Consider the following 144179-nt stretch of genomic DNA (forward strand, 5'->3'; position numbering starts at 1 on the left):
CACAAGGAACACAAAGATTGTATTGTAACAAGTCTCTCTTGATGGAAAAAATCATAGGACAAATGCCTATTGGAGGGGGGACCGTGGCTCCACATGAATCCGGTCCTCAATTGTTGTCACATTCTCTAAATTATCTCTCTTGCAAAATTATTGTTCATGCCAAGTTAACTAAATTCTATGTTTATGTTGATACCTTCAATTACACTCGCCCGCTATGCTCACAAAGTAATTTCACAAAAGTACTCTCTCTAATTTCCGCTACTCTCAAGTTAATAGGCCAATTCCATTACAAGCATGCTCCACAACTTGAGGACTTCATGTGTATCTAGTGATTCCAACTTTTTCCACCTATGTCAACCCGTGTCCACCTGTCTTTGTCCACCTTTTTCCACCTACCTTGTTTGTCGGGGATCTGCAAGACCTTCAAACCTTGAAATGCCACATAACTTTCACATCGGGGCTCCGTTTGAGAAGCCGTCTGGACTGGATTCTAGAGCACTTCGAACACTACATCCTAGGGCATAACTCCACCACCTTGGGAACATTTTCTTGTCAACCCATTTGGACTATCTTGGAGCCTTCTTGGCCTAAAAAATCCCATCAAGCATACATCTCCACTATCACCTGTCTGCCTAGGTCTTTTGCACTTGCTTTAACACTTTGTCATGGACTTGCTAGTATAGACCCATAGCCCTGCATAGCACACTTCCCAAGTTGGAAAACATGTGGTTGCACCATCATTGCCCAACCCCCTTGTTGAACATTTATGTTCAACCACACATAGGCTTATTGAACTTTAAAATTGAAACTCCAAATAGACACTCCATAAACCATAAAACACCTACCCTATGTACATGACCTATCTCCTGATACCCACCACCTTTGCTCAAGCAGGCTGCCCAAACCCCTGCATTACCTACCATCATCCACCTGTATCAAACACTTGACTTTGATCTCGTCCATCCACTTGCAACAACCTCCTATAGTGTTGCACCAATGCATATAGCCAACTGCATACCTGAACTGCCAACAACATAGCTCCATCACTCCAAGCACTCGTTCGAAAATTGTCCATCTCCAATCATGCATCAACAAGCACCTTATCACTCTCATTATCCATACCATCACCCACACTAGAAATATTCAATTCTCTCGTCCATCCATGTACTGACGCGACCTCTATGCAAGAGATATCCTCTAAAGGGAATTGCAATGATACACATACTCCTCCACAGCTACTTATGTTAGCACAATCATAGTAGCAGGATATTGCTCATCCAAAGGAAACCCCACTTGTAGAGGGGCAAACCCTTGCATCACCTATATCCTGACCAAAGATTTACCAACGAGCACCTATGTCTCTTCATCCACATCACTCATTGGGTCATCAAATCCCCAATCGACTTCATCTTCAATGTATGCCTGGTCAAAAGATCCTGTATTTATGGCATCAACATTGCAATCCATAGGCAACTGCAATTGCTCTCTCTGCTTAGCATCTAACACATCATGAGCACAAGAAAAATTCCCAACCCCCTTGATTTTTTATTCATCATCATCCTCTCATTGCTAGGTAGTAGATAGCATGAGAACAAACAAGTTCAATTACCCCTAAAAGTACCTTAGTGATAATCACTCAGGAATCTTATGGCACCAATATTAAATCTATAGGTACTTTGGAGATAGATAATAGCCTTTAGAGTACCTAACAAAGGTAGTAATGGAAGCACCATGGGAGTGAAGAGGTTCCTTATGTACTTTGTAGATAGAAAAAGTCTTAGAATTTACCTTGCAAAGGCCATTATGGAAGTACCATGAGAGTCCAAATGGGTTCTCTAGGTACTTTGTAGGTAGAAAGGGATCATAGTTTCCTTCAATGGTTCTCATGGAAGTACCATGATAGTAAAGGGGCTCTCTAGGTACTTTGGAGATAGAAAAGTCATAGAGTATCATCTCAAAGGTAGTCATATAGTACCCTCTAAAAGGTAGTTATGGAGTTTTGTGATCTTTGACTAAACCATTAGTCTGACATGCTCTCAAAGGTACTCATGGAAGTACCATGACAGTAAAGGGGCTCTCTAGGTACTCTCGAGATAGAAGTCATAGAGTACCCTCTCAAAGGTAATCATGGAGTCTCATGATCATTGAATCAACCATTTTCCTCACCTGTTCTCAAAGGTACTCATGGACGTACCATGACAGTAAAGGGGCTCTCTAGGTACTCTAGAGATACAAAAGTCATAGACTACTTTCAAAGGTAGTCATGGAGCATCGAGATCTTTGAATAAATCATTAATCTGACATGTCTTTGCATTTACCATTTTCATGTGCACATAGTTCTCCTATAGGTATAAGAGTAATACATTTCTAGCACTTGAACCATCTAAATTTTATTTTGTCCTTTGTTTTTATCCCTAGCTACATTGATTTTTATTGTAAGCCTCTGATGGGTTTCACTTTTTCTTTCACAAGGGGAGTTTTACAGGAGGTTCCAAATGCAATAGCCACACATCAAGATCTCTCTCAGATGTTTTGAGGGATTGAAACCTTGGTTTGTTCGTAAGCTGAAAGACCGTTACACGTGATGATGTATTGCCGATATTCAGATGATATACCTCAAGGAAGCATTCAACCACATGAGACAAAGCAAAATAGGAATGGAAGGCAATGCTTGTGGCTGCTTGTGTGCTATATGCTTTCCAGAAGAGGATCCAAGTAACTGTCAAGCTGCAACATACACATACACTAGTGTGAACACACTAATTGAGATGGTGTTATCTGCAAAACCAAGTGAGTCTGCATTTCATAAGCTACCTTGCTTGAAGGGAGAATGTCCTGAATGTGGGTCAGAGAGGTTAATGCTCTATCCAAAAGAAAAATTTGAAAATGTAGTCCAAATTTTAGTTAAGTTGTTTGAAGATGTTGGCTCAACCCATTCTGAAGGCGAGAAGCACAAAGATCTTCTAGTGAAGAAAATGGGATGCAAGGATTTCACACCTTTCCTTCACAAGCATCTGACCACTTACATCCGGAAAAATTTTATTGCTCGTTGGCAATCTCAACAATTTAAAGATTGCATTCAAAGGTTTCCTAGAGATGTAGTGGTCTTTATGTAGAAGTAAGTGGAATGTTTTTGCAAGGCATATAGATAGAACAAGCAGAAACTAAGAGAAGCATAAAAGTTCCAGCTAGATTTAATGAGAATGCTTCCACTCGAGTAAATTTCTTGATTCTAGAAGGTTGTAGCACTTAGTTGAATAGAATGTTGATGTCTATTGTATCTTTATTTCAGGTTCAAAAATCTAAAAGTCAAAAGTTAACTTCATGGGATAAGCATCTGGGAGTACTTGCTAATGTATACTAATGTTTCTTTTCAACTTCCTTACACACTATGTTCTAAACAATTCACACTTGATGTTTTTGTTCTAGACCATTTACACTTGTTTTTTGTGATGTTTTAGGCTTGTAGCTTACCAAAATCAACAAAAGAATCTATTGCTATGAAGCTAATGGGGGAGAACAACATAGACTTGATGTACAAACAACTTGATGACTTTCTAAGGGGTGTGTAGCGGAATAAACTTTGGAGAAAATTACTCTTTTAATGAGCAAAATGAGATCCAATCAATGCATTGGTACACTTCACAAGTCACTATCTTGGTGCACATCACATACATTTGAGGCAAGGAAGATAAGGTGTTAAAATACACACATTTCTACATTTTAAATGATAACGATCATGACACGCTATTTGTGTAGCATTGCTTGCAGCTGCATAGTGTTTGGCTGCAAGAGGAAGGTTTCAGCTTTGTGAAGCAGAATTGGGTGTGGTGGGATGGATGTGCTGCTCAATTCAAGTCATCTAGGCCATTCTTCTTTGTGTCAAGGTATGCTAAGTTTTCTTCCACCTTTGATTAATGGTTTCAAGAGATTTATTTCTACCCAGTAGCATAAATAGTCATTGAAATGCACATTTCTACCTATAGTTGAAGAGAGAGAGAGAGTTGATATCTACCAATTCTTTTGTCACCAAGAGTTTCACACTTTCTATCCAATTTTGTGTCCCTATGATTGCTGCTGGATGAATGCACACTAGCTGAACCCACATGAGTCACTGCCTTCTTTGTCATGGTGCACATTTACAGAGGAGTCCTGATTCCCCTGTACAAACAAGCACAATGCTCAGTAAAATAAGAAGAAGTGAGAGAGAAAGAGAGAGAGAGAGAGAGAGAGAGAGAGGGGGGGGGGGGGGGGGGGGGGGGGGGGGGGGGGGGGTGGGGGGGGGAGAGCATGGTGTACTCTACATGCGAGGTGAAGATTTTTTGCTACCATATACATGTGATAGAGTTGAGTCTGCTCAGACTTTTGATTCGGACTCATTTCGGCCTCCGTTTCCACTACAGGCAGGTCTGCACGGGCGATTTCGTCATTTTGTGCAAATTTTTTGTCATTGTCGTTTTTTGCATAGTAGGTGCCTTACAATATTCTATGGATTGTGCTATATAGCACATGTTGTTCCTGCTTCCTGTCTCCTCTTTTCGGGCAGTTTTCACATCAGGTGCAACACTTACCATGGTTGACAACAACACAGATGTGTTCAAGATGTTTGCTGCTGAGGGCAGGTTGGATGGGGACAATTACCCTATGTGGGCTTATATGATGCAACATTTTCTTGTGTCAAAGGGCGTCTAAAATATTGTGCAAGGCATTGATGTATGTCCTGGTTCTAAGGATGTTGGTGATGTTGAGGATGTTTGCAGGTCTTGCTACAAGGATTGCTGCCATTAGAGTTGTTTTGCCTACGATAGAACAAGCTCGTTGGGATGTAAAGGATACGAAGGCTCATGCATTGATTGTGTTGTCTATGAAGTGCACCATTGTTCCTCACATTCGTTCAGTAAAATCTGCAAAACAGGCTTGGGATATTCCAACAGGTCTTTATGCAAGCCGCAATGAGGCTAAAATTGCTTTGCTACGTTGTCGAGAAATTTGCGGTCTTGCCAGGAAAGCACCGGGCTTATGGCTGTGAGAGTTTGTGAGAGAACTCAACAAAAACTATATGAAGGAGTTAAACCATAGATGCCATGAAGACTAGGGTTTGGAAAGAAGTGCAATCAAAGAAGACTCACTCTTTCTCTCTTGCATTCACACACACAAAGAAAGAACGCAAAAGAGAATGTCAAAACAATACGAAGATGAAAATATCAAAGCTATGGTCATCTCGTATCATGGGTAATATGAAAGGGTTAATGGATGAGTTAATGGCATTCAATCTTGGCTGACCAAATAGGCTACGAATTGTTCTTTGGAATTGTAGTTTTGTGCTTACCATAATATATATATTTTTTCTAGTGATTGGGATTAATTGTGTGTACAAATCCTCTTGGTTCATAGCAAGATAACTACGCTTACATCAAAAGAAAAATTATAGTCTATGAGAGGTAGTATGATGGGATCCGGTGATAGAAGTATTTCATTGAGCCTTTCAGGGCCAAAGAGAAACACTATACGTTGTTGAAAGTGTATTTTACGGCTAATCCATACGTTAATTCTAATAGATCGTACAGAGTGAAAGCGATAGAAATGATCATCATGTGGGTTATTCATCTAGGATAGTATGTGAGAAATGTAGATATGAGAGAAGTGAAGAGATGAGAAGTTTCCCTCCCAAGCCCTATTCTTGCCCGTAGGCAATAAGGATACTGCGGGGAGAGATGTACCTGTAGCAAAGAGAACCTAGAGAGGATGAATTACTAAGAATGAGAGAGATAGGTTTGGTTAAGGAGATGAGATTAGATACATATATATATGTTGGATTAGAGATGAAAATGAAAACAACAAGAAATCAAGAAAACATCAATGTAGAATACATCTTACTTGAAACCCTTCGGCACCATTATTGATGGGAAAGAGAAGAAGAGTGGATAATTCCACTTTGATTGATACACCAAGTGCAAGAACTTCTTTGATTAGAGTTGATCTTCCAAGGTTAGCTTGTTGCAAGAATGGCTAGTCTCCCTTTAGGAGAAAGTGTAGGCTTGGGCTTATGTTAATGGCTAAGTACAATTAGGCATTACTACTCACTCCCTCGAGAATTCCTCTCATCAATGGCTTGAATGCTTTTTTTCCTTCCAAGGAAGAAGAGGTCCCCTTTTATAGGTGAAGGGAACCCCCAAGGGTTTACACAAGAAGAGAGGAGCCAGTGTGAACAGGAATTGGAAAAGTTGGAAATGAGCTGCCCCTGCATGATGTGGGCAGACTGGGGTCCAGTATTTTGATCATATCTCCTCAACCGTGGCTCCAAATAAAAAAGTAAAAATATGGGCAAAAACTTCAGCTCATTAGCTACGATTTTCATTTTTAAATTGTTTTCCAATTTGTATTGGAACCTTGTGTAAAAAATTCATCAAAATAGGGTCCATTTATGGCAGCAAAAGTCTTCATGTGGTCTTCTTAGCCTAGACTTTCATTTAATTCACAAGGACACCTCATGCCATATGAAAGCATGACATTGCTCCTTGACAAAGTTTTGTAATCATGCTTGCAATAATGCATTAAAATAAGTGTATCTTTGAAATCATGCCACCTAGTGTCCCACTAGGATTTGATTCTCTCCTAGTAGCTATTTAAAAAGAAATATAAGAAAAGTATAAAAAATACGTAGAATATATATATATTGGAGTTTACCCTAGATATAGGATTTAGCTAGGGTGTGAGATGATAATGAAATAGTAGAAATAAAGAATCAATGCTTTTTGCCCCAAGTTAAAGAGGCGGAGCTATTGATGCTTTTCCCATAGTATTTTCTGATGGTAAAGTGAGGATAGGTTACCCTTGAGAAAAACAATAGGATGAGATAGAAGGCTTATTATTATACTTAAATATTCATATGTACACTATAGGAATATATAATTATGTATCTAAAAAAATACAAGATAGATCTTGTAGCATGCGTTCCCACTATGTACGTGTCACAGCACGACATCCACCCCCTCTAAACCTGCACATCCTCCGGTATGTGCCACATTGTCTCTTTGTAAGATTAGACCTCTTGTACATCTTCCTTGTCTTCTTCTTCATTGGATGATTCCAGAGCTTCATGTTCACTTTGATCTTCACCTGTGTTTTTCTCTTCTTCCTCATCCATATCTTCGAGATCATTGTCTCCTCTTCTCTTAAACATTTTAATCCTTTTTCTTGCAATGGGAATCTTTACTTCTGTACCATCTAGTTCAGACAAGCTGTAAGTAGCATTTTCATGCACATGCTTTACAACATACAGTCCAAACCATCTTTTTGAGAACTTACGCATGACTGTGTGCTAGTTATCAAGGCTACTATCATACACTAAAACCCAGTCACCTTTGTCAATTGCTTTGCTCCTGAGTCGATGTCGCTTATCAAAATAGTCCTTGTTTTTAAACCTTGCATTTTTGAGTCGTTCTTTTGCAGCTTCAATGTCTCCAGGTCTTCTCTCTAGCTGCCTTATACGTAGTGCAAGGAGATCTTCCCTACTAAGCCCCTCTTGCCAAGGTAGTACATTCCATGCGGGAATTGTATCCTCAATCGGCATCACTGGCTTTTGACCATGCATTAGCTCGGTAGGCATGTAGCCAGTTACTGAGCTATGTGTTGTACGATCAACCCATAAAGCATATGGTAACAATTTTGGCCACTCACCAACTCTTCCTTCGCAAGCCTTGGCCAAAGCTTTGATGATAGGAGGATGCCCTCTTTCACTCTTTCCATTGCCTTCAGGGTTGTAAGCTGTAGTAAGAGAAAGCTTGATCCCTAATCTAGAAAAGAACTCCCTTGCTTCTTCGGCATCCAGTTCACCTCGATCTGCAGTGATTTTTCCCACACAACCATAACGGCAAATCACCTCATCAAGAAGGAATTTGCACACAGCTTCTGTGGTCTTAGCTCTTAATGCTCTTCCTTCAACCTGGTTAGTTAGGTCCTCTCGTGCAAGAACCAAGTATCTCATCTGCCAGAGTCTTGAAGGCATCGTGATTAGATCCACAACCCATTTATAGTGCATGGCTAGTGGATATGTAGGGTGCAATCCATCATGATGTCGAACATTTGAATACATTTGACAAGTTACACATGACTCTACAAACTGAGATACATCTTTATACATACCCTTCCACCATTATTTTTCTTTCAACTTGGAGAAGGTTGCCCATCATGATGTCGAACATTTGAATACATTTGACAAGTTACACATGACTCTACAAACTGAGATACATCTTTATACATACCCTTCCACCATTATTTTTCTTTCAACTTGGAGAAGGTTTCCCACACACCCCTGTGTCCAGCCCATAGACTCTCATGAAACTCTTGCATGAGCTTTACTTGAGTCTCTTTTTTACATATAACCCGTTGTGGTGTAGCACCCTTTTGTTTAGGATGCTTCCACAAGTAACCATCCCTTAAAAAGTACCCATATGCTTTCCTGCGTATCCTCTTGAATTCTTGTTCAGACCAATCATCCTGTTTTGTTAGAGTACTCAAGTACCTTCCAATAGAAAGCCAATCACCTTCATAAAGATCTTTCAAGAACAATTCAAGTGAATTAGTCATGCAGACATTGTTACCTTTGACATGAGAGATAGAATAGAATTTTGTGCCTACATCATCTCCCTCATCAATCATTTGTGACTCATCTTCATACCTTGCCCTTGATAGCATATCTGCCACTGTATTGTCTTTACCTACAATGTGCTTAAACTCGGTATTTAAGGACTTAATGTAGGCAATCCACCGCAACATAGCAATGTCTGGTGTTGAGCAGCTTGTAAGCATCCCAAGAAGTGGTAGACAATCTGTTTCTACAACCACACATGCACCAATTAGGTACTCTTTCCCACTTTTCAAGGCTGTAACCATACCCCATAACTCTCTCTTTATCTGTGGATAGTTTCTTTGGCGAGCACTTAGTACCTTTGCTCCAAATCTTACCACATACCTGTGTCCTTCTTTGTCATCTTGCCCTATTGCCCATCCAATCCCTGTAGGACTGGTATCTACTGTCACAATCACTGGCCTTTGACACTCATAGTCTACCTTTCTCAAAGTCATTGCTGACTGGAGTAACTCCTTTAGCTTTTTCATGGATTTTACATGTGCTTCTGTCCATTTAAACTTTTGATTCTTTCTAAGTAGCTGATAAAGAGGATCAGCTACATGTGCATAATGTGGAATCCAAATAACATAGAAGACACATGCTCCCAGAAACCTTCTAACCTCAGTGATGCTAGTGCATGTTTCTTTCATTCTTTGGATGGCATCTACCTTTGATGGACAAGGTTTCCTACCATATGGCCCGCACATGTGCCCCACAATGAGCACTTCTTTGACACCAAACATAGACTTTTTCCCTGACAATGTAAGATTCACTTCTTCCAACCTAGACAAAATTTTATCACAATCATTTATGTGATTTACCACAAACCTGTGACATCCCTTGAGATCCAAAGGTTCATCTTTGTCACTTTCTTCACATCCTTTGATAGGCAAATCATCAATGAAAGGCATTGTGATTTGAGGAATAAAGTCACGTAAGACCTTATTCATCCCATTCATCATATGTGCAACCGAGTTGGTTGCTCCCTGTGGCAAGGTACACATCCTTACCAAGCCCAAAGGTGTCCTCATGGTTGTCAAGTATCTGCTTTCGATTGCAAGCTGAAATTGATCATACCCTGAGTAGAGATCCCCCATTGAGTAGATTGCCCTCCCTGCAAACGCCTCTGCAAATTCATCCACAATTGGACCTGTTCCTACATTTCTAATTGTCACCTTGTTCACTGGTTGCATATCTTGGATGAAGCGTAGAGAACCATTCTTCTTTGGAACTGTGAACCACCTGTTTGAGTATGGAGCACAAGAAGGCTCCAAGATTCCCATTTTGATTTTCTCATTCAGTAGCTCTACTAACTTTGGCAAATGAGCCTTTGGAACCGGAATAGGCCTCAGATTCCAAGGCACATAAGGTATTGTGAAAATTACCATAGGAGCTACAATATAAGGATCAACACATCCTATCTCATGTGGCTCAAATGCAAAAGCCTTACCATGTTTTGAAAGCATTTCTTTGAAGCACTTTGTCTCCTCCTGTGTTAAAAACTCCTCGCAACCAATCTGCAACTCTTGAAAGGACTCCTTTGTGAAGGTATGCCCGATCTTTTTAGGATTCCGCAAACTTGGTTGTAAAGAAGCCTGTTCAATCTATTCCCTGTTGTTGGGTGGTAAGGGTGAAGCTACTAGTTTCACCTTCTTTGCTACACTCTTGTATTTAGTTTCAACATGGACTTCTGGGCCAACTTTTTGGCTTTCTTTAAAGGCTTCTATTACTTGATACATTTCCATAGAGCAAACTTCCACAAATTCATTTTCAAGATGCAAACTAGACCTCATTATAGCATCAAGCTCACCCATAGTATCTACAAAAGAAACTTGTTCACACAAACCCAAAACATTTTCAGTAGGCTTTAGCAACCCACTCTTTTTCATGCCTATTTGTACCTTATGCACATATTGCCTCTCATATCTCTTCAAATCTTCAAGTTTTGTAAAACATACTGATCCATTCCTTGTTACCAAGGAGCTCATCGAGAAAGTTTCACCTATTTTTGGATCAAGCAAGACCCTTTTTCTTTCTGTACCACTGCAATCCCGCTTTACAATGGTACTTGGCCAAAACCCATCATTTCTCTATGATCATGAAACTCTTTGCTTACCTTTGGTAGAGGATGTTCTCTGAGGTTGTCACGATTTCTTTCATGGTTTACACAGACTGTGAGAAATTGGACAGCTCGTTTACCATCTTTGCTACGCATTCTAGCATATGCTGAACCATCGTCCATTACCTTTGTTTCCATTCGAACTCCCACAATGTAGGGTTGTCCAAGGATGAGATGATATGAAGATGTATCCTGTACAAAGAAGTTTTGGTCAATCTTTACATCACCTATTGTTACCTTCACACCTGGACATGCTGCATACAATTCACCGGATGAATTGTTTGCCACTTTTACCATCCAACCATGATCTGTGTCCATTGGCCATTTGCACTTGTTGTAGAGACTCTTTGACATTATGTTTATTTCTGAACCATGGTCAATCAAGGCAACAAATGGCTCTTCAAGATCACCTACCTTGACCAAAGTTTCTGTAGTAGCCCTTGCCCAATGACTTCGTGAATAGTAACTCCTAGGAATATCTTCAACTTCTTCATCATCATTTGAGAAATGCACTTGCTTCATTCTCCCACTAGATTGGTAGCATCCTACCATAGCTCCATCATTCTCCTTATTTTGCAGTTGCATCCCTTGTGTCTTTGAGGTTTCCCCTTCAACCTGTGGACGAGAAACTTCAGCAAGGGTTTGCCTCTTCCTCTTGATGATGTCAATGATCTCCTCGTGGAATTCACGCTTTGCAATGCCAAGAACTTCTCCCAGAGTAAACTCAATCTTGCTATTCAAGATCCTTTCCTCCAAGACTTTCTTTAAATCTGTAGCAACCTCAATATCAGATTGTAGTTTATAAGTTGGGCCTTTTGTCTTACCTTTCGTTGGCTCTTTCTTCTTTCCTGTTGTAGACTCCTCCATGGGTACTTCAGGTGGAGATGCTCCTTGTGTTGAGGGTGTTTGAGAAGGCATTGAATCGCTTCTTCCCCCACTTCTAGAAGCTCTTTTTGATGGTCCTTCATCAACATTCTCACGTCTGCGCTTCTCTTCTACAATTGCCTCATTTTGTTGGCATTTTGTAATGTAGGCATGCACTGACAATGAGTCCACTGGATCATTCCATCCTGTTTCTAGACGTATGCAATCACTTGCTTCATGTAGAATCTCTTGTGTAAGATTTCCCTTTTTAGCTAATTGCATGACATTTGGCCAAATTTGACCATGATGGTCACTCACCTCTTCATCACAAAAATGTTCAATTTTTACTCCATAAGTAGCTGCCTCAACTGAAGAGGTGGCATGCTTGGTTGCCATATCTTCAACTAAGGTTTGCATTCCCCCCTTCCCAAAGTTAGTTCTCAAGGGTAGACCTGTCTCTCTTAAGTGGATTTTACCATCCTTAAAAAAGACAACATCTTTTGACAAAGCATCACTAAAATCCTCACAATCCCTTCTTACATGGTCTGTACTATCACACCAAATACATCTATTAACAAACCCTTCTTTGGGCTGTTGTCTTTGCCTAGGAAGTGGCCCTGATGGTTGGCCTTTTTCTTCAAGCTTTGCAAACTTCACCTTCAAGTCACGCATTCCCTTCACAAGCTCATCTAGCATGGACTCATCAAACTTAGGAGCGATAAAATTAGGCTTTACCATTTTGTCAGAAGTTGAGGTGGAAGGACTTGTAGTGTTTACTACCATCTTGTCCCTTCTTCTTTGTCGTTTGGCAAGCAGTGAGACAGCACCTTCAACCTCATTCCAGTCGGTCTTTAGTCCTTGCTCAGCATCTTTATCTTCAAGAAGAAGCTCCAAATTTTCTTGAAACTCTTTACCTGCAGCTTGTAAGAAAAGATCTGTCTTCTCTGCATCTAGTGTGGCCCTTTCTGTCCTAGTGAGTTTTGCATAGCGCCGCTCAAATTCCCTAAGTAGCTCTGTTATTGATAGTCCTTGCTTTGGCTTGACTACCCATTCTAAGAATGTCCTTTTGGTCACTCTCTCCGAGTCCTCCATGAAATATTCCTCCTTTAAAGCTACTTTGAGTTCTTCCCAATTTCTCCCATGCCCATCTTTAATTGCCCTAACATGCTCCCTAATTTCTGGAGCAACAACTAGCTCAAAGCTTTGAATCATCTCACCTTCTGACACGCGATGCAGCTCCATCTCCTTCACATACTCGCGTAAGTACTTGGTTACATCTTTGCCATTGAAATGATCCATTCTGTTGACGACCGCTTGTATGGCCTTCATTGCTGAAATCTCCCTTCTTTCAGTGGCATGTTGTTGTTGCATGAACATTGCAAATGCTTAAAACATTTGCATTGTTGTTGGGTAAAAATGCATACCCTGTTGCTCAACATGATCACCCATGGTTACCCACAAACTCTCACCCTGGCAGTTTCGCATCGGATTCACCAAAAATATGTCGAGAAATTTGCGGTCTTGCCAGGAAAGCACCGGGCTTATGGCTGTGAGAGTTTGTGAGAGAACTCAACAAAAACTATATGAAGGAGTTAAACCATAGATGCCATGAAGACTAGGGTTTGGAAAGAAGTGCAATCAAAGAAGACTCACTCTTTCTCTCTTGCATTCACACACACAAAGAAAGAACGCAAAAGAGAATGTCAAAACAATACGAAGATGAAAACATCAAGGCTATGGTCATATCGTATCATGGGTAATATGAAAGGGTTAATGGATGAGTTAATGGCATTCAATCTTGGCTGACCAAATAGGCTACGAATTGTTCTTTGGAATTGTAGTTTTGTGCTTACCATAATATATATATTTTTTCTAGTGATTGGGATTAATTGTGTGTACAAATCCTCTTGGTTCATAGCAAGATAACTACGCTTACATCAAAAGAAAAATTATAGTCTATGAGAGGTAGTATGATGGGATCCGGTGATAGAAGTATTTCATTGAGCCTTTCAGGGCCGAAGAGAAACAATATACGTTGTTGAAAGTGTATTTTACGACTAATCCATACGTTAATTCTAATAGATCGTACAGAGTGAAAGCGATAGAAATGATCATCATGTGGGTTATTCATCTAGGATAGTATGTGAGAAATGTAGATATGAGAGAAGTGAAGAGATGAGAAGTTTCCCTCCCAAGCCCTATTCTTGCCCGTAGGCAATAAGGATACTGCGGGGAGAGATGTACCTGTAGCAAAGAGAACCTAGAGAGGATGATTTACTAAGAATGAGAGAGATAGGTTTGGTTAAGGAGATGAGATTAGATACATATATATATGTTGGATTAGAGATGAAAATGAAAACAACAAGAAATCAAGAAAACATCAATGTAGAACACATCTTACTTGAAACCCTTCGGCACCATTATTGATGGGAAAGAGAAGAAGAGTGGATAATTCCACTTTGATTGATACACCAAGTGCAAGACCTTCTTTGATTAGAGTTGATCTTCCAAGGTTAGCTTGTTGCAAGAATGGCTGGTCTCCCTTTAGGAGAAAGTGTAGGCTTGGGCTTATGTTAATGGCTAAGTACAATTAGGCATTACTACTCACTCCCTCGAGAATTCCTCTCATCAATGGCTTGAATGCTTTTTTTCCTTCCAAGGAAGAAGAGGTACCCTTTTATAGGTGAAGGAAACCCCCAAGGGTTTACACAAGAAGAGAGGAGCCAGTGTGAACAGGAATTGGAAAAGTTGGAAATGAGCTGCCCCTGCATGATGTGGGCAGACTGGGGTCCAGTATTTTGATCATATCTCCTCAACCGTGGCTCCAAATAAAAAAGTAAAAATATGGGCAAAAACTTCAGCTCATTAGCTACGATTTTTATTTTTAAATTGTTTTCCAATTCGGATTGGAACCTTGTATAAAAAATTCATCAAAATAGGGTCCATTTATGGCAGCAAAAGTCTTCATGTGGTCTCCTTAGCCTAGACTTTCATTTAATTCACAAGGACACCTCATGCCATATGAAAGCATGACATTGCTCCTTGACAAATTTTTGTAATTATGCTTGCAATAATGCACTAAAATAAGTGTATCTTTGAAATCATGCCACCTAGTGTCCCACTAGGATTTGATTCTCTCCTAGTAGCTATTTAAAAAGAAATATAAGAAAAGTATAAAAAATACGTAGAATATATATATATATTGGAGTTTACCCTAGATATAGGATTTAGCTAGGGTGTGAGATGATAATGAAATAGTAGAAATAAAGAATCAATGTTTTTTGCCCCAAGTTAAAGAGGCGGAGCTATTGATGCTTTTCCCATAGTATTTTCTGATGGTAAAGTAAGGATAGGTTACCCTTGAGAAAAACAATAGGATGAGATAGAAGGCTTATTATTATACTTAAATATTCATATGTACACTATAGGAAATATAATTATGTATCTAAAAAAATACAAGATAGATCTTGTAGCATGCATTCCCACTATGTACGTGTCACAGCACGACAACGTAAAGAGCTCGAATTGAAGATTATGCGTGAAGAAGAGGATATGGACACTTTCCTTGCTGGTATCAAGGATATCAACAAATTATTTTTGCAAGTGAAATCATTTCAGACAGTTCCCTTGTGTAGACTGTTCTTGATGCCTTACCAGATTCTTACTAGACTTTTGCTAGTACTTGGAGACTTATGACCCAAGGAAATCTTGAAGTTGTCAAGTTTGATGCATTATGCACATTGCTGTTGCAATAGTCACTTTCCAAAAAAAAAAGGACTAGGTAGCGCGCAGTTGAACAGGATTTTATTGCTTCTCAAAGAAAGGGTGGTAATAACAGCAATGCAGCCACTTCTTATGGTTATGCTGCGAGTGGAAAAACTTATGTTCCTAATTCTTCTACTGATAGCAATTCATCTGGAAATTCGGTGATAAGGACAAAAAAAAGATGTGCTGCCATTATTGTAAACTTGTGTCAAAAAAGTTACACAGAGATATTTCTATGTAAGTTTGGACTTGAGGATTGCAAACCTATTGCCACTCCCATGGAAACAGGTTTGAAGTTGAGTCTACATGATGCTGGCAATCCTGATGATGTCACTCTTTACCAAACTGCTATTGGATGCCTCATTTATGTATGAAAAATGAGGCCAGATATTCAATTTACAATCTCATAGGTCAGCAAATTTATGCATAGCCCAGGGTCTAAGCATTGGTAGGCTATCAAGAGGATTTTCTGCTACCTTAGTGTCACTTTACATCTTGGCTTGTTTTATCCCAAGGGGGGATCATTGCCGCCAAACTTACATGCTTTTTCGGACTCAAGATTGGGCTGTTTGTTTTGACATGCAAGTGTTCACAAGTGCTTTTTGTTTCATGCTTGGCAGTTCATGTATATCATGGTTGAGTAAGAAACAACCTACTGTGGCCACTTTGAGTTGTGAGGCTGAGTACATAGCAGTCTTCACAGCTATGGTTGAGTGTGCATGGCTCATACGCCTTATGGCTGATTTGGGTGTTGGACAGGACACTGCCAACACTATCGACACTGATATCAGAGCGCATTGGCAGTTGCAAGGAACCCAGTTTTTCATGCTCGCACAAAGCACACTGAGGTGCATTACCACTATGTCAGGGAGAGGCTCTCAGCAGGAGAGATCATCTTGGCTTATGTGCCAACACAAGACAACCTTGCAGATCTTTTCACAAAGGCATTGTCTCATGAGAATTTCAAAGATTTCCGCAAATCTTTGGGCTTACTCCCCTTTGTGGAATGATCATGTCCTCAGGGAATGGCACTTTCCTTTACTCATGTGCCTGCTCTCGTTCACCACATCACTCCAGGGGGGGATTTGTTACCATATACATGTGATAGTGATGTGTGTGAACACACTAGGACCACCAGGGCATTTTTTCCCTCTTAAGGAGGGTTTTCCCTCATGCATTGTATATATGCCCATTCATTCTAGGTATATCTATCCTTCCATTTCACACTAAGAAACACACTCTCTATTGTGTGCCTTGAGCTTCCTTCATCTTCTTCAAGTTGTGTGCATTTCCCTGCAACCCTAATTCCAATATTTTGTTGCACAGAGGCCACAAGCGCATGCACTTCTTTCTCGCTCTATCCACGTCGGGTGCAGGAAATCGAAGTAGCACATAGAACACTTCTTGCTTCGGAGCTTTGCATGCAACGATGTGAGGAGCCATCCCGTGAGTGAGAATCTATTGCATCATGGACGGGAGAGGTTCAAAACATGCTGCCTTCTTGATGTACCCTTTTGCATTTCTTTGATATTTTTCACATCTCCAATAAATATAGACAAGGGAACAAATGAAGCCTTAGAAGCACCTCAAAACCACCTAGATATGTCCTAAAAATTGACCACCTTTTCATGCTATCACCCCAATGAGAGAATAAATAATTCAAAACCTGCCATCCATTCGTACACATATTCATTACCGTTAAAAATTGGACCCGAACTCTGCCACATCCTTAATAAAAAACAGATCACCAATGAGCCATCATTGTGCTCCTCCATGGCGGCACCGGAAGATGGAGATGGGGAATGGGGGAACACACCCAACACACAACACAAGGCCTCTCTATAGCTTAGGGAACCCACATAACCCTTATCCTCTTGAGAAAAACACCTTAAAGAAACACAATTCCACTAGCATTCGACTGCTCGCACACACACCAATGCTCAAACATGCTCATTGAGATTGACTACCCACACACAATTCATGGATTACTTTGCAGCACACACCGTTGTCGCACACATAACCCTTCTCTCACTTCCATTCCACTTACAAAAAGGGCCCAGGGGACACACACATCCACATCAACACCACACAAAAGCATAAGAAGTAAAGAAGAGGGGCAGGGGAAATGACGCGTGAGAAACACTATGGAAGATTTACCATGCTCAAAAACCACCATATACGGCTCTCCTACAACAAACGATGCACCCACTTTGTCGCCTAGCAAAAAATCTCACACTTAGGGCTTTGCAGGCACACACCTATGCACAAAGAATCCCACCAAAAAACACACTCCTCGAGTTTGGCTCTCTGCAGGCACCAAGGGTTTAGGGCTCTCGCAAGAAATCCTCTTGGCCAAAAGCCTTAAAAATGTACAAAAAATGACTTTTATAGGGGTGTCCTATTCATTTTGGGCATCTGCACCCTCGTTGGACCAGCTAGCACCTTGTTTTGGAAAATTCTAGATCTCTTTGCATGCTCTAGCTCCATCAATTATCTTATTTGCACTTGAGGGGGGGCACTAGCGACATCACTTGTGCCCCTTACTTTTTTCAAATTTTTATTTTATTTTTTCTCTCACCTTACCTCTTTTTCCACACTTCCCATTTAGTTCATTTTGTTCGACACTTAGAAGTGCTTCTTTCACCGGCTTTGACCATCTTAAATTGCCACCCTTAACCACTTTGGAGCTCACCTCTTGAAGCCTTCGAGACTCATCTTTCCTTTCTCTCTCACATGCCCTCCCTCATGCCCCACTAGTGATGTTGCTAGTGGCTTCCTTGCTCTCCACTTCAAAACAGGGGGACTTATGAGGCCTTGCGATCGATCACTTATGGGTCTGCGACATCATCATTACAAGGTTGCCACCGTTCTTGATATCCGACCATTCCCAGCATTTGTCATTGGTGCTCATCTGTTGGACGGATACGCCGTGACGGACGTCAGCACAGCGAGAACTCACCTAACATGTAATGTCAACTAAGGACGAAGCTCGACCCACAGGCGCATGGAAGCAAGCATAAGGTGTCAACCTACACTCGACCGACTCCTAACTAATTCCTACAGAGGTCTCTACCAATTGTCTAAGTCACAGCCTTCAAGAGTGCATAAGAGGAAACTTCCTACAACGCTTTCTAGAGCCGAACACCCATCAAACAATCTCGAAACACCATAGAACTTGAAGAAGACCCTACTAATACCACTAGGTTGCTCTCCCTAAGGTCTATGAACCAAAATCCCGACCCAAAACACCTGGTGCACAAACACGTAGGATGTCTGGCCGAAATCTGCAGGTCTTCTTTTTCGAAATCTAAAGTGCCTAACGTGTAGTTCTACTCAATGTGAACGCGTGGATATGCTTCAATTCAAAATTGGACAACGTATGCTCACCCAAACACCCGATGAAGCTCGTAGAAGGAGCTCGCAAAACCGGACCGTACTCGCGCAATGTAGGTATCGGCGCGTAGCTCTCGTCGGGGGCAACAAGTTGCACTTCTTTGCACTCGATTCCGACCACCGGAGCACATGTAGTGTCAAGATGAAGCTCACACTCTCAGACTTTAAAACTTCTTTTTTTTAAATGACAAAAGGTGTTTTTCATTAAGGTCAAAAAGTGGTATATATACCTTACAATTTCTCAAACCCTAAATTTTTAAAATTCAACCATCTACTCAATCTAACTATCAAAACTAGGATACAATCTAGAAACTTCTGTAAGTCCCAATAATTACAAGGTGAAAAATCAAGTTTTCCTCAATGAATGAATAATTACAAAAAATAATAATCCTTCGAGTAGTTACTGCCGTGGGGTGTGTCTAGCTTCTAACACTCCCCCCCTCCTTGCTCATGTCGCCCCCGACATGGCCTTGATCTGCTGCTTCATCATATCGTTTCTCGCATCTTTAGCAGTGATTCGTACCTAGCATGCAGGTTCAACATTGTTGGGCCAAAAATGTCAGTATTTATGGTGAAGAAACCTGTATAGAATGCTTCTTCAAAATCCTGGAGGTGATAGGATGGTAGAAACATTATCCTTTGATACAACGTATGCATCACCTCCTTGGAAGGCTGACCTGACAGATCATAACCGCATTCTGTATGTATCCTGGAAGAAGAAGATGTTGTCGGTCACCTGGCCTGGCTTGAAGGTCTCGAACATTGCTAAGATGGTTCTGCAGATTTTCGTCATCATAATGCATGTAAGGTCAGGTGAGCCAGTGAACAACTTTATGGCGCCCGTGAGGGTTTTCACCATGTATTGGACACTTATTCTCTCACTTGCCTTCAAGCCCGGCAGCTTGGGGTAGTTCAGCCAAGTGGGTTGGCTTCTTTGCAAAATTTCCTACGCTTTCCACGTCCTAATCCTTGGCAGAGGACAGAAGCTGAGGTTGTCTCTGATATTTTTAGGCTCCTCTACCAAGTGGATTAGGTATTGTGGGTACTTTGTAAGCCAGGTCTTCCTCCACTTTGGCTGAGAATCCACAATGAGCTTCACCCCTTCTAGTTTTGATGTATCTGCATTGTAAAGAGGCACAGCTGGCTCTTCTCTGATCCGCTTGTTTATGGTAGCTGCTTCATATTTCAGCAATGGATATGGGAGAGAGGGTTGAAGCCACTCACGCCTAAAGTTGCCGACGTCGATCTTCTGAATGGTCATAGATTTGAAGACCCTCTGCTCCCACTCCAAGGCTTCCTTTGTGGTTTCCCTGAGCTCCACCTCTATTGCTTTACACAATTTTTCTTCCTCTTCTTGTGTTAGATCATGTGGCTCTTGAGAGGATCCTGCTAGGATTTCCTCTTGCATAGGCGTGTCCACAGGATCTGCCACATTTTCTAGGTCAATGCCCTCACTGGCGGCTGGCTCTGTGCTCTCTGCCTCTCCTCCTTGCTGGCCTTTCAACTCCTCAATTTGCATGAGGAGTTTTTGCTTTTCCGTTTCAGCTTCTCCGCCCATATTCACGAGGAGGTCATTAAGTTCGGCATTTATTCTTTCCGCCTCCTCGAGATTTCTCTTCATGCTTTCCACTTCCTCTTGCAGGGCTTTTTGGCCCTCTTCCATTCTCGTTTGCATGACTATAGAACCTTCTGCCATCATCAATCTCTGCTTTTTCTCTAGAGTCAGCTCTTTTTGAAGTTCTTGCATTTGCTCCTCATAGAGTTGACTCTCAGTCATGATTTGAGTCGAGCTAGTAGCTCTGACTCTAGCAGGTGATGCTCGCAGCCTCTGGATGGTCTGATCTTTGACCTTGAGTTGGTCTTTGAGCTCTAAGACCTCATCCTGACTTGCTTCTTGATCTATCTCTGCTCTTTCCTTGGCGTTCCTCATGGCTTCTAATTCTTTCGATTCTTCTGTCAGCTGTAGTGTCAGATTATCTCTTTCTTTCCCGGCATCTAGCAGTGACTTGCTGAGCTGTTGACACTCTTCTTCAACTGCTTGCATTCTTTTTGCTGCTGCCTGATTTGCTTCTTCCATTGCTTGGCAATTTTTTAGTGCCCTTGCCAAGCTGGCCTGTAGGTCAGCTTCTCTCTCCTTGTGCCTTTGGCTTTCTGTCTGCAGAGAATCGACTTCCATTTTGATCTTTTCTTCAGTGGCTTTGAGAGTTGTCATCTCTTTCTCTGAAGCCATGGATTGTGCCCTCAATCCGGCTAGCTTTGTCATCACCACGTCCCAGTCATTGGAGGGCGGGTGCAGGTCTACCGTGTCTATAGCAATTTCTTTTAGCTCCACTAGCCTGATGCCTTGCATCTGTTCTTTAGGCCCTGTCCTCGCCAAGTCGAATGCGACTGTGGCGGCTTCTTCCTTCGTATAGCCTGCAACTAGCAGATCCAAAAATGCATAGTAAGAATCATCTAATTCTTTTTGCTCAGTGTGAGGCTTGGCCTTCGCTTTTGGCTCAGGATCTTGTCTTTGCTCTTGCTCTTCTGCTTGCCTTTCTTCTTGTTTGTTCTCAGCCTCCTTATCTTCTTGTGGAGGGCTTCTAGGAGGTGGTGAGGGCGGTGGGGATGGCTGTGGGCTGGGTTTAGGGCTCGCTGGTAAAGATGCAGGTTTGCCGTTTAAGTCCTTGTCTGCTTTTGTTTTTCTTTCTCTTTCCTGGCTCTCTTGCTCATCCAACAGTTTCTGTCGTATTTGTTGTACTTCTTCCTCTGTGAAAGGGACATGAGGAATGTTCTCTACTGTTGCAGCATCAAGAATCTCAAAATTCTTGATATAATCTTCAAATCGGTCCCTTTGCACTCTTCTGGATGAACCGGATATAGACTCTAGAGATGGCTTCCAGAGTTCGCTTAAATCACCCTTGAGGGCTCTCTCCGCTCGAAAACTCTCCATCAGACTCTCTAGTCTTGCCGCTTTCTGTGACCTTGTTTCTTTGGCCGGCCTTTGAGCAAACTCCTTCTTCCCTTTCTTATGCTCGGGCTGCTCCTCTTGGACTGGCTCTAGCCGTATTTTCAATCTTTTTGCCACCTTTGGTGCCCTTTGTGGCTCATCTTCCTTGTCTTCTTTTACTCTCAGCCAATCATTCTGAGATGGGGGGTCAGGCCACCTTCCTTTTGCATGTAGTGCCCCATAAATCACCTTGGTGATCAGTTCTCCTGGCACTATATAGGTTGGATTTTTGTTGCCCATCTTTACCAGGCTGTCATGTATATATTCCGCATAGTTGATTATCTTTGGGGTGCCTTTTGTCATTGCCCAAGTGAACGTTGTGGCAATTGCACCTGGCGGCATCTTGTACTTATGTGGCCTCTTCGTGCACATGTGGAAGTACTGGTTGTATAACTAGCTCATGATTGCCACTTTTGGGTTGGCAATGTCTTCAAAGGTGTAATTCGCCTTTTTCTCTTTGTACACCTTGACCTCATCCCTTCTTTTTTTTACACTATCCCCTTCGTTGGAGAGGTCTAGTGCATTGGCTACAACCCGCTCAGTGATTATTATCTCTATTTCTGGTCTGCCTTGTAAAGCTGTTACCTTGGCCACTCCATCCTCTTTGATGCTTGTTACAAACTCCTAGACTCTTTTGATGTCCACCCCTGCCGGTATTGCTTCGAGGTAGTTGTGGAGATCAATCTTCTCCAAGTAGCCGGACATCTTGCTTCGTACAAACTCATTTAGTTCTCTCGGCAGCATTGGCAGCTCTATAACATTGCCTTCAGTGTCTTTGAACACTCCCTGGTAGATCTTTAGGTCGTTGGACTCTAACAGATCCTCTTGTATCCAGGTGATGGTGGGCTTTAATGTTCCTTCTGAAATGACAAAGGGTTCCACTTCTTCCAGATAATCCTTGATGGTCATTCTTTTCCTCTTTGCCGGTGACTTCGAAGCTGCCATAGATCCTGTTGCACTCAATAGTCCGAAGTTAGCGTTTTTTCCATATTAGCTGCGAAACTGAGTTTTACTTATCCAAATGACTTGAAAATTGAAAATAAAGCTTAAAAGGAACTTGTGAAGCTGTGCATGTGCTCACAGTGCAAATCTGGCCAAAAATTTCCATCTAGACATCCTACGTGTAGCATGTCTTTTTCATCAGAATTGGTTCATACTTGACATGTAGGTAGTGTAAGGCTCATGAAACATGGCTATATGCTTGGATTTGAATTTGGATATCAAAAAGTGGATTTTTGGGTTGATTCAGGCTTTAGGTCACAATTTGGGTAGAATGTCCATCATAGGTAGCAATTGATGTCCAAATGGGTTGAAAATTGGTATATGGGCTTACTACACCATGGTATTGGCTCCCATGATGTCATTCTTTGCACAGAAGGCTAAATTTATGCTGGAGACATCCTACGCGTAGGATGTGTTTTTCATCAAAATGACATGAAACTTGTTCTGTGGGTTGTCCTTGGCCTATGGAACATGGCCATGTTCTTGGATTTGAATTTGGACAAGATTTGATGCTTGTAAGGCTCTGTGTGGTGTTTTTGGGCTCAAAAAAGTGTATCTTGAAGGTGTTGGGGTCAAAAGTGATTAGAATGGCTTCAAACTTGATATATGGGCTCCTGATGATGAGGTGATTGGATCTGGAATGATAAAACATCCCTTGCATGTCAAAAAGTCAAATAGACATCCTACGCGTAGGATGTCTATTTCATCATTTTTTCCCTCTGACCACACAGATTGTTTGTTGATGTGTTGTGCAATTTTTATTGGATTTGGACAAGATTTGGTAGGTCTATGGCCCATTATTACCTCTATGCCCTAACTTTGCGTTTTTTCATGCATATGAGGTCAAATTTGGTCCAAATGTGATGAAACTTGGTGGATAGCTTGCAAATGTCATTCAGAACATGTGCATGATGAAAAATGTTGGAGTTTGTGCCCAAAAATGCCCTTAAGACATCCTACGTGTAGGATGTCTCCTGGTGATTTTTTCATTGTTGGTGCTCCCAGTGCTTGCACTTGGCCCCCCTAAGTCCCTTTTAAGCCTAATTTCAACAAAAAAGTCAAATGGATAGAGAATAACTCCCTGTGTGGACTTCAGAGCCTCCGAGCCGTTTTCTTACTTTTGGAGTGCTTTTTGGCGATGAAATTTCTTGATGTTGGTCTCCATAGCTTCCCGATCCCTCGAGGATCCTTGCCGTATGGTTTTTGTCGACTTTGGCTTCACCGGAGCTCCATTTGGCAATTTGTCACTCTAGAAGCACCCGTGGTTGCGTTTACATACCTTTGATGATTTGTGGTGGTCTACCACCATAGGAATTGGTTGCTAATGGTCTAGGAAAGTTGCTCGTGAAGTTTGGTGGCAAACGGACTTGCGGTTGGCCGCAAGTGCAATTTGACGCTTTGTGTGTCTGATGCCGTTTCTGAAGTTTAGTGCCGCTTTGGGTCACTTTTTGGTCATGCGGGTCATATAGACTTGTCGAGCATGTCGAGATGCTCCTACCCATGAATTTTGGTAGCATTTGGTTGCCGTTTTGCCAATTTCCCATTTGGTGGCCTCTTGCGGGTTTCTGGGAATTAGGGTTTTTCGCGATGGTTTCCTACTGCCTTTGGACATCCAGGACTGGTCTCCTAGACTAGGGTAAGCTGCCAATGAAGTCTTGTTGCTTTCGGGTTAGCCGTTAGGCCGCCGTCTCTACTTGTAGGTCTCTACCGCCCGCTTTGTGTGTGATCCCTACGCTAATTTTCGCGACATAATGACAAACATGCGCGAAAATCTCAAGGTGGCGAGCCTACCTCTCATGTCTGGAGCTAGTCGGGTAGTCGTGCACGTCGTAGAAGCTGCTAGAAGGTCGATCCGCTCTAGGTGGCAGAAGCTCTCTCCACAAAGTCAATAGTGAGAATGAGCTAAAAATGGGGTGGAAATTTCTTATAATGGAGGTCCCCGAACCACTTTTCATGAAATTTGACATGTTCTCTTATCTTCTTGCGAGATGCGGTTTAGGCTCAAAAATTTCTTGATTTGGACTCCATTTGCTCTGTTTACCAGAAATTTGGCATTTTGGTCAAAATCTGGCCAAAACACGCTTTCCGCTCCAGTCTCATAATTGCACCCCCACTGCACCATAGGTTTTCCTATAGTCACTGATCATCCCCATATATTTTGTTTTTCATTACGACTATTTTTCACCTGCTTTTTGTATTTTTGAAGTTTTTCTGCCGAAAACTAGCAAAATTAAAAGGAAAATAGCAAATCAAACCCAGAAAATCCCCAAAAATCATAATAAATCACAAACATCACTGCCAATCATTATATACACTTGCATGCAATTTGTTTTGGCCGGATTTCTCCGTTTTACCAATATTTTGCCTGAAAAATGTCTATTTCTACTTATATGCACACACCTAGGGGCTTGATTTGGCGTTTGGCCCCATATACATGTAGCTTCATGCTATATAAGGGCATATATACTTGGGTTACTCCAGAAAATTTCGCAATCAAACAACAACCCTTAAAATAGTTGAAAATCATGCCCTTTTTTGCTGCTTCTGTTATTGGTTCCGCATTTGAGAGTGCCTCTAGAATGCCTCCCCCCCCTCCTAGCTGGAGTCCTCCCGGACGACAAGGTATCACCGTGGAGTATGTGCCGTGCATAGGTTGAAAAAGTTGTGCTAATGCCTGGCCGATTAATGTGGCCCTACTTTATGCATACTCGGTCAATGCATGGAAAAATTAATGCTGTGCAAGAGAAGGGAATAAGCAAGATGCTTATTGGCATTCGCCATCGACGTTTCCTACTTTCTTTGCAAGTAACAGCTGTAACTCTACTGCTCTCTGTTTAATTGTCTTTTTTGCAAAGGGCAGTTGCTTTGCCGAAACTGTTGATAGAGTCGTAGCTGTTTCTAAGGAGAGAATTGGCTGGGCCGGAATGGCTATGGGCCGTATTGCCTTTGCTTACCATTGGTATTTTGTTGCTGCCGGTTTTTGTAGATGGTTTGGCACTTTCTTGTTTTCCACTGGTTTGTTGTTGATTGGCATCCACATAAGTCGATTTTCCTTTTTGAAATGCGGCTGTCTACCTTCCATTGTTGCCTGTACTGAAGGGAGTTCCTTTTGCTTTTGCTTTGGTATCCAAATGTGAGTGACATTTGGGATATGGCTAAGCATTTTCTTTGGGATCCATATCTGTTTTATGCCCTTGGTTTTTGGTTGAACCATCTTCTTCGTTGGTATTCTTTCGTTGCATTGTTGTTTGTCCGAGCATGACATTTCTATCCTTCCGCATCCATACTTGTTTTCCTTGTGTTGGTAACCTAGGTTGTTGCATTGTGGCCAGTGACTTCATATGTTTGTAAGTAGCATGGGTGGATTTTACCTAATTGTTGGTCTCGGGTATCATGTTGTTCTTTGATGGCATTTGTACTTTTGGCTTCATTTCCAGTGATTGCATGGCTTGCAGTTGATCATTCTGGTATTGCTGATCAAAGTCTATCACCTGTTGTTCATGTTCATGCTGAATTTTTATTGCCTTTGCTTTCAAATCTATTTGCACATTGTACTCTTTTTGCCAAGGTTTCCCCAGCATCATTGGGTGTTGTGTGCTTTCATCTGTCACCACATAGAATTTGTGTGGGTAAAGATATTGATGTATCTGTACATGCACTATAGTCCATCCCAATGTTTTCAACGGGTGTGATGTGCTACTTTCCAGCACTTGAGGAGTAGGATGAAGTTGACCTGTGACTTTGAGCTGTTGGTATAATCCGTAAGAGATCAAATTTGTTTGAGCACCCGAATCAAGCAAGGCTGTTGATTCAACTTGATTGCTGGCCACTTTGACCGCAATTATTGGCTCCACTGTTTCTTCCTCCAACTTTGTCAGTCGAATGGCATTGATTCGCAATGGTGGTCCACTTTGTTGTTGTTGTCGCAGAAGCCTTCTTTTTGCAATGCGTTCTTGTGCTTCGGCTTGAGCTTCTTCTCGTAATCTCTCTTTTTCCTTCATTCTTTGTTTTCCTTGATGAATTTGTTGGAGCATCTCCTGTGTGAGTGGTAGATGATACCTCCTCAGTCGAGATCCACTAATCCAGTTTGGCATTTCTTCACCTGCTAATGTAGCAAGCTTGACAGCTCCACTTTGTGATAGATCACTAATCACAAATGGTCCCCTCCCTCGCTTTTTAAGTTTCTTAGCATGTTGCTTCAAGGTATAAACAAGTACGTAATCACCTGTTTGAACTCTTTGGTATGCACATGTTTGTCAAAAAATTCCTTTTGTCTTCTCTTTTTAGCATAGATTGAAGCGACAGCTCGTAAGTGGAGTTTATCTAGCTTTTCAAGATCATTAATTCTTGAAGAGAGCTCATGCCCTGTCCATTCTAAGATTTTTGCTACTCGTAGAGTTGGAATTAAAAACTCTATGGGTAGTATAGAATTTAAGCTAAACACCATGTTGTATGGTGTTGTTCCTATTGATGTTTTGTAAGCTACCCTATATGCCCATAGTGTTGAGTGTAGCTGTTGATCCCAATCTGTTCTTGATTCTGACACTATTTTAGTGAGAACCGTGCATAGTGTTTTATTAGTGGCCTCAGTTTGCCCATTGGCCTGTGGATGGTAGGGTGCGGATTTCCTATGTATGACCATGAATTCCTCTAGCAGATATTCAATGACTTCATTGAGAAAACGTGTTCCACAGTCACTGACAATTTCTATTGGTAACCCGTAACGCACAAAAACATTCTCATACAAAAATTGTGTCGTGGTGCGTGCATTAGCTTTTTGTTTTGCTTTGGCTTCGATCCATTTTGTGAGATAGTCCGTAGCGACAATGATATATTGGGTATGGGTGTGATATGCAGGGGGTGTTATAGGTCCCACAAAATCAATGCCTCATTTTTCAAATGCTCTTGCTCCCATCATTGGCCGTAATGGGATCTCATCTCTTTTTATTGACACCTTGGTGCGTTGACATGCATCACAACGCTTTACAAACTCTTCAGCATCCATGTGCAATGTAGGCCACCAAATTCCTGAGGTTAAGACAATTTTTGCCGTCTTATCGCTCAAAAAATGGCCTCCACGTATTCCGCTATGTGCATGTTCTAGAATCAGCAGGTATTCGCTTTCACTTGCACAGATTCTAAGTTGATTGTCCTTACCTCGCTTGTAGAGTTGATTCCCAATTAACTGAAAGTCACGAGCTTCCAGCTCTATAGCTTTTTCCCGTGCTTGTGTGATGTTCTCAGGGAACGTCCTGGTGGTTAAGAAGTCAATGATATATTGACTCCATGCAGGTGCTATGTTTACCCGAAACAAAGTTGCGTGATCCACTGGTCGTTTGGCACTACATATAGTACAATTGGTAACATAAGAATGTGTGTCCGCATACATAGTTGGCCAATAAACCCCTAACTGTTTCAGTCTCTGGTGTGTCTTCACTGTTGAACAATGAAATGCACAACCCTGGACATGTGCCTCTTCAAGGTAGCACTCGAATTCTTCCGGATCTATACCTAATCGTAGGATTAGGTCCGATCCAAGATGATACAGCCATCTTGCTATCAGCTGGAAGTTTTTTGTTGGTCGAATTGTTTGATGTTTGGATCTGCATTCCTTATTATCAAACCCACTTCCAAAGAAAAGAATGCTAACAATTTCCTGAGACCATTTGGGTACCATTTCAATGTTGAAAAGATAAGCATCTGGTATGTCATCATCTACTCCTTCAGGAGCTTCCCCGTTGTGTATCCTTGAAAGATGATCCACTCGTAGATGGGTTTTACCCTTTTTGACCACCACTGTGAAGTCGAATTCTAGCAATATAATAAACCAGCGTACGATTCTCCCTGTATTGCAAGGTTTATTTACCAGGTACAAAAGAGCTTGATGATCTGTGAAGAACACAAATTTGTTTGCAAGCAAATAATGCCGAAATTTTTTTAGGCATAAATCATTCCTAGCCCTTCCCGCTCGGTGGTTGTGTAGTTCTTTTCCGCACTGTTTAACTGTCGGCTCGCATAGCAAACCGGAAAATCCATTGTTCCGTCTCCAGGTTGAGCCAGAATACTTCCAATGGCATATGCTGAAGCATCAATGTGCACATGGAATATCTTTTCCCCATCTGGTGCCTTTAGTACAGGTGCTGATATAAGGTTTTCCTTGAGCTTTTGGAATGAAGTTTCACACTCCTCGGTCCACTCGAAATTGACTAGAAAACGATACAGAGGTTGTGCGATAACCGCATACATGTATATGAATCTTCGATAATATGCGCAGTGTCCCATGAAGGATTGCACTTCTTTCACATTAGTAGGCCTGGGTAGGTCTACAATGACTTTGACTTTGTCTAAGTGAGTGGTTATGCCATTCCTTGAGACAATGTGTCCTAAGATTTATCCTTGCTTAACCATGAATACACACTTTTTCGAGTTAAGACATATTCGATATGTCCTACATTTTTCAAAGACCTTTTGCAAATGGTCAATATGTTCCTCTCGTAGAAGAGAGTTTACACACAGGTCATCCATGTAAATTTCTAAGAATATTCTTAGGTATTCCTTGAATACGTGAGTCATTAACCTTTGGAAAGTGGCTGGGGAATTAGTTAAGCCAAATGGCATAACTCGATACGCATAAATCCCCCATTTTGTGGAAAACGCTGCTTTGTGTTGATCCTCCCTTGCTATTGCCAGTTGGTTGTATCCTGAAAACCCATCTAGAAAGGAATAAGCCCGTTTCCTGGTCACTCGCTCAAGTACATGTTCTGTGATTGGCAAGGGATAATTATCCCTTATGGTTGTTGCATTCACCTTCTTGAGGTTTACACACACTCGTAGTTTTCCATTCTTTTTGGGAACTACCACAATGGGTGACACCCAATCTGTATGTTCGATTTCATAGATGGATTCAGATTCCATCAGTTTATCAATCTCTTCTTTGATTAGTTTAGCAAATGTGTCATTATATGTATAAGGACGTTGTTTGCTAGGTTTTGCATCCGATTTCAAAGGAATTGTATGTTGGCATATCGATGGATCAACTCCTTTGAGGTCTTTATAGGACCAAACGAACACATCTTTATACTTCTTGAGAAGTTGTGTTAAATGTTCTTCCTCCTCGGGCTCTAAATTGTTAGCTATGTAGACCAGCTAAGGCTTTTTACCTGGTTCTGCGAGGTCTATCTTTTTTGCATTTTCAGGCCCATCGTAAGATTCTTGGTTGATTCTTTCCCTGACTGGTGGTGTCATGATGATTTTTCTGTCCTGGATAGTAAATTTCCGATAGTGTGATGATACATTCATGTTCCCCTTTTCTGACTCCCCTTTACCATCACTATCTTCCTCAGTAGTCCATATCTCTCTCAAATAGTGTTTCAGTTCTTGGTATTCCTGTTTACGCTCCAGTTTGGTCCACTCTTGGTCTTTTGTTGTTTCTTTTTTTTATTTTTGAGATTTTTGTGATTTTGTTTCGGTTTTAGCTTTTCGTACCTGTTTTATTTTCTCTCGCGTTCTTTCTTTTTGATTTTTTGAGAATCTTCCTGATATTTGATCTTTTACACAATCCTCTGCTTTTACAAGCATCAAATAGTGAGTTTTACCTTTTATCCTGGGCATCATTTTCTCTCTCGCTTTGTTTCCTGCTCGTTTCCTCCTATAGATTTCTTGGCGTCTAGGGTGTTGATTACTAAAATCATAAAACTTGATATTCTCGGTTTCATTTCCACGCTCACTTGAGGTGTCTGAACACTCATTATCTGCATCATCATTTACTTCCAAATGTTCAGAGGAGTTGTAAAAATCTTCTTGTTCTGGTGGTTCTACCATCTCCTTTTCTGGTATAACGCTTACCATGTAATAGGGTAACACATCATAGCCATCTTTATCGCAAAAATTTTGTTGTTGGACTGTCGGTAATGGTACAGACATCCAATGTTGCTAGTATGTGTTCCCAGTCTAGAAGTTCCAAGGCATCTTCAGGGAAAGGTTCCGGAATATACTCCTTGTCCTCAATTGCTCTTTCTAAGACGCATTCCTCTCTTCTTAAGCTTCCACAATGTGAAGCTCCGCACATCCATAGCTCTTTTGGTTGCCCTAAGCATGCTGATCCTTCTACTGTAGCCGAATCAAACTCTTCCACATGTGTTTGGTTCACATCTTTGTAACTATGGTCTTTCAGGTGTATTTTAGTTGTTGTCTCGCCATGTCTGAGGTATATGTGGTCATAACCCCAATCTTGGACCATCTTCAATTGTCGCATGAATGGTCGTCCCAAGAGATCTCATAATTGTTCTTTTTGTTGAAATCGATTATTGCAAATGTATGCTCGTACTCGGTTCCGCAAGAAGTGACAATCACTTTTTCTAAGAGTCTTGGAAGCTTCTCCATGAACCCATCTACCAATTGCAATTTCATTCTGGTAGCCCTCAAAGCAGGTTTTCCCCATTTTTTCCAGATTTCCTTGGTGGCGATAGCAACTCCCGCTCCACTGTCAAGAATAGCTTTGGAAACTACTCCTTGGAATTCTACTGGTAGCGTGGTGTTTCCATCTTCTCCCTCACAATATTCTCCAACCTTGTTCAATGGTACTGGCCTAGTGTTTAGTTGAGGCCTGTCCAACTCTCTGATCCCTTCTTGTAGCTTCAAGGTGGGATCTTTCACTCCAAATTTTTCTAGGCATTTTCCTGTTGTGGTCCACATGTTTGGCCTTAACCTTAGAAGTTCTGCTAACGTGATTGTGCATGCCACCGGGGTGGATAACAACTCAATCAATCCTTGCGAATCCATCACCTTGTTAGAAGAAAGACTTTGAGATGGGATTGCTCTCACTTCTGACTTGGCTTCGTACTCTCCTAGGTAAGAGGGTAAAGTTCTCAACGAGTCTGGTTGGCTGTGCCCCGAACTAATTGATCCTTGGTCTCCCCCTTGTGAATGTATCTCAAAGTTCATTTGCGACCTTGCCTCAAATTCTTCAATAGGAGGTAAGGTTACATTCTTTTCTTTTCTCGTTCTATTCAAGTGGTTACTCATCCTATTAGCCTCATTGGCCTCACGGATTTTCTTCCACAGATCGTCTAGACCGTTACAGTCCTTACCCATTTCTGCCAATATTTTAGGCTGGAACCCGTCACTTGTCCCATCAGTGGTATTTGGCACTATGATAGGCTCTCCTCTGAATTCGTAGGCATTAGCGACTCTTTCCTTAGTTTCCACATGTTTCTCTAAAGTTGGTTGGATAGGGGTTGGAGTTGGTGCCTCATGCCAATTTGCAAGTTTACCCAGCGGGTCTTCCATCAATGATTGAGCCGTCTCGATCATCTTTTTACACATATCCAACCTCTGTTTTTCTATTTCTGCATTTGGATAAGTCATCCACCTTTACTCATGGGTTTGGTTCTTTTTAAGTCAAGCTTCATAAGATTTTAGAAGCGCATCCAACTGCTCATTTACCTTGTTTGCCAGTACAGATACTCCTGATCCTGCACTTTTGGGCTATGCTATTTCCTTGGGTGCTATGGTTGCTGTGGTGTGTGAGCTTAAGCTAGCTAGATCCTCTAACTGCTCCAATCTGTCCTTTGTATGTTTCAAATCCTCGGATAGGGCTATTTACTCTCGTTCCTTCCTGGCTTTTCTACGCACCTTTCTAGCTTTCCAAGTGCTTCTCTGATTTCTCGTTTCTGAACTTTGGGCATTGATTTTTGGCTCTTCAACTATGGGTTCGTTCGTCCTTCTTTGAGCTTGGGCTCGTGTTACCGCCTGAATAGGTATGATTGTTTCATTTTCCGATCCTCCACTAGAAGGTACTGTTTCTAACATGTTCAAGGTGGTTTTTTCACCTTGGCTCGGGTGTTTAGGGAAATCGGGAATCAAATGAGTAATTCCACATTCTGGGCAATACGCATTGACTCTAATGATTTCATCATGAGGAAAGTCTCTCAGCCAATAGTCTCCACCACACTTGTAACAGGGTCCCTTGAGTTGTTGAGGTGCCCCTTGAGCTTCTCTTTGTTGGTAAGAATGTCTCTGTCCGCCCATGCCTCCATTGGCTATGAACAACAATGTTCGTTCATCTAAGCTATATCTTCCTTCTCCTGCTGCTTGTGCAGCAGTTGGTGGTCCTGTATTTCCTATCATGCTCTATGGTTCTAGTGTCGAGGGTTCTTCCGGTGGATAATAGACAGGGTTTGCTATATATCCATTGGGATCTTCATAATATGCATGCATAGGCACCAAAGCCTTATCCTCTTATTCAGTTACTATTGGTGTGTATCTTATACCAACTGGTCGTAATCCTGGTAGGGGTGGTTGTTACCCCAACACCGGTTGTGGTCTTTCTACACCTACAGATCCTGGTAAGCTGCCTGCTTGATATCTAGGCATTGGTGGAACTTGAGGGGAACCTACTAGAGCTTGGGGAGCGTAAGGTCTCTCTTTCACATATCCCTTGTTATAATAACATTCCTCGGTCCCATGGTTTGTCCATTTTTGTTCGATAGCACACCACTTGGGCTGTTTATTTTGGGGTTTGGCATACAAGTTGATCTTTTTTAGCACTTCATCTACGAGCTGCTCCTGGTTTACCACTACTTCTCCTTTCAGTGCTGTCTTAGAAGACTTGCTTCCACTTTGCTGTGAAGACAAATCGTCATCAAGGTCCTTGAACTCCCCTTCTTTGTAAACTTCACAATTGTCCACAAGGTAAAGAGCCTCCTTGGTCAACTCATTCAACGTCGTGCTCCTCTTCATATGTAAGTCTTTCTGGAGATCTGCATTCCTTAGTCCTTGGATGAATATCAGCATAAGTCTGGACTGAGTTGGCAGTTCTTCAACAGGACAGAACTTAACATATCTTTTTAGTCTTAGGGCTGCCTTTCGTAAAGATTCCCCATCTTTCTGTTTGAATTTATGGATCTGTGAGACGGTATTATGAGCTATTCCCCTTTGAGAGAATTCCTCGATAAACTCGTCAAACACTTCCTCCATTGACTCAAAGTCTCTACGCTCTACAGAGTCAAACCAAGTGGTAGCATCATCCTCTAGGGTTAGTCCAAAGCCTGCAAATTGGGTAGGAAAATCTAACACCTCTTTGGCTCTAATTACATGTACAAAGGCTGCTACATGATCTCTTGGGTCTCTGCTTCGTGTGTATTTCTTGTTTATCCATTTTTGCACTTGAGAAGGTCTAATTATTCGATGGTCTACAAACCTCATCATTGGATCTCCCCGTACTAATCGATATACCTCCTGAGGTCTTCTATAATAGTCTGGTTCCTCTCCCAATGGTACTCCTAATCCATAATTTCTAACGGTTCTTGCTGGAGGTGGTTCTTCTCTTTGAGCTCGTTCTATGGGTGGTCCTCCAGGCTCTGTTGACCCTTGAGTCTTTGGCTTGCTCTCTGCCTGATACCTTGAATAGAGTGGTGGTTCTTGCAAATCCGTGAGCCCTCGTGTGGCTTGATAACCATCTCGGTTTCGGTCTGGTTCCATTGTTGCACTTTGCGGAAGCCATGCCTGCAATGATGGATGGTTTGTTGGTTGGTCTTGGTTGTTGAATGCTTGCGGTTAGGTGGAATGTGAGGTAGCGTCATGCTCATCTGAAAAAGGATTCGTTGACTTTCTCGGGGTGTAGGCGGCTCTTGGCACTTCCTCAGGGGCATATGCTGATGCTCCTGGGCTTGTTGCCCTTTCTACCTCCTCTGGGAGAATACACTGGTATTCTCGCCCATATCTATCAACAAAAACTATACCCTTCCCCGTAGCAGTTTCATAAGAGAATAAGTAAAGAACCTTGTCTTTGCTTAATTCGTTTACGTATGGTTCTTTGCTGCGAAAGTAAGAGACTATACCCTCACTCTCATGTTTGTAGATTCCCACGTTCTCGTTATAAGTTGGAACCCTGGTTGTTTTCTTATCATACATAAAAATAGCTCCGGGCCGATCAATGTTGGGTGGCGGTTCTTGAGTTTCTGAAACCATTTTCCCTTTCGCCACGTTATCTCCATATCTGTTGTAATCTTTAGGGTTACTAACTATTAAATAGTGGTTCCCCTTTTCGTCTTGGAATCTATCTCCATCATCATCCACTCGGATTATCTCCAATCTTTGAGCTGGCCTATCTTCGATACAAATGCACTTGCGGCCTCGATAGTCAGAATAGACTAGGGATCCTCTCGAGTTTGTTCCCTATAAGAAGATCACCGTGAGCTTGGAATCATTCAAAGGATTTTGGGAGGTGCTTCCTCCTCGCACAGGTCCATCATAGGTGAAACCTCCTGGCTATTGACTACCCATCATTGAGAAAGATTTGTCTGACAAAGTGACAGTATCACTACCTTCCTCAATAATCGGTGCTAGCGGATCTAGCCTTGCTTGAGTTACACTCTCTTCGGTGGACACTAAGCTACCTTGGTCACCTGCCACCTTCTGGTCTCTAACAATGTATCTTCCTGATCTTAAATTCATCAAACTTGTGAATGCAATTTATCAAAAATCCAACCACTCACCTGGCAAAGGGTTAGTTTCTGCACAACTTCTTGCTTTGTTGCTGAATATACCTGTACACAAGCGTTTTAATTTTGGCAATTGAATCAAAGCATTTATTTGCTAGAGGTTATCTTAGTAATGATTGGTATAACTGGAGAGCTAATCTCAACCACTACTGTATTTTATACATTGCTGATGTTCTGGATTAGGTTTGCTAATCTGAAACAATACTATTCTCAGATGTTGGTCAATTTATGCAAAAAAGTCTGAATTCAGTCTTTGCTTCATCAAATGGGCCAACAAGGTCCAAATTCACTTATGAAAGAAGTTCTGGAACTTCTAAGCCAAATAGAATCTCACTATCTGTGCCAGGTAAAATTTTCCTTGCAGTATGCCCCAATAGACATCCTACGCGTAGGATGTCTCTTGTTGTGTTTTGCCTGGATTTTTGCACTGTGGTTTCCCCTTGTTGTGCTGAGCTTACAGCTACTTTTACTTTTTGATTTAGACACCTATTAGCTGGTCAATGAGTCAGAAATCTGTTCCGACAGCCTGTTGCTGATATTGATCAGTCTAATCAACTCTAATTTGGACCAAAATTGACTAAGAAGCTTGCCTTACGCTATATAACACCTTACTATGCTCAAAGTCAAAGTCTGGCTTCAATTTCTTGCTTTAGACATCCTACGCGTAGGATGTCTTTTTCATCAGAATGGCTTCAAACTCAAAGCCCAGGCTCTCCTTGAGTTGCTGATCACTTTGGTCTACTCAAAATTTAGTTTGGAGTCGAAAATCACTCAGAAGACATCCTACGCGTAGGATGTCTTTTTGGCCTGTTTGACCCCAGACTTGTCCCATAGCCTCCCCTTGATGTCAGTAACCCAGTGGTATGCTTAGATTTTGGTTTGGATGTCAAAAGTCCCAAATTTCAGCTGTTCTTGCCTTTTTCAGTCAAAAGTGCTAAAGTCCACTTTGAACCCAATTTTCTCACCCAAATGAGGTGAAACCCCTTTCTGTCACTCAATATATCATGCAAGACATGCTCATGCAACCATCTTATGGTTTTGGTCTCAAAATAATGTTTTGGCACTATTTGGGTAGGATGTCTGGCAATTTCAGTCTATCTGGCCTTATCCTGTCAAGATATGGCTAAATTTCCACTTTCCAGTTGAAGCTAGGGTAAACCCTACCTTCTGAACACACTGGTCAACTCAAAATCCCAAAATTCCTCCCAGATTAGCCTGTAGACATCCTACGTGTAGGATGTCTCCTAGCTTAAAATTAAAAAAAATTCTGACAGGAATGCTCCTGATGCTCTGTAGATCTATTAGAAACACTCACAGTAACTTTTGGACTTCAATTAGGCTTTCAAACACACCTTTGCATCTTTTTGCGTATTTTTGCGTCTCTTACAAACTTGTAATGACTTTACCAAGCAAGTGTACATGCATGAAATGATCTAGATCCTGAATCATGATGTCCTACTTACTCTACTCCTACTTATCATGTGAAATGGTGATAATGGTGTTTTTGGTTGCTTTTTGGCCTCCCCGGACTCTCAAGCTCCCCTCTTACCGCTTCTACCACTCCAACTCCTACTCTAGAACTCGACTACTACCTAAAACTATCCTGGTCTACCTAATCCACCTAAGTCGAAGAATCTAGGCCAGGCATACGCTTCCTAGACTCCCTCTAAGAACTAGAGAGTCCTCCACCCTTAGATCCTATCTAAATGTAAAGCGAGACTCTTGGCAAGCCAAAAATCCCAATCCTCAAGGATTAGTCTCGGTCACCTACCTAAGGTTTTCGTCCCCGGTAGCGGCGCCAATGTTGGGTGGATATGCCACGACGGACGTCAGCACAGCGAGAACTCACCTAACATGTAATGTCAGCTAAGGACGAAGCTCGACCCCCGCAGGCGCGTGGAAGAAAGCATAAGGTGTCAACCTACACTCGACCGACTCCTAACTAATTCCTACAGAGGTCTTTGTCTAAGTCACAGCCTCAAGAGTGCATAAGAGGAAACTTCCTACAATGCTTTCTAGAGCCGAACACCCATCAAACAATCTCAAAACACCAAAGAACTTGAAGGAGACCCTACTAATACCACTAGGTTGCTCTCCCTAAGGTCTATGAACCAAAATCCTGACCCAAAACACATGGTGCAGAAACATGTAGGATGTCTGGCCGAAATCTGCAGGTCTTCGTTTTCAAAATCTAAAGTGCCTAACGTGTAGTTCTACTCAATGTGAACGCGTGGATATGCTGCAATGCAAAATCGGACAACGTATGCTCACCCAAACACCTGATGAATCTCGTAGAAGGAGCTCGCAAAACCAGACCGTACGCGCGCAATGTAGGTATCGGCGTATAGCTCTCATCGGGGGCAACACACTGCACTTCTTCTCACTCGATTCCGACCACCGGAGCACACGTAGCGTCAATATGAAGCTCACACTCTCTCTCTCGTACACAGTACGCTCACTCACAGACTTCAAAACTTCTTTCTTTTAAATGACAAAAGGTGTTTTTCATTAAGGTCAAAAAGTGGTAAATATACCTTACAATTTCTCAAACCATAAAGTTCCAAGATTCAACCATCTACTCAATCTAACTATCAAAACTGGGATACAATCTGGAAACTTCTGTAAGTCCCAATAATTACAAGGTGAAAAATCAAGTTTTCCTCAATGAATGAATAATTACAAAAAATAATAATCCTCCGAGTAGTTACTGCCGTGGGGTGTGTCCAGCTTCTAACATCATCTCCATCGACAAATGCCAAAAACTGCCAACCACCAGCGGTGCCACTAAACAAATCCACTAGGTAGGTGCTGCACATGCATGCCATGCGAAAGGGGGAGAGAGCTCACTCTCTCTCCTAACTCACATGAACAATAGAGTCACGATTCTCACTATATAATATGTGACTTTTGGGTCTGCGCCCCCATGTGGGATAATGATCCTGACACTTGGCATTGCATGGAGTGGCCACACCCCTTGAGAGCCTATCGAACACCCCGTTTGATTTTCAAAAAAACTCTTAACCACACCATTTTGGGAAAGCCACCAATCCTTGCTCATGGGCCCGCCTCCAAGCTGCAAATTCCCACCCAAAGCCACCAACTTGGACTCTCAGTTGCCAAGGCCTTGCTGTATTTTAACTCTCTCAAGACTACCGATCAAGTCCATGAAAATGGACAAAACTCATTGCAACCTGCTCTCCTACAATGACATCCAACTCTAATGGGATGTAACTTGGCACAACCACAACTCTGTTTGATAAGTCGTCAAATCCTACTCATTCCACATGTTGTACCCTACCTTCTTGAACTTTGTTGAGGTGCAAAAAGCATTAGATGGCATGACTATTGACTAGTTGGCACACACTTGACCCTTAGCAAATATTCAACTAGCCATAACTTGCATATCAATTGATGATCCAAAAATATTGACATGCTCCACAACTGGAGCACTTGACGTGTATCCACCACTAATTTCAATTCTAGCCACTTATCTCCACCTGCCCTTTCCGTTGGGGATCTACAAGACCCTCTAACCTTGAACTGCTATAACTTTCACACCACGCACCATTTGAGGAGCCGTCTAGATCGGCTTCTCTCAAACACTACATACCAGGCCAGCACTTCGGGCATATTTACATGTTGACCCGTTTGGCCCATTTTGGAGTCTTCTTGTCCTAAAAAGCTCTATCAGACATACACCTCCACTATCACTTGCTTGTCTTTTGCACCTACTTGAACACTTGGTCATGTACATGTATAGACCCATATCCCTTCATAGCACACTTCCCAGCTTACACAACTTTGGCCATACCACCGTCAACTTTTGACTGTTGATTGTAAAATTTTGCCTTTCTAATACAACTCTATCGCACTTATGGTAAAAAACAAATCCACAGAAAGGGAAGAATATACGAGTGAGTAAGGCTATGCATCAAGTGTATGCATGGCTAAGTGGAGCTCTAGAAATAGATGTAGCATAGCTCCAAAATGTTTAAGAATATTTCACCAATGTCAAAGAGAACTCAAATGTCTATCTGAAGGAAATCCTAAATGAGGAAAAGATATCTATGAATAAACAACAATTGATACCCCAAAGTAACCACAAATGTATCCAAGTGAAGAAGATCTTATGAGATATGAGAGGAGCAAGAAGCGCTTCAAATAGTCAAGGTGTCTTCCAAAATATTGTGAGCAAAAGCGTAATATCAAGGATTGAGTAGCTTTCAGAACAAAACTTCTAATACGTTGACAATTCCAAAGCAAATGAGGAAGAGTCCCATCTTGACAAGAAAATTTCACATGTCGAGAAGATGTAATGTGACGAGATTCAAGGTAACATCCAAGTGGCAGTACTCTATAAGGCATCTCCACAAAAATAACCTTGGTTTCAGGGAAGTCTACTTTGTCTAACATCTTGTAACCTTTTCCACCACTAACGTGTTGGTTTGTTCATGTTCCATAATGCATTGAATTAATCAACAATCCAAGGATTAGGTTGCATTTTCTGATAAAGATGCTTGGCCAAAATTTGCATGAAAAATCCCCATAATACACCAATCGTAATGTCTATCAACAATTGCAAGAGGGTGAGCAGGGGAAAGAGGGTATAGCATCTCCTTGATTCTATGCCATAAGCGCATATAATACAATCCAAAACCATATTTTCACACAACATTTGGAGTTGAAAGCATGTTGCTTTGATCATTGACCACACCCTCAATCATCCTTACACACTTTTGAGAAATAAAGCATGCTCTATGGGGTTCTTTTCTAGCTAGGGCTTCAAAAAAAAATGTCACTCCAATGTATACCTTCAAGTCTCAAAGTGCTACAAATGGAGAATGTGGTGGCCCTGAAAAATACAAAAAGGAACATGTTCCAAACCATAAAACCAATAAATATGCATACCTTGAAAATCCTGTAGCACATAATGGACGATGTACGTGAATAGAGAGAGACAAGGAGCAAGATAGAGCAAGAGAGCACGTGAAAGCGCAGCTCCTAGAGCGGAGTGCTATGCCGGCACAATGCGAGAAGAGTGGAGAGGAGAGAAGAATAACGCAGACAGTAGGGGCAATCTCCCCCCATGCAAGAGTGAGCATTTTCCTATTGCATGTATTTACTTTATAGATTTTTGAATGCTCAAAATGAATACACAGTGTTTGGCCAAACATTAGTTGGCTATAGCTCATACAAAGCACTTAAGTAATACAATGATAATAATCTGGTATCCTTTGTACGTTCTTGTTAGCAGCGGCTAACACAAGGTACACCAAATATGCATCAAGCGAGAGATATGCGATGGTTGTGCATAATATTTCCAACTCACTTTGTATAAGTCTTGGGCTCACTTGGAGTTCCAAAGCTGTATATGCTAGGTAGAGGGCTCAAGCTTAAACCCATAGTAGAAGGGATTGTGGTGAAATCCTTTAAAAGGAAGCCTTTATGCAAGGAGGCTTCATTCTTGAGTATCCACTCCTGAGGATCAACTTTTGAGAGCTCTCTCTCTCTCTCTCTTGAGTGTTCACTCTATGGCCTAGCCTTGAGCTTAATGTCCATGCTTGAGAGGCTAGTGCTAACCATTGTAATTAGAGTAAGCTCTTCTTGATTAATGTAATTAGTGCTAACCATTGTAATTAGAGTAAGCTCTTCTTGATTACTGTAATTCCTATTTTCTCATTAGTCTTATCTTCACTCCATTTCATTATGTCATGGAGTAGTATTACACTCTCATTATTCTAGATTTGAGAGAGGTATGTACTTCTCGCTATTAACCACTCCTAATCTTTTACAAGCATTTATTTGTGATATTTAGCATCACTAATTAGGTTGATTAAGTTGGGTTTTAGTCTTGTAATTAGTGTGTGTGCTCTATTGTTTGCTTGTGTGTAGATAGGTTTCATGAAACTCTAGCACCATTCACCTCGTGTGTGTAGCTATTGATGAAGTGTCGTGATTGACATGTGGTATTTAATGTGTGCTTATCATTCGTGTGCTTGGGGTTTCTAGTCTATGGTAAGTTGGACTTCGGTGGACTTGATGTGTGTAGGAATTGTCTGATTAGTGGTAAGAGTAAGTTTAGAGTTGGTCTTGCCATGGCCAATCTCTAATTGCATTGGAGAGGTGATCTCTTGAATCCTCTATTTCTATTCATTCGATGCTCGTGCTTCCATGCCCTAGCCGGGTTGTCGATCCACGGATTTGATAATTTTGTGTGGGTTGCGATTAGGTCGTGCTACAACGCCTTCCAATAGCCCCATAAAGCATCTATGCCACTTGTCAACTGCAATAAACAATAAATACAATGATTTATCATTTCGATTACATACCTCTCCGTTAGAAAGCAACTGTCCTCAGTTGCAAAGATAAGAATGTGCAAGCCATACTTGTCAAAAATAGTGATTAGTATGCCATGTCAAAAATATCACATAGTAGAAGAAAAATTTACGAAACTAAACAACATTGCTTATGCCTGTCGTCATCCACATACCACCTATTCTAGTGTCCCATACCATTAGAACAAGTAGTATATGTCATACCCTGATGTACATGTCACACTCATCATTCAATAATCAATTCTCCTCAATCTCAAGTCCAATTCCGTAAATACTATCGCGACAAGAAATCATGATATATAAATTTCAAATCCAAAATCCAAATATAAATAACTGCCAACATATATACCCGGGTAACAAAATCATACTAAGGACAATCGTGGCCAGCCACCACTGCAGCATGATTTCGTGATTGATGTTGCCTAAATCGGTAAATCTACACCAATAAGACGTGTTTCCTAAACTAGAAATTCTACACTAATGATGCCTAAATCTGTGAATCTATGTGCATGTGACATGTAAGGTTTCCAGTTTCCGAAACCTTCAAAACTGTACTAAGCTTGAAAAACTTAATGGAAAATACTATTGCAGGACTCCAAACACTATTGATTTTGGTATTTTTGGAATTATAAGCAGAGCTTTACTATGTCTAGAAATTTTCAGAATCTGATTCTGATAAAAACGGGAACAGCTACGGGACCTGGAAAATTACCATAGAAATTTAATTAATAACAAAAATTGGATGGTTTCATTTTAATCATTAGCAAAGATTTCTTTACACTAAGGTTCTAGAGTTAAATAGAAAATTCCAAATTTCATCATGGAAAATCTACAAAAATCAAACAGGCAAATTCTGGAAGGTATGGGGTGAGTGTGGAAGCTGTGGAAACTTGCCAGGGGCAGTGCAAGGGCAGTGATGGCAAAACAATGCGCCATTTTCAAGCTGGGGGGCTGCTTGGACTAGGGGAAAGCTGCCAAAAGTTGCCAGATGCCCAGAAAAAGCTATAAATAGGACCATTCTCTTCATATTTTGTTAGACTCGGAGCCTTGAGAATTTCTCTCTCATCTAGGGAGAAACACTACGTAGAAATCATTAGAGTTGAATCTCTAATTGATTAACCCTAACGGTAATTAACCTAATCCTTCTTAATTAGTAAGGTTAGATTAAGATAAATGGTTAATTAATCAAAGATTAGGCCTATATATGCTTCTTAAACCTCTTTAAATCAATTAATCTCTGCTGATTATTATAATTAAGCTTAGTAATACTAAGCTAATTATTTATCCTCTCATATTAGGGCTGAAATTAGCCAATTTAACCATGAATTAATGGTAAAAATATTAATTAGGATTAGAATAAGTTGAATTATTTATCAGAGATACATTAGATAGTTATTAATCTAGTAAAATTATCCTATAATTTTTTTGAGAAGTTTTCCTAATTAATTAGGCCTAATTACTCTGTTTTTTGAATAATTTTAATAGGGGAAATTAGTAAATGGAATTCAAATGCTTCCATATAATTATCAGTGGTTAATTAGGTGTTCAATAACCCATGATAATTAGGAGAAGTTCAGAAAATTAATTTAGCTAGAATACCCTGTTTTTTTTTAGAAATTTTAATAAGGGAAATTAGTAAATGGAATTCAAATGCTTCCACATAATTATCAGTGGTTAATTAAGTGTTTAAGTACCTGTGATACTTAGGAGAAGTTCAGAAAATTAATTTAGCTAATTAGTTTAGCTAAAATACTCTGGTTTTTGAGCAATTTTAATAGGGGAAATTAGTAAATGGAATTTAAACACTTTTAGATAATTATCAGTGGTTAATCAGGTGTTTTATAACCCGTGATAATTAGGATAAGTTTAGGAAATTAAATTAGCTAATTATTTTAGCTAAAATACCTATTTTTTAGAGCAATTTTAACAGGGGAAATTAGTAAATAGAATTCAAATGCTTCCATATAATTATCAGTGGTTAATTAAGTGTTCAAGTACCTGTGATAATTAGGAGAAGTTCAAAAAATTAATTTAGCTAAAATACCCTGTTTTTTGAGCAATTTTAATAGGGGAAATTAGTAAATGGAATTCAAATGCTTCCATATACTTATCAATGGTTAATTAAGTGTTCAAGTATGTGTGATAATTAGGAGAAGTTCAGAAAGTTAATTTAGCTAAAATACTCTATTTTTTGAGCAATTTTAATAGGGGAAATTAGTAAATGGAATTTAAACACTTCCAGATAATTATCAGTGGTTAATTATGTGTTCAATAAGCTGTGATAATTAGGATAAGTTCAAGAAATTAAATTAGATAATTATTTTAGCTAAAATACCTTTTTTTAGCAATTTTAATAGGGGAAATTAGTAAATGGAATTCAAATGCTTCCATATAATTATCAGTGGTTAATTAAGTGTTCAAGTACCTGTGATAATTAGGAGAAGTTCAGAAAGTTAATGTAACTAATTACTTTAGCTAAAATACTCTGTTTTTTGAGAAATTTTAATAGGGGAAATTAGTAAATGGAATTTAAATGCTTCCATATAATTATCAAGGATTAATTAGGTGTTCAAGAACCCGTGATAATTAGGAGAAGGTCAGAAAATTAATCTAGCTAATTACTTTAGCTAAAATACCCTATTTTTTGAGAAATTTAAATAGGGGAAATTAGTAAATAGATTTAAATTAAATTGAGATCTTTAAGAAAGGTTTATTAGACCTCAAGGAACTTGTGGTAATTATGCTACCATTAGAAAATTAGTTTAATTATATATCCCAATAAAATTACTCAAATTTTTGGGAAGAATAAAAAAGGGAAATAAAGTAAAGTAAATAGAAACCGTTGATATCAATACCAGAGAAGGAATATACCTTGGTAAATCTATTATAATTATCCTAACCTTAGAAAAATAGTTTAGGTACGTATTTTGGTCAAAAGTAACCAATTTTTGTATATAATGGATAAGAAAAAATAAGAAATAAAATTATCTAAGTGACAAAGAATTAACCGAGGTACAAAACCCTTATTTTTGGGTAAACAAGGAAAAATAAATGTTATTCAATAAATCCTCTAATTGATTAAGTCTTTTTATAAGGCTGCCGAAATGACTCCCAAGAGAACCAGGGGGAACCCTTTGACGGAAGATGAAGATGTTAGTAACAAACGCAACAAAGCAACTAAAGACCATGAAGCAGGGCCTAGCCATAGGCCAACAGAGGAGAGTTTACGGGCACCTGCCCCACAACAGATGGACGACCAGTCCCAGGTGGATTTCAATTGCCATTAATAAACTTTTAGATTTCAGTTTAAGTTAAGCATTGCATACGTAAGGTTAGGAAGAAAAAAAACTGGCTGTAAATGGAAGGTAACTTCCACGAAACCCGCGAGCAATGATTGTAATTAGGAAAGGACTGATTGGGTTATGACTGGTTGAAATAGGAAAGAAATGTTTGTCCATCCTTAAGACAACTTGTCTCAAGACACCTCTGATTCCTTGGAAATATTTTACTCCAGGTAATGAGTAATGATGGAGATACCCTCATGGAGGAGTCGGTTACCTCGGCACGTGTGGAGTCTTTACCCCGTGCTTGTTTATGTTTATGGATAGTACTTTTAAGTTTATCCTAGAGGAACCGCCCGGTTGTATGGGCAACTGGTTTTGGCGTATGGGCGCCCGGACTTTGGGTGAAGACTTTTTCCACCCCGGTTATATAAATAAGGAATGGGTGCCGTTTTTCACCCTTGTAGAGGTGGTCTTGAGACAAGTTGGTACTGGTCAGTGATACCTTAAAATGACAGTACCTTGTCTTAAGTTTAAAGATGTCTGTTTTCTGAAACAATGTCTTCAATGCTGTTTTCAAAGGTTGTCTTAAGGAAATGCAGTTTGAAAAGTTAAAAAAGGAACCATTATTTTAATTGTGGAAAGAATGTGATAGTAATTAAACAACAATATAATCATGTGTGAGTGCGGGGTGGTAAGTGGGGATTGACTAAGGTTGTCAATCATGGACGGGTGGACCTGATTAGTCAGGTAACTATCCATTCCCGCACACTAAAACGTTTAGAAACTTCTTCACTTGGACGAGGAATCCACCAGCGGCTGTGCCCTCACATATGTTAGAGGGAAAAAAGCGTTGGCTAAGGAAACCTTAATCTAAAGGATGAAGATTTAGGGCCGGAATTTTTTTTTCATTCAGGTCCCATTTCCAATGCGAGACAGGACTAGGTCTCTTCTAGGGCTATAAACCTAAACCATTGCCAATGGTAAGGGTGAATTTCCTGAAATTTTTCTTGTTTAAAGACTTTGAATTTAGTAGGCCTAGAGACCTGTCAAAGGTTCCATCCCACTTTTGGTATTGGCGGGTTTGGAGCCTTTACAAGATTTTCCACGTCCCGAACTGTTCCCGTTTTTATCGGAATCAGATTCTGAAAATTTCTAGACATAGTAAAGCTCTGCTTATAATTCCAAAAATACCAAAATTAATAGTGTTTGGAGTCATGCAATAGTGTTTTCCATTAAGTTTTTCAAGCTTAGTACAGTTTTGAAGGTTTCAGAAACTGGAAACCTTACATGACAAATGGACGAGACAAGACATAAAAGAGAAAAATATTTACTATCTGTTTGACACCACTTTGGAGTATATCAAAGGACGTACAAACTGTTGTTTATGAATGCAAAGTACTTGAGTTTGTGTGAGTATCTATAACTTACTGGATGGTATATTGCATTTGAAAATATAGATACTAGTGTGTGTGTGTGTGTGTGGATAGAGGCACAAGTAAGAGAAAGTTGCAACTGTCAAACTTACACCAAAGTATAGTTAACAATAATTTTGCAATGAAATAAAGAATATCTTGCCTATCTAGAATTTGATTCAATATTAGTGTTTGTAACACACATTTAGAACATACAATGTTGGCACCTTGACCCGACATCACAAAGTTAAAAGTAAATTAACCCGATATCCATAACCTTGCGGAATCAAAAAAGTGAGAGAACTTAGCGAGCATAAAAATTTTGTAGTTCTAACTGAATAGCACATATAAACTAAAGTCACAAACAAACTAAAAATATAGGAACCCAAATCCGATTTGATGATATAGCTCAATGTAAGAGAAAAAATGACACGTACCGATTACTTACAGACGTCTACGGTGATTAGCCTTGCAATGAGTAGAAAGGGAGATGGGATTGATTGGTTCAATAGATTATGAACAACACAAAATTAATTTGATCTGAGCTGCTCTTTCCTAGAAGTTTCCATTTACGACATGTATGGCCAGCTAGACAAAAAATATGGAGGTTTTTTGTGCATCAAGAAAATGCCTTGTAAAACCACATACTTAAACTTCTTGTTTAAACTTGTAATATGTAGAATGGGAGTCTGCAGCTTGTATAAATTAAGTAAACTAGGCAAAATAATGCCTTGAAAGTCAGATAACGTAGACCACACAAGGTAGAGCCTTATTATTCAAAATTAAGCGAAGTAAATGTCTAATTAGTTGGAATAGAAGAATAAGGATCCCTCAAGTAGGGATGCCACTTTGCGTATTAATGAGACACTCATACAATATGTGTGTTTGTTTGGCTACACAAGTAATGGCCATGGATAGTGTGTCAAATGCAATCATGATAGATAGGTCGCATCGTCTGCATGCTCAAAATAGTATATTTGGATATCATATCAATAAGCACATTTTATTACTTATATGATAAACAACTACATAATTTAAATCATTAATAAACAAAAACATAGAATTAAGTAATTGATTCATAATATATTATACATTACATCCTATTTGTATCACTAAATGTAAATAATACATAGAATATATCAACGAAAGACAAATGACAATAAACTCTACTTATATGATAAACAACTACATAATTTAAATCATTAATAAACAAAAACATAGAATTAAGTAATTGATTCATAATATATTATACATTACATCCTATTTGTATCACTAAATGTAAATAATACATAGAATATATCAACTAAAGACAAATGACAATAAACTCTAATATGACAGTAAAAAATATTTGTTACATATAATGTTCTTAAAGAAGAAAATCACGAAAATGAACTACAATTACTAACGATATTAGTAGAATACACACATTTGGAATTGTATTATATTGTATATATTCTTCAATTAGTACACCATTCATTCTCTATATACTTTATTTTGATGTATTTTTTAATGCAATTATTGGAGTATTATACATTTATATTTTTATAATTGTCAAATGTATAACGTTATTAATCTCAAATATCAAAACATAATGGGGGGACGGGGGGGGGGGGCAGTGTCGTGGGGGAGTTAGAAGTAGTAGATGAGGGGGAGAGCGAGAAATGAAATTAAATGTTATATGACTCGTCTTTAAAAGGCCAAAATGGCCGATGAAAGTAAAGTGATACAATCTTGGTGGATCTAATGCAATGGCTGGGTAAAAAATAAAATAAAGTAAGGTGAAAGACTAAATTAAAAAGAGCTAAAACTAAAACCCTAAAAAACGTTAGACAAAAATAGTCACCATCATTGTCGATGCACGTGGATGCGCGACATCGAACGTTGTTAGAGAAAGTATTGCATTGGAGTCGTAGTGGGAGGGGGAAGAGAGAGAGAGAGAGAGAGAGAGAGAGAGAGAGAGAGAGAGAGAGAGAGAGAGAGAGAGAGAGGAGAAATGAGATATTAAATTAACCATCTTCCAAATGCGTATGGACCAAACCCATACAATCCTTATGGATCTAATACACTATCTGGGTACAAAATAAGATGAAGTAAAGTAAATAAAAAATAAAAATCTTCATCAGTATCATCAATGCCCTGCATCGGATGTTGTGTGAGAAAGTATTGCAGCGGTTGCTGTTGAGCTTTCTCAATGCCCACCACTGTAAGCAGTCGTCCTAGGGAAGAGAGAGAGAGAGAGAGAGAGAGAAAGAGAGGGAGGGGATTGTTATCAATCATTGAAGAGATTTGACAATGTCTGTCTCTGCAGATAGCTGAATTGGGAAGGGGAAGAGAGAGATATTGGGAGGCAACATGAGGGTACATGAGGACCATGACTTTTTAGAGAGAGAAAAGGTGGCTGTGATTGTGGCACCAACTGGAGCAGTATAGAAACCCATTCAAAATCTATAGGGTAAAAGGATTGCAGGCCCAACCTACTGGACTAATTATATATATACTTTCTTTCAGGATCACAAACATTTTAAGTTGACAGCTCGCATGAGGGTAAACCTGGAGAAGCATGCAAGGATTTTAGAACAAATTAGATTTTACCTAAAGAACCAATCTCCAAAAAATGCCTTAGCTGTTAGAACTAGACCTTTTCTGGCTAGACGGACCAAATATTGTGTTACATATTACCACAAGTAATCCATGATTATTGCAGACTCTTTCTCTCTCGCAAAGCCTGGAACTATCTTCTGAGCCCCTCTGGCTACCTTTCTTGTCCTTAGATACATTAGAAGTTTGGATGCTTCTCAATTAATATATGATTCAGCTCTAACTTCAAAAAAAACGTTATCTATCTTACACATGCTGTCCTTTAATGATTGGTCAATATTCTGGCTACCTTGGACAAGGACTCCAAAGATGGGGTGAATATGATTTCCGAGTACATAGCCCAATTGCCTATACTTTCTATACAACATCAGTAAGAGCTTGCCTTATTTTCTTCTTCTAGAGCAGAACTATCTAAATTTTTGAAAAAAAGGCTCGATCCATCTTTTATCAGTACCCCTGTTGCCCCAACTGTTCCTCAAACAGGTGGAATATTTTGCAAAAATAGTGCAACACTTGAGGCTATCAAGTAATTCCAAAACAATCTTTGCTCCCTAAGTGACTTAGCCTTTTAGAAATGGTACCCAAAGTATCCAAGTTTTTTCCTTTCCTACATGTTAGACAGACCATCAGCTTTGGGTTCTACCTAACAAAGCTTTTTTGGAACCTATTCTTGGTGAAACCTGGGTATATCTGGCTAATCTCCCTATCTCCACAATTGAGGATTGTAGACTCTGAATTCTGAAAGGACGCCAGGTCTTAGACAAAGGAGAGCTCATTAAAGCCCCCTTCAACCTTAACCTCATAGACCACTCCAAGTGCTCCTCTAATACAGGTCTTTACATAGAACAAGAGGGATCATGGAGTTTGCTAAAAGTAATCCTAATTTCTACACAGAAATTATTTGGATTGTTTTCGACCTTATGTTAAATGTGATTGTAAATTTCTTAAACCTAAAGCTTCATGCGAATCCAACATTATGTGGTTTGAACATCATATTTGGTTCATCCTCAATCATTTGAACTAGCTCTTTCTTGAAAAATTGGTGGACTTTCATCTTTCCCTCATCTGCTCCTGGCTCGGTGTCCAGGCTAAACAATTAGTAATTGCTCAAATTGATTTCAACATTTTCATGGGCTTATGCTAGATATCCTCAAAGAATTGAAAACTGATGAACCAGGGACATATTTAACTATCTATGCAAATTACAAAGGTGTTAAGATTATCACCAGTCTTCTCAAGCCTTGTATTGATGATGATGACCCCCCCTCATTAAAAAGACCCAACTCTCTTGCCACCTCCAATTCTTTCACTTCATTCCTAGCACCCAACTCCTCCTCTAATTTTACTAGAGGAAAATCTCGTAGCTTCACTAGGGAAAGAGGAAGGAACACCCTTGTCAGGCACCTTCTTGACTTATGATCACTTAGGATTGTGCAGATTGAGGTTGGCCCTTGTGGAAGATTGTCTCTCACCAAGAAGAAATCTTGCAAAGAGGATATTTAAGAACATTATCTTTTTCAAAATGTACTTTTGGACTCGGTACACCCTAAAACACTTTTTTGTGAATGTTTTGACTTATTGTTTGGAAACCATGAGATACTTGATAGTTTTATTATTGGTTGAAATTATCAACAGCCTATGAAGAATCTTTGCAGCATGGGATTAATTTATCACAAGCACAATCAGGCACAGTGATGTGTCGTAAAAAATCTACAGTAATGATTTTTTACGACACAGCATTGTGACTGATTGTGCTTATGATAAACTTATCCCATACTGCAAAGATTTTGATACTTATGGATTACATGTCTGAACTTGAAATCTGGATCTTATTGAAAATACCACAATCCAAAAAAACCTTGCTAAAGGACTTAATCACATACCCACTTTTCCAAAAAATCCATATCTAGCTTTAACAGCTTTGCATAGTTGTTTAATCAACCTTGTCAGTACTCTCCAATTGGAGAAGAAAGTCCTACTGGACTTAGTTAAGCTGGTTGAAAAATGATTCTTTTAGACGATCTCACATATACCTTTTCAATGGCTGTCTACTGAAAGCTCTTGGATCACACCAAAACTAGCTGTTGATTTTCAAAAACTTGCACAGGATTGGTTTGATGTAGGACTTGATAAAACCTCCAATTGTCCCACTCTTATATGCAAAAAATTGGCTTGGAATGAAGCTCACTCTCATATCTCTGTGAAGGAATTCACACCACTTAATACATCTCCTTATGAGGTCACCTATAATATTTCAAAACATCTAGAAAATATGGGGTATTTTATTCAAGATACCAAACTTCCAGTACTTTTTTCCAACTATAAGTTACACAAGCATAAGTTTATATGGATATTTGATGCCTCAAATAATATTATTTCTAACATTACCAAACATATTACCCTCTTCCTTGACCTTGTTCTTTCAAAATTTGAAAATATATGTGGCTCTAAAGAAAAACTCTACTCTAACTTTGTACAAATACACTATAATCCCTTTTGGTTGGTAAACAAATGCCACTGAGGTTACTCTAAACCTCCTTAAACAAATTTTTCATCTCTTCACAACAGATATTACTCGATGCTATGAGAATAAACCTTTTGAAGGAGATTAGGACTGAAAGATGTTCTATCTCAGATGATTAAACTTGCCTTCAAGAAAACTAGGAATAATTGTTTCTTCTACATTTGCTCTCCAAGAAACATAGGTGGATTAAAAAAACACAATCTTTCCATCCCCTTCGCTTTGATGATGAAAAACCATTTAAAAACATATCTTGGGTACTTGATAATTGTACCATTCTCTTCAGAGGACAGTGATTTAATTAAAGACAGGGCATTCCCATGGAATATTCCTGCTCACTTGTAATGTGTAATCTATACTTAGCCTTCTTTGAATACAAATTGAGTCTCAAAACCATGAGTGCCAAAAGTAACTATTGTAAACTTTCACTTTTTTATCATACTTACATATATATGGATGACTTATTAAGCCTGAACAATAGATTATTCTCAGAGGAAATTAATCATGTAAATCCCAACTACTTAAAAATAGAACCAACCTTTCACATGGGTTTACTTCATCTTGCCACTACTATTTAACTTTACAATTGAACTACATAACCCTTGTGTAGTAGACTATGACCAAAAGTTTACTTGGAAAAGATACCTTTTAGATATCCCACCTATTGAATTCCTAAAATAATAGTAACCAACCACACAAATCTGCTCTTAGTACTTGTATTTGCCTATTGTACCTAATAGTATACTCCTCTTCCAACTGCTTCTTTGCTTGGGAAGATATTAAGATACTTATACACAGAATTTTCCTTAATGGATTCAAAAGAAAGGACATAATTAACAGAATCACACAATCCATTTCTCAAAACAACTGGCCTCGCTTACATTTCAACCAGAATAACCTCATTTCTCTTATTAGGTAGTAGGCCCATTCACAATGGGCTTACTATTGACCCATTGTGTATGGTGCCTAAGATAGGGCGGGTACACACACACACACACACACACACACACACACACACACACACACACAAGCACACACACATGTGTACTTATCTAGCATTTGAATTATATAAATAGAAAATTTTTTATATATTATACAAGGATTTCTATTTACCTTGATCAAAGTTCCTAGGTTGTACCCTAAAACTATTGTATGGGTCGGTTTTTATATAAAATGGGGGGCAACCCTCTTCCGTCTATCTTCCCATGGGTACCCACCCCTAAGGATATTATGTGAGGATCATGGCTTTCATTGCTACCCTAACTTTCATGCCCTCACTCTCTTTGTCCCCCGTGATTGTACTACAACACACCGCAACCTACTACTAAACTCCTACACACAGTCTCTCTACCTCTCAACTCCCAGTACCCGAGCAAGGGTGGCCATAGCGGCGGCTTGGGAACCTGTAGCCACTGAATACTCTAATCGTGGGCATCTTCTCACCTTGAGAAAACTGAATGAGCTATAAAATGTGAGGGTGCTTTTGCCCCTCACTTAGTCTGTGGGTATATCTCTTTTTGCGTGTGTATTTCAAAGTAAGGTGTGAGGGCTTTGACACTGTGCAGCTATGGAGGTGGTTGAACTACCATCTCGGGTTGGTATTCTCCTTGTGAATGGTACCTTGATGACATACAATATTGTTTTTGTACATAATGCATGAAAACTTCCTATTACTATGACGAGTTTAGTTTGTTTTTTGCTATTACATTTCACACAGTTACCGCCTCGCTTGACTTGGTTTTTTTTGTTGGGTATTCTGCCACGTGCATACACAGTGCATGAAATAGTTGCTTGAAGGATGGATGGTGAAACACTATGGCTTGTAGCACCCAATTTTTCTGATAAAATTGGAGATGATTATTAAGGGGGGATCACTGGTTTTCTAACCCATACTGATCACACTAATTACTGTATATTTTTCTACCTTTCTTATGGTAGGAAGTTGGTTTTTCATAGAGAGTGTTATGACCCAAAACAAATTGGTAGCTTGTATATTGCCTTAATAGTATTGGCAAGGCTTCTCATAACCCATGCATAATCTTAGTCCTAGTGCTAGGTAATGCCATGTTCGGACAACAAAATAAAGGAGGAATTTTTGGTACTTGGTACTTGGTACTCCCGTAAGTCTGGTCTGTCATGATACTATACAGTCTAATGTTTGGGTTTTTTTTCCCTTGACACTCATTAAAATGGTAATGGTGAGGTTGGGCCCGAAGGATGAGTATTACTTGAACCACGTTGTGGGGACTATGGCTTGCATACTTTGGGATAAAACACTAATACCGAGTTCATATCAGGCTATTCTAGTATTGCTTAAAAGATGCCAATTTTTAATGTTGTATACTTATGTGTAATTAGTTTTAAGCTCTGCATTGCATTTATACATCTGTATCGAAATAATTATACGTATAAAACGCTATTATACACCAAAATCCCATATAATCACCGCATTGCCGTTTTATTTTTTCGATCGAAAGCCTTTTCGATTGAAAGATCTTTCGATCAAAAAGCTTTCGATCAAAAAATATCTCATGTAAGAAACCATCGCCGATCTCGATAGAAAGCAGTTCTAGAGCTTCTGAAGATTGTTGAGACAGACAGAGCTTGAGATTGCCAGAGTTTGAGGAGGATTTTGGGACAGCTAGAGCTTGAGGTAAAATTTTCAACTTGTATTGATCTTTTCTAACTTGTTTTTGTGTGTTGTGCCAAACTCATGTGATGCTGTTGTTTTACTCTCACCATAGAGTTAGCTTGCAGGCTATAGCTTCGCGGTGTGTAGCGATCCGGCTCACTCCAGAAGTGTGTAGAAATTAGTCACTTTTCTCGTGTTGTGCATCCACTTGCCTCACTCCAGAGAAGGGTTTTAGGATAGACTTAGATTCTCACTCGTGTGGTGCAGTTGTCTATCTCTCACCACATGGCCGAGTTTAGGGTTTAATGGTCTACTCGTGGTGTGAAGTAGACGTGATGCTTAACCTTTCACTCTAGAGTGGCCTGTAGGTTGCTCAATTTTAGATCAACTCAAATTATCATTTGTTTCATGTACACACAAGAGTTTCTGTTGGTCAAACAGAGAGTGGAGAGATGCATAGTTTATGCCCTCTTCATCTTTGTGTGAGGCACTGGTTACTCTTGTGTTTCTAACTCCAAAGACACGTCATTGTTAATCACTAGATGACTTAGTGTTCTCTTGGATGTAAATAGATACGATATTTGGCTTACATCTGAGATTGTTAAGTTGTCCCCGCTAATGTTTGTGTTATGAGTTCCAGACACTTCATTAGGGACTGGATTAAGTCACGTCATCATTCTTACTACATAGAAATATGAGGGATATGTTTGTCTACCTAAGAGTGGAGAGATGCATACCTATGCCCTCTTCATCTTAGCATGACATGCCTTGTATTTTGTGACCCGTAGATATGCCACTTATTAGTAGATGAATTGGTGTTGTCTTGGATGTAAATATGTATGATGTTTGACCACAATCCGAGATTTTTAAATTGTTCGTTGATGATTGTGTTGTGCGTTCCACACACTTCATCGGGACTATATTGATTAAACTATCAATCAACATTACAAGAATGTCTAGGACTTGTGTTGCTTACGCTAGTGTAATTGTGCCATAATCGGATGTGTTTCCTCACTAATTTCATTTATGTGCTTATGGTTTTGTGGATTTTGGATGTGTGTGCATGAAGCAATGTGTTCATTATTCCCTAATATGTCACCGTATCTTGCCAATTATGTGTTTACACACTCTAAAGTCACACTTAACCCCTTGCTAATTTCACTAATTTCTGCTAACTTACACACTAATTTGCTACCAAAGATTGGAGCTTTCAACCGTCCAATCGATCTTCAATGGAAAGGTAACCAAGGTGGTATTCTCAACCTCCCTAGAATCTAAAGATGTGCAAAATTGTGTAGAGACTCCACCATGATGCAATGTAATGTCAATGCTATGATGCTATGAAATTTGAGTTGTTCATTTTCATGCCGTCGTAATGCCAAAAAAATTCAGATTTGGTGGCGTATGAAATTGATAAGTTGAATTGCTAATTGGTGAATGTGCTTTGCTAATTGTGTGCCTAATTGATCTAATTACATGCTTGGATGGTCAATTGCAAGTGTGTGTGCACTAAAATCAAATGTGTGTGCATTCTAATTGAGTGTGTGCATGCCTAACTTTAGGTGTGTGCACTATCAATGTGTGCTTAATGATTTTTTAGTTGTGATGATTGATTGTGTTGTGGTCATGCCCAACTAGAGATTTGTGAAATCACATTACAATTTCGATAAGATTTACCCTTTTGTGTGTGCACCTAAAGATTGGTAAAAACTGCCAATTATTAGTGTGTGTGTGTGTGTGTGTGTGTGTGCCTAAAAAGTGCTTAATGTGCATGATTAATTCCAATTTTGATTACATGTTTGGTGTGTGTAATGGTTAATTCATGCATTTTTTAGCTCAAAACAGGGATTTAAACACTCCAATTGAGTCGAATTTTGACCTTATTTTGCCGCTAATTTTGTCGATTTAATTACCTAATTTTGATTTTATTGATCAAATTATTTGGCAGTTGAATTGATGTGCTTTTTGTGATTTTATTTGGCTAGACTAATTTTTTGCTAATTTTGCATTAATTTTTGCTTGATTCCATAAAATACTAATATTTTGCGATCTTTACGAGCTATTTTGAATGTGTGTTTACGGCTTGATTTTGAGCATTTTTGAGCTTTCTTTTGCCAAATTTTGAGTGTTTTGTTATTTTCGGGGATCGACTTGATGATTTTATCAAATTTGGCGTTTTTGATAAAAACTACAATTTTTGGTGTGCTTATGCGTGTCGAAAGTGTTCGCTTGTGATTGTCAATGATTTTTTGGATTTTTTTAAATTTTTTGGCAATATTTTGGGATTTTTGACTGATTTTTGGCCTTCTCGGGTGATTTTCGACCTAATTTTGGTATTTTTGGACATTTGAAAATAAAATTAAAATAAAATAACGGATTTCGAGCTCGACGCTTTTGCCTTGCGGTGCATAAACTTTCCTCGTCAGATAGATCTTTACGGTCTCTTGGGATAGTCTCTACGATGTTAAAATAAAATTCTTAATGATTTTCTTCTGCTGCCGTCGCTCTCGTGCTTCGTGGCGCATGAACACACCCCACACTAACACACATACACAATCACTCTCTCTCTAACTTCTCTCACCCTCTCTCTCTCTCTCTCTCTCTCTCTGTCTTATTAACACACACACACACACACACACCCTCTCCCTCTCTCTCTCTCTCTCTCTCTCTCTCTCTTTCTCTCTCTCTCTCTCTCTCTCTCTCTCTCTCTCTCTCTCTAACTAAATCTCTTTCTCTCTCCCACCCCTCTAATGCTTATTAACATTATCTCTCTACCTCCCCCTCACCCTCTCTCCTGAATCGCGATAACTAAAAATCTCTCTCCCCTCTCTCTCTCTCTCTCTCTCTCTCTCTCTCTCTCTCTCTCTCTCTCTCTCTCTCTCTCTCTCTCTCTCTCTCTCTCTCTCTCTCTCTCTCTCTCTCTCTCTCTCTCTCTAACCGACTGTCTCTCCCTCTGTCGCGTGCAACACGCTAGGCGTGGTGACCCACCTCTCTCTATCTCTAGCACACGTCACAGGCTCCCACGCTCTCTCTTTGCTGCCTCCTTGGCGACGTCTCTCTCTCACTTTCCCGCAGCTTCCGCTCAGGCCCGAGCCCCTGTCCTACCCCGTTGGCTGCTGTCCGGCGCCATTAAGGCCACCTTCGTGCACTTCAGTAACGTGGTCTAGCTGCGCGCCATCCGCACTCAGTCCGCCCATGTGCCCGCAAGTCAACGACCACGCGCCACAGCAAGTAAGGGTAACTTTTTCTTTAAAAATAAAAAAAGGTTTAAGAATATTACAAAAAAATAAATAATAATAATAAAACTCATCAAATTTAAAAGAAAAACTAAAAAAGAAAGCAAAAAAACCTTACAAAAAATTCATAAAAATACAAACTGACACAGATAAATCACCAAAAAACTTATAAAAAATAAAAACCTTAGAGAAAATTCATTAAAAATCCAAAAACTCATAAATAAATCACAAAAATTTTATAAAAATTCACAAAAAATTCATTAAAAATCATAAATTGTTAGAAAAAATCATAATAAATCACAAAAATCATAAAACCTTCAAAAAATCCCGAAAAATTTCTAAAATTACCAAAAAAATTCTTTAAAAATCAAAACTTTCTCAAAAATATATATAAAAAATCAAAAAAATAGAAAATTCAAAATTTCACAAAAAATTAAGAAAAATAAAAAGAAAGTCTTCGAAAGAGCCAGAAAGAGGCAGAAAAGCAAAGCTGAAAGAGCCGCACACCTAGCAAACACCACAAATAGAGCAAACTGCAGGAAAGCTAGAACAACAGAAGAAAAGCCGAAGAAAGCGAGAAAACAGCCAACTCAAAGCCGTTTGAGGGGCATGCAAATTTCAAAGTTTTGCATGCTCTATAGAAATTGGCTAGTGCAATAATTGCACTGAAAATTGAGCTTCCAGTTGGGCGAACAGGGAGCACAAATCACGGTGGATAGCAGATTAGGCTATTTAGGGCCCAAATAAATTCTGAAACTTTCAAGCTAGAGTTAATAAACTCTTGTGAGTCTGAAGAGCAATCAATTGCAAAAGTTCTTTGGCTAAAGAAGTTTAATCAAAATCAAGTAGAAGAAATTTTACTAATCAATACCAAAATCTACTAAGAGATAATTTTTACAGATTGAGCCAACATAGACTCAAATAGAGCTGAAAATTCGAGTACAACAGAGCAAGCCCGTAGCGGTGGCCAACACAAGCACAACTGCAACAGAGCATATTTTACAGCTATATGGCTACAATGGAGATAAAGTTTTATATGCAGATTCAAAAGGCCAATGATACTTAATGAGCAACAAAAGCAACACAGGAGCCAAGATCCTATTGATCAGAGTAAAGCCAGATTCAGATAACTCCCAGATGTTCACAGACTTCAGTGGAGCCAAGTATTGCAGGCTTAAAGATGAAGTGTAGATAGAAGTTCAAAAAGTCAACCTAAGTGTTTATCCAGAAATCTATAAAAACCGGCAAAACATACGGTTGGTGCATATGCAATCAAGGTCATTGTACATGGATTACAGTGGTCATATCTATAGTCGAGAACCTGTATTGTAAGATCCAACAAATTACCCAATAGAAGCCCATCTAATTGGAGAACCAAGACAAAGACGGTAGAAAGGTCAAGATGGAGCAGTCTGCGCTCAGTGTTTTAAAAGAAGATGCCGACAATTTGGCAAGCATAGAAGCAGAAACTTCTCAGCTAGAGCTTGACGTGACAGAACCAAATGAAATACCACCAATCATGGTATATTGCTCAAATTGTGGACGAAAAGGTGGACATTGTTTTGAAGATTGTTTAAGAAATACACACAAGAGGCACACATCAACTGTCAAGCAAGGTACATAGAAAATTGGAAATGTGAATCTCGATTTAAGCGCATCTAACTTGTCACTTTTAATGCAATCGGATGATTTTGCATTACCATTAGAAGCACCATTAAAAGCACAGCAAGTTCAAAATCAGCATATGCCACCACGTGAAAAGCTCAAAATTGATCCTTTGAACAACGAATTCCTGCATGAATTTGGTCAATGTATCCAGATATAACCAAATGTTGAAAAGACTGTTAGATTTGCAAAGGATTTTGCATCCCATGCCACAAGTCTGCAATCATTCACGAGTCTAAGGAACACATCAAACAGAATGATGTTAGCCTTATATGGGACCTATAATTCATATGCACACTATGTAGACCAAAAAGAGAAACTGCGCAAAAAGGATCAACCAGTGTTTGAACGGCCCACATACCAACTCACAGAAGTGCGTCCAGTGATAGATCAGAAAGGATGGTTCATTGCAGAGGAAAGAATCTATTATAGCCCATCCTCTCTAGAGCTAAAGAATATTACCCGACTGAACCCAGAAATCTGTTTAGAGATAAACTCTCCTCCATCGAAAATCAGGATTCGATGTAACCAAACGAACATATATTTTGACCAAAACAATCGTAGATATAGATGAGAGTTTAGCATCTATGATGCCTTGGGTCTTGAAATCATAGAAGCTCATATCATAGGAGACCCATGGGATAGAAAATATCAAGGCAAAGATAGTGCTATCTACAACTTGACTTGGGGAATAATTTGTCATGTTTCAAGGAGGAAACTATGTAGAAGGTTTACAGATTCCAAACATCAACAGTACTACCCAAAGTGTACCTTCACTGTCCCAAAAGGTGAGGCTAAACCAAAGCCAAACAATTTTGAACTCTTACGATGAAGCAGGCTATAGTGATCACCCTAAGAAGGGGGGAGTTGTAATTTCATCAAGCTCAGCTCATGTACCAGGAATTGCAATAGCAGTTAGAAGCCCTAGAGCTTCAAGCCAATAGACCTCTCCAAAGAAGAACCATTGAAAGATGATATGGTTGTTGGAAGTTTCCAATTGACCCAGATTCCATCAGAGTCTACATATAAATGCCTCTATGAAGATCATCAATGACAGAAGTTTCAAATGATCTACACAAGTCAAAGTCAAAAACCAACAAATCCAATAGTGTTCAAACAATTACATGTGATCAAGCCCACATGTGCATATCTAGATCCACATGGTAACAAATATCAGCAAGATCATGACCTTGTACAAACCACTATGGATGGCGCGACTGAAGTCAAAGACTATCTGAAGATGATGCAAAGCCTCAAGTTGCCAGAATAGGTAACAGAAAAGTCAAATCAATGAAAGCTAAAGTCCAGAAGGATACACAAAAGTCACCACCAAAATCTCCTCCAAAGAGACAGATTTGTCCAGACAGTACAATGGATTTTTTAAGATCAAAGGTTACTCAAATGTAGGTGGACAATGCTCAACAATTGCAAAAAGGTGCATTATTACATCAAAACAAGCCAACATCAACTGAAGAAAGTAGCCAAAGCAAAGAAAATGCAGATAAATCTTAAGCAAAGGACACGGCCACAACAAAACAGTCAATACAAAAATAAATCATGAGACAATCGAGTGCAACATTGTTGGTGAAAATGAAGAAAGTTGTCAAGACAAGTAAAGCTAGATTTTCAGCTAGACAAGAAACTCATTATTTTTGCACTTGGAAAAGATGTGGCCAACCACAACTGGAAGATGCTCCTGCATTTGTGAGCATATTAGGAGACAAATAAGCAGAATGTTGGGGAATCATCTCCATTACCATTGAATTAAGTTCACAGATCACCATGGCTCAATTCCATGTGATCACAACAAAAGATATGCCAGATGACATCAGAATAGGAATACCAATGGCTCAAAAGATGTCAAAGATACAAAATGTAAACATGATGCAGTCTTCAAAGACAACCAAGAATGAAGACCAACACTGGTGAACCGCGGACGATAGCATAAGGTCCTCAAGCACAGTTCAAATGGAGACTTATATCAAAGTAGATCTTATTGAAGATGATTCATCTCCATAGAATAGAACTTTGTAAGAGCTTAAATAAAATAAGGCAATAGTCAGTGTAGATCAAATAGAACAAAAAGAAACCACAAAAGCTAAAGAGCCGAGAATGCCACCAAAGCCAGAAGTTAAGAAAAACGAGATTGCAGACAACCAGGAAGCAATAGGAATTCCAAAGATCCAGACATTTCCTGTTGAATCAGCTACTATAAGTCAAATTGGAAGAGAGAGTTTCAAGTCACCCTCCACAGAGACACAATCAGATCAAGATGAGACCATGGCAAAATCAGGACAGAGATCTTCAATAGAGCCAACAATGAGAATAGCTATAGTTCTCAACATTACAAAAGGAGCAAGTGTCTGATGCAATGCTCTACTAGATAAAGAAGCAAAGTGAAATATGATTGCAGACAACATTCAGAGATATTTTCAATGAGGGTGGATTCACGTGAGAGAAGTTTCACTTTTTGCTTTTTTCGCCAGCTACTATGTTCGGACGGAATGCAGTCTTCAATAAAAAAGTTGGGTCTCTTCAACATCCAATTGGGATAATGCCCGCTGTTTGACACTTCATCCTCGTCCTGTGAGTTGGGGTTAGATTACTCCATGCAAACATGATAGCAAAACAATGCTAGGTTTGCATATAGGTCAAAAAGAAATGGTTGCTATCCTTAGCATCCAAAATCATGAAGAGTAGATAAAGTTTCAAGTAAAGCCTTCAAAATACATGCATGTAGATGTCATCCTTGGACATCAGTGGTTAGACCAACACAAGGCCCACAAAGAAGATACAATGTTAATACTCTCTTTTCCAAGAGGTAGACAACAACATTTGCAGATACCGTTAATGCTAGATTCAGAGTTGCAGAAGTCACGAGAATCAAACAAAAATCTTACAAACAAAGATAAAGCCAAAGTGGAATTTTCACCGACTAGCAAAGAAGGTGTGACAGCATATGCCTCTACATCAAAGAACCCTCATGGATCATCTTATTCAAGTAAGTCAGGATTTCAAAACTTCAAGTCAATTGCTGACCCGACTGACACCTCTAAGAAGACACCCAGAAAAGCAAAGATATATCAGTCAAAGTACTTAAGAAATCAAACGAAAGTAAAGCAAGTGTTTGTTTAGAGCAATTTAGTCAAAGTCAATGATCTGGTTTGGACTAAAGACAAGAAATCAACATAGAAAGACAAACACATAGGATGGATATCATCACAATGGAGCTTAAAAGAACAGGAGTACTATGGAGGTAACAAACAGATATGGGTACCAAAACCGCAGGTTAGAGCATATGAAGTGAAGGCAAGTCTCTCCCAAGAAACAAGGCCCACAAGGTATCAACCTCAACAATATCCTAGGATACCTAAGAAGCAGGTATACAATAGAACAACATCAAAATATGTTGAGGTCTACCACAACTCGCAAGAGGATACAGAACGGAGATGGATCTCAAAGAATGTTCCTCTTAGACAAGAATTCTACATAGGTTATACAAAGATTTGGCTACCAGTCAACCACATACCAACTGCAACTACACCAAACCTGCATGAAGATCTCAAGAACTCAACAAAACCTAGAGTTCAACAAAGTCAACAAAGGAGTTACAAAGGTCCTCAAAAAATTTGGATTCGTAAGTCTTCCAATGCTCTAGTCAAAAGCCAAATGCCGACAGTGAACAAAGGCCTACAACAACATCAAAGACTCCTATCAACAGGCCTAATTGGAGAATCAAACAGATAAAGGAGTCTTCACAATAAGAGAAGGACAACCCAACCAGCACAAATGCAAATTCAAAGATAGTAAAATAGGTATGGCAAAAGAAACCTTCAATGCCAACTTGGTCCTTCTAGTAATCCTCTTTTTAAGGATTCAAGCTTACTTTTACCTGAAGAAATGTTTGTAGTAAAAGCACAAGAATGTAAAGATTCAAGTCGCCAACGTGCAAAAGAAACACTCTTTGGCATAGTCCAAGTCGGGTTGCCGAGCCATAAAATGAGCAAAGGATTAGTCCCAAAGCTTCAAGTCATATTAAACTCTGTGCTAAGAGTCATAGTTATTAGGCTTACGCTCAAGCTGGAAGAGTTGATCATATCTAAAGTCATGTCGCTCATGCTGGATGAGATGAGTATAAGAGTCGAAGTCTATTAACTTACAAGTGGTGGAGTATCGTAGAGTCCAACACTCACGCATAGTGCACAATAAGATGAGAGCACATATCCTCGACAACAAAAACCATTCTTAAAGGGGTGCCATCTTATAAAGCCATGTCATGTGCTTTTGTAGCTACACCATCTTTCTGAATAACGCCTCAAAATATTTCTTGCACAGCATATTGTTTCCTATGTCTTTTTGTGAATGCATAAATAGGATGTACCACCATTGGACATATGCATTAGACACTCTTTTTTGCTTCCACCTATGCACCTTGAGTGGACTACAACAGGCAAACCAATGTTCCATCATGCTACCCTCTCATATTTGTTGTCTTTTTAATTCTATATCTATCAGTAAATAATCCCTTGAGTACTTTATTAATATTTTTTATGCTAATAGGTACCCCAATAATGCGCGTATCCCAAAGGCACTTTTTTCTGATTGGGTTTGAGAAGCTTGTGCCTGACCCTGTTCAGTATGCGGAGATTCATGGCTTGTGGGAGTCGAGGTGGAATGGATACTACTCTCCACTTCATGCGGCAGCTTATGTGCTTGACCCTGAGTTTCAAGGAAGGCGTCAAGAGACCGACAAGGAGGTGAGCAAAGGATGGTGGCTTGCATTGGAGCGCCTTGAGCCTAGCAGTGACATTAGGCGCAAGATTAGAGACAATCTACTCAACTACAGGCAAAAGAAGGGCTCCTATGGATGTGTAGATGCACAGCTTGATCGCAACAAGATTGGCTCGGTTTTGAGGTGGGAGGACTATGGAGGAGATGGCCCACATTTGCAGCGCTTGGCTGTTCGTGTCCTTAGCCAAGCATGTACCACTAGTTTCTTGGAGCAACTATGGAGTGTGTACAGCCACATTGCCTCTAAGAAGAGGAATCGCCTTGGGGTTCAGAGGGCCAATGATTTGGTGTTTGTGAGCGCTAACTTGCGCATGCTTGCCAAGAGCGTCACACACAAGGCAGATCCTTTCACTGAGTGGGAGATGGCACAAGAGAATCCATCTATGGCCAATACTCTTTTGAAGGAGCTAGAGGAGGATTTCGAGCCTCAATGCGAGCCTCTCGAGCCCTCATACGTCGCTGACGACCTCGACTACGACGACGATGTGGGGATTCAACAGGCGAGCACTTCTTGAGTTTGATGATCATTGATCACTCAACTCTCGAGTCTAGACTCTTGAGTCTACGACTCTACCTACTACATAGCCCTTTGTACTTTTTGTTATCCTTGAGGCCTCAGGCTTGTCCTAAGTCCTTTAGGCTTTTTGACTCTTGAGCCCTTGTGGCATGCACTTCTCATTTTGTATCCATCGATCATCGATGTTTTATTAGCACATTTCAGCCTATATGACTCGTGTTCTTTGGTCTATTTAGTGTAAATTTATGGTCAAAGTGATGCTCTATGTGTGTGGCATGTGTGTAGGTCAAAAAATGCCAAAAAAACTCTCTTTTTTTTTTGCCGTTCCGACCCCCATCCCCGTTTCCTGACTTTTGCCGTCCTGACCCCGTTCCCGACCCCGACCCGCCGTCCCATGTAACTGTGTTCCATACAGTGCCTAGAGCTAGATTGATACGCAGACTGCAAGAGATGGGGGTACCCACTGTTGATATGGGGGATCATGGCTCTATACAAGTCAATTGTGGGGTATGTACGCACTCCAAAGGGGATTTCTGATTTCGTTCACTCCACTATCGAGGTGAAACACGGCTGCCCGCTATCTCCTACACTATTTGGCATGTATGTGGATGAGGTTTCTGACTACATTAAGAGGGATAGTGATAGAGGACCACAGTTGGCAGGGACATGGATCCCACTATTGTTATATGCTGATCATATTGTGTTGATTTCTGACACCCCAAGGAGATGCAGCGTCACTTAGATGCTTTGTACACATTTGCTCATGATACTGGATTGTCTGTTAACCTGGGGAAAACCAAGGTTATGGTGTTTAACACCACACCACAGCGGGTCAGGAGGTCAGTACCCACATCTTCTACATATGGCCAGGAGACCGTGGAGTATACAGATGCATACACCTATCTTGGGGTATTCTTCAGTGGACTGGTGTTTTCATTAAGAAGAGCAGCACAGACTAGACTGACGAGAGCTTATGCAGCCTTGGGAGGACCTCGATAAGCTCAGGTTTAGTTTCAAGAACCTCAAACAAAGCTCTTGCTTTTTGACACTCTAGTGGCTTCAGTTATGCTTTACAGAGTTCAAATTTGGGGACCCTCAATGGACCACCATGGCAGACCTCGTAGCAGTGATGGATGGAGATGTATGGAGAGGCCTTTAGTCTCTATGATCTCTCGGATTGTTCGGGCTAAGGCCTCAGTGCACATGGACCTCGTAGCAGTGATGGATGGAGATGTATGGAGAGGCCTTTAGTCTCTATGATCTCTCGGAGGGTTCATGCTAAGGTTTCAGTGCACATGAGATTACTCGAGCCGAGCTAGCTGCCCCCCTCTCGAGGTCGAGGCACTTACTAGATTAGTATCCTTCATGCATAGTTTATGGTACCTCCCCAGAGACAGATATGCCCGACTAGCATCCCGACAGCTAGTGCTACAAGAGATACAACATGCTATTGTGGACAAATGACATCATGGTTTCAGTCACATGGTTTCAGCATGGATAGACTACCTCCGTTCCAGTACTCCTGGGATGTACCCTCCCTATCTCTCACAGAGAGAGAGATCAATAGACTTACACGTAAGGATCTAATTCAGCTTGATACCAAGAGCACATGAATACAACTGACACACGAGTTGGGCACGAAGATGGCTTTCTGTAGAGAGCATCTTCTCCAACTAACAGAGGATGGATATGTGATCAGACCGACCTATATGAACACTCATTTATCCCATGGGATACTATGTGCTATTGGTCAAATGTGCACATCATCGCATCAGTTAGAGATTGAGACTGGTAGATTTAGGAGAGCACCAACAGAGGCTAGGATTTGCCAATTGTGTCATATAGAGCCAGAGATAGAGTTACATCACATTTGTCATTGTCCGGTATACTGTGAGATACGAGGCAACTTTCATTGCCTATTCAAAGAGGGCTTTGGACCGTTGGCTAGAGTCATGAGATATCAGGATCAAAGATGCCTCGGGTTGTTCTTGCTAGAACTGCGCACACAGGGAGAGCCTCTTGAGGAGATCAAGCAATGGGAGACATTCATAGAGGGAGATCACCGACTTCTTTGGAGAAGGGGCTCGATAGTCAAATGAGCAAGCTTTACAGCACACTCAGTGCCCACCTATACGAGAGGTATATTAGTTGACAGAGCCATTGAGCTTGGGGAGCTATCCACATACACAATCCGAGCAGAGACGCTGTTTTTGGACTATGCCCTAGAACAGTTAGTATGATGAGGAGTGTAGAGATTTGAGAGCTTGACTACAAAGAGAGGTTTCTCTGGGAGTCATCACTCATAGACAATAAACAGAAGCCTCCTCATTATGCTATTACAATGGACAAATGCAACATCATCTCTCCCATTAGAAACAACTTTGGACCAATGAAGATGCTGCAACAAATTGTCTTCATCACAAATTCAAAGACTATTAGAGACAATCAACCCATCAACAACCAATCAAAAACCTTCCACAGCCTCCACGGACACTTTTCAATAGTGCCCAAGGACGGGCACTAAGATCGGAAGGGGGAAATGTTAACTGAGTCAATGTCAGTTAACAAAAGCTGAAAAAGATCGAAGACGTACAGACACACATAAAGGATCAATACAAAGAAGCAGTAAAGATTGGAGTTACACATTCTTCATGTTTTTCGAAAATGATCATGTATTGTAAATTCCCGAATTATTCCTAGCCATTGTAATATTTTAATGTGTTACGGGATCAATGGGAGTTCCAAGCTGTAAAGAACATGTCAATTAGTGTGCCTAGGTAGAAAATTTAGTAAGTGGTGGAGCCCTAAAGGCCTTGGGTGCCCGAACATTGCATATTTTTACCCTAGGTATATAAGGTAGTGTGTAAAAGAAATTAGGTTCTCAAGCTCATATGTTGAGAGCGCTCTTTGGTGAGAGATCTTGAGGTGTTTGGCTATGGAGTCCTTGAGCTTCTCCTTGATCATGTGACTTGGTTAACGCTAATCAATACTTAATTATCTTTCACTATGCCTCTCTTATGCTTCTTATGATTTCCTATGATGATTAATTGATTAGCTAGATTGTAACTAATTAGTAGTTAATCCATCTCTAATATTGTGTGATTGCCCTCTCTTGCTTGTGTGTGCATGTAGGTTTGATTGGAGTGTGGTTCTCGATAGATCTAAATGTGTGTGCTTGTGATAAGTGTGTTGCATGATAGGATTAGTGTTGTCTGCATCTTGCAATCGCAGTGTGTGTGATTCGGTTGATTGGAGGTGAAGAGAAGTGGATATCGAGAGTGCCCTGCATTGTGGATTAGCTCCTCCATAGGCAGTCCTCCATAGGCAGAGAAGCTCACCTCATAGAGTCAACCATTTGTGTTGCCATGATTAGCTCACTAATTGTGTGAGTGTTTCCATGCTCTTGCTGGGTAGCTCATTCCTCCGGATTGATAATTTTGTTGGTCATTGGAGCTATGCAACGAGGGAACCCGCAAAATTCTTCCACAGTCTCCACGGACACTTTTCAATAGTGCTCAAGGAAGGGCATTAAGATCTGAAGGGGGATTGTTAACTGAGTCAATGTCAGTTAACAGAAGCTGCTAAAGACCGAAGACATACGGATGCACATTGAGGATGAATACAAATAAGCAATAAAGATTGGAGCTACACATTTTTCACGTTTTTCCAAAATGATCATGTATTGTAAATTCCCGAATTATTCCAAGCCATTGTAATATTTTAATGTGTTACGGACTCATGGGAGTTCCAAGCTGTAAGAACAGGTTAGCTAGTATGACATTGCATATTTCTACCTTAGGTATATAAAGCAGTGTGTAAAAGAAATTAGGGTCTCAAGATCATTTGTTAAGAGCACTCTTTGGTGAGAGCTCTTGAGGTGTGTGGCTATGGAGTCCTTGAGCTTCTCCTTGCTCATGTGACTTGGTTAACACTAATCAATGCTTAGTTCTCTTTCACTATGTCTCTCTCATGCTTCTTATGATTTCCTATGATGATTTGATTAGCTAGGTGTGAACTAATTAGTGGTTAATCTTGCTCTAATCTTGTGTGATTACCCTCTCTTGCTTGTGTGTGAATGTATGTTTGATTGGAGTGTGGTGCTCGATAGATCTATGTGTGTGTGCTTGCAATTAGTGTGTTTCATGATAGGATTAGTGTTGTGTACACCTTGCAATCGTTAGTGTGTGTGATTGGGTTGATTAGATCTCTCTGTCTCTCTTTCTGTCTATGCATATGTGGCTCCCTCTCTCTCTCTCTCTCTCTCTCTCTCTCTATCTATATATATATATATATATATATATATATATATAGATATATATATATACACACACACACACACACACATGTATAAATATATAGCTCCCTATCTCTCCCCCCTTCCCCCCCCTTCTCTCTCCCTCTCTCTCTCCACTTGTGTGCTTGGGAGAAGAGAGAGAGAGAGAGAGAGAGGAGAGAGATAAGCTGAGAGAGTGATCTACATATATATACATATATATATATATATATATATATATATATATATATATATATATATATATATATATATATATATATATATATATATATATACACACACACACACACACACACACACATAGAGAGAGAGAGAGAGAGAGAAAACCTCTCCACTTTTCTATCTCAAAAGCTCGCTCCAATTACTCCAAACCATTAATGAGTGACCATTTTAGGAAAGGGGGCATCTAGGGAATATTTCAAAAATGCTCACTCTGAAGCTCACTCAAAACCTCGACTCAAGAAAATAGAGATTCTAGATTTTGGGAGTCAGGTGGTGATGGTATTTGGGATAATTCTTCCACATCCGAAGAGGCAAACATTGAGGGATCAATGTTGTGTCACAAGGTGGTAAGGGATAAACGTTTTCTTTGTGTGTTTAACCACCTTATGGTTTTTGGGAGAATGCTTCCATATCCATTTACAAAGAGGCAAACATTGATGGATCAATGATATGTGACAAGGTGGTAAGGGATAAACCTTTTGTTTGTGTGTTTAATGCTTTGGTGGTGACATGATGGTGTTTTTTCAACCTATGGTTGAGGACAACAAAGCTATGCTTGAAGGGTCTATTTTCCACAAAGAGGGGATGCAAAGAGAAGTTCTTGATTAGTTCACTATAAGAGGATTTGTCGAAAACCACCAACATTGCCGCGGAAAACAAAGGAAAAAGGAGAGAGAAAAATTTATGTGGTCGGCAATAACCGTTGCTATGAACGCGGTAGTGGTTTGTCAGCAATAACCACGGTAATAGTTGCAACAATATACCCGCTGCTATTACCACGACCTTTGCCGCTACTATTACCGCGTATATTACCACTAAACGCCAATTCAAAAATAAAGGTTCTCATTTGGGCCACCCAAATTGAACACCTTTATTTTTTACATGCATAAAAACAATAAGACATCAATTGTTTTCTGAAAAAGTATAAAAATACCAAAGAACTGAAATTGAATTTACTTTACCTTGACAATTAAAAATGTAGAAGATCAACTATTTAAAAAAGTTACAATAAAAAGTAAATAGTTGTATATACATTGTGCCACATTGGGACTTTACAAAAGTTTTGACAAAAAAAAAATTTATCTAATCCTCGTCCGTCCAGAGGTACGTATGTTAGATCACTTTGACTCTACATAAACCCAAACCAAATTAAAAAATTATCCACAGCTCAAAACAATTGATACAAAATCACTTGTTTAAACTTACCGCTTGTAGTGGTCCAACCGCCGCGTCGAATTGCTCGCGAGAGATGTGGTTGTTTTCAAACAACCATCACCAAGTATCAAATTCTGTATGTTGCTCCCGATACTTGACCATCTCTCTGGTTGGTCGAGAGAGAGTGACATTTTCCTAAGTTAGCAATAACAATACCAAATTATCAACTACAATCTTTATAATCAATGATCAACGCTATAATTCTAATAATCTTACATATTTATCCTTCCAAGCTCCCTTGCCTCCTAAGCCATAGTGAGTGGGAGTTTGTCTTGCGCGAGCCTTGCGTTGTTGTCTATATGATGAGCCCATTGCAGCTTGATCGCTCTTCTCTTGAATTGCCCACTCCCACTCCGCGTCTGCCATGTTGCCACCGCGGTAACTCCTGTCTGGATCTCTGACCTGGTTGGTTGCTTCGTGCCACACACTGGACTGCTTGGTTTTAGAAATGTCTTTATGTAGCCCTCCAACCATTGTTGTGAAAAATGTTGATCGGGGGCGTTTGGAAATCTAGCTAACAGAGCGTTCTCAATGTACCGTGCATGATCGGGCAGTTGGTCTCTTAACTTTATATAACAATTCTTATATGTTGAATGTATAAGAATTTGTAGATGGAGTTAAAATGCCCTGCCCTATGCCGTGCCGAAATCAACCTCCTCGCCATATTTAACCCTGTAGTAGCATCCATGCGTGTATGGCACCGGTGCGTCAGTATCCTCGTCCTCTGCGTCAGGGGCGGCATGCTCTAAAAGTGGGGACTCTGTTTCCTCGCCACTACCAAAACATGCAAAACCACAAGATCCACCGCCGCTTCGTCTCTCACGGCTCTCGCTGCCCTGAGACGAGCATCAACACTTGCTGCTAGAGGAAGTCCATCGACGATGTTCTGGCAAAGCCAGAGTGGAATGGAGTGCCATAGGACCCTGTGATGCCATGGGAGTAGGACCTTGTGATTCAAGGGCAGTAGGACCCTATGATGGAATAGGAGTAGGACGAATGGAAGGGAGAGTAGAGGGAGGTATCGTCGGTGAGAGGCTCTCTAGGTAAGGAGTCCCTCCCTGACTCCCTCATGGTGTAGTCTACGGAGAAATGTCATAGGTCGCAAGCTGCTATGGAGTTTAGCGGCCAAACAAATCCTTCGTCAAATGGAGGTACTGCTCTCCTAAAGAGATAGCTCGCTGTAAGTCAGGATCTACGACCGGTGCAAGAATCTGAGAAGGGTAGGTGTAGGATGGCCATGCCTGCAAATAACCAAAAAAAAATCTATGATACTCATGGTTTATGGTTAACTACGAAGAAACATTATTTATTTCTTTGCTTGTTCTCACCAACTCAAGACTCGGGTCCACTGGAGGCGATGTCCACCGTGGGTGGGAGTCCACCTGAGATGTGAACCAACCAAAAGAAGAGCCAGCTGGCTGCTCCTCACCAGTTGGTCTATTGTCAGACATCTACATTACAAAGAGCAATATAAGATTAAGCTTTCCACCCTACTCACTCATCTAAATATACATACACAAGTATATTACCACACAAACACGTAGATACATATACATACTAGTAGCCCTAAGTAGAGGCTAGTAGTGCCAAAGGTCAACTGCACCTCTTTAGATATCATCGCAGTCTCAACCGTGGTAAAACCAAAGGTACATTGCGGTAATCCATGCATGAGTGGATCAATGACCACAACACCACGATTAAAAAAGGACTATACCCAAGAGGAAGCGTCTAACCTTCGGATGCTATGCTCCCGTACTTAGTGCCTACATACATGCATAAACAGATATATATGTACACACATATATATATCAAAGTTGTGAATGCAGCCATCCTTTTGTGTTGGATGCACCTAAATTCAACATCTAAGTTATCAACTGATCGTAACATTACAATTCTAATGTAATGCAATAAGTAATTCTATTTCTCTCACTCTATCTCTCTCTCTCCATCCCAAAGTCATGTCTGCGCCTCCATGTAAAGCAAGCACTCTCAAAGATGAGAAGCCAAACATGGACGACATCTTCTGCCGAGGCATGGAGGTCTCGGCTAAGTTCATGGTGGCTTTGGACTTGGGCACCACTTTTTCGGGCTTCGCGTACATATATGCATAAACAGAATGTTCACACATATATATGTTAAGGTTGTAAATGTAACCATCGTTTTGTGTTGGTTTCACCTAAATTCAACGTCTAAGTGATCAATTGATCGGAACATTACAATTCTCTCCCAGAGGATATATATATTAGCATATACAAACACGTAGATACATACACATACTAGTAGACCTAAGTAGAGGCTAGTAGTGCCAAAGGTCAACTGCACCTCTTTAGATATCATCGCAGTCTCAACCGTGGTAAAACCAAAGGTACACTGCAGTAATCCATGCATGAGTGGATCAATGACCGCAACGCCACAATTAAAAAAGAACTATACCCAAGAGGAAGCATCTAACCTTCGGATGCTACTTAGTGCCTACACATATGCATAAACAGATATATATGTACACACACACACACATATATATATATATATATATATATATATATATATATATATATATATATATATATATATATATATATATATATATGTTAAGGTTGTAAATGTAGCCATCGTTTTGTGTTGGCTGCACCTAAACTCAACATCTAAGTGATCAATTGATCGTAACATTACAATTCTAATGTAATGCAATAAGTAATTCTATTTCTCTCTCTCTCTCTCTCTCTCTCTCTCTCTCTCTCTCTCTCTCTCTCTCTCCATCCCAAAGTCATGTCTGCGCCTCCATGTAAAGCAAGCACTCTCAAAGATGAGAAGCCAAACATGGATGACATCTTCTGCCAAGGCATGGAGGTCTCGGCTAAGGTCATGGTGGCTTTGGACTTGGGCACCACTTTTTCGGGCTTCGCTTACGTCCACAAGAGTGACCTCAAGGACATTCACCATGTCATATAATGTCCTTACAAAGTGAGGCAACTGCTTCATCCTGTTATTGCAAAACATAGATCAGTATGTTTTACAAGTGGAACCCATTGTCTTCTACCTACACCCTCTGTTAGAAGCTGGACACACCCCACGAAAACTAGCTACTCGGAAGATTATCATTTTTTGTAATTATTCATTTATTGAGGAAACCCGATTTTTCACCTTGTAAATATTGGGGCTTACAGAAGTTTCTAGATTGTATCCCAGTTTTGATAGTTAGATTGAGTAGATGGTTGATTTGGAACTTTAGGGTTTGAGAATTGTAAGGTATATATGCCACTTTTTGACCTTAATGAAAAAACCTTTTGTCATTTCAAAAAACAAGTTTTGAAGTCTGTGAGTGAGTGTACTGTATACCAGAGAGAGTGTGAGCTTCATCTTGACGCTATGTGTGCACTAGTGGTCGGAATCAAGTGCGGAGAAGTGCAGCGTGTTTCCCCCAACGAGAGCTATGCGCCGATACCTACATTGCGCGCGTACGGTCCGGTTTTGCGAGCTCCTTCCATGAGCTTCATCTGGTGATTTGGTGAGCATACGTTGTCCGCTTTTGAATTGCAGCATATCCACGCGTTCACATTGAGTAGAACTACACATTAGGTACTTTAGATTTTGGACATCCTACGTGATTTTGCACCGGGTGTTTTGGGTTGGGGTTTTGGTTCACAGACCTTAGGGAGAGCGACCTATTGGTGATAGTAGGGTCTCCTTCAAGTTCTATGGTATTTCAATATTATTTGATGGGTGTTCGGCTCTAGACAGCGTTGTAGAAAGTTTCCTCTTATGCACTCTTGAAGGCTGTGACTTAGACAATTGGTAGAGACCTCTGTAGGAATTAGTTAGGAGTTGGTCGAGTGTAGGTTGAAAGCTTATGCTTGCTTCCACGCACCTGCGGGTCAAGATTCTTCCTTAGCTGACAAATTTTGTTAGGTGAGTTCTCGCTGTGCTGACGTCCGTCGCGGTGTATCCGTCCAACATTGGCGCCGCTATCGGGGACGAAAACCTTAGGTAGGTGGCCGAGGTTAGTCCTTGAGGATAGAGATTTTTGTCTTGCCAAGAGTCTCATTTTACATTTAGATAGGATCAGAGGGTGGAGGACTCTCTAGGTCTTAGAAGGAGTCTAGGAAGCGTGTGTCTGGCCTAGATCCTTCAACTTAGGTAGATTTAGGTAGACTAAGATAGTTTTAGGTGTTAGTTGAGTTCTTGAGTAGGAGTTGGAGTGGTAGAAGCGGTGAGAGGAGAGCTTGAGAGTCCAGAGAGGCCAGAAAGCAACCAAAACACCATTATCACCATTTCACATGATAAGTAGGAGTAGAGTAAGTAGGACATTCTGATTCAGGATCTAGATCACTTCATGCATGTATACTTGCTTGGTAAATTCATCACAAGTTTGTAAAAGACGCAAAAAGACGCAAAAGTGTGTTTGAAAGCCTAAGTGAAGTCCAAAAGTTACTGTCAGTGTTTCTGATAGAGCTACATAGCATCAGGAGCATTTCTGTCAGGAAAAAAATAAATTTCAAGCCAGGAGACATCCTACGCGTAGGATGTCTATAGGCTAATCTGGTGGGAATTTTGGGATTTTGAGTTGACCACTGTGTTCAGAAGGTGGGGTTTACCCTAATTTCAACTGGAAAGTGGAAATTTGACCATATCTTGATAGGATAAGGCCAGATAGACTGAAATTGCTATACATCCTACCCAAATTGTGCCAAAGCATTATTTTAAGAACAAAACCATAATATGGCTGCATGAACATGACTTGCATGCTATATTGAGTGACTGAGAGGGGTTTCATCTCATTTGGGTGAGAAAATTGGGTTCAAAGCAGACTTTAGTACTTTTGACTGAAAAAGACAAGAACAACTAAAATTGGGGACTTTTGAAATCCAAACCAAAATCTAAGCATACCACTGGGTTGCTGACATCAAGGGGAAGTTGTGGGTCAAGTCTGGGGTCAAACAGGCCAAAAAGACATCCTACGCGTAGGATGTTTCTGTGTGATTTACACTCCAAACCAAATTTTGAGCATACAAAAGTGATCACCAACGCAAGGAGAGCTTGTGTTTTGAATTTGAAGCCATTCTGATGAAACAGACATCCTACGCGTAGGATGTCTAAAGCAAGAAATTGAAGCCAGGTACTGACATTGGGCATAGCAAGGTGTTGTATAGCCTGAGACAAGTCCCCTAGTCAATTTAGGTCCAAATTGGAGTTGGCTAGACTGATCAAGATCAGCAACAAGCTATCAGAATAGATTTTTGACTCATTCAATAGCTTATAGGTGTCCAAATAAAAAAGAAAACATAGTTGTGGACTCAGTACATCAAGGGGAATCCATAGTGCAAAAATCCAGGCAAAACAAAGAAGGAGACATCCTACGCGTAGGATGTCTATTGGGGCCTACTGAAGAGAAAATTTGATTGGGCTTAGACAGTGAGATTCCATTTGGCTCAAGGGTTCCAGAACTTCTTTCAAAAGTGAATTTGGACCTTGTTTGTCCATTTGACGGAGCAAAGACTGAATTCAGACTTTTTCACGTAAATTGACCAACATCCGAGGGAAGTACGGTTCCAGAATAGTAGACCTAATCGAGAACATCAGTAGGGTATAAAATACAATAGTGGTTGAGATTAACTCTCCAGTTATACCAATCATTACTAAGATAACCTCTAGCAGATAAATGCTTTGATTCAATTGCCGAAATTAAACGCTTGTGTACATGTATATTCAGCAGCAAGGCAAGAAGTTGTGCGGAGACAGATCCTTTGCCAGGTGAGTGGTTGGATTTGTGATAAATTGCATTGATAAGTTTGATGAATTTAAGATCAGGAAGATACATTTTTAGAGACTAGAAGGTGGCAGGTGACCAAGGTAGCTTAGTGTCCACCGAGGAGAGTGTAACTCAGGCAAGGCTAGATCCACTAGCACTGATTATTGAGGAAGGTATGTTACCATATATATGTGGTAGTGATGTGTGTGAACACACTAGGACCGCCGAGGCATTTTTTCCCTCTTTAGGAGGTTTTTTCCCCCGTGCATTATATATATGCCCATCACTCTAGGGCTATCAATCTTTCCATTACACACTAAGAAACACACTCTCTATTGTGTTCCTTGAGCTTCCTTCGTCTTCTCCAAGCTGTGTGTGTTTCTCTGCAACCCTAATTCCAACAATTGGTATCAGAGCAGGTCACGTCCTCCAAGGCTTAGTCGCCAGCTGCTCCAGCACATGCCTGCTCACTTTCTCCGATTTCAGTGAGCTCAGATTTTTGATTTGGGCTCATTTCGGCCTCCGTTTCCACTACAGGCAGTACTGCACAGGCTATTTCGTCATTTTGTGCAGAATTTCTGTCAGTGCCATTTTCTGCATAACAGGTGCCTTATAGTCTTCTACGGTTTGTGCTATATAGCACAGGTTGTTCCCGCTCCGTTTCTCCTATTTTCGGGCAGTTTTCACATCAGGTGCAGCATTTACCATGGCTGACAACAACAACACAGATGTGTTCAAGATGTTTGCTGCTGAGGACAGGTTGGATGGGGACAACTACCCTATGTGGGCTTATATGATGCAACATGTTATTGTGTCAAAGGTTGTCTGGAACATTGTGCAAGGCATTGATGTACGTCCTGGTTCTGAGGATGTAGGCGATGTTGAGGATGTTGCAGGTCTTGCTGCAAGGATTGCAACTGTTAGAGTTGTTTTGCCTACGGCAAAACAAGCTCGTTGGGATGTTAAGGATGCGCAGGCTCATGCATTGATTGCGTTGTCTGTGAAGCGCACCATTGTTCCTCACATCCGTTCAGCAAAATCTGCAAAACAGGCTTGGGATATTCTAGCAGGTCTTTATGCAAACCGCAATGAGGCTAAAATTGCTTTGCTGCATAAAGAGCTGGAGTCGAAGATTATGCATGAGGAAGATGATATGGACACTTTCCTCGCTAGTGTCAAGGATATCAATGAGCAGCTTATTTCTGCAGGTGAAGTCATTTCAGACAGTTCCCTTGTGCACATTGTTCTTGATGCCTTACCAGATTCCTACCAGACTTTTGCTAGTACTTGGAGACTGATGACCCAAGGAAATCCTGAAGTTGTCAAGTTTGATGCATTATGCACATTGCTGTTGCAAGAGTCACTTTCTAGAAAAAATAGGACTAGGCAGCGTGTAGTTGAACAGGCTTTTATTGCTTCTCAAAGAAAGAGTGGTAAGAGTAATGCAACCACTTCTTATGGTTCTGCTGCGAGTGGCAAAAATTCTGTTCCTAATGCTTCTACTGGTAGTACTTCGTCTGGAAATTCTAGTGATAAGGGCAAAAAGAAGATGCGTTGCCATTATTGTAAAGCCAATGATCACTTGATCAAGTCGTGTCATAAGTTGAAGGCCAAAGAGGCTAAGAAGAAAGAGGGTGGTTCCACTGCAAATGCTGGTTCCACTACAAATGCAGCCATTGTTGAGTCTTCTGTGAAAGGAGATTGTGTTGTTGATGTTGATGCAGATGGGCTTTTAGCGCAGAGTGCACTTACAATCCTGTTGTCCATGATGCATGCTTGTCAGTTGCTACAGATTCACATGTGTGGTATTTTGATAGTGGTGCTACAAAGCACATTACCTCACATCGTGAATTGTTTACCTCTCTCGAGTCAGTTCCTCATGGAAATTCAATCACTTGTGCCAACAACGCCTCTTATCGAGTTCAAGGAGTTGGAAAGATTGTGCTCACTGCTGCTAATGGCAGTTCCTTCACACTTGTTGATGCACTTTATGTACTTGGGATCAAGAATAATCTCTTGTCTATATCCACACTTGCTAGACTTGGACTTGTAGTCAAATTTGTGGATGACAGATGTACAGTGCATGATCTCAGTTTTGGTGATGAAATTGTTGCATCTAGGCTTTTGTGTCGTGGGATGTATAAGCTCACTTTGTATGACAAGTGTGGACAAAATTTTGCAAATGCTGTTGTAGATTCAAGGGCTATTTCAGATGCAAAACTTTGGCATGCACGTTTTGGTCATCTGAATTTTGCCAGTTTGCTGCGTTTGCAGAAATCTGATATGGTTGCTTCTTTGCCGCCTCTTGAAGCACCTGTCAAACATGTTTGTGAAGGCTGTATTTTGGGTAAGATGCAACGTTCTAAATTTCCAAAGGATGGTTCAGTTCAGGCCACATGCAGGTTGCAGCTTGTGCATAGTGATGTTAGTGGGCCCATGCAAACTCCGTCCTTGGGCAATTACCTGTACTTCGTGACTTTCATTGATGATTACTCCATGCATGCATGGGTATTTCCGCTTAAAGAGAAGTTCGAAGTTTTTATGTGCTTCAAACAATTTCTGGCTATGGCTGAAAATGTCTCGAAATGTACTATGGGCACACTCCCTTCCGATTCGAGGGGGGGAGTATTTGTCTCATGAATTTAATGCATTTTTGTCTAGTCATGGGATAAAACACCAATGTACAGTGCCTTATACACCTCAGCAAAATGGTGTTGCTGAGAGGAAAAACAGGTCACTGACGGAAATGGCACGATGTATGGTCAAAAGTCAAGCTTTGCCGCATTCTTTTTGGCTTGAGGCCATTATGTGTGCCACTTATGTACTTAACAGGTGTCCTACCTAAGCTTTGCAGTCTATTACTCCATATGAAGAATGGCATGATAGAAAACCTTCTATTGAGCACATGTGTGTTTTTGGTTGTTTGGCATATGCTTTGATGCCACAAGTGCAGCGCAGAAAATTGGATAATAAGGCTATCAAATGTATTTTTGTTGGTTATAGTGCTGAAAGCAAAGGTTACAGGTTGTATCATCCACAAACAAAACGTATTCTGGTTTCTCGGGATGTAGTGTTTGTGGAAGATTCTGTTCGGCCCTTGCTGTCATGTACTAGAGACAGTAATGTAAGCTCACGGGACATTTATGACACTTTGTTTCCTCTTTTCAGTGGTGGAAATACGAATGTAAGTTCCAATGAGGCAAATGTACAGCCTATGGGGGTTTCTGAAAATGTTCTAGATCAGCCTATTACTGATGTAGATGTACATGATGTACTTGATGAGGAAAGGGCTTAAAATGAGCAGGCTAGAGGTATGCCAAAATGGCTCGTGCACACTTTGCGTGACAGTAAATTGGATGCACCTTTGTCTAGTCGTACTCGTTCAAGCTCTCGCCATGCATCTTATGCATCAGATTGTTATGCTTTGGCTGTGTCTAGCTTACATGATGTTGAGGAGCCTCTGACTTTTGATGAAGCACAAAATTCAGAAAATCCGATGACTGCCATGCAATTAGAATATGATGCACTTATAGAAAATGACACATGGACTTTATGTGATTTTCCTCCTGGCAAAAAGTCCATTGGTACGAAGTGGGTTTACAAGTTGAAATGCAAGCCGGATGGTGAGATCCATCGCCATAAGGCTCGACTTGTTGCAAAGGGTTATGCACAACAAAAAGGCATAGGTTATGAAGAGACTTTTTCTCCCACTTGTCGTATGACTACTGTGCGTTTTCTATGTGCATTGGCAGCTCATTTTGGTTGGGATGTACATCAATCAGACATTGTTACTGCTTTCTTGAATGGTGACATATTTGAGGAATTTTATGTAACGCAAATGTAACAAGGCTTTGTATGGGTTGAAGCAATCTCCTCGTGCTTGGTATGAGAAAGTTGACACTCATTTGGTCAAACAAGGCTTTCGTAACAGTCCAACAAAAAGCACATTGTATGTAAAGTGTGAGGGTGATGTACTTCTCATTGTGGTTCTTTATGTTGATGATTTGCTGAGCACTGGACCTAATGAGAGACATATTGCTGAATTTAAGGCTGATTTGAATGCTACTTTCAAGATGAAAGATTTGGGGCTGTTGCATCATTATTTGGGTATACAGTTTAAGCAATGTGATGGTGGTATTGCCTTGTGTCAGAAAAGTTACATAGAGACATTGTTATGTAAATTTGGACTTGAGGATTACAAACCTATTGCCACTCCCATGGAATCAGGTTTGAAGTTGAGTCTACATGATGCTGGTGATCCTGCTGATGTCACTCTTTACCAAACTGCTGTTGGCTGCCTCATTTATGTATGCAACACGAGGCCGGATATTCAGTTTGCAATCTCACAGGTCAGCAGATTCATGCATAGCCCAGGGTCTAAGCATTGGTAGGATGTCAAGAGGATTTTTCACTACCTTAGTGGCACTTTACATCTTGGCTTGTTTTATCCCAAGGGGGGATCATTGCCGCCAGACTTACATGCTTTTTCCGACTCAGATTGTGCTAATTGTTTTGACTCGCGAGTGTCCACAAGTGGTTTTTGTTTCATGCTTGGCAGTTCATGTATATCATGGTTGAGCAAGAAGCAACCTACTATGGCCACTTTGAGTTGTGAGGCTGAGTACAGGGCAGTCTTCACAGCTATGGTTGAGTGTGTATGGCTCAGACGCCTTATGGCTGATTTGGGTGTTGGACAGGACACTGCCAACACTATCTACACTGATAGTCAGAGCGCATTGGCAGTTGCAAGGAACCCAATTTTTCATGCTCGCACAAAGCACATTGAGGTGCATTACCACTATGTCAAGGAGAGGCTCTCAGCAGGAGAGATCAGCTTGGCTTATGAGCAAACACAGGACAACCTTGCAGATCTTTTTACAAAGGCATTGTCTCGTGAGAAGCTTGAAGATTTCCGCAAAGCTTTGGGCTTACTCCCCTTTGTGGACTGATCCTGTCCTCAGGGCATGGCACTTTCCTTTACTCATGTGCCAACTCTCGTTCACCACATCACTCCAAGGGGGATTTGTTACCATATACATGTGGTAGTGATGTGTGTGAACACACTAGGACCGCCGGGGCATTTTTTCCCTCTTTAGGACGTTTTTTCCCCCGTGCATTGTATATATGCCCATCACTCTAGGGCTATCAATCTTTCCATTGCACACTAAGAAACACACTCTCTATTGTGTGCCTTGAGCTTCCTTCGTCTTCTCCAAGCTGTGTGTGTTTCTCTGCAACCCTAATTCCAACAAGGTAGTGATACTGAAACTTCGTTAGACAAATCTTTCTTCATGATGGGTAGTCAACAGCCAGGAGGTTTCACCTATGACGGACCAATGCCAGGAGGAAGCACCACCCTAAATCCTTTGAATGATTCCAAGCTCACTGTGATCTTCTTAGAGGAAAAAAACTCCAGGGGAGCCCTAGTCTATTCTGACTATCGAGGATGTAAGTGCATTTGTATCGAAGAAAGGTCGGCTCAGAGATTGGAGATAATTCGAGTCTATGATGATGGAGATAGATTCCGAGACGAAAAGGGGAACCACTATCTAATAGTTAGTAACCCTGAAGATTACAACAGATATGGAGATAATGTGGCGAAAGGGAAAATGGTTTCAGAAGCTCAAGAACTGCCACCAAACATTGATCAGCCCTGAGCTATTTTTATGTATGATAAGAAAACAACCAGGGTTCCAACTTATAATGAGAACGTGGGAATCTACAAGCATGAGAGTGAGGGTATAGTCGCTTACTTTCGCAGCAAAGAACCATACGTAAACGAATTGAGCAAAGACAAGGTTCTTTACTTATTCTCTTATGAAACTTCTATAGGGAAGGGTATAGTTTTTGTTGATAGATACGGGCGAGAATACCAACGTATTCTCCCAGAGGAGGTAGAAAGGGAAACAAGTCCAGGAACATCAGCATATGCCCCTGAGGAAGTGCCAAGAGCCACCTACACCCCAAGCAAGTCGACGAATCCTTTTTCAGAAGATTATGACGCCACCTCACATTCCACCCAACTGCAGACATTCAACAACCAAAACCAACCAGCAAACCAGCCATCATTGTAGGCATGGCTTCGACAGTCAACAACAATGGAGCAAGACTGAAATCGAGATGGTTATCAAGCTACACGAGGGCTAAGGGATCTGCAAGAACCACCACTCTATTCAAAGTATCAAGGAGAGAGTAAGCCAAAGACTCAAGGGTCAACAGAGCCTGGAGGGCCACCCATAGAACGAGTTCGAAGAGATGAACCATCTTTGGCGAGAACTGTTAGAAATTATGGCTTAGGAGCACCACTAGGAGAGGAACCAACCTACTACAGAAGACCTGAGGAGGTATATCGATTAGGACGTGGAGATCCAATGATGAGGTTTGTAGACCATCATAGAATTAGACCTTCTCAAGTGCAAAAATGGGTAAACAAGAAATACACAGGAAACATAGACCCAAGAGATCATGTAGCAGCCTTTGTGCGTGTAATTAGAGCCGAAGAGGTGTTAGACTTCCCTACCCAATTTGCAGGGTTTGGACTAACCCTAGAGAATGACGCTGCCACTTGGTTTGACTTTGTAGAGCGTAGAGACTTTGAGTCTATGGAGGAAGTATTTGACGAATTTATCGAGGAATTCTCACAAAGGGGGATAGCTCATAATACCGTCTCACAAATCCATAAATTCAAACAGAAAGATGGGAAATCTGTACGAAAGGCAGCCCTAAGACTAAAAAGATATGTTAAGTTCTCTCTTGTGGAAGAACTGTCAACTCTGTCCAGACTTATGTTTATATCCATCCAAGGACTAAGGAATGCGGATCTCCAGAAAGACTTACATATGAAGAGGAGCACGACGTTGAATTAGTTGACCAAGGAGGCTCTTTACCTTGTGGACAATTGCGCAGTCTACAAAGAGGGGGAGTTCAAGGACCTTGACGACGATTCATCTTCACAACAAAGTGGAAGCAAGTCTTCTAAGACAGCACCAAAGGGAGAAGTAGCTATAAACTAAGAGCAGCTTGTAGATGAAGTGCTAAAAAAGATTAACTTGTACGCCAAACCCTAGGCTAAACAACCCAAGTAGTGTGCTAGTGAACAAAAATGGACAACCATGGGACAGAGAATGTTATTATAACAAGGGATATCTGAGAGAGAGACCTTATGCTCCCCAAGCTCAGGTAGCTTCTCCTCAAGTTCCATCTATGCCTAGGTATCAAGCACGCAACCTACCAGGACCTGTAGGTGTAGAAAGACCACAACTGGTGTTGGGGCAACAACCACCCCTACCAGGATTACGACCAGTCGGAATAAGATACACACCAACCGTAATCGAATCAGAGGATAAGTCTTTGGTGCCTATGCATGCATATTATGAAGATCCCAATGGATATGGGGAAAACTCTGTCTATTATCTACCGGATGAACCCTCGACACCATAACCATGGAGCATGATAGGAAGTACAGGACCATCAACAGCTGCACAGGCAGCAGGAGAAGGAAGATATAGCTTAGATGAACGAACATTGTTGTTCATAGCCAACGGAGGCATGGGCGGACAGAGACATGCATACCAACAAAGAGGAGCTCAAGGAGCACCTCAACAACCCAAGGGACCTTGCTACAAGTGTGGTGGAGACCATTGGCTAAGAGACTGTCTCATGATGAAATCATTAGAGTCAACGCATATTGCACCAAGTGTGGAGTTACTCATTTGATTCCCGACTGCCCTAAAAACCCGAGCAAAGGAGCAAAAACCACCTTGAACATGCTAGAAACAGTACCTTCCTATGGAGGGTCGGAAAATGAAACAATCATACCTATTCAGGCGGTAACATGAGCCCAAGCTCAAAGAATGACGAACGAACCTATAGTTGAAGAGCCAAAAACCGATGCCCAAAGTTCAAAAATGAAATATAAGAGAAGCACTTGGAAAGCTAGAAAGGCGTGTATGAAAGCCAGGAATGAACGAGAGCAAACAGCTCTATCCGAGGAGTTAAAACATACAAAGGATAGATTAGAGCGGTTAGAGGATCTAGCTAGCTTAAGCTCACACACCACGGCAACCATAACACCCAAGGAAATAGCAGAGCCCAAAAGTGCAGGATCAGGAGGATCTGTACTGGCAGACAACATAAATGAGCAGTTGGATGCGCTTCTAAAAGCTTATGAAGCCAAACTTAAAAAGAACCAAACCCAGGATCAAAGGTGGATGACTTATCCATATGCGGAAATAGAAAAAGAAAGGTTGGAAATGTATAAAAAGATGATCGAAATAGCTTAATCATTGATGGAAGACCCGCTGGGTAAACCTACAAATTTGCATGAAGCACCGGCTCCAACCCCTATCCATCCAACTTTAGAGGAACAAGTAGAAACAAAGGAAAGACTCACTAATGCCTATGAGTCCAAAGGAGAGACTATCATAGTGCCAAATACAACAGATGAGGCAAGTGACGGATTCCAGCCTAAAACATTGACAGAAATGGGTAAGGATTGTAACGGTCTAGATGATCTGTGGAAGCAAATCCGTGAGGCCAACGAAGCTAATAGGATGAGTAACCACATGAATAGCACGAGAAAAGAAAATAATGTAATCTTACCTCCTATTGAAGAATTTCAAGCAAGGTCACATATGAACTTTGAGATACATTCACAAGGGGGAGACCAGGAATCAATTAGTTCGGGGCACAGCCAACCAGACTCACTGAAAACTTTACCCTCTTACCTGGAAGAGTATGAATCCAAGTCTGAAGTGAGAGCAATCCCATCTCAAAGACTTTCTTCTAACAAAGTGATGGATTCACAAGGATTGATTGAGTTATTGTCCACCCCGGTGGCATGCACAATCACATCAGCAGAACTCCTAAGGTTACGACCAAACATGTGGACCACAGTAGGTAAATGCCTAGAAAAATTTGGAGTGAAAGAACCCACCTTGAGGCTACAGGAAGGGATCAGAGAGTTGGATAGGCCTTAACTAAACACTAGGCTAGTACCATTAAACAAGGTTGGAGAGTATTGCGAGGGAGAAGATGGAAACACCACGCTACCAGTAGAATTCCAAGGAGTAGTTTCCAAAGCTATTCTTGACAGTGGAGCGGGAGTTTCAATCGCCACCAAGGAAATCCAGAAAATGTGGGGAAAACCAGCTTTAAGAGCTACCAGAATGAAATTGCAATTGGAAGATGGGTTCATGGAGAAGCCTCTAGGACTCTTAGAAAAAGTGATTGTTACATCGTGTGGAATCGAGTATGAGTCGATTTCGAAAAAAAGAACAATTATGAGATCATCTTGAGAAGGCCATTCATGCGACAATTGAAGATGGTCTAAGATTGGGGTTACGGCCACATATACCTCAGACATGGCGAGACTACAACTAAAATACACCTGAAAGACCATAGTTACAAAGATGTGAACCAAACACCTGTGGAGGAGTTTGATTCAGCTACAGTAGCAGGATCGGAACTCCCAGCATGGTTAGGGCAACAAAAAGAACTATGGATGTGCGGAGCTTCACATTGTGGAAGCTTAAGAAGAGAGGAATGCGTCTTAGAAAGAGCGATAGAGGACAAGGAGTATATTCCGGAACCTTTCCCTGAAGATGCCTTGGAACCTCTAGAATGGGAACACATACTAGAAAGATTGGATATCTGTACCGTTACAGATAGTCCAACAACAAAATTTTGCGATAAGGATGGCTATGATGTGCTACCCTATTACATGGTAAGCATTATACCAGGAAGATGAGACGATAGAACCACCAGGACAAGAAGAGTTTTATAACTCATCTGAACATTTGGAAGTAAATGATGATGCAGATAATGAGTGTTCAGAAACCTCAAGTGAGCGTGGAAGGGAAACCAAGAATATCAAGTTTTATAATTTTGCCAATCAGCACCCTAGACGCTAGGAACGCTATAGGAGGAAACGAGCTGGAAACAAAGTGAGAGAGAACCTGATGCCCAGGATAAAAGGTACAACTCACTATTTGATGCTTGTAAAAGTAGAGGATTGTGTAAAAGATCAAATATCAGGAAGATTCTCAAAAGATCGAAGGGAAAGAATGCGAGAGGAAATAAAACAGGGACGAAAAGCTAAAACAGAAACAAAATCGCAAAAATCTCAAAAATCAGAAAAAGAAACAACAAAAGACCAAGAGTGGACCAAACTGGAGCGTAAACAGAAATACCAAGAACTGAAACGGTCTTTACGTGAGATATGGACTACTGAAGAAGATAGTGATGGTAAAGGGGATTCAGAGAAAGGAAACATGAATGTACCATCACACTATCGGAAATTTACCATCCAGGACAAAAAAATCATCATGACGCCACCAGTCAGGGAAAGAACCAACCAAGAATCTTACGATGGGCCAGAAAATGCAAAAAGAATAGACCTCGCGGAACCAGGTGAAAAGCCTCATCCGGTCTATATAGCAAACGATTTAGAGCCTGAAGAAGAAGAATGGCTAACACAACTTCTAAAGAAATATAAAGATGTGTTTGCATGGTCCTATAAAGACCTCAAAGGAGTTGATCCATCGATATGCCAACATACAATTCCTTTGAAATCGGATGCAAAACCTAGCAAACAACGTCCTTATACATATAATGACACATTTGCTAAACGAATTAAAAAGGAGATTGATAAACCGATGGAAGCTGAATTCATCTATGAAATCGAACAGACAGATTGGGTGTTGCCCATTGTGGTAGTTCCCAAAAAGAATGGAAAACTACGAGTGTGTGTAAACCTCAAAAAGGTAAATGCAGCCACCATAAGGGATAATTATCCCTTGCCAATCACAGAACATGTACTTCAGCGGGTGGCCGGATAACGGGCTTATTCCTTTCTGGACGGGTTTTCAGGATATAACCAACTAGCAATAGGAATGAGGATCAACACAAAACAGCGTTTGCCACAGAATGGGGAAATTATGCGTAGCGAGTTATGTCGCTTGGCTTAACTAATGCCCCATCTACCTTCCAAAGGTTAATGACGCACGCGTTCAAAGAATACCTAAGAATATTCTTAGAAATATACATGGATGATCTTTGTGTACACTCTCTTCTACGAGAGGAACATATTGACCATTTGCAGAAGGTATTTGAAAAATACAGGACATATCGAATCTGCCTTAACCCGGAAAAGTGTATATTTATGGTTAAGCAAGGCCGCATCTTAGGACACATTGTCTCAAGAAACGGCATAACCACTGACCTAGACAAAGTCAAAGTCATCGTAGACCTACCTAGGCCTACTAATGCGAAACAAGTGCAATCCTTCATGGGAGACTGCGGATATTATTGAAGATTCATATACATATATGCGGTCATCGCACAACCTCTGTATCGTTTGCTAGTCAATTTGGATTGGACCGAGGAGTGTGAAACTTCATTCCAAAAGCTGAAGGAAAACCTTATATCAGCACTTGTACTTAAAGCACCGGATTGGAAAAAGATATTCCATGTTCACATTGATGCTTCTGCATATGCAATCGGGAGTATTCTGGCTCAACCTGGAGATGGAACAATGGATTTTCCAGTGTGTTATGCAAGCCGACAGATAAACAGTGTGGAAAAGAACTACACAACCACCGAACGAGAAGGGTTAGGAATGATTTATGTTGTAAAGAAATTCCGGCATTATTTGCTGGCAAATTTTTTTTTGTTCTTTACAGATCATCAAGCTCTTTTGTATCTGGTAAATAAACCATGCAATACAAGGAGAATTGGACGCTGGTTAATCATATTGCTAGAGTTTGATTTCACAGTGGTGGTCAAAAAGGGTAAAACCCATCTACAAGTGGATCATCTTTCAAGGATACACAACGGGGAAGCTCTTGAAGGAGTAGATGATGACATACCAGATGCTTATCTTTTCAATGTTGAAATGATACCCAAATGGTCACACGAAATTGTTAGCATTCTTTCCTTTAGAAGTAGGTTTGATAATACGAAGTACAGATCCAAACAACAAAAAAATCGACAAAAAAAAAACTTCCAGTTGATAGCAGGACGGTTGTATCATCTAGGATCGGACCAAATCCTACAATTATGTATAAATCCGGAAGAATTCGAGTGCTACCTTAAAGAAGCACATATCCAGGATTGTGCATTTCATTGTTCAACAGTGAAAACACACCAGAGACTGAAACAGTTAGGGGTTTATTGGCCAACTATGTATGCGGACACACATTCTTATGTTAGCAATTGTACTATATGTAGTGCCAAACGACCAGTGGATCACGCGACATTGTTTCAGGTAAACATTGCACCTGCATGGAGTCAATATATCATTGATTTCTTAACCACCAAGACGTTTCCTGAGAACATCACAAGAGCACGGAAAAGGGCTATAGAGCTAGAAGCTCGTGACTTTCAGTTAATTGCAAACCAACTCTATAAGAAAGGACAATCAACTTAGAATTTGTGCAAGTGAAAGCGAATACCTGCTGATTCTAGAACATGCACATATCGGAATAAGTGGAGGCCATTTTTCGGGCGATAAGACGGAAAAAATTGTCTTAACCGCAGGTATATGGTGGCCTACATTGCACATGGATGCTGAAGAGTTTGTAAAGCGCAGTGATGCATGTCAGCGCACCAAGGTGCCGATAAAGAGAGATGAGATGCCACTACGGCCAATGATGGGAGCAAGAGCATTTGCAAAATGGGGCATTAATTTTGTGGGACCTATCTCACCCCCTGCATATTGCACCCATACCCAATATATCATTGTGGCTACGGACTATCGCACGAAATGGGTCGAAGCCAAGGCAACGCAAAAAGTAGATGCACACACCATTGCACAATTTTTGTATGAGAATTTTTTTGTATGATACGGTTTACCAATAGAAATTGTCAGTGATCGTGGGACACATTTTCTTAATGAAGTCATTGAATATCTGCTAGTGGAATTCATGGTCATACATAGGAAATCTGCTCCATACCATCCACAGGCCAATGGACAAGCCGAGGCCACAAATAAAACACTATGCACGGTTCTCACTAAAATAGTGTCAGAGTCAAGAACAGATTGGGATCAGCAACTACACTCAACACTATGGGCATACAGGGTAGCTTACAAAACATCGATAGGAACAACACCGTACAACATGGTGTTTGGCCTAAATGCTATACTACCCATAGAGTTTTTAATTCCAACTCTACGAGTAGCGAAACGCTTAGAATGGACAGGGCATGAACTCTCTTCAAGAATAGATGATCTTGAAAAGCTAGATGAACTCCGCTTGAGAGCTGTAGCTTGAATCTATGCTAAAAAGAGAACACAAAAAGAGTTTTTTGACAAGCATGTGCGCACTAAAAAGTTCAAAACAGGTGATTATGTACTTGTTTATACTTTGAAGCAACATGCCAAGAAACTTAAAAAGATAGGGATGGGACCCTTTGTGATTAGTGATCGATCACAAAGCAGAGCTGTCAAGCTTGCTACATTAGCAGGTGAAGAAATGCCGAACAGGATTAGTGGATGTCGGCTGAAGAAATATCATCTACCACTCACACAGGATATGCTTCAACAAATTCATCAAGGAAAACAATGAATGAAGGAAAAACAGAGAGTACGAGAGGAAGCTCAAGCAGAAGCAAAAGACGCATTACAAAACCAAGACTTCTGCGACAACAACAACAAAGTGGAGCACCATTGCAAATCAATGCCATTCGACTAACGAAGTTGGATGAAGACACAGTGGAGCCAATAATTGCAGTCAAAGTGGGTAGCAATCAAGTTGAATCGATGGCATTGCTTGATTCTAGAGCTCAAGCAAATTTGATCTCTTACGGATTATACCAACAGCTCAAATCCACAAGTCAACTTCATCATACTCCTCAAGTGCTGGAAAGTAGTACATCACACTCATTGAAAACATTGGGATGGACTATATTGCATGTACAAGTACATCAATCTATTTTCCCACAAAAATTTTATGTGGTCGGAGATGAAAGCACACAACACCCAATGTTGTTGGGACAACCTTGGCAAAAAGAGTACAATGTGCAGATAGATTGGAATGCGAATGCAGTCAAAATTCAGCATGCACAAGAACAACAGGTGATAGCATTTGCTCAGCAATACCAGAATAATCAGCTGCCAGCAATGCAATCACTAGCAAAAAAGCCAAAAGCAAGAATGCCACCAAAGAACAATATGATACCCAAGGCCAACAGACAGGTAAAACCCAACCATGCTAACTACATACATACAACGTCACCGACCACAATGCAAAGATCTAGATTACCAAAACAAGGGAAACAAGTATGGATGTGGAAGGATAGAAATGACATGGCAGACAAGAAACAATGCAACGAAAGAATTCAACCGAAGCCGATAGTTCAACCAAAAACCAAGGGCATAAAATAGATATGAATCCCAAAGAAAATGCTCAGCAATAACCCAAATGTTACTCGCATTTGGATACCAAAACAAAATCAAAAGGAACTCCCTTCAGTACAAGCAACAACGAAAGGCAGACAGCTGCATTTGAAAAAGGACAACCGACTTAAGTGGATGCCGATCCGCAACAAAAAGTGGCAACCAAGGAAGTAGCAAAACACCTACAGAAACCGGCAAAAACAAGCTACCATTGGATAGCAAAAGAAATACGGTCCACGGCCATTCTGGCCAAGCCAATCCTCTCTATAGAAACAACTACGATTATATCAACAGTAGCGGCAAAGCGACTGCCTTTTACAAAAAAGACAATTAAACAGAGAGCAGTAGAGTTACAGCTATTACTTGCAAAGAAAACAGGAAACCTCGACAGCGAATGCCAATAAGCATCTTGCTTATTCCCTTCTCTTGCACAACATTAATTTTTCCATGTAGTGACCGAGTATGCATAAATTAGGGCCACATTAACCAGCCAAGCATTAGCACAAATTTTTCAACCTATGCATGGCACATACTCCGAGGTGATACCTTGTCGTCCGGCAGGACTCCGGCTAGGAGAGGGGGAGGCATTCTCAAATGCAAAACCAATAGCAGAAAGAGCAAAAAAGGGCATGATTTTTGACTATTTTAAGGGTTTTTGTTTGATTGCGAAATTTTCTGGACTAACCCAAGTATATATGTCCTTATATAGCATGTATCTATAGGTACATGGGGCAAAACGCCAAATCAAGCCCCTAGGTGTGTGTATATAAGTAGAAATAGCTATTTTTTGGGCAAAATATTGTTAAAACGGAGAAATCCGGCCATAAAAATTGCATGTGAGTGTATATAATGTTTTACGGTGATGTTTGTGATTTATTATGATTCTTGGGGATTTTTTGGGTTTGATTTTCTATTTTCCTTTTAATTTTGCTAATTTTCGGCAGAAAAACTTCAAAAATACAAAAAGCAGGTGAAAAATGGTCGTAATGAAAAACAAAAAATATGGGGATGATCAGTGACTATTGGACAACCTATGGTACAGTGGGAGTGCAATTATGAGACTGGACGGAAAGCGTGTTTTGGTCAGGTTTTGACCGAAATGCCAAATTTCTAGTAAACAGAGCAAATGGAGTCCAAATCAAGAAATTTTTGAGTCTAAACCGCATCTTGCAAGAAGTTGGGAGCACATGTCAAATTTCATGAAAAGTGGTTCGGGGACCTCCATTATAAGAAATTTTCACCTCATTTTTAGCTCATTTTCACTATTGACCTTTTGGAGAGAGCTTCTGCCACCTAGAGCGAATGGACCTTCCAGCAGCTTCTACGACACGCACAACTACCCGACGGGCTTCATACATGAGAGGTAGGCTCACCACCTTGATCTTTTTGCGCATGTTTGTCGTTTTGTCGCGAAAACTAGCGTAGGGTTCACACACAAAGCGGGCGGTAGAGACCTACAAGTAGAGGTGGCGACCTAATGGCTAAACCAAAAGCAACGAGACTTCATCGGAAGCTTACTCTAGCATAGTAGACCAGTCTTGGATATCCAAAGGTAGTACAAAACCATTGGGAAAAACCCTAATTCCTAGAATCCCGCAAGAGGCCACCAAATGGGAAATCGACGAAAAGGCGTCCGAATGCTACCAAAATTCATGGGTTCCTAGGAGCATCTCGACATGCTCGACAAGTCTATGTGACCCACATGACCAAAAAGTGACCCAAAGCGGTACTAAACTTCAGAAACGGCATCAGACACACAAAGCGTCAAATTGCTCTCGTGGCCAAACCGCATGCTCGTTTGCCACCAAACTTCACAAGCGGCTTTCCTAGACTATCAACAACCAAGTCCTATGGTGGTAGACCACCACAAATCATCGAAGACATGTAAACGCAACCATGGGTGCTTCTAGAGCGACAAATTTCCAAATGAAGCTCCGGTGAAGCCAAAGTCGACAAAAACCATACGGCAAGGATCCCCAAGGGATCGGGAATCTATGGAGACCAACATCAAGAAATTTCATCGCCAAAAAGCACTCCAAAAGTCAGAAAACTAGCATGTCAAGTATCACCCAATTCTGATGAAAAAGACATCCTACGCATAGGATGTCTAAATGGAAAATTTTGGCCAGAATTGCACTATGAGCACATGCACAATTTCACAAGTTACTTTTAAGCTTTATTTTCAATTTTCAAGTCATTGGATAGTTAAAACTCTGTTTCTCAGCTAATATGGAAAAAACGCTAACTTCGGACTACTGAGTGCAACAGGATCTATGGTAGCCGCGAAGTCACCGGCAAATAAGAGAAGAATGACCATTAAGGATCACCTAGAAGAAGTGGAGCCCTTCGTCATACTGGAAGGAACACTAAAGCCCACCAGCACATGGATCCAAGAAGATCTGCTAGAGTCCAACGACCTAAAGATCTACCAAGGAGTGTTCAAAGACACTGAAGGGAATGTGATCGAGCTACCAATGCTACCGCGGGAACTCAATGAGTTCGTAAGAAGCAAGATGGCCGGGTACTTGGAGAAGATTGATCTCCACAACTATTTTGAAGCAGTGCCAGCACGGGTTGATAGAAAGAGAGTCTGGGAGTTTGTGACGACCATCAAAGAAGATGGAGTGGCCAGAGTAATCGATCTGCAAGGCAAGCCAGAAACAGAAATAGTCATCACCGAGCAAGTTGTAGCAGATGCACTAGACCTCTCCGACTATTTTGAAGCAGTGCCGGCAGGGGTTGACATAAAGAGAGTCTGGGAGTTTGTGATGACCATCAAAGAAGATGGAGTGGCCAGAGTAACCGATCTGCAAGGCAGGCCAGAAACAGAAATAGTCATCACCGAGCAAGTTGTAGTAGATGCACTAGACCTCTCCAACTATTTTGAAAGCAGTTCCAGCAGGGGTTGACATAAAGAGAGTCTAGGAGTTTGTGACGACCATCAAAGAAGATGGAGTGGATTTCCACAACTATTTTGAAGAAGTGTCAGCAGGGGTTGACATAAAGAGAGTCTGGGAGTTTGTGATGACCATCAAAGAAGATGGAGTGGCCAGAGTAACCGATCTGCAAGGCAGGCCAGAAACAGAAATATTCATCACTGAGCAAGTTGTAGCAGATGCACTAGACCTCTCCAACAAGGGGGATAGTGTAACTAAAAGAAGGGATGAGGTCAAGGTGTACACTGAGAAAAAAGGTAACTACACCTTTGAAGATATTGCCAACCCAAGAGTGGCAATCATGAGTCATTTGTACAACCAATACTTCCATATGTGTACGAAGAGGCCACAAAAGAACAGAATGCCGCCAGGAGCATTGCCACGACATTCACTTGGGCAATGATGAAGAGCACTCCAAAGATAATCAATTATGCAACATATATACATGACAACCTAGTGAAGATGGGTAACAAGAAGCCCACATATATTGTGCCAGGAGAACTAATCACTAAGGTGATTTATGGGGCATTGCACGCAAAAGGAAGATGTCCTGACCCCCCGTCACAAAACGACTGGTTGAGGCTTAAAGAAGACGATCCACAAAGAGGACGAGCCACAAAGAGCACCAAGGGTTGCCACAAGATTGAAAAGACGGCTAGAGCCTGTTCAAGAAGAGCAGCCAGAGCAAAATAAGGGAAAGAAATAATTTGCCCAAGTGCCAGCAAAAGAGACAAAGTCACAAAAAGCGGCAAGACTAGAGTGGTTGATGGAGAGCTTCAAAGCAGAAAGGGCCCTTAAAGGCGATTTGAGTGAACTCTGGAAGCCGTCTCTAGAAGCAATGTCTGGATCATCCCGAAGGGTGCAACGGGATAGATTCGAAGATTACATTAAAAGTTTTGAGATTCTTGATGCCGCATCAGAAAATATCCAATTGTGCCTTTTACAGAAGAGGAAGTGGAGCATATACGACAGAAACTGCTAGACGAGCAATAGAGCCAAGAGAGAGAAAGAAATACAAAGGCAGACCAAGATCTAAAGAAAAAGCCTACATCTCTACCGGCCAGCCCTGAGTCCAGCCAACCCCCCTCACCACCTCCTAGAAGCCCTCCACAAGAAGATAAAGAGGAGGAAGACAAACACAAAGGCCACGAAGAGACCAAGAGAGAACAAAGCCAGGAAAGGGAAGAGGTTAAACCCAAAAGTGAGGAGACAAAGTGAAATGAAGCATACAACACATTTCTGGACTTGCTAGTTGCAGGATACACAAAAGAAGAAGCTGCCACAGTCGCATTCGACTTGGAAGCAGAGGGACTAAGGAACAAATGCAAAGAATCAGGTTAGTAGAACTAAAAGAGATGGCCACAGATACAATGGACCTGCACCCGCCCTCCAACGATTGGGATGTGGTAATGACAAAGTTAACTGGGTTAAGAATTGTAGTCCATGGCCTCAGAAAGGGAGATGGCAGCTCTCAAGGCCACTAAAGTAAATATAAAGCTGGAAGTAGACTCTCTACAAGGACAAAGTCAAAGGCATAAAGAGAGAGAAGCGGAACTACAGGCCACTCTAGCAAGGGCATTGCAAAGATGCCAAGAAATGGAAAAAGAAAATCAGGTAGCATCCCAAAGAATGCAAGGAGTTGAAGAGGAATGTAAGCAACTCGGATAGATGCCAAGAGGGAAAGGGATAACTTGATCCTACAACTGGCTGAGGAGTCTAAAGAGGTTGAAGCAATGCAAAACGCCAAAGAAAAGGCGGAGATAGATCAAGAAGCCAGCCAGGATGAGGTCCTTGAGCTCAAGGACCAGCTCAAAGTGAAAGATCAAACCATCCAGAGGCTGCGGGCATCTCCTACCAGAGTCAGGGCTACTAGCTCGACTCACATCACTACGGAAAGACAAATGTATGAAGAACAGATGCAAGAACTTCAGAAAGAGCTGACTCTAGATAAAAAGCAACGATTGATGATGGCAGAGGGGTCAATTGTTATGCAAACACGAATGGAAGAAGACCAAAAAGCCATGCAAGAAGAATTAGAAAGTATCAAAAGAAAGCTCGAGGAGGCGGAGAAGATAAACGCCGAGCTGAACGACCTCCTCGTGAATATGGGCGAAGAAGTTGAAACAGAAAAACAGAAACTTTTAAAGAAGATTGAGGAGCTGAGAGGACAGCAAGCCGGAGAGCAAGAGGGCACAGGGCCAGCAACCAATGAAGGCATAGATTTAGAAAATGTGGCAGATCTTGTGGACACACCTATGCAAGAGGAAATCCTAGAAGGATCCTCTCAAGAGCCACAAGATCTAACACAAGAAGAGGAGGAAAAGCTGCGTAAAGCAATAGAGGTGGAGATCAGAGAAACGACTAAGGAAGCCTTGGAATGGGAGCAGAGGGTTTTCAAATCCATGACTATCCAGAAGATCGACGCCAGCAACCTCAGGCGTGAATGGCTTCAACCCTCTCTCCCATATCCTTTGTTGAAATATGAAGCCGCCACCATCAATAAGAGGATTAGAGAAGAGCCAACCGTGCCACTCTACAATGTAGATATCTCCCAACCAGAAGGGGTCAGGCCAATAGTCGACTCTCAGCCAAAATGGAGGAAGGCTTGGCTGACGAAGTACCCAGAAAACCTAATCCATATGGTAGAGGCACCGAAAAACATCAGATACAACCTCAGCTTTTGTCCTCTACCAAGGATCAGGACGTGGAAGGCCCAGGAGATATTACAAATGAGCCAACCCACTTGGCTGAATTATCCTAAGCTGCCGGGCTTGAAGGCAGGTGAGAGAATAAGTGTCCAATACATGGTGAAAACCCTAACGGGCGCCATCAAATTGTTCACTGGCTCACCTGATCTTACATGCATCATGCGAAAAAAAATCTGCAAAACTCTTCTAGCAGTATTTGAGACATTCAAGCCAGGCTAGGTGACAGACAGTATCTTCTTCTTCCAAGATACTTACAGATGTGCCTATGATCTGTCTGGTCAGTCTTCCAAGGAGGTGATACATGCGTTGTATTAAAGGATAATGTTTCTACCATTCTATCACCTCCAGGCCTTTGAAGAAGCGTTCTACACCGGCTTCTTCACAATAAACACTGATATTTTCGGCCCAACAATGATGAATCTACATGCAAGATAGGAATCACTGATCAAGATGCGTGAAACCATACGATGAAGAAGCAACTCAGCGGCCATGTTGAGAACGACATGAGCAAGGAGAGCGGGAGTGTTAGAAGCTCGACACACCCCACGGAAACTAACTACTCGGAAGATTATCATTTTTTGTAATTATTCATTTATTGAGGAAACCTAATTTTTCACCTTGTAAATATTGGGGCTTACAGAAGTTTCCAGATTATATCCCAGCTTTGATAGTTAGATTGAGTAGATGGTTGATTTGGAACTTTGGGGTTTGAGAATTGTAAGGTATATATAGCACTTTTTGACCTTAATGAAGAAACTTTTTGTCATTTTTAAAAACAAGTTTTGAAGTCTGTGAGTGAGCGTATTGTGTACGAGAGAGAGTGTGAGCTTCATCTTGATGCTACGTGTGCACCGGTGGTCGGAATCGAGTGCGGCGAAGCGCAACGTGTTGCCCCCAACGAGAGCTACGCGCCGATACCTACATTGCGCGCGTACGGTCCGGTTTTGCGAGCTCCTTCCACGAGCTTCATCTGGTGATTTGGTGAGCATACGTTGTCCGATTTTTCATTGCAGCATATCCACGCGTTCACATTGAGTAGAACTACACATTATGCACTTTAGATTTCGAAAACGAAGACCTGCAAATTTCGGCTAGACATCCTCCGTGATTTTGCACTGGGTGTTTTGGGTTGGGGTTTTGGTTCATAGACCTTAGGGAGAGCGACCTATTGGTGATAGTAGGGTATCCTTCAAGTTCTATGGTGTTTCGAGATTATTTGATGGGTGTTCGGCTCTAGACAACGTTGTAGGACGTTTCCTCTTATGCACTCTTGAAGGCTGTGACTTAGAAAATTGGTAAAGACCTCAGTAGGAATTAGTTAGGAGTCGTTCGTGACACCTTATACTTTCTTCCACGCGCCTGCGGGTCGAGCTTCGTCCTTAGCTCACAAATCTTGTTAGGTGAGTTCTCGCTGTGCTGACGTCCGTCGCGACGTATACGTCCAACACCCTCCAAGCTTGGGGATGAGCCGCCCTTCGCTTTCTCTCTCTTTTTCTTTCTCTACCTCTCTTTCTCTACCTCTTTCCCTCGATCTCTCTCTTTCTCTCCATCTCTTTCTCTATCTATCTTTCTTTCTCTCCCTCTTTCCCTCTATCTCTCTCTTTCTCTCCCTCTTTCCCTCTCTCCATCTCTTTCTCTATCTCTCTTTCTTTCTCTCCCTCTCTTTCTCTACCTCTTTCCCTCTATCTCTCTCTTCCTCTCCCTCTTTCCCTCTCTCTCTTTCTTTCTCTCCCTCTTTCCCTCTCTTTCTCTCTCTCTCTCTCTCTCTCTCTCTCTCTCCCTCCCTACCTACTCTCCCTCTATCTCTCTCTCTTTCTTTCTCTACCTCTCTTTCTCCTTTCTATCTCTCTCTTTCTTTCTCTCCCTCTCTTTCTTTCTATATCTCTCTCTTTCTTTCTCTATCTCTCTCTTTCTTTATCTCCCTCTCTATCTACTCTCTCTCCTTCCCTATCCCTATTTTCCTCTATCTCTCTCTTTCTCTTCCTCTTTCCCTCTCTCACTCTATCTCTCCCTCTATCTCTCTCTCTTTCTTTCTCTACCTCTCTTTCTCCCTCTCTTTCTCTCCCTTTTTCTATCTCTTCCTCTCGTTCTTTCTCTCTAGCTCTATTCCTCTCTTTCTCTACCTCTCTATCTACTCTCCTTCTTTCCCTCTCTCCCTCTATCTCTCTCTCTTTATTTCTTTACCTCTCTATCTCTCTCTTTCTTTCTCTCCCTCTCTTTCTTTATCTCTCTCTCTCTTTCCCTATCCCTATTTCCCTCTCTCCCTCTCTATCTACTCTCTCTCTCTTTCCCTAGCCCCATTTCCCTCTCTCCCTCTGTCTATCTCTATTCCTCTCTTTCTATCTCTTATTAGTGCAGAGTGGATTCATGAGAGAATGACCGAGGCAAAAGCGCGTGGAGAAGACATCACCAAACAAAGAATGGGAGTATGCACGAGGCTGCGTACCAAAAGGTAGAGTACTCATATACCTAAACCATATGGTCTCGCTATTTGTTGAAATTATATTTAATATGTATTTGATAAATTAATATATTTTTCTATTTTGTAGTGCCTTTCCTTTAGCTCTATGTGGTCAAAGGGTCGTCACTTTCATACGCGCCGCATTGACGAGGGTAGAACCACCATGGATTGTGCCATCATAGGCAACTTTGACACAGACGGTGATGAAGCCAGGTACTGCGAAATTATTGAAAGGATACTAAAGGTTAATTTTAGAACCTTTCATAGACTCATCTTCGAGTGCAAGTGGTTTGCAAATGTGTCTAGACGACATGAGAATGGTGTCTACATGGTGGACTCTAGTATGCATCACACAGGGAGGTATGAAAATTTAGTTTTACTGCGTAATTGTGAGCAGGTGAGTGACATGTACCTTTTTTATTCTTATTTACTTGTTGTAGTGTTAGTTATACCAATGTTACTCACTTTGAGCTTTTATTTTATAGGTCATCTATATCCCAACAATCCACCAACCAAAACTTTGGTTCGTAATTCCCGTAACACCTCCGGTGAGAACCATTTTTTCCACTAATGAAGTGGAGACTATCTTCGAACCTCTTCCACCTCCGACTTTGGATGAGGTGGAAACAGAGGAAAGGGAGGTCGATGAATCAAGTCCGGAGGTAGCAAGTCTTAGCGAGTATGATTGTCATGATAAGATGGAGGATGACGAACTCGAAGATGATGAAGCTGGCAATGCATCCACAAATGACAATTCCGTTTCTCTCTTTATTGATTTAAGAGCCATGGGCTTAGAATTGGATGATGCTTCATGTAGAGATCTTTTGGAAGATGATTCATAAAAATTTTGCAGTTATGAAGTTTTTTGATCGTGTAATCCATTCACCTCTCTCTCCCTCCTCTTTCTCTCTTTAGATTTGAGAATATGCTCAATTATGTTAATCAATTGACAATGATTATTTTAGTCGTGAACAAGGGTAATCTTTGGCTGCGTTCATTGGCTGGGTTCAGACGAGGCTGGAGGAAGAAAGGCTTTTTGCAGGTCTAAATGGTGTTGGAGGAAGAAGAGAAAAAAATTGAGAGAGGTGGAGAGAGGCCAGCAGCTCTTCCGAGGGGGAGGGGGGTGCCAGAAGAAAAATGGCGGGCCCGGAGGAAGGTGATATCTACTGCAGCAAATAGGCTTTTGCCACGCAACTTAAACGACCCAGTGGAAAGCATTTCCGCCGTAGCATCTGGACTGGGCCTTTTATCCCCCGCCTGCTTCTCCCCCCTCTTTCTCTTTCTCTCTCTCTCTCTCTTTCTTTCTCTTCATTTTTATATTTGAAAATTATGTACAATACTATTTAATTTTTATTGAGAGGAGGGAAACACCAAAATTTGAAGGGGGGAGTTAATCCATAATTTGAAGGTTTAGGCGCTAAATTTGGGCAATGGATATAACGACAATAATGGACGCGGTAATAACAACGGTACTAATAGCGGATACAATCACAATAATACTTTAAACACACAAAAAAAACCCCGCCCTCCTCTCTCTTGTTTCTCTCATTGAATTTACACCTTCTCTCTACAAAACGCGGTAAAACAATGTGGTAAACACTTGAAGATTTTAATAGTGGTTGTTGAAGCTTGTATATTCGGGATTGGTGATGCATGCATTGTTCAAACCGCCATGCACTAGATTTTGGCTATGCCACATGATCTATTGGAAATGGATCCTAGATTGAAGTATGCCAAAAAAGATATTGATGAGAAGAGGCTTTTTCAATCTATGGTTAGGTAGGAGGGTTATGTCTATATGTTTAGCATATTATTGTGCAAGATGATGCTATGTTTGAAGCTAGCTGGAGGATGTGGACTGATGCGTGAAGACATAAACAAGTGGTGTATGCACGTTATATGCATCATTTGCTATGTGCTTGGATAAATGAATACATGAGCTTATTGCATGTGGATGGCTATGCTTAGAGCTACTTGTGTGCTTAGGACGGGATTGTTGTTATCTACGGTATGCAACAGGCGGTTGGTCATTTGATCCAGGTGGATGTTAGTAGATGAAGCAAGGGGGTGGTCACCCCACCTAGAAGGAGGTCTAGATTCATGAATAAGACATTGTATATATGGTAGAAGGAAGTTTTTTGTTTAAATGAAGGATTTGTTTAGTGTTGCATACTTGCAAATGCCAAATTCAATAATTTGTCTTTTGGTTGAACATAAATATTCAACATAAGGGTGTCAATGATGGTGCATCCAAATGAGAGTTGAGACCAAAAAGTGATCAAAGAATGGACATGCAATCATTTGGGAAGAATGTGCAGGGTTTTTGGAAGAGTGAGAAACATTTGAATACAAATACTTCAAGCAAAAGGTATCGATTTGGGTTTTGACGCATAGGGCAGGAATCTCTAATGTTGAAAAAGTGCTAATTAGATGTGTTTTTGTAAAAAACCATTTTTGTAAAAATGGCCCACTAAGGCGAGAAAAGAGCGTTTTGGAGGTTTTTGTTTCTCACGCAATAAATCAAATTCTGCACCGTTTAGGAGATTTTTCTTTGGTTTGGGACTTTTTTGGCCAATGCAAAGAAAGAAGAGAGAAATCCTGCATGTGATGCCCACTATACACCTTGGATTTAATCGAGGGTGCCATAGCTTATGTTCTCTCAATCTCTTTTTTTGTGATTGATCTTCTCTACTCCATCTATCATCTCTTGTGCTTTTGCCGAGGTGTGTGTGTGTGTGTGTGTGTGTGTGTGCACGCACGCACACACACACACACACAAAGAGAGAATGAGAGAGAGAGAGAGAGAGAGAGAGAGAGAGAGAGAGAGAGAGAGAGAGAGAGATGTGTGTGCAAGAGAGAGCGAGAGATAGACTGGAATTGTGGCTATGGTGATGTGCATTAGGAGGTGTGTGTGTGTAGGCTTAGATTTGTGTATATGGATGCATGTGGCTGAGATTTGCAGAGATGGCGAGTATTGCTAGGGGATTGGGATGTCGTGAATACCCTTGACTATAGGGAGGCAATTTTTTGTGTGTATTCTATCTATTCTCCCTTTCCAACGGCTGTAAAAATAGAGGTTCTCTTCATGGATGGTTTCTTTAACAAATGGATGCTTTCATACAATGGCGATCAATGCCTTCAGAGAAGCTTGCCATGAAGACTGAGATGCAAAGAGCACAAGGATTTCCTACCTATTGCATTGCTATTGATTGCACCCCCATTTAGATGGAAGCAGTTAGACAAGAGCTATCCACAAACTGGTACAATTGCAACAACAATGATCTCAAACAAACACTACTCCAAGATTTTGCAAGCCATAAAGGATTTGACCATGTGGTTCTGAGATATTTTTGTGGGTTTCCCTCCAAACAACACAAGAATTCTCCTAAACTCTTCTTTTTCTACTGTGCATTGGTAAATCAAATCTTGAATTTTCTTAGCTTCACAAGGAGGGGATACGACATTAGAGAGTACATCATTGGAGATGGAGGCTAATTTAAGCTTCCTTGGTTATTGATATCGTTCCAAGAGCCTTGTCTCCCTCCCAAATCAGGTAAAACTATCACTTGTCATCCACTAGAATGGTGGTCGAATGAGCCTTCGGTCACCTTAAAACAAGATGGCACATACTACATGGTATAATTTGCACATTGGATATCACTTGTGTGTCAAAACTTTTTGCCGCTTGTTGTATTCTCTACAATATGGTGATTGACCATGATTTGGTAGTTGCAAATGTGTAGATGAGGTGCTCAATGTGTTATATAGCTACAAATCATCAAGAGTATATCCCTTACAATGCAATAAACATGGAGAGTGTTACCATGTTTTTCGAGGAGATTTATCGCCCCAACATGGTGTAGATATGCTTATACCTTGGTCACTTGTAAAGTGCTTAGCTCTATTATATGATGAAATCGTGATGTCTTGTTTTAATATGTGGATTAATTTAGTTGTAAGATTCTCTTTGGTTTTTAGGGCGTGGCGTCTCTTTTTGCACACTAGAACAAAATTGACATATGTGTAGTCACTAGTGTAACGAGCCTGCCTCAAAGCTTGTGAAGCTCTTGCAAGGTATAGTATGTAAAGGGCATAGGTATAGTATGTAGCAATTTTGATTCAAGTTTCAACATCAAAGTAAAGCCATTTGTGCAATAGTGCATGGATTGTAGTCCTTGACGTAGCAATTATTACTTGAAAGTATGGAATTGATGCCAAAAATTTAATAGGAGAAAGTACTTCAAGGTTAATGTAGTACCTTTTTGGAAAGAAAAGTGGCTTAAAGGATGGAGCTTTGGTGCTTTTGCTGATAGCAACATGTATTTAACATGAGTTAAAGTCGCATCAATTTCTTATGCTTCATTCCAGTCCTTCAAAAGCTTATACCTATCTCGTAACAACAGTACTCTAGGTTTATCTCGTAACAAGAGTACTATAGGTTTACCATGTGCAAAGGATATGCCGCGCTCTTTGTAACTTTCTCGTTTTTATGCAATACAAGCTAAGCACCTTTTTTTTTTTTTTTTTATAAGTACTATAGTTTTAAGTGCCTTTCCATCAAAATATAATTTAAAAAATGGTATTGTTTAAAAGAAAAAAATTAGAGGATTACCCACAATTTTCTAAAGATCGTAGGCACAAAACTTTTGACAATAAATTAGTGATACATTTATCAGTTTGAACAAATTTCTATCGAGTCTACAAAAATGGAGGCAAGCCAAAAAGCGCCCCACGTTAGGAGACCCATTAACTTTGCTTACATGCGATCGTCAACTATACTTTGATTTGTCAAAAATGAATAATTGATTTTAATTTTTTGTAGCAAATCGCACATATCTTGTGCGAAGTGATACAAATGTTTGTAAGTGCTACCAAAGTCGCTTGGCCACACTCGAATCCATGACCCGGATGATTGCGACCAATTGCTCAACCAACTAAGCTAGCTCCTTTGGACATTAAACTAACTTATTACATAAATTGAGAAAGTTTAAAGCCTTAACCTACTCACAATTTTATTTTATTTTTTGTTTTTGTAAAACTTACAATTGTGGGTGAGTATATGTATTAAAATCATGAGCAAGCCTTAGACTTGTATCGAGACCTGAGGTGCCTCTTGACCTCCCATAATATTACAAAGGGTCATCCTTGGGCTAGTCAATATCCATGATCACTTACCATCTTGGCAAAGAAAATGGCCCAATTTCACTCGTCTGAGTTCCCAAGGCCAGAAATCATTTCCTTGATTTCTTGAATGATCTCCATAAAGCAAACTATTGAACAACCATTTTCAAACACCCCTCATGGCCTTCCAAACATGCTAAAATTAGTAGAACCTACCAATTTGCACTCAAATTAACACCGCTTGACCTTTCATCACCATCCCTCCAAAAACAAGTATTCTGTTTAAAGTCTCTCTCTCCCTCTCTCTCTCTCTCTCTCTCTATTGATCACCTTGTCACTCTTCGAGTTCTTATGGAAGCGTCTCGATTGAAAGGAAAAAAGTTGTATTGTTGCTTTGTGGATTTCAAGAAAGCTTTTGACATGGTACCGCGAGGAAATCTTTGGAGACGTATGCAAAGCCTTCAAGTGCCGAGAGAATTTATGCATGCAGTCTTTCGCATCTACCAAAAAGTGATATGTCGATTACGTATGGGAGATGGAATTTCAGAATTTTTTGCAAGCACTATTGGTGTCAAACAAGGATGCCCACTTTCCCCAACCCTCTTTGGGCTACTCATTGATGAATTGGAATACATGGTTCTTGATTTTATGCAGCAAGAAGGCATAGAAGAGGTTAAGATTGGAAATGCGGTGATCATGCTTTTGCTTTATGCCGATGATGTAGTGCTCTTGGCACATACCTTAGAAGATGCACAAAAGCTTATGAGTGTCTTGGAACGCTTTTGCCTACATAGCGGGCTGATCGTGAATGGATCCAAAACCAAGGTTATGCTTGTAAAGACCCTCAATGACGAAAATCCATGCATTGTATACAACAATGAGAAACTTGAAGTGGTAGATCACTTCAAGTACCTTGGCCTTGAGGTTCCATCCAATCATAAATGGAAGGATTGTGCAATGCGTCGCTTGGAAGCCGGAAAGAGGGCTTACTATGCATTTGAGAACATGTGCAATGCAGGAGAGATCAAGTGTTGGGCTCTCAAAAAGTACCTCTTTGACACATTGGTGACACCGGTGCTTCTTTATGGAGTGGAGGTGTGGGGTGGAAGCATCGGGAAGTCTACTTGGAAAGAGTTTGAGAATGTCCAAAAGCGTTTTCTCACCAACTTTCTCCAAGTCAAGACACAAACACCCTACATGCTCTTACTTCTTGAGTCCGGATCGCTTCCCATTGAGGTCTTGGACATGGAAAGGGTTGTGGAGTACATGCGTAAGACACAACGTAGCCCTTTGCATCGACTTCCTAGAATCACATATGAAGCAAGTCAAAAGGTTCAAAAGACATGCAAGAGCAAAATACTAAGTTCGGGGTGGATGCTTGATATCAAGAAATGGTTTGGAAGATGGGATGCATGTCACTTGGTCAAGGATGCGTCGATCGACTCCCAAGTTAATGAGGCCTTCTTACAACGCCAATGTATCATGGCTTGGGAGAAATCTGGAGGTTCTCGCTTCAGCCATTACACCACACACGTTGCCCCAAACTACAAATCTCTCTTCTTCTCGGAACGAGGTAACCGAACCCATTCCTACATCCTTGAGCCCATCCCGTTGAGTGCGATCCGCACCATTGCCTCCATTCGTCTTAGCTCCCATTCTCTACGCTGCGAGACAGGACGTTGGGGCACTGGCGAGGAGTGTCATCGACTTTGCACCTTATGCCCTCGTCAAGTGCGAGAGAGTGAGTACCACACACTACTTGAGTGCTCAGCTTTTGACCACATTAGGTCCTCTTTTCCCCATATATTCAGCCATGAGCTCTCCCTACATACCTTCCTCTCCCAACCACGATGTGGACTCTCTATTGCGACGCTCATTTCAGCCATTTTTGAGCATCGAGAGTCACTTATGAACTCCACTCACACCACGTGACATGTTCATTTGGTCCCATAGGTCATATTTGACCTCCCAGGACGATAATAGAACTATCTATCTATCTATCTATCTCTAAAACAAAACACACACACGTACACACGTTGCGATTGCATACATGTCTGCCTAGGTATTATGCTCTATTTCATTTTGCACTCTATCAACACGTCATAGCCTTTGCCAAAAATATAGTAACTAAAAATGCAACTTGAAATAAGTAACATAACCCTTTTTTTTTTTTTTGGCAAAACTCACAATTGATGAGTGAATTGTATTAAGCACAACATAAAATTACAAACCAACCTCAAGCTTATGCCAAGCCTTGAGGTGTTGTAGATTACAAATTGGATGTCAACCCCCTCTCATCAAGGCTTATCATCACTGGCTTAACAAAGTACATGAACTATAGTTCTAGGCTTTACTTATCGCAAGTTAACATTACGGCATGGGTGGCCCTAGACTATTCATCCGAGTCTTTCTTGTGTCTGAGTGTATAAATCACGACTTTGATTTCTTGTGTAATCTCTAAGAAGCTTGCCACATCCAGATCTCCTTCAAACACATCACGGTTCCTTGCCTTCCATATATGGTGAAAGAAGAAGTACCTGATAGTTTGAGTGCAGATGAGAAGAGCAGGACTTCCCAACTTCTTACCACCCAGGAGCAGATCAGTCTTAAAGAATTTGAATTTCGATGTCCTTTGGATCCACTTGCATATTTTTCGTTCCATGCCTCTAATCATCTGGCATTCCATGAATAGGTGGGTCAAATCCTCACTAGCTATCCTGCACCCCAAGCATTGATCATACCCAATTCCTCTCCCCTAGATGTTTACGCCCGTCGGTAGAGCACCCCGCATCACCTTCCATAAAAATATATTCATAAAGTGCGACCACTTTGGCTTCCAGCTGTTCTCCATGACTTCCTCCCACCGTTCTTTTAACCATTGTCTCTTCCATATTTTGTTGAGGGGGACTAGACCAATTATTCTCGTGTATAATTGCATGATAAATGCCTTTAGAATGGGCTCTCCATAAAAGCCTACTATCAGGCCATCTCGAGGCATTCCACTCAAATTTGAACTCACATATTGGCATTATAGCATTTTTCAAGCTCTTTTATCACTTTATTGACTAACAATATCTCATAGACATTTAATAGATACTAGGTTGCCAGAAGGTCAATGGTTTTCTAGCTCTTATTGTTACCATCCCATAAGTGAGCTAGCCAATTCAGACCCTTATTATTCACTTTCCTGGCAATTTCTATCCAATAGGGGCTTTGTGGTGGTCCTACAACTTTAGAGAGCCAGGGGAACCAGTGAAAGATGGAGTTCTAGAAGTATGTGGTTTCTTCCCCCCACTCCAAAACCCTAGTTGCTATTTTGTACTTCCTTACAATTCCCCTAAGATGCCCCCTAGACTTAGGCTAGCCCATGTGTCGGGGCTAAAAGTTTGTCGCGAAACGCTACTTCTTTCCAATTACCAACTTTTGAACCAAGTTTACCTGCATCTAACATATCCTTGTTCATGATAGATTAGGCTTAGTGTAAAATCCCCAACCCGCCAATACCCAGATCGGGATGGGATCCTTGACAGGTCTCTAGGTCTGCTAAAAATCAGAGTCTCTAAACAAGAAAAATCCAAGGAATAGACCTTTACCATTGACAATGGCTTGGGTCTATAGCCTTAGAAGAAGACCTAGTCCCTGCCTCGCAGCGAAAATGGGACAACGTATTAAAAGTCCAAAAAAACTATTTCGGCCCTATAACTTCCACAAATTGGGCTAAGGTATCTTCAACCAACGCTTTTTTCCCCCTAACATATGTGAGGGCACAGCCGCTGGTGGACTCCTCTTCCAAGTGAAGATATTTTCCAAATGTTTTTAGTGCGCGGGGATGGATAGTTACCTGACTAATCAGGTCCACCCATCCATGTTTGACAACCTTAGTCAATCCCCACTTACCACCCCGCAGTCACACATGATTCTTTTTTTTTTCTAATTACTACTACATTGTTTTAACATTTAAAATAATGGTTTCTTTTAACTTTTCATCACAATGATTCCTTCAATCAAATATTAAAGACAGTATTAAAAAGCATTCTTTTAGCAAACAGACATCTTTAAACTTAAGACAGGGTATTGTCAATCAAAACATCGTCCATAATAACCATGACCATTACTCTTCTTGTCTCAAGACCACCTAAGGGTGAAAAAACGGCACCCATTCCTTATTCACAATCCGTAGTGGATAAACCCCCACCCAAGGTTTCGGGTGCCATACACCAAACTAGTTGCCCATACAACCGGATGGCTCCCCTAGGATAAAAACGATATCCTAACCTATGTAGAAACATGAAGACGTAGTAGAAACTCGTCGTTCATGGGGATAACCGACTTATCCTTGGCTGGAAAGCCATCATTATCATCAATTTATACCAAGGAGTCGGAGGTGTCTTGGGACAAGCGTTCTTAAGGATGATCAATCATATCTTTCCTAATTCAACCAGTTTTAACCCATACAATTCTTTCCTACATTATGCACGTTGGAAGTTACCTTCCATTTTTGGTCAATTATTCCTTTTCTGATTCTTACTCACTCCTTATGTATGCAATGTTAACTTATAAAAGAACTTAAACTATTTAAAGACTTAATTGAATAATGGAAAACCCACATGGGACTAATCGGCCACCTGCTGCTGCGCTGGCGCTGAAGACTCTCCTCCGTAGGCCTACTACTAGGCCCGGCTTCATCGTCGTGTGACGCTCTAGTTCTTTTTAGAGCTCTGTCCTCATCATCAGATGTAGGATTGGCTCTGGTCCTTTTTGGTGCCATAACTTCTTATCCTTATAAAAAGGACGTCTAATCATTAGGTAAATTATACAAAAGCTAGACTTAACCTTTGTATCCAATTTTATCCAAATCTAGGTTAAATTTATAGTCTTAATTGGTAAATTCTTGACCTAGTCAATTCTTATTTGCCTATATAGATATTATAACTTTTTCCAAAGCTTTCATAAGGGTTTTCTAAGCTATCCTAATTTTCTTATAATTTTCTATATCTTTCTCCTAATTTCCCCATTGAATCTTAAGCTTGGAGTCTGCTTATTTTGAGCTTAATATTTATTCTTTTTATTTTTTCTTGAATATTTCATTTCCTCAACTTTATATCACAGGTTTACACTTACTATAATTTTCCTAAGAACTTTTGACAGTAAAGTCTATTTATTTTAATTAATATTTTGTTAAAAATGGACTTTTGGTCAATTATAATTTTATAAACTCACTAATTAACTATGCTATAATTATGACAAGTAGATAAGGATGTTTGTGACCTCCGATAATTATCCTTTATTTTCCAACTCAATCATCTAATTTTCATCTTTAATTTTTAACTAAAATTAGTATAATATGACTTGAATAAAAATCTATACTAATTTTCTAACCTTGACATAATCATCACGGCCTCTTTATCACGTAATCTAACTTTAGTAAATAGAATGTAATCATATAATATGATTCACTAATTTCTATCTTTAGTTTTCAACTAGAATTAGTATAATTGAACTAAACTAAATATCTATACTAAGTTTCTAACCTTGATATAATTATCACAACTCCTTTATGATGTAATTTTTCTCTGAAAAATAGTATGTAATCATCTAACAGGATTTATTAATTTTCCCCTTTACTTTTTAGCTAAAGTTAGTATAATTTGACTTAGATAAATATCTATACTAATTTTATAACCTTGACATAATTTTCACAGCCTTTTAATCATGTAATCTGACTCTTACAAATAGTATATAATCATCTAACATGATTTACTAATTTTTCCTTTTACCTTTTATCTAAAATTAGTATATTTGACTCAAATAAATATTTATACTTATTTTCTACCCATGACATAATTATCATGGCCTTTTTATCATGTATTCTAGCTCAAATAAATAGCATGTAATCATAAAACGTGATTAACTAATTTCCCCCTTTAATTTTTCTTAAAAGCAGTATTTTTCTACTAAGATAATTAGCTAAACTAAATATCTATGATTAAGATAATTATCATGAGTTTCTTAAGATGTATTTTGACTCTAACAATTATCTCAAAGCTATTTATTCTAGTTTGCTAATTTCTCCTTTTATTTTTCCCTTAAAAACAATGTTTTTCTACTAAGATAATTAGCCAAACTAATTATATGTGGTTAAGATAATTATCACGAGTTTTTAAAGATTTGTTTTACCTTTGAAAATTCTCTCAAAGCTTTTTTTTTTTACTTTCTATTTTTCTCCGTTTAATTTTTCCTTCAAAACAGTGCTTTTCTACTAAGATATTTAGCTAAACTATTTATCTATGGTTAAGCTAATTATCACGGGTTTCCTAAGATGTAGTTTAGCTCTGAAAATTATCTCAAAGGTTTTTATTCTAATTTTCTATTTCCCCCCTTTAATTTTGTCTTCAAAACAGTGTTTTTCTACTAAAATAATTAGCTAAACTAATCATCTGTGGTTAAGAAAAAAATTGCAAGTTGCCTAAGATGCATTTCACCTTTGAAAATTATTTGAAAGCTTTTTAGTTTAATTTGCTATTCTCCCCCTTTAATTTTTTCTTAAAAATAGTGTTTTTCTATTAAGATAATTAGCTAACTGATTATCTATGATTAAGATAATTATGATGTTTTTCCTAAGACGTTTTTTATCTTTGGAAATTATCTCAAAGCTTTTTAGTTTAATTTGATAATTTCTCTCTTTACTTTTCTCTTAAAAACAGTGTAATTCTGCTTAAATAATTATAAAAATTATTCAAAAAATTAAGAGATAATTTTTCTAATATTTTGACAATCAAATACATCACTGATAATTATCTTATCTCAATCTAAGTTTAATTAGTATAATTATCATTAATTTATTATTTAAATTATTAATTTCAGCTCTAATATAACATAATAATTAATTAGATTAGTATCCCTAAGCTTAATCTCAATAATCAACAGAGAATTAAGAATTAGGAGAGAATTTTAGAGTGCAAGTAAGTTTAATCTTCTTAATCAATTGGATTAATTAAGAAAATGTAAATAGATTAACATAATTCTGCTAATTAAAAAGATTTAGTGCTAATTACCGTGGATTAACCAACTAGAGCTTTGCTCTCTAGTGATTTCTGAGTAGAGATCTCTCTAAGTGAGAGAGAATTTGCCAGGACTCCGTGTCTGCTCCTAATTGTGAAGCAAGGGGTCATATTTATAGGTTTTTGGGCACTCACAGGCTGGAAATGGCAGTAACTTGCATCCCAAGGCATCCCTATAGCTCCACAAGCACCCCCTGCTGCTAATTCCAACCTGGGCAAGTTCAATACTGCCCCACACAGCCCCCCAGATACACAAAATAGATTTTCTACTATTTTTTGACTTTTAATGATTAATTTTGGAAATATCTGTAAATATCTAGGATCTTTAGGATAAAAGTCTTTTGCAGTAATGATTACTAAATCTTACAATTTTATTTAATTTAATTCACAGTGTAAACTTCCAAGGCCATAACTATGCCAGTTTTTATCGGAATTCAATTTTGAAAATTTCTAGCCCGGGGTTTGCTGTGCTTAAGATTCCAAAAATACCATTTTTTATTGCTTTTGAGATAGTGTTTTTACATGATTGCCTGATCATGCTTTCTCCTAAAGCTTGAGTTAATTCCCAACAGCTAGAAAGGTAGAGACCTTACACTTAGTCTTCTCTAGCCGATGAGACCACACATTTGGCACATTGAGCCTTAGCATGGGTAGTGGGGTCAAGAATTTTGAGACCTTGTTGGTCCACTAGTCGAGCGACTGACTTCTACGTGGCCCACTACCATGGTCTGGTGGATTTATTGTTGTTTGTACATAAAAATATTTTTAATGGTTTTAAGAACTCTTTCTAGTGACACTTAGCCATCTTGAGAAGTGGGTTGGTGAAGGCAATATAGGGGGGAATAAATAAAATTATCACTTTAATCTGGCTTAGGAATGGGAGAAGAGCATACTCTCACCTTCTCATTTTTGTTCAGAATTTTTCAAGGACCAACTAAAATCTTTGTTTGTGAGTTACATCCACCCCAAGGGGCCCCCCAGATGCCTGAAGATATTTCCTTTTGAGACAATATTTCTTGACAGTCCAAAGGGTTGAAGGAGTCAATTTCTGACATGGATATGAGCCTTAACTTCTCAATTTTACACTTTGAACCCAAGGCCATGGCAAACGTTTGCACAATATCTAGAGATTTCTTGACAACCTGGGGGACATGCCTTCATGAAGAGGAGCAAATCATCTGCAAATAGGTTTTCCAAGAGAAGGCCATTGCTCGGTAAAACTAGGCCTTATATCTCCCCTCGTGCACATTTGCTTTGAGCATTGTGATTAGAGGATGTGAATTCATGGTGAAAAGTAAGGAAAGGGGGGGGGAATCTTTGCTTAATAGACCTTTGGACCTTGAAGCAACCCACAATTATATCATTAAATAGGAGCTTTGATTGGTTGCCAAGACCCAATGTGCGAATGAGGTAACACAAGCGAGGCCCAAAGCCCAGAGCTTCCATGACATATTCTATATATGACCATGTTATTCTGTCACTATCTTGTTAATGATCGAGTCATTTCATTTGGGTTGACGAATACACCTACAACATTTCAAAGTTTGATAGCACATGATTTCAAAGAATACTTGAGGATATTCCTGGAAATCTATATGGATGACCTATGTGTACACTCTCTCCTGAGAGAGGAACATACATAACACCTCAAAAAAGTATTCGAGAAATGTAGGACGTATAGAATTTGTCTTAAACCAAAAAAGTGCGTTTTTATGGTCAGACAAGGACGAATCATGGGACATATTGTCGCAGAAAATGGCATATCCATGTTTTTGGATAAGGTAAAAGTGATTATTGAAATGCCTAAACCAATTAATGCAAAGCAAGTATAATTTTTTATGGGATATTGTGGTTATTATAGGAGGTTCATACAAATGTATGCAATCATCGTCCAACCTCTGTATAGACTTATAGTAATCTTTGAATGGATGGTTGAGTGTGAGAAATCATTTAAGAAATTAAAAGATGCTCGCGTATCCACTCCAGTGTTAAAAGCACCTAATTGGGAAAAATTATTTCACGTTCATATTGATGCATTTTCATTTGCTATAGGATGTATTTTGGCTCAACCAAGAGACTGAACTATGGATTTCCTAGTCTGCTATGCCAGCCAACAACTCAACGGTGCTAGAAGGAATTAACCACCACTGAAAGAGAAAGGCTTGGAATCATTTATGATGTTAAGAAATTTTGGCATTATCTCCTTGCAAATAAGTTTGTGTTTTCCATGGATGATCGATCCCTCTTATACCTTGTCAACAAACCATGTAATACAAGGCAAATCCTAAGATGGTTCATCATATTGCTTGAGTTTGAATTTATTTTAGTGGTTAAAAAGGGGAAGATGCATCTTCAAGAAAATCACCTTTCTAGATTGCCAAATGGAGAGGCTCCAGAAGGTGTGGATGATGATCTCCCAGATGCGTATCTCTTCATTGTAAAAATGGTACCTAAATGGTCCCAAGAGATAGTAAGCCTACTATCACACAAATGGATAATTCAACAAGACTAACCAAGACCGTAAATGAAAAATGATTCAGCAAGCTAAAAACTTTCAGCAGATTGGCAAACATTTATATCATCTAAGCTCTGATGGTATCCTACGAGTGTGCATAAATCTAGAGGAATACGAATCCTATTTTCTCAAAGCACATAATCAAGATTTAATATTTCATTGCTCATCCAAAACAACTTTCCAACGCTTGAGACAATTCGGAGTGTATTGGACAAGTATGTGTGTTGATGTTCATGATTATATAAGTAGTTGTGCCAAATGCAGATCAAGCCCACCAGTAGAACATGCAACACAATTTCAAATAACAGTTACACCAAAATGGAGTCAATACAACAGACTTCTTGGAAATGCAAACATTTCCTGAAAATACCTCTAGATCACGATAGAGAGTGATAGAAATAGAAGCTCATGACTTCACTTTGATTGAAAATCTGCTTCATAAACGACGAAAGGATAACCAGCTTAAGCTATGCGCAACAGAAAGCATGTACATTCCAATCCTTGAGCAAGCACATGAAGGAATAATTGGAGGCCATTTCTCAGGGGAAAAGAAAACAAAAATTGTCTTCACCTCTGGAATATGGTGGCCAACATTACATATGGACACGCAAAAATATACAAGATGATGTGACTCTTGTCAACGCACCAAAGTGCAATAAAACGGGATGAGATGCCCTTACGGTCAATGATAGAAGCTAGATCTTTTTCTAAGTGAGGAATAGACTTTGTGGGACCAATTTCACCCCCCACTTACAAGACACATGCCCAGTATATCATTGTGGCCACGGATTATTTCACTAAATGGGTTGAAGCTGAAGCTACAGAAAAAGCTAATGCCAAGACTACTACACAATTTCTATATGAAAATGTCTTTGTTATATATGGTCTACCTATAAAAATTGTCAGTGATCGGGGCACACATTTTATAAATGAGAGGATTGAAAATATTCTTGATGAGCTCAAGGTAGTTCATAATAAGTTTGCGCCGTACCACCCACAGGCTAATGGGCAGGCAGAAGCTACAAATAAGCGTCTATGTACAATCTTAACCAAAATAATCTCAGAGTCAAGAACGGATTGGGATCAGAAGTTACATTCGATGCTATGAGCTTATAGAGTTGCTTATAAAACCATTAGGGAAAATTTGAACCCTCAAAGGGGCCCTATAACGAGGTTTGACTTTGCCTCTCTTCTCCAAAGTGGGCAACCCGATGAAGTACATAAACGGTTTGTCAAAACCCTATCAACCAACACATCATTGGAAAGATCTTAGAAAGTAGGTTCTAAATCCCCAAAATCCGACAAATTTGGAGTTGATTTGTAGAAGTTATGGCCTCCCCACTGAAGCTGAAATGTGGGGAGAGATTCCATTTATAAGACGGAGTTGTTACATCAAAAAACGGAATCTTCTAGAATATAAGAAATCTAATGGCATGTTATATATCAATGGATAGATCTCAATGAGTACATTTTAAATCTAAAAGGTCCGACAAGTTTTGATTTCATTTGTCAAAATTTTACCGTGCGTCCATTTTGGACAAGAGGGAGAAAGTCAAAGTCCTTATAGGGCCCTTTTGAGAGTCCAAAATTTCCCTAATGCTTGATTGGAACAACACGGTACAACGTGGTGTTCATCCTTAATGCTATATTGCCTATAGAGCTCCTAGTCCCAACACTAAGAGTATTCAAAGAACTAGATTGGACAGTCCATGAAATGTCTTCACGGATAGATGACCTTGAAAAGCTAGATGAGCTTAGTTTGAAAGCAGTAGCTTCCATCTATGAGCAAAAACAAAAGTTTTTTGATAAGCATGTACACTCAAAAGAATTCAAAACAGGCAATTATGTCCTGATTTACACTTTAAAACAACATGCGAAGGAACTTAAAAGTGAGGGATGAGACCCTTTGTGATCAAAGATTTATCACCAAGTAGGGCCGTTAAGCTTGCTACATTGGATGGTGAAGAAATGCCGAACTAGATTAGTGGATGTCGCCTTTAAAAAATCCATTGACCACTAACCCCAAGTATGCTTCTAACAATCCACAAGGAAAAGAAACGGATCCAAGAAAGACAAAAGATTGTTGCAGAAGCACAAGCGGAGGCCATAGAACGAATAGCAAAAGGGAGGCTTCTTTGACAACGACTATAGCATGGGCCTCCCTTGAAAATCAGATTAAAGTAGCAGATTTTGAAACAGAGAACATGCAAGATCCCACAATTGTTGTTAAACTAGGACGCAATCAAATGGAGGCAACAACCCCGGAGGATTCACTCTATATACAAAACATGACGCCACTTGCGAGCGGACCACTTTGATAAAGCCCCTATATACGACTCACATTCGGGAATATGACCCCCTTTCTACGCTTATACGACAATCAATGTAAAAAACTATCATACCCCTATCTTACATATAAAATTTAGGTCTCACATGATCTAACTGAGTAAAACTAGTCAAACACAACGTGTAGCATAGTGACTAGCAACATACTAAGGAACCACAAATGTTGATAACACTACAAGAGGTTGTGTGCTCTTGTGACGCTATTAGCGACGGAAATACACTGGGTTTTTATAACCCCTGGCGTCGCTAAGAGCGTCGCTACGAGAGCGTCGCTATATGCGTCGCTAAAATCGTCGCTATATAGTGACGCACATAGCGACGCTCATAGCGACGGTTATAGCGACGTTTACACAGAAGACTGTAGTGACGCTCATAGCGACGCTACAAAGCCATAAATTGCGACGCTTATAGCGACGCCCGAAAGAATTTTTTTTTTGGTGGCAGGGCATTGAATGCCCTGCCACCCATCAACCATATTGTACTTGATTCACTTTTTTTAAAAAGTGCAAGGGTAGATAATAGACCCAAAATAGTCACCCACAAGACGCATTGTTTGCAAAATTGACAATTGTACACATCATAGGCAAAATGAATTGATTGGCAAATGTAATAATGACAATTGTACAACATCATAGGCATAAAGAATTGATTGGCAAAAGGAACTGCGGTGACAAATGTAATAATATACATGGTTCAAAAAGACGTATAAAATCCGTCCCATGATACATAAGCTATGAGAAACCCTAAACTAATGCTATCTAGCTACGGCTAAATTGACGTCGTCTAGTCAGACGTCTCATCGCGTCCAAGCGGCGTATCTGTCAGATTCTGCAAAAAAAGACAATAAGACAGCTTTCAGTAAGTATAAACATATAACGACATTTATAAAACAATACAAAAAATAAAAAAGAGTAAACCCTAATACTAACCATGCCGCCGCGAGAACTGAGAATGTCCATCAGGGCGTTTAAGCCCTTCCTGCCTGCGTACTCGCGCTCGTACGGTGTGGGATCACGTCCTGTCATCGACCACTGTCAAAACATACAAAGATTTCATTATGTTAGAATTAAAAAACTCATAAACCCTAAACTATCAAACATAAAGAGCAATGTGAAAACACTTACAAAATCGGTCTCAAATGATGCCCATCCACCGCTCCCCAAGTGGTGCGAGCTCCCTGCCTCTACTCGCGCTCTGGCTGCATCCTTTTGTTGCTTCCACTTGTCGGGATTCTCGCGCGCTGCTTTCTTCGCATTCTTCCAATCTTCTTTGGCCAGCCAATCTGGCCTGTTCCACCCATTCTTGATTGCTTTTTGCACTTCGGAACGCTTGTGTTTGCAGTATTCGCGCATTCGAATCTTCATCAGGTCTTCATTGAAGCGTTGATCCCGTGTTGGAACGGTAAACTCATCATGAAGTATGCTGATGACTCTGTTTTTTAAATCACTTGGTACTTCACTCCATTTGTTTAGTATGTAGTGTCTAAACAGCTGAGAGCAAAGACCACGCATGCGCGAGATCACCTTCTTGCCGTCATCATCCATGATGATGCCGCCGCTGATGTCAACGGAGTAAGGCAAGCCCTCTGGCCGGTGACGCGTGAACCTGGGTGTCCCGGCAGGGGTCTCTAGCGGCGTGTCAATGGGGGTACGGATGTCAGGTGTATCCACCGGCGTCTGGGCCCCGAAGCGAGGAGTGTCGAGTGGGGTGGCTCCTAGCGGAGTAGGTAGATGTGTGTAGCTTCTAGGAACAGTCAGCCGTGCAAAACCTGGCGTAGATGGCGATGTTGTGGCTGGTGTGGGGGTGGGCAAAGAAGGGGAGGGTAAAGAGCCTCATCGAACACGAGGCGGTGTGGAGGCATCGGTGGCGGAATCCCCACAACAACCGCCACTGCCACCACTAGAGCGCCGGTGTCTAGACGAGTGTGAAGCTCGTCTCGTCGACGCCAAAGCTTCGGAGCGCGCCGAATGCTCCGAAAGAGAGGGAGATGCGGATGGAGTAGGAACGCGCGATGATGCGCCAGAGCGATGACGCTCCATGTACCACTGTCTCTGCTGCGGTGACAAAGAAGAAAGAAACTCCTCATCATCCATACCTGCATTAAACACACGAATATTTAAACTTAATATTGAATGAATAGAGTAGACAATGACGCAAAGACCATTAAATACAATGACGTAATGACGCATATAAATACAATGACGCAATGAATTGAGTGATAGAAGAGGCAAGTCGAAAACTCAGAATTTTCAATCAAAAGATGTGAGCGCGAGTAGAAAAGAGCGTTATACACCATGGAAGGTACTTAGAGAGCCAGAGCTTTTACAACACGGAGCAAAATTGTTCAAATACAATATTTGTGGCTTTAAGAGATCTCTCTCTCATCCTCGCATAACTCAGCATAACTTCCTATATCTATATAGAGCTCTCCGTTTAAACACATATCCTCTGTTTCATTTTGTAGCTCCTCTGCATGCACCCCATATAGAGTAGTAGCATCTTGATGCTCGTCTGGCACCACCGCAGCGGCTTCTGATTGAGCATCTTCTCTGATCTCCTCCATTGATGTCGTTGTGATTGGCACATGGTAGCCTTCATACGTCCTTGCACTACGAGGGGCTACCTCTATGACGTACCACCAGTTTGATGTAGACTTTGTAGGATGAAATATTACCTGCCAGAGCCACATAACTTACATGAGAGCTTTCAAGCACATAACTTGTAAAAGGGGGATGTTAACTATTTACATACTTACTTGTTCACAATGCTCGGGTAGTACGAAAGTGTCTCTTAGGTCAGTCCATTTCTTAGTAGAATCCACCTCAAGAAAACCAGACTCTCCTCTACGCACAGTAGAGTTGCGACCCTCCATGATTATCTTGAACCATTGCACGTCGAACAAGTCGACAAAAAATCCTCTGTAATCGATCCTCAAAATCTCTTGCAGCGTGCCGAAGTAAGTGAGTTCCGCCACCACAGGATCTGCATCAGAGGAACGTCGTCGACTAGACTGTTCAAATTTTGCCATGATTCCACAATCTTGAGTAAAACGCTTTTTGTCGATTCGTTCCACCCTAAAATGTCGACCTTTACACCATGCTGCTGTGTATGACTTATACTACAACGAACAAAGATTATGAGTGGCCGTTCAAACGTTTATAAATAAAGTCACTTGCTAGTCGTACATTGCAAACTTACCTTGGTCGCGCAACCCCGAGAGTACTCCCACTCTTCTTCAGTCACTTCGTCACCGCATTGTTGTGCGCTTTTCAATTGGTTGTGCAACCATCTTAAGCTCATGAAGGTTGGTAGGCTCTCCAGAACCGTTGGATAGTGCATCGGTGGTCGTCTTCCCCGTCTCCACTCGATTCGTGCCCTTTGTCGCTCTTGCTTTGCATCCTCATATTGTGAAATCCACTTTTGCATCACTGGATTGTGAAGCATGCAAAATCGGTTGATTTTAGCCTCTAGATCTTCCGTCATCTTCTTCTCAACACCGAGATTGCACATGACAATCCCAGATATGCGCTCATCATCTATGGTTCGCCATAGCGTGTCCCGGGATTTATCAAATCCGTCTAGCCACTCTCCAATGTACACTAGGGACTCTGATACCAACCAACCTTCTGCCATGCTACCCTCCGGACGTGCCTTTTGACGCACATATCCCTTAAGCGTTTTCATGAAACGCTCTAAGAAGAACATCCATCTGGAATGAACTGTGCCAGCTATTTCCACCTCATCAACTATGTGAACAAGAAGATGCACCTGAATGGTTAGCATTGTAGTAGGAAAATGTTTCTCAAACATGCACACAAGCTCCGCAGCATTTAGTTTGGCGAATGGTATGGAGTCTACGTTGATCTCCTTTTGTGAGATCCATTGCACCAGCTTTGCAAGTTTGTAGATTGTGTTACGGATGTCGAGAGACAAACATCCCTCAATGGCAACGGTAAAATAAACTGTAAAGTATGTGCAGCAATGATATTAAAGTCCACATTTTATGCAATGATATTAAAGTCCACTATGAACGTACCTGACACATTTTATGCCAATCGTGTGACTTCAAACCGGTAAGCTTTCCTTCTTTAGTAAAACACGTTCGGAGCGAGTGCATTACGCCAGTGGGGGTCCGCAAAGATCGAATGGTCTCTTTTACTTTGCGTTCTTGGGCTCCTGTGAAAATCCATGGTGCTTTAGGGAGTTTTATCGATCCATCAGACGCTGTTTGCGGCCAATATTGCTCCATACGATCCACATTTCTAAGGTCAACTCTGGCTCCCAAAGTATCTTTCTTGCCGGTCAGATGGTCCCATAGTAGATTACCCACATTCTTGAATATGTGCATTGGATCGAGCAAGTGATTGATCATGAGTCGGGACCAGTATGGTAACTCGTACCATAGAGATAGTCTCTTCATCCCTGGAGGCAATCCGTCATCGCACATCTCCTTCTGCTCTAACCATGCTTGTGCAGACATCCTTGGTGGCTCTCTTCCCAAAAAGCCGTCGCGTAACACATGATTCTCTGGAAGATACGCTTGATGACCTTCGTAGATTTGCTTCTTCAGTGAGGGTGCCCTACGTGCATTCAGTCTAGGTCCACATGTGACACATGCTCTGTATCCGCTTGTTTGAAGCCCTGCATGTATACACATGATAATAGATCAACTATGGGAAAAAACAAGATTTACAGTGTCTGAGTGAGGAGTGTCAATAGATCACCTGAGCATTCTGTTAGCCCGGGATAGTCATGCATGGTCCACATTAGAATGCCTCTGATCAAAGCATTCCGTCGTCCTGTGTGTCGGCTCATATCCACCACCTCTATGCCAATCCACAATTGTTGTAGCTCTTCCAATAGTGGACGAAGATACACATCCATATTCCCCACTTTATATCGCCCTGGCACAATCAAGCTTAGCCATAGGTGCCCCTTCTTCGTAGTCAACCACGGGGGAATGTTGTAGTTGACGATGACAACGGGCCATACACTGTAAGATGTTGATCTTTGACCAAATGGATTTACGCCATCCATAGCCAGGCCTAAGCGCAAATTTCGAGCTTCCCTGGCAAAATCCGACCATGTTCCATCTATATGTTTCCACGCTACGCAATCTGCAGGATTTCGTAGCACACCATCCGAAGATTTATTCTCCTCATGCCATGATGCTAGGGCGGCCATGGACTTACATTCGAAGAAATGCTTGATGCGAGGAAGCAGAGGGAAATGTCGCAAAACCTTTTGTGGAATTTTTGTCCCGTGGAGATCTACTCGATATCTTTCGGAATCACATTTCGGACACTTCTCCATGTCTATGTATTCCCCTCTGAAAAGAATGCAGTCATTAGGACAAGCGTGGATAGAATTGTAATCCATCCCCAAGTTTCGCAAAATCTTTCTTGCTTCATCTCGGGAATCTGGCATCACATTGTCAGCTGGTAGTATGTGCTCTTTCAGCAATCTACACAACATAAAAATATGATACAGTCGTGTAAAAATCTATCAGATCATTATACATTTAGAGTTTTATTAAAGTAAACTAATTGTAATAGATCACCTGAAAAGCGCTGTGACGCTAGTGTCACTCCATCCAAACTTTGCCTGCATGTTGAGAAGAACCAGGAGTGCTTTCAATCTAGACATACGTGCTCCATTATACAATGGCGTATCGGCTTCACTTTTCATATCATCATAGATAAGCCTTTCTGAATCCATGATCGTCTCGATCATTTCATCAATCTCGGGCTCAAACATTGCCTCGTTGGGAATGTGCTCTGCATGATCATCCCCCGAGCTGTCAGAGGCTACATCTTGTGGCCTCACATATGCTGCTTGACCAAAGCGCCTGCGAACACGTCTATTGGGTTGCAAGATTGCTGCTTGTTGGCCAGCGTCAGAGTCCGACGAGTTATAATTGGCAACAACTCGATCTATAATAGATGGATCAAACTCGCCAAATTCGCGAACGTGCTGCAAAGAAACACGTCTTGTCCGTCGCACAGCATGCTTGCATTGATTACAAGGACATAAGACCCTCGTTGAGAGATAGGTGTTTCGGTTGGACGGTCCCACATCCTCGTCGCTACTCATAATGAGGATAAAAAACTTATAACCTGGACAACAAATTTAATATTCTATTGGCATTCTTCGTCTTATCTCTCTCTCTCTCTCTCTCTCTCTCTCTCTCTCTCTCTCTCTCTCTCTCTCTCTCTCTCTCTCTCTCTCTTACCTCACATTCTCTAGTCATGTCCAATCCCCGCACACCTCGGTCTAGAGGTGCACGAGATCAGAACCACCGGGTTATAATCTCGTCTTTATTGGTCAATACCTATATTTGTGGGTACAAGAAATCTACACACCCACATCTACATGATACTGCATGTAGTGGACAAAACCCCTTTGCCTCTTCTCTAGCTGTAGCACTTCACAGCATCTTAACATCTTTTCACAGTAGATCTTTTCACTGTTCGTCTAACTCTAAACCCTAAACCGTAAGTAATTCTTGCGTGGACTCGATCTAACGTAAATAATCGTAAATCTAAATAAACGTAAATCTAACTAAAAATAAACCTAAATCTAATTTAACGTAAGTCTACATCTAGCCTAATCTTTAACGTCTTTTGGGATAGTTTCCTACGACGTTAAAACTCTCTTCTTCTTGTGTGTGTGTGTGTGTGTGTGTGTGTGTGGGTAAACCTAAATAAACCTAAGTCTTATCTAATATAACATAAATCTAAATCTAACGTAAATTATGTTATATTAAAAACAAAGAACTAAACTAACAGGGATTATAAGAACCTTAAAACTAATTTAACACATAATTTTTCACATAACTCGGCAAGAGTTGGCATTCTCATCACTAAAGATGTGAGAGTTAACTTCCGGCGGTGACGCTGCCTCATCTCCATCCACATCTGACGACAGCAATTGCCCCTTTAGACCGTTCTTGCTCTTGTTACTAACTTTGAAGTTGTTGTTGAATGACTAGAGGTTGTCTAGATAGTCATTGTGTCGGGGATGTAGTGACTCTTGCCGCCCTGAAGATCCACCTTCTTCCCTATCTTCTGAAGACATTTCACCAGTACTTTTGGATCGACGAAGCCCACCATGAGTGAAGGCAGCAATACCCTATATTCCATTGAGGGCTTTCTTCACCCGCTTCATGCAGGCATCGCAGTCTATGGAGACCTAAATCTAATCTAATATAACGTAAATCTAAATCTAGCGTAAATAAACGTAAATCTAGTTAAAAATAAACCTAAATCTAATTTAATGTAAGTCTACATATAACCTAATCTTTAACGTCTTTTAAGATAGTTTCCTGCGACGTTATAACTCTCTTCTTCTTGTGTGTGTGCGCGTGTGTGGATGTGTGTGCCAATAAAAAGAGATAAAATGGTATAACCTTTCTATCACCCATGCCAAGTATGATAGATTGATTATGCCATTTCCCTCTTGAATAATAGGTCTTGAGTTCAACTCCTCGTCGGCTAGATCTTTAGGTCTTTTAATTTTAATTAGTTTCCTACGACGTTAAATTAGTTTCTCTCTCTTTCTCTCTCAATGTGTGTGCGTTTTTTTGGATCGTATGCATGTTTTCTCTCTCTTTTCCTCTCTCAATGTGTGCGTTTTTTGTTTATGCATATTCTCTCTCTCTTTTCCTCTCTCAATGCGTGCGTTTTTTGTTTATGCATGCTCTCTCTCTCTTTTTCTCTCTCAATGTGTGTGTGCATTCTTTGTTTATGTATGTGTGTGTGCGTTTTTGTTTTTGTTTGTACTCTCTCTCTCTCTCTCTCTCTCTCTCTCTCTCTCTCTCTCAAAAACACTATGTGTGTGTGTGTGTATGTGTGTGTGAGAGAGAGAGAGAGAGAGGGAGAGAGAAAGAGGGGAAGGGAACATGAGAATGAGGAGAGGGAAGGAGCATACCTGGCTCTCCTTCCTCTCCTCGTGTGTGTGTGTGTGTGTGTGTGGAGAAGAAAAAGAGAGAGAGAGAGAGAGAGAGAGAGAGAGAGAGAGAGTGAGGGAGAGCGTTACCTGCTCCTTGCTGAGGGCGCCGAAAAACTCAGATCTGAGATCTGAGTTTTTGGGCGCGCTCGGTTATTTTTTTAGCCCAGCCGGCGTCGCTATGAGCGTCGCAAATTTACAAAGAAATTTGCGACGCTCATAGGGACGCTCATAGCGACGCCGGGAATTTTTGTTTTGAGCGTCGCTATGTGAGCGTCGCTAATATGAATAGCCTCTTGTAGTGTAACTAGATGTACCCTCAATGTGTTTTAGTTTGACTTTCAAACTATGTGCCCGTTCAACCTGCACTCTAGCCACTCGTCCAATTCTTACCCATCTAAATTACTAAAAAAACATGGTTATAAAATTGTGCTCGATTCTCCGTGTAAATTTCCATTTGTACAAACTCTTTATAGCTTTCATCCTTCAACAAATAAACTATAATCACAAAAGAAGCAATTGATACAAAGCAATGTTAGTTCTTGCACGTATCTTTGTAGCTATTGACTCACAAGTTCGAGGGCAGACTCTCTTGGGAAGCCGTAATTTTGAAACACAAAGACTTCCTCTTATTTTCCCCTTCTCAATTCTCGCTCTCTCTCTCTCTCTCTCTCTCTCTCTCTCTCTCTCTCTCTCTCTCTCTCCCCCTCTCTCTCCCCCCCCCCCAAAAAAAAAAAAAACATACCTCCTCCCTTATTTTTAAGCTTGGGAGATAAATTATTGGGGGCCTTCCCCTAACCTATATGCTTATGTAACTTGTAAAAAAACCCCCCTCCCCTGCACTTACGTGGTACGGTAAGTTTTCCATGGTGAATTCCCCTGGGGCAACAACAATGCTTGATTCAGGTGCTCAAGTAGCTCGATCTCCTACAGCCTTTACAAGGAACTCCAACTCGACAATCAGTTACAGGAGATGCAAAAAAATATCTACAGTTATTCAGAGAACTTGATCAAGGTAATGGGTTGGATATTGCTCCTAGTACATGTTAACCAATATGTCTATCCGCATAAATTTTATATGGTAGAAGATAAGCACACACAACATGCTTTATTGCTTGGGCAACCTTGGCAAAGAAGGTATAATGTACAGCTTGACTAGAGCTACAATATAGTTAACATGCAATCTGCTTAAGGAAAACATCAAGGTCCTTTTGCTAGAGTAGCTACAAGCAAACCATCAGTAATGCACTCGATGGATAAAGGTAAGCAACCCTTACAAATGAGCATTGTGTAACAATGGATTCCAAAGAGACCAATAATGCAAGAAAAACAAGTCAATATAGAAAGTACTCTTCCCCAGGACGTGAGTTTAACGAGTAAGAAAGTATCAGTGGTGGGCATTCACGACAGTGTACCACAACGAACCCCACCTACTCTGCCCACCAACGATAACCAACAGATATGGATCAGAAAGGATAAGGTCGCATTGTTTGAACAAAGTCAATTCACAGATACCCCTCCAAAGACCTCCACTACAAACCGCAAGCTGAAACCAAAGTTCCTCCTTAAGCAAATATGGGTACCCAAGCAATTACTTATGGCCCAGAGTAAGCTTGAAAAAATTTGGATTCCAAAACAACAACCTAAAGAACTCCTTGAAGTACACGCTTTCAAAAGACAACCACAAGCATGTTCCAATCCAACCATACCCACAGTTCAAAAAAATCAGGTTTTTAAGAAGGACTACCCAACTCAGAATTGGATACCTAAACGGCGAACATCCACAACTACAAAGGTGACTCACAGCCACATGGTTTCACCAGCTTCATTGTCTATCAAAGAAATATCAAACAAACTGGATGAATTATTGTTTCACCGCTCTCACCAAGGTCATACTTTCACAAGAAACTTCAACATTCAATGACAGTAAGTCATACGTATACCTTCCTCTTGCACAACAATAATTTTTCCATGCATTGCCTGCGTATGCATATAGGCCCACAGTACATGGCCATCATTATCACATTGTTGATTACTATGGGCAACACATACCCTTGGGTGATACACCGTTGTCCAAGAGGACTTGGACTAGGAACGAGGGAGACATTCTCAATGAGGACCCGACACACTACAAGTGTAAAAAAGGATACTGTTTTCCATGACTTTGGGGATTTTCGTGTTTGATTGCAAGAATTTGGTAAACCCGAGTATATATGTTCTTAATTAATGTGTTACAAGAGGAAACAGAGGACAAACACCAAAGATGAGCCTCTAGGTGTGTGTGTGTGTGTATATATATACAAAAATTACAGTTTTTATGCTAAAAAAGTGAGAGAACGAAGCAATCTGGCCAAAAATACTACGAATAGATGTATATAGTGGTTTATTATGCTATTATCTAATTATCTGAGAGATCTTGAGAGACCTAGAGCGCGCAGACCTTCTACGACTTTGTACGATGCACATGACACACCAACCAATCGGACATGAATGTTGCAAAAAAATCCAGAAAATGGCAATGTAGCATTGCGAAAAAGAAAGCGAAATGCGATTGTAATGCTTCAACTACTGAGTTGATAGCTACAAGACTTGAAAGGGGGTTAAACCTAACCTATGAGAACACGTCTATGACCTCCAATATGGGTTTTGGTCAATCGGAAAAACCTTAAGCTCTTCGGGCACTACAGAAGTTGATTGGGAAGGGATTGCTAAAACGACACAAAACTTCATGAGAAGTTATTTCTCAAGTATGTCTACAAGCCTAGGTAACCTCCTCCCCGATCTATCATCAAAAAGTGGACCAAAACATTGAGTTATGCTACGGACATGCAAAACGTCATTTGGCCGTCATGACCAAACGAGGCGTCGATTTGCCACCAAACTTGATAGGCATCATCGACATATCATCGGGAACCAACATGTAGGGTCAAACCTCAAGAAAAATCATCGCCAACCATGTCCTCATAAAAAGACGCTATTTGAGAGGCAAATTGCCAAAAAGGGTATCAGTGAGTCCAAATGATACATCAAAGCCATGGAAAGGTGCCCTTCTGCATCCACAATCTTGAGAGACAGAGCTCAAGGAGAATCTTTGCAGGAAGTTGTCTTCAAATGAAAAAATCCTTTCTGAGATTGAAATTCCAAACAGGGAGTTTCTAGGCTAAACATCTGACTTTTTAAGTTGAAACTAGCTAGTAGGGCCTAGGGCATAAGCACAAAACACCCCAAGGCATCAAACTCACTTTTTATCAAGAGAGACATCATACGCGTATGATGTCTCATAGTCAAATTTTGCACAGAAATCACTCCCATGACATTGTGCACACCCTAAACATAAAGCAGCTAAAATTTCATTAGGGTACTCAAGACCCAAAAAAATGCAAAGTCTCATCCTAATCCCATAATTTGGCTTTGGACTTACCCAAAAGTGCTTCAAATCAGGTGAAATTTTACACAAAGCAAGCACATAGCCTATACATCATGTGTCTATGCTCAAATATCCATTTTGCAAAAGTAGACATTATGCGTGTATGATGTCTAGACCTGTCAAAGAGGAGTTCTGTCAACATTCTCAACATCCAGATTTGTAAGGCATAGTACATATAGCCTCTACACCAAGTTTGGACACCTTTGGGCATGTTTTGATCACCATCTTCATCAATTTCCAAATCAAAGTGTCATAAACTACTTGGCCTTGAGCTCCTAAGCGCTAGTCCAAATTCATATTTGCACACATCAGAGCTATACACACATCATGAGCTACCTCTACCACAAGTTTGAGCCAAAAATGCCAAAGTAGACATTATACATGTATAATGTCTCGAAGCCTTGAATTGACATGTTGTTGTGATTTTGGAAACTCTAGCACTTTATACACATGATTATGAGCTCCCCAACACATTTTCATCACACTTGGATATCTTTTGACCTTCAATCACCCAAAAAAGCGGAATTTTGGATGTAGAAACCCCTTCAAGCTCTTTGAAACCCATTCCCAAGCTCGAAGTCAAATATGAGACCATGGACATCATGCACAAGCTATACACAACTTACCCATTAGGAAGAGAATGGGGTCTAGGAGGGCCTCTTTATTTGGCAGTTTAAGGAAGTCAAACCTTTAGTACTAAGAAAGTAATCAAAGTAAAATTATTGAATTAAAACAGGCAAAACGGCTAGTTTTTTTAATTCAACTTTCCCTCCCAAAATGGAATTCAAAATCTTGCGGGTAAAACCATATCATGTAGCATATCTATGGAAAGGACTCGTTGCATAGATTCTAGTTCTATGATCTCTACTCAAATTGGAGATCATATGCGAGAGTTATGGGTGGCCAAAAATCACAAAATATTCCACCTTCTTTTTGGGGGGGAAAAGACATCCTTTGACCACTCTTACACACCCACCATTCTTGCACACATGGCGTACATCGATTTGTCAAAATGTTAATCACCTCCATAAGCTCATGGCAAATAAAGAGGCCCTCCTAGACCTCATCCTCTTCCTAATGCAAGGAGTTTCAAGTTGTTTTGCATCAATAGATATTATACGCGTATAATGTCTCTTCTGTTATACACATGCCAAACTCCACAACTTTCATCAGAAGCATGTTCACCACATGGGATAAAAGCCATGCATTCAATTTGGACAAGTTTGGGCAAGGTCATGACCACTTGGAGACTAAAATTAGAAAATCCATGCAAAAGATACATTTTATGGCCCCCAAACACATGACTCATCTCCAACTCAAAATCTAAGATGATCAAAGGATTTCCCATCACCTAAGGATGCTACAAATGAAAGGCTAGGCCAAAAATATCAACAGAGACATCATACGCGTATAATGTCTCCAATGGTCCAAATGACTATTCTGGGGGTATTTCTCACCTCCAATGCCTTTATCCCATTAATCTTAGCCCAAAGCCGAAGTCTCGTCAAGTTTTGATTTTGTATACCCATCTTAACCCAGGTTTTGGAATCCCAAGCTCTATACTTTATTTATTGGTTTCAAACACATGAGGAGAAACCCAAATCAAATTCTGACATCACAGGAGTCTATACCATACTAAGGCCCAACTACACTACAAGTTTGAGCCATTTTGAACAAAGTAGACATCATACGCATATGATGTCTCACTAGCCTAAACATGAACCTAGAGGCCAACTTGACCCCTTCTCATCCTTTACCACATGATTATGAGAGCATCTACCTAGTTTCACCCCCTTATTTTCTCAAAACTAAGCCATAATCCAACTTCAGAGCCTGAAAGGAGTAGCTTTCTAATGGTCACAGCTTATCCAAACGACATCCAAACTGAAATCCAGGCATATATCCATTATGTACATGATATGAGTTGTGCACATATGAAACATCACTCAGTTTTGAGCACCTAGACATCATACGCGTATAATGTCTCATAACATAAATTTGCCCCCAAAATGCATTTTTGACCACATGCATAGCACTCTTAGGCCCTAATTAGCTTGTGTTTCAAATTTGCAGTCATTTGGATAGCTAGAAACCGAGAAAATACCAGATTTTGTAAACAACGCTAACTTTTTTACTTGGAGTGCTCGCAGGATCAATGGAAAGTAGTACATCACCAATGTAAGAGGATGTCCTTGAAGGAAATTATCGTAGTCAGTGAGCCTTACACACTGCCAAAAGAGACACTAAAGCCATCCAAGGCTTAGGTAGGTGAGGCCACATTAGAAAGGGAAGGATCGGTAGTGTACTAAGGTGCATTTGGAGACCCGCAAGGAAACACAGTGGATATCCCAATGAATCGACGAGGAATGTTGGAATATGCGAACAAAGAAGAAACACTCACCCAAATCTGCAAAGAGCAGATTTATACAACTTCTTCACATCACCACGAGAGCGGGTGTGGATATGCACAGAGTCTACGAGCTAGTCAGCTCAATCCAAAAGAATGGCAAGGCAGCGATTACTGCTTTGGACGGACAGAAGACAGAGACTCCGATTACACCTCAAACCATAGCAGATGCAATGGGGCTCCACAATGTAAGGATTGCAGGTTTTGTAACAATCCCCATGTGTAACCGCTCTCCATGTGTCAAACTACTTTTGTGTATTGTGTTGCCTACCATGTGTCAGTCTACATGTCAACCATGCAGCCAGTGTGTCTGTGTCAACCATGTGTCAGCCTATGTGTCAATATTGTGCATCCTTTGTAGCTCTATATAAGAGCATCTTTGTACAAATTTCAATAACGAATCAAGTGTCTATTTGCATCTGTGTTTTATTTTCAATTAATTATCATCTTTTAATTATGAATGGCTCCTTTAATTATCCGCCCTAAAAACCCTACAACTGGTATCAGAGAGTGTTAGGTCCTAGGCTACTTAGGCATAATCTATAGATAATTTCTAGTTCTTCTTCTAGCTAGGAGATCGATTCAATTTCTTTATATTAGCATTATTACTGCTTGTAAATATTTTTATCTTTTATTTTTAAGTGTCTCTCTCTCTACATGCATGCTAGGTGTAAGCATCTTCGTAGTTTAGGTGTCTCATTCAGGTTCTGATAAGTGGCATGGAAAGCATGAGAGGATGAAAGAGGTTTTGTCTTTTTCATTTAATGAGAGAGATTTTCGAATTTTCAATTGGGGGATACTATCATTTTTATTTTCATGTTTCCTACCTTTATCGAAGACTCTTCATTGTGTGCCATACACTCATCTTGCACTTGGCACCCAATGAGCCTATCGCAGACCCTTGCTACCTTGTCATCATCAGCATACTAGAGCACAATAGTTAAAAGCCTTATAAGCAAAGCCCGCCTTCAACTACGGGTTCCATATTCAGCACATCAGCGCTGTCTCAATCCCGTCAGAGTTCGTGGCTATTTGCAAGCTTCCCCCACTCTCTATAGCTACTATTGCTGCTCCTCGGCCGTTGTTGCACCATTCTTAGCTTGCCAGATGTCACAAGCTTATCATCAACCTCAAACGACCTCAATTACCGGCCCCATCAAATCACTCCCTTTATCTGTTGGCTGCCTCGCTTTTGACGGCTACCTGCTCGCCAATATCAACAATCCGCAGGCTCTCAGCCCCAACTACCTCACGACATAGTGCTGCTTTTTGGCTACAACCACCTTGATGGTGCTCCTCATCATCATCTACGCTAGTCAGTTTACGTTGGCACCGCCACCAACCACAGTGTGAAGCTACTCTGGGTGCCTTAATTCCATTCTTGCCTACACGGTGACCTCATCAGTCGACGCTCGACTAGACTCCCTTCTTGATACGCATGTGCATGTCATGCTACCACCTTCAAAGCCTCAAATATTTTGGGCCCTGTTCACACACAATTTTGCTGGCAACGGCGTCAAATAGGCCCCCCTTCTCGTGGCCAAAACCTGTTCGTTGTAGGCCCTTACTGAAGACATTTTCTCACCATCAATAGCTCAAAACATTTTGGCCTTTCTTAAGGGCATTTTACTAGCCATCAAGCAACCAATTACACGTGTCCACTTTGGGTAAGTAAGTGCAGCTACAAGTATTTCACTCATTTTTATTATAGCATATCGGACGCTATCCAATAGAGGCCTCAAGCCTCATGGCCTTATCATTGAGTCACATAGTGCCTTGATTTTTGCACCAGTTCAATGGCTCACACAACCTACGGAGCATTTACACGATTCAAAGGGCCAAAGCGAGTCGAAGACAATTCAAAACAAATTTTTGTGAAGAGTAGCTTCACTATAGGTGAAGAGGTGCTTCACATCAATTTTTGAATGGCTAGCATCAACAATACTTCAAAATTGAAGTCGGAATATTCCCCTGAATCAATCGGACACAAGCCTAAGAACTTGAGAAATCAATTCATTTGAGGGCAACAACCAATTCAAGAGGAGATCCAATTGTGGAATCCTCGACCTCCCATTGCTCTATCAATGCCAATACCTACACCTATGAAAGAAGTCGGCGAAAATAACCTCGGCCAAGCAAATAAAGCTTATGCACATAGCTTGGTCAATAAAGTTTTAAACTTTTGATCCGTATTTTGTAAAAGCACTCATCTATGTGTTTATGCTATCCTCTATGTGTTTGTATGAGAAGGATTTGTGTGATCTCACCTTGTGTTTGGGGGATCTAATGTTACATACCCTACATGTGTTCCAGGGGAGGATTGTTTATACCTACACGCCGATGTGCGAGGAGAAACTTGTGTGCCTACACCCTATGTGTCAAGGGGAGGCAAGTTTATGTTTCTTCATTTGTTGTTTGAGGGGAGGCAATTGTGAAATATATAAGTGCTATTCTGTGTATCCAGAACCCACAAAGGGGAGGATTGTAAGGATTGCAGATTTTGTAACAATCCCCATGTGTAACTGCTCTCCATGTGTCAAACTACTTTTGTGCATTGTGTTGCCTTGCCTACCATGTGTCAGTCTACATGTCAACCATGTGTTAGCCAGTGTGTGTGCCAACCATGTGTCAGCCTGTGTGTCAATATTGTGCGTCCTTTGTAGCTCTATATAAGAGCACCTTTGTACAAATTTCCATAACAAATCTGCATGAGCAAGTGGTTAGCATGGGTACAGAAAATCCCAAGTACATTGGAGGTAGAGAAACACTGACAAAAATTGCATATGAAGCTATTGACGCAAGAGAAAAATGGCCCAATCCACCAACACAGAATGAGTGGTTCAAGTTAAAGCAAGTTATAGAAGATGAATCAATAATAGCAGTAGCCCTACCAGTCACCACACAACTTCGGAGAAAGATAGAGATAGTACCAAAGGAAGAGCCTGAGGAGCCCCCAAAGAAGAAGGGTAAGACGACAATGACAAAAGAATAAAAGGCCCAAAGAGAAACACAGCCAAAAACCCACTTTGATCGAGAGGTTGATTGACCAGTTCAAAGTAGAACGGGCACTCAAAGGAGACTTTGAGGAGTATTGGGTACCATACCCAGAAAAAATCGGAGGAAGCTCCTCAAGACCTTTAGAGGATCAATTTGATCACTACATCCAAGCATATGAAGAAACAAAAAAGGTGATCGAACAGCAGAATCTAGAGCCCTTCACCATGGAGGAGGTACAAGACATCAAGAGAAAGCTCAAAGAAATGCGAGAAGCTCCAGTTAAGAAGGGTCAATAAGTTGACCAAACAAAAAATGAAACCCCACCACCTTCACCACCAGGCTCCTCTACTTCTCCTCCGAGTCCAAATCCCTCTATATCCCAACCACAACACTCACCAGAAAGGACAGAAGAGGCAGCACCTCCACAAGGAGGCAAGGAAAAAGAAGAAAGGGACAACTATGAAGACCTCCTTCAAGTCAGATACACGTTAACAGAGGCTTCTATAGTGGTTTATGGCACTCCAATCCCAACGTGGCCTGCCAGATAGGAACTAGAGACAAAGGAGATCCCCACAGAACAGATGAGAGGTGATAGATCTAAAGGACCATAACTAGACCAAGAAACGGAGAGAAGAGAGCAAGAAAGGAATTTCCCACAACCTGACGTGCCAAAGTTGGTCCAAATCCCGCAAGTGCCACAATGGAGACCATTGGCCAGCCCATGGAGAGCACCTGCAGGAGGAGTCATGTTGAGTATGTGACACCAAGTTCCTTTTTTTGGCCTGATTCCCCAGGCCATCAAAGCTTGGTTGTGTTAGGAAATATGACATAGCTAAATATATATTTGAGTAGATTACTTAATGGAGAGAGATAGATTTACACACACAAGAGATTATAGAGTAGAGGGAGAGAGAGTACACACGATATACGTGGTTCAGCCAATCTGAGCTACGTCCACGAGAAATCAGCCACTCAATGGCTTTAGTACTTCAAAACAAGAATTAGTTTACAAAGGTCTTATACCCATAATGGAGCTCCCGCCTTGCTTCACTCTCACCAACTCACACTCACCTTGTTGCATCAACTCACACTATGAAATGTGTGTAGAAATGGCCTCCTTTTATAGGCAAAAAGGGTTGCCCTCTCTCATGAGAGACTGCCATGTGTAGCCGTCCTTGTGTGAATAAGTCCAAAATCGGACCCTCCAATCCGCCCATGTGTGGCCGCCCTTGTGTAGACAAATCCACTTTTGAATTCGGCCACCGACCATTGACTTCGGCCACTGGCAACCGGCCATTAACTTCCGACCACCGGCCACCGGCCATTGACTACCGGCCACGGCCAACCGACCAGTTGTTTTCCAACCACTTTCCAGCCGCCGTCTGGCCATAATATTCCGGCAAAAAGGAATATTCCGGCGAGGGGAAAAAAGTCTCGGGGGCTTCCACCCTCGAGGCCCCTAAAGTTGCCCCTGAATTTTGGTCGTGAAATTTTGGTTTCCGGTGAGTGATTTTCCTTCACGCACGATGGCTTCTCCTCATAATGGGGGCCTTACAAATGTGCGTTTTTACCACATAAATTACAAGGGGTAAATCAGGGTCCATTCTTAACAATCTCCCACTTGGAGACTGATCTCCAAACCTGTGTCTTATTTCCATCCTGGCTTCTTATCCTTGAATGCCGATTAGAGATGAGAAAAAGCTCAACTTCTCCTTGTTGACCACCTTTGTAAACATGTCTGCAGGATTTTCACTTCTGTGCACCTTTCCTAGCTTTAGCTGTCCCTCTTCCAAAAGAGTGAGTATGAAGTGATATCTCACCTCAATGTGCTTTGTCCTTGAATGAAAGCCTGAGTTCTTCGCAAGATGGATAGCACTTTGGCTATCACTGTACAAGACCCAATTGTCTTGTTTGAATCCAAGCTCTTCTAAGAATCTGTGAAGCCACAGAATTTCTTTGCTTGCCTCCGTCATTGCTACATACTTTGCTTCCGTGGTAGAAAGTGAGACCACTTTCTACAGCTTTGAAGCCCAGCTTATTGTTGTGCCTCCAACCGTGAAGACATAGCTAGTAGTGCTCCTTTGAGTATCTTTGTCTCCTACCATATCTGCATCAGCATACCCTTCTAGAAAAATATCATTTTCTACAAAATACAAAGCATTTGTTGTTTTCCCTTTTAGATACCTAAGTATCCACTTCACAGCTTGCCAGTGCTCTTTACCTGGGTTATCCATGAACCTACTTACAACTCCCACTGCATGTGCAATGTTTGGCCTTGTCGAGAACATAGCATACATAAGAGAACCTACCGCTGCAGCATATGGAGCTTTAGACATATAGGCTATTTCCTCTTGTGTCTTTGAACACATATCCCTGGTTAGTTTAAAATGACCAACCAAAGGTGTAGAAACCATTTTTGCATTTTGCATTACAAACCTTTTTAGTACCTTCTTGATGTAATCCTCTTGAGATAGATTTATTGTCTTCTTCGTCCTGTCCCTTGATATTTTCATACCAAGTATCCTCTTTGTAGCACCTAAAACTTTCATTGAAAAAGATTTAGACAGCTCCTCTTTTAGGTTTTTGATGTCCTGCATGTTAGCACTTGCAATCAGCATGTCATCAACATACAACATTAGGATGATGAACTTCCCATCTCCCAAATTCTTTGTGTAGACAGAATGATCTGAGTTGCATCTTTTGAATCCATGATCTAACCTCCATCGATCGAACTTCAAGTACCATTGTCTTATGCTTGCTTTAATCCATACAAGTTTTTCTTTAATCTGCAAAACATTTTCTCCTTACCTTTTACTTCATACCCCTTTGGTTGAAGCATGTAGATTTCCTCCTCTAAGTCACCGTGAGGGAATGTCGTATTTACATCCATTTGCTCGAGATTTAGATCATGAACAGCCACAAGGCTTCAGAAAATCCTAATTGAGTTCATTTTTACAATAGGAGAAAATATTTTGTTGAAGTCAATACCTTTCTTTTGAGAAAACCCTTTTACCACAAGCCTAGACTTGTACCTTTTCTTCCCACCTTCTTCTTCCTTCAGTTTGTAAACCCATTTGTTTTGAAGTTCCCGCTTACCTTTAGGCAACTCAACCAACTCCCATGTTTGGTTGTGATGTAGTGAGTCCATCTCCACTTGCATGCTTTTTGTCTATTCTTCTTTGGATTCATGTTGCATAGCTTCTTCGTATGATTCCGGCTCTCTAGAAGCTGAGATCAAGAGATGGTTGAAGGAAGGAACAAACCTTTCTCGAGGTCTACTTGCTCTTGTAGATCTTCGGGGAATAAGTTGTGGCTCCTCATTTGGTTGACGTTGTTGCACATTGTCACCGTTTGCAGTCCTTGAGTCTTCACCATCCTCAAGCTCCATGTACTCATCACCTGTTTCTTTTGTTTGTTTTCTTTCCAAGTAATCTTTGTACATATTTTGTTCGTTAAAAATTACATCCCTAATCCTTAAGATTTTACCATCTTCAAGATTCCATAGGTGATACCCAAAGTCACCTTCTCCATAGCCAATGAAGAAACACTTTTTGGACTTTGCATCTAGCTTTGATCTTAGGCTTCTATCTATGTGCATGAAAGCCTCACACCCAAAAACTTTGAGAAATGCATAATTCACCTGTTTATCTGTCCATGCCTCTCTGGAACTCCCCCATCCAAAGTCGTTGAGGGTGATCGATTGATTAAGTACACAGACATACTTACAGCTTCCGCCCAAAGCTCAAGTGGTAGGCCTGCATGTAGCCGCATGCTTCGTGCTCGCTCCATGATTGTCCTGTTCATCCTTTCTGAAATCCCATTTTGTTGAGGTGTCCTTCGGGTTGTCCTTTGCCTCCGAATGCCATTGCTAGCACAAAAGATTTCAAAAGCTTGGCTGCAATATTCGCCTCCATTGTCGTATCCGAGGCATTTAACCTTGGTACCTGTTTCATTCTCCACAAAGGCTTTCCACCTTTGAAATATGGAAAATACATCGAACTTATTCTTCATGACATAAACCCATGTTTTTCTAGTAGCATCGTCTATGAATGTTACATAGTACAATGAGCCACCAAGTGATGGTGTACTTGCAGGACCCCAAACAACAGAATAAACCAACTCAATTTTTTAATTTTTTCTTTCATTTCCAGATTTTTGAAATTTTACCCTCTTTTGTTTACCATAAACACAATCTTCACAGAACTCTAAGTCCACTTCTTTCAAACTTGGCAGAAGCTTCTTTGTTTGAAGGATTTGCATTCCTTTGGCACTCATATTCCCAAGCCGGTAGTGCCACGCCGCACTGTCAACTTGTGTAGTTGCTGCACAAGCTGAAGGTTGCGTGCTCATAGTACACAAGTAAAGTGTACCGACCTTTTCTCCCTTGGAAACCACCAAAGATCCCTTTGAGATCTTCCACCGTTTGTTTCTGAATGCAATATTGTGACCTTCATCATCCAATTGTCGTGTAGAGATCAATTTTTTTCGAAGAGAAGGAACATGCCTAACATCTTTAAGCTTCCATTCATTTTCGTTAGCAGTTTTGACAGAAACTGTACCTTTTCCAACAATCTCACAAGCTTCATCATCTCCCAAGTATACATACCCAAAATTACCTTTGGTGTAATCTTGGAAATGTTGCTTGTGTGGTGTCGCATGGAATGAAGCCCCGGAATCTACTATCCAAGAATTAGACACATTGTCTAATGAGAGAATTAGAGCATCTTACTCTACTTTACCTGCCACATTGGCCTTCGATGTTGGCTTGTTGTCTTGAGACTCGGTCTCCTTCTTCTTCTTGGACCATCAATCCTTCTTGATGTGTACCTTCTTGCCGCAGTTCCAACATTTAAGAGCTAACTTTGTGCGTGACTTGCTCCGTCTTAAGCGATCACGACCCTTTTGGTTTTTGAACCTGTCCTTAGGCCTTCCTCTTGTTTCCACTGACAATGCAGCACTTGATGATTCTCCAGTGCTTCTCCTTTGTATTTCCTTGCTTAGGAGAACACCCACAACATCATCACACTTAAGAGTATTTGTGCCAGAAATAGAATTACTTACAAGCATCACAAGGCTATCCCAACTATCCGGTAGAGATGATAGTATAAGGAGAGCTCGAACTTGTCATTGAACTAGATTTTCACCAATCGAAGTTGACTTATGTTTGTGTTAAAATCATTTAGGTGTTTTGCAACTGAACCATTCTTTGCCATCTTTAGATTGAACAAGCGCTTCATAAGAAATACCTTATTGGATGCCGATGGTTTCTCGTAGAAGTCGTCAAGTGACTTCATCAAGTCCTCCATGGTCTTCATCTCCAAAACATTGAAGGTGTCATAATAATCAATATCTAATTCTCCTAAATGATTTTCTCATATTAAATTGATCATTTAATGTGGGGAAGTGCCAGGGGAGAAAAAGCTAGAATATTGGTTAAGCTAGCAGACCAGCCACAGTAGGGATCCAAAGGAGGGAAAATAGGGATCCAAAGGGGGGGCGATCTCCAAATGATCCATGTGAAACAATGGGCTAAAAAGACCCTAAGGTTCAGCCCATTAAGACTTCCAAAATGCTAAGGTTCCAAAATTCAAAGGTTATGTCCAAAGGTCAACCCTAGGGGAAATTGGATGCTTTGTGTGTAACTAAAAAGTCTTTGCATATCCCTCCATGGGAGGGGGCGAGCCCTTCTTCTAGGGTATGAGAGAGAAAGTCACACACACACACACACACACACACACACACACACACACACACACACACACACACACACACACACACACACACACACACACACAGGCTCCCTTTACACAAAGGGAATTAGGGACACATGTCAGCTCCCTAGCCCAGATGCCCACAAGGTGTGCCCAATTCCTATTGGATGGCCTTGGAGGTGGACCAATGAGAATTAGGCTAGAGTAAATCTAGTTTAATTAATTTAAAAAACACTTAATTATAAAAGAACCAATGAGAATTAAGTCTCCTAGAAGACTATTGGACAGTCTCCCAAGGGGTCCAATGAGCATTCAGGAGCCCAATGGCTTGCCTGATTCCTATTGGCCAGGAGGCAAAGGGGTCCAATGAGAGTTTAGTTTAATTATTAAATTACCTAAAGCTCTCACAAAAGAGAAAATGGGGACACATATCAGAAGGATATCACTTATGATACTCAATAGCCATTGGCTTGACTTGGCGAGGTCCAATGGGGAGCCTGCAAGAGCAATTAGCAAGAGGGCTCGCCCAAGAGAGAGAGGGGGCTGATTTTTGCAAGGCATTATCACACACACACTCACACAATCTCATGTGTGAAGGAAGAGAAGACTATCTCTTCCCAAGCTTTAATGGAGAGCTCATCACCTACTCCAAGCTTGTGAGATAGAAGCCTACATCAACACACTCTTGGCATGTGGATGCAAATCCAACCAAGAGCCAAGCTTCAATGCGTGCTCATCTCCTCTACCAAGCTAATTACTAAGCTAAGCTATGCTAATATGAGTGATTATGTGAGAAGATGTACATCTTTCTCGTAAGATACTCCTTCTTCCTCTCAATCTACTCTCATACCCTGCTAGCTCTCACCATCTTCGAAGGTGTGTGAGGTCTTGGGTCTGAGAACGGGGATAATTAAAGTTGTGTTTGCTAAGTGTTTTGCTTAGTGCATGAAGCTTTCATCTTCATTGCACTAGCTAGTCTTGAAGGAATACAAAGAATTGTATTGTACAATGTCTCTCTTGATGGGAGAAACCATAATACAAATCCTTTTGGAGGGGGGACCGGCTCCATGCAAATCCGGTCCTCAACTGTTGTCAATAGCTTAATTTCTCTCTCTTTTGAAAGTATTGTTGATGCTATCTAACTAGGTGTTATGCTTTTTGTTTCTCTCTCCACCCAAGCACTCTTGTAATTATCATTAGGAATCTATTCTAATGAAATGCCCACTATGTTCATGCTAATTTCTGCTACACATAAGTTTTTAGACCATTAAATGTTACAGAATGCCACTATTGACGGCAAGCTTAACCGGATTGTTCCCAGTGCCTTTCGATCAAGGACAATCCATGCTTCATCTGCCATTGTTGCGGGCTTCTTCGCAACACCGCCTAGTGGAAAATAGAGGTCCTTTTGGTAGGGATAGTCTTCAATCTGCATCTTCCAATGTTGGTAGTTTTTTCCGTTGAACTTCTCAATCTTGAGCTTCCCTTCCTCCGCCATAACTCCCACTCAATTCAGGGAATCCTTTCCTTGAGATAATTTAGCTATGAGAAAACCTTTCTCTGATACCAGTTGTTAGGAAATATGACGTAGCTAAATAGATATTTGAGTAGATTACTTAATGGAGAGAGATAGATTTACACACACAAGAGATTATAGAGTAGAGGGAGAGAGAGTACACACGATATACGTGGTTCACCCAATGTGGGATACGTCCACGGGAAAGCAGCCACTCAATGGCTTTAGTACTTCAAAACAAGAAGTAATTTACAAAGGGATTATACCCTTAATGGAGCTCCCACCTTGCTTCACTCTCACCAACTCACACTCACCTTGTTGCATCAACTTCACACTATGAAATGTGTGTAGAAATGGCCTCCTTTTATCGGCCAAAAGCGCTGCCCTCTCTCATGAGAGGCCGCCATGTGTAGCCGTCCTTGTGTGAATAAGTCCAAATTGGACCCTCCAATCCGCCCATGTGTGGCCGCCCTTGTGTAGACAAATCCACTTTTGAATTCGGCCACTGGACATTGAATTCGGCCACCGGCCACCGGCCATTGACTTTCGACCACCGGCCACCGGCCATTGACTACCAGCCACCGGCCAAGCGACCAGTCGGTTTTCGACCACTTTTCGGCCGCCATCAGGTCATAATATTCCGGCAAAAAGGAATATTCCGGCGATGGGGAAAAAAGTCTCGGGGTCTTCCGCCCTCAAGGCCCCTAATGTTGCCCCTGAATTTTGGCCCTGAAATTTCAGTTTCCGGTGGAGTGATTTTCCTTCACGCACGATGGCTTCTCCTCATGATGGGGGCCTTACAAATGTGCATTTTTACCACAGAAATTACAAGGGGTAAATTAGGCTACATTCTTAACAATCTCCCACTTGGAGACTGATCTCCAAACCTGTGTCTGCTTTCCATCCTGGCTTCTTATCCTTAAATGCCGATTGAAGATGGGAAAAAGCTCAACTTCTCCTTGTTGACCACCTTTGTAAACATGTCTACAGGATTTTCACTTGTATGCACCTTTCCTAGCTTTAGTTGTCCCTCTTCCAAAAGAGTGCGTATGAAGTGATATTCACCTCAATGTGCTTTGTCCTTGAATGAAAGCCTGAGTTCTTCGCAAGATGAATAGCACTTTGGCTATCACTGTACAAGACACACTTGTCTTCTTTGAATCCAAGCTCTTCTAAGAATCTGTGAAGCCACAGAATTTCTTTGCTTGCCTCCGTCATTGCTACATACTCTGCTTCCGAGGTAGAAAGTGAGACCACTTTCTGCAACTTTGAAGCCCAGCTTTTTGCTGTGCCTCCAACCGTGAAGACATAGCTAGTAGTTCTCCTTCAAGTATCTTTGTCGCCTACCATATCTGCATCAGCATACCCTTCTAGAAAAATATCATTTTCTCCAAAATACAAAGCATTTGTTGTTGTCTCTTTTAGATACCTAAGTATCCACTTCACAACTTGCCAGTGCTCTTTACCTGGGTTGTCCATGAACCTACTTACAACTCCCACTGCATGTGCAATGTTTGGCCTTGTCCAGACCATAGCATACATAAGAGAACCTACCGCTGCAGCATGTGGAACTTTAGACATATAGGCTATTTCCTCTTGTGTCTTGGACACATATTCTTGGTTAGTTTAAAATGACCAACCAAAGGAGTAGAAACCGTTTTTGCATTTTTCACTGCAAACCTTTCTAGTACCTTCTTGATGTAATCCTCTTGAGATAGCTTTATTGTCTTCCTCGTCCTGCCCCTTGATATTTTCATACCAAGTATCCTCTTTGCAGTAGCTAAATCTTTCATTGAAAAAGATTTAGGCAACTCCTCTTTTAGGTCTTTGATGTCCTACATGTTAGCACTTGCAATCAGCATGTCATCAACATACAACATTAGGATGATGAGCTTCCCATCTCCCAAATTCTTCGTGTAGACGCAATGATCTGAGTTGCATCTTCTGAATCCATGATCTAACATCCATCGATTGAACTTCAAGTACCATTGTCTTGATGCTTGCTTTAATCCATACAAGATTTTCTTTAATCTGCAAACCATTTTCTCCCTACCTTTTACTTCACACCCCTTTGGTTGAAGCATGTAGATTTCCTCCTCTAAGTCACCGTAAGGAAATGCCGTATTTACATCCATTTGCTCGAGATTTTTACAACAGGAGAAAATATTTTGTTGAAGTCTAGACTTGTACCTTTTCTTCCCACCTTCTTCTTCCTTCAGTTTGTACACCCATTTGTTTTGAAGTGCCCACTTACCTTTAGGCAACTCAACCAACTCCCATGTTTGGTTGTGATGTAGTGAGTCCATCTCCACTTGCATGTGTTTTTTCTATTCTTCTTTGGATTCATGTTGCATAGCTTCTTCGTATGATTCCGGCTCTCCAGAATCTGAGATCAAGAGATGGTTGAAGGAAGGAACAAACCTTTCTCGAGGTCTACTTGCTCTTGTAGATCTTCGGGGAATAGGTTGTGGCTCCTCATTTGGTTGACGTTGTTGCACATTGTCACTGTTTGCAGTCCTTGAGTCTTCACCGTCCTCAAGCTCCATGTACTCATCACTTGCTTCTTTTGTTTGTTTTCTTTCCAAGTAATCTTTGTACATATTTTGTTCGTTAAAAATTACATCCCTACTCCTTAAGATTTTACCATCTTCAGGATTCCATAGGCGATACCCAAAGTCACCTTCTCCATAGCCAATGAAGAAACACTTTTTGGACTTTGCATCTAGCTTTGATCTTAGGCTTCTATCTATGTGCATGAAATCGTCACACCCAAACACTTTGAGAAATGCGTATTTCACCTGTTTACCTGTCCATGCCCCTCCTGGAACTCCCCCATCCACAGCCGTCGAGGGTGACCGGTTGATTAAGTACACAGACGTACTTACAGCTTCCGCCCAAAGCTCATGCGATAGGCCTGCATGTAGCCTCATGCTTTGTGCTCGCTTCATGATTGTCCTGTTCATCCTTTCTGAAATCCCATTTTGTTGAGAAGTCCTTGGGGTTGTCCTTTGCCTCCGAATGCCATTGCTAGCACGAAAGATTTCAAAAGCTTGGCTGCAATATTCGCCTCCATTGTCACATCTGAGGCATTTAACCTTGGTACCTGTTTCATTCTCCACAAAGGCTTTCCACCTTTGAAATATGGAAAATACATCGGACTTATTCCTCATGACATAAACCCATGTTTTTCTTGTCGCATCGTCTATGAATGTTACATAGTACAATGAGCCACCAAGTGATGGTGTACTAGCAGGACCTCAAACATCACAATAAACCAACTGAAGTTTTTTTTTTTCTTTCATTTTCTGATTTTTAAAATTTTACCCTCTTTTGTTTACCATAAACACAATCTTCTCAAAACTCTAAGTCCACTTCTTTCAAACTTGGCAGAAGCTTCTTTGTTTGAAGGATTTGCATTCCTTTGGCACTCATATGGCCAAGCCGGTAGTGCCACACCACACTGTCAACTTGTGTAGTTGCTGCACAAGGTGAAGGTTGCGTGCTCATAGTACACAAGTAAAGTGTACCGACCTTTTCTCCCTTGGAAACCACCAAAGATCCCTTTGAGATCTTCCACCGTTTGTTTCCGAATGCAATGTTGTGAGCTTCATCGTCCAATTGTCCCATAGAGATCAAATTCTTTCAAAGAGAAGGAACATGCCTAACATCTTTAAGCTTCCATTAATTTCCGTTAGCAGTTTTGACAAAAACTGTACCTTTGCCAACAATCTCACAAGCTTCATCATCTCCCAAGTATACATACCCAAAATTACCTTTAGTGTAATCTTGGAAATGTTGCTTGTGTGGTGTCACATGGAATGAAGCCCCGGAATCTACTATCCAAGAATTAGACACATTGTCTAATGAGAGAATTAGAGAATCTTGCTCTACTTTACGTGCCACATTGGCTTCCGATGTTGGCTTGTTGTCTTGAGACTTTGTCTCCTTCTTCTTCCTTCTTGATGTGGCCCTTCTTGCCGCACTTCCAACATTCAACAGCTGGCTTTGTGCGTGACTTGCTCCGTCTTAAGCGATCACAACCCTTTTGATTTTTGAACCTCTCCTTAGGCATTCCTCTTGTTTCCACTGATAATGCAGCACTTGATGATTCTCCTGTGCTTCTCCTTTGTATTTCCTTGCTTAGGAGAACACCCACAACATCATCACACTTAAGAGTATTTGTGCCAGAAATAGAATTACTTACTGCCATCACAAGGTTGTCTCAACTATCCGGTAGAGATGATAGTATAAGGAGAGCTCGCACTTCATCATCGAAATTGATTTTCACCGATCAAAGTTGACTTATTTTTGTGTTAAAGTCATTTAGGTGTTCTGCAATTGAACCATTCTCTGTCATCTTTAGATTGAACAAGCGCTTCATGAGAAATACCTTATTGGATGCCGATGGTTTCTCGTAGAAGTCGTCAAGTGACTTCATCAAGTCCTTCGTGGTCTTCATCTCCAAAACATTGAAGGCCACTGTTCACGCCAAGCTTAACCGGATTGTTCCCAGTGCCTTTCGATCAAGGGCAATCCATGCTTCATCTGCCATTGTTGCGGGCTTCTTCGCAAGACCGCCTAGTGGAAAATAGAGGTCCTTTTGGTAGGGATAGTCTTCAATCTGCATCTTCCAATGTTGGTAGTTTTTTCCGTTGAACTTCTCAATCTTGAGCTTCCCTTCCTCCGCCATAACTCCCACTCAATTCAGGGAATCCTTTCCTTGAGATAATTTAGCTATGAGAAAACCTTTCTCTGATACCAGTTGACGTAGCTAAATAGATATTTGAGTAGATTACTTAATGCAGAGAGATATATTTACGCACACAAGAGATTATAGAGTAGAGGGAGAGAGAGTACACATGATGTACGTGGTTCACCCAATGTGGGCTACAT

At 40.7% G+C, this 144179-nt stretch overlaps 1 protein-coding gene across 1 annotated transcript; it reads right to left on the bottom strand.

Moving 5' to 3' along the window:
• Positions 1-1353: 1353 nt before the first annotated feature.
• On the bottom strand, positions 1354-116645 carry LOC147428144 (uncharacterized). The gene is made up of 3 exons (XM_086496806.1): positions 116406-116645; positions 116211-116312; positions 1354-1488 (listed from the first exon to the last, which is right to left on the bottom strand). Exons 1-3 carry the CDS (start codon positions 116643-116645, stop codon positions 1354-1356), a joined length of 477 nt encoding a protein of 158 aa, XP_086352932.1.
• Positions 116646-144179: the final 27534 nt, after the last annotated feature.

Source organism: Adiantum capillus-veneris, chromosome 23 (assembly GCF_014529385.1).
Source record: "Adiantum capillus-veneris isolate H3 chromosome 23, ASM1452938v2, whole genome shotgun sequence".
Lineage (NCBI taxonomy): Eukaryota > Viridiplantae > Streptophyta > Polypodiopsida > Polypodiales > Pteridaceae > Adiantum > Adiantum capillus-veneris.

What these genes read in the sequence shown, in the direction of transcription:
- LOC147428144 (XM_086496806.1), bottom strand. Translation starts at nt 116,645, where the DNA reads ATGAAGATTCGAATGCGCGAATACTGCAAACACAAGCGTTCCGAAGTG. An exon ending in CATCATTTGAGACCGATTTT is followed by an intron (nt 116,313 to 116,405) that starts GTAAGTGTTTTC and finishes ATGTTTTGACAG; the next exon opens with TGGTCGATGACAGGACGTGA. An exon ending in TCAGTTCTCGCGGCGGCATG is followed by an intron (nt 1,489 to 116,210) that starts GTTAGTATTAGG and finishes GATGCTAAGCAG; the next exon opens with AGAGAGCAATTGCAGTTGCC.